The 101,769-nt window shown below is 47.4% G+C and overlaps 4 protein-coding genes and 2 long non-coding RNA genes across 17 annotated transcripts; 2 read left to right on the forward strand and 4 right to left on the reverse strand.

Moving 5' to 3' along the window:
* Positions 1 to 1,152: 1,152 nt before the first annotated feature.
* On the reverse strand, positions 1,153 to 2,278 carry LOC111855211 (uncharacterized). The gene is made up of 3 exons (XR_002840827.2): positions 1,955 to 2,278; positions 1,591 to 1,733; positions 1,153 to 1,238 (listed from the first exon to the last, which is right to left on the reverse strand). It is a non-coding gene; the product is annotated as an uncharacterized lncRNA (long non-coding RNA).
* A 3,096-nt stretch (positions 2,279 to 5,374) lies between these two features.
* LOC111854936 (zinc finger protein 385A-like) lies at positions 5,375 to 60,551 on the forward strand. Of its 8 annotated transcripts, XM_023833465.2 has the most exons (10): positions 9,281 to 9,520; positions 9,725 to 9,818; positions 14,495 to 14,627; positions 39,238 to 39,383; positions 44,121 to 44,231; positions 50,448 to 50,619; positions 54,752 to 55,069; positions 56,819 to 57,003; positions 57,092 to 57,184; positions 57,297 to 60,551. In XM_023833465.2, the coding sequence occupies exons 3-10, from the start codon at positions 14,618 to 14,620 to the stop codon at positions 57,537 to 57,539; spliced, it is 1,278 nt and encodes a 425-aa protein (XP_023689233.1). In that variant the 5' UTR covers positions 9,281 to 9,520; positions 9,725 to 9,818; positions 14,495 to 14,617; the 3' UTR covers positions 57,540 to 60,551. The 8 variants fall into 8 exon arrangements, with proteins under 8 accessions (XP_023689215.1, XP_023689243.1, XP_023689206.1 ...); XM_023833475.2 differs by lacking the exons at positions 9,281 to 9,520; positions 9,725 to 9,818 and adding an exon at positions 5,376 to 5,667; XM_023833455.2 differs by lacking the exon at positions 9,725 to 9,818.
* A 1,965-nt stretch (positions 60,552 to 62,516) lies between these two features.
* On the forward strand, positions 62,517 to 72,955 carry gpr84 (G protein-coupled receptor 84). Of its 2 annotated transcripts, XM_023832262.2 has the most exons (3): positions 62,528 to 62,635; positions 66,351 to 66,416; positions 66,639 to 72,955. In XM_023832262.2, the coding sequence occupies exon 3, from the start codon at positions 66,878 to 66,880 to the stop codon at positions 68,003 to 68,005; it is 1,128 nt and encodes a 375-aa protein (XP_023688030.1). In that variant the 5' UTR covers positions 62,528 to 62,635; positions 66,351 to 66,416; positions 66,639 to 66,877; the 3' UTR covers positions 68,006 to 72,955. The 2 variants fall into 2 exon arrangements, with proteins under 2 accessions (XP_023688022.1, XP_023688030.1); XM_023832254.2 differs by lacking the exon at positions 66,351 to 66,416 and having other exon boundaries at positions 62,517 to 62,635.
* Positions 64,301 to 65,851, reverse strand: LOC140592274 (uncharacterized). 2 transcript variants are annotated; one of them, XR_011992607.1, is made up of 2 exons: positions 65,475 to 65,851; positions 64,301 to 64,885 (listed from the first exon to the last, which is right to left on the reverse strand). It is a non-coding gene; the product is annotated as an uncharacterized lncRNA (long non-coding RNA). The 2 variants fall into 2 exon arrangements; XR_011992608.1 differs by having other exon boundaries at positions 65,471 to 65,851.
* Positions 68,545 to 82,479, reverse strand: stat2 (signal transducer and activator of transcription 2). 3 transcript variants are annotated; one of them, XM_023832234.2, is made up of 25 exons: positions 82,347 to 82,479; positions 81,785 to 81,916; positions 81,524 to 81,671; positions 81,316 to 81,414; positions 81,041 to 81,133; positions 80,298 to 80,376; positions 79,818 to 79,897; positions 79,416 to 79,567; positions 79,007 to 79,165; positions 78,627 to 78,716; positions 77,882 to 77,941; positions 77,506 to 77,526; positions 77,286 to 77,379; positions 76,931 to 76,978; positions 76,748 to 76,831; positions 74,323 to 74,421; positions 74,091 to 74,226; positions 73,946 to 73,998; positions 72,015 to 72,109; positions 71,697 to 71,836; positions 71,418 to 71,606; positions 71,151 to 71,205; positions 70,773 to 70,873; positions 69,569 to 69,700; positions 68,545 to 69,257 (listed from the first exon to the last, which is right to left on the reverse strand). In XM_023832234.2, exons 2-25 carry the CDS (start codon positions 81,913 to 81,915, stop codon positions 69,205 to 69,207), a joined length of 2,391 nt encoding a protein of 796 aa, XP_023688002.1. In that variant the 5' UTR covers position 81,916; positions 82,347 to 82,479; the 3' UTR covers positions 68,545 to 69,204. The 3 variants fall into 3 exon arrangements, with proteins under 3 accessions (XP_023688002.1, XP_023687995.1, XP_023688009.1); XM_023832227.2 differs by having other exon boundaries at positions 74,305 to 74,421; XM_023832241.2 differs by having other exon boundaries at positions 68,545 to 69,700; positions 74,305 to 74,421.
* A 4,922-nt stretch (positions 82,480 to 87,401) lies between these two features.
* On the reverse strand, positions 87,402 to 90,749 carry apof (apolipoprotein F). Its single transcript, XM_023831522.2, has 2 exons — positions 90,482 to 90,749; positions 87,402 to 89,818 (listed from the first exon to the last, which is right to left on the reverse strand). The coding sequence occupies exons 1-2, from the start codon at positions 90,562 to 90,564 to the stop codon at positions 88,513 to 88,515; spliced, it is 1,389 nt and encodes a 462-aa protein (XP_023687290.2). The 5' UTR covers positions 90,565 to 90,749; the 3' UTR covers positions 87,402 to 88,512.
* Between the last annotated feature and the right edge of the window lie 11,020 nt (positions 90,750 to 101,769).

The following is a 101,769-nucleotide window of genomic DNA, read 5'->3' on the forward strand; positions in this document are numbered from 1 at the left end:
CAGAGCCAGCTCTCTCAATTCTACATCACTTTGAATAAAAGTATCTACCAAACAAATACATTTAAATATACTTCAAAGTGTAATATATTACTGTACACTTCAGTATTTCGGTACTACATTCAATAACCCAGATCAGAACTGAAAAATATGTTTTTACAGATGTGCCTTAAAACCCAGGAAGAACTCCAAAGTTTCTTACACCTAAGCCTCTGCTCCTTAAGTCCAAAACAAATCAATATGTAGCCTCACACTGAAATTGGAGGTGCTTTGTCAAGGTTTGTTTATCGGCGGTTCGATGAGTCTGGTGATGTTGTTTACATCTGCTGGAACAGACCAGCTGTCATTAAATCACTAAGCAGCATTTGGCCCCTTTTTTCATCACCCTTTTAACTTGCTCTTCTTGACTCTGATGAAGGAGAATTGAAACGCCGATCAGAGCTCCGTCTCCAAGGCTTAGCGCTGGACATTAATCCAGGACGGGGGGGTGGGGGGGGGGGGGGGGATTGGCATGCACAGTGGGCTCATTAATCTCACACATCCTTCCTCAGACACACTCGGCACAGAACCTGGACTCACACACACCGTTACTCATCTCTGCTTCTCTAAATCTTTTCTCTGCTGCCTAAAATGAATAGCAGCACCAAACTGGGTGAAAGAACGAAAAACTTTTCTGTAATCATTCAGTCTGTTTTCTCCTAATTATTAATGTTTAATGATATTTGTGAGAAATATACTTTTCTATGGAAATGTTTTATTTTTTTCTGTATGTTCTTTGCATGTTATTCTCTAATAAACTAATTAGTACCTTACATATTTAAATGTTGCTTGAATTATGGGTCTTCACTGTATAAATCAGCTGTATAAATCAACTCGCTGTCTACAGAGCAGCAAGAGATATTGCATTTTCATAATTATGGGGACACAATTACCTAAGTAAATTATCCCCTAGAAATGCTACATCACACAACATCACTTTCTCCTCTGTCTGTAGATAACTCCCTATCATGAGGACAAATCTTGGTCCATGCAGTCTGACTTCCTACCCCCTTCCAAGGGGATTTCTTCTCTCCAGTTTACCCTGCATCATCTCTCCATAAAAGCTCTTCATTCCTCCACGCTGCCAGATTTCCCAGTTTGTCTGGCAGCACTTTGGTTCATGGCAGATGTTACTAAGGCAACTAAGGCAACAACTGGTGTTGGGAGGGGTCTTGAAGCCATCTGTCTAGGGTCAAGGGCTTCTATGGGGAAAAGGAGTAGGACAAATAAAATCTGAGCAAAGGAGGTGCGTGTGTGTGTGTGTGTGTGTGTGTGTGTGTGTGTGTGTGTGTGGACATACAAATCCATTAACAAAAACTCAGAGAAATACGGCTTCTCTGGGCCGGGACACAGCAGTGGACAGTAACAGTTGCACTGCCATCTGTTGGTCAGCATTAAGTAGTGCAATCTGATCATAAACTATTTTTTCCATATTTGGTGGTTCACAAAAATGATAAAATCCTAAGTCCAAGATGCCCAATATCAAAACCCACAGTGTATTAAAAAGGAAAAAATGCACAAGTGAAACAAAAAAAGGTTTGAACAAAATTTTACCTGACCAGGTAAAAGGAAATGACCGACAGATTTGAGAACACATGCGCTGACGTACAAATCTTCAGATGGGAAAAATTCACTTCCGGTAAGGTAGTGCATTTGACCATTTCCCGATGTTTCTTGCAAATCATCCCTTTCTGATTCTGTAAGAGTTTTTGCAAAGAATCATAGTGGATCTCAATGCTAGTATTCCCATAACACAGCTATAGGTGGACATCCGTAAACACGGTAAACCTCAAACTATAAATGTCGACCATTTGTTTCTTGTAAATGATTATCTGAAAGGTGGAAGATGGCTTGACAGATACATGCGTTTGCTGCGTTCCAGGCTACAAGGATCCCCAAGGTCATTTAAAGCGCTTACTTCAGTTATAGAGCTGTCAGCATGTCGGCGCAAAGTGGAGAAGAGCAGGCAGCTGAAGGACAGACAGCGCATTGCGCCCGTGAGCTGAGCCACTTTCATATAGAGCAGCTTCTCCACACAGATCAGCTTCCCCGGTGGCTGGCATCTCACATGAATCTGCCGCATAGCCCAGCTTTTCACGCGGACTTTTCACATAAAGCAGCTTCTCCCATGGACTTTCCACGCAGAGCGTTCAAGCTGCCTCTGATGAATTAATTAATGAAGTGCTGCATGGAATATTAATAATCTCCGGGATTTGGTGCAGGAGCGCAATTGTACTTGAAGTTAAACGTCTTTTTAATTATTTTGTGCGCGACAGTCACAGTGATATGTTTCACACTAGCGAAATATTTGTAGATAACGACTCAAAGAAGGCAAAAATGATCACAGATAATAATGAATTAACTTACTTTGTTTTTTATATACCCATTTCTCAAAAAAATGTATTTTTGCAGCTTCACGGACATTTTTTTCCTTAATTGCTTATGAATGTTTTATATATTCTGCTGTTTTGTTATTGTTCCAAAAGACCGGTAGATGGCAGTAAAATATGACTAAAGACACCTCCTTAAATATTTTATAAGTAAAAATAAAGCAATTTCTTGTCTTACTACAAGAATGAAATTACATCACATTAACACGTGCGTTTAAGTAATAACAACAAATTAATTATTTAATCGCCTAATAATATGCTATTTCCTAAGCAGGGCATGGGGTTTGAAAAATGGATGGATATCAATTTATGACATCAATTGAAATTTATCCCCTCCAAGTTGCAGTCGTTCCACTGCTTCTTCTGTAATTAAATTATTCTTTGTTCTGCTCAGAAATTTGACATGTAAAATGAACTATGATTGAATATAGAAATGTGCACTAATAAATACTAAAGCACTAGAGACACTGATATGTTTCAATCATTGCGTAAAGTGGGTGGCTCACTTTAGACACTTGATATTCAGGTTAATTACAATTCAGAGTGCTATTCATTTTCATTGGTTTTATTTTTCATAGTTAAAGGAAGCTAAACTAACAGTTCTTTGATGTTCATGTCACGCACATAAACACACTCGATAAATACATGGCTAATGTGCACTTAATACACTTTCCCGTACTGCCCAGACCAAAATAAAAGGTTGATAGTCCATTTTATAGTGTGAACTTTATACAGGGCATAGGGAGGGAGACACTCTGAGGCTTTCTGTAACTCTACCCAAAGCCTGCGGATCAGGAAATGTGCTTACTGCCCCGAAGTGTCACTCCTTCCCTCCCCTCCTGTCCCAGCTGGGGGGCCAGCTTGGCTGTGAAGCTGATGGATTGACATGGATTTGTACATGTGCACCCGCATACTTGTGTGTCATCGGTGCGTGTGTGTGTGTCTGTGTGCGTGTGTGTGTGTCTGTGTGCGTGTGTGTGTATCTGTGTGTGTCTGTGTGCGTGTGTGTGTATCTATGTGTGTCTGTGTGTGTGTATGTGTGTGTCTGTGTGCGTGTGTGTGTATCTGTGTGTGTGTGTATCTATGTGTGTCTGTGTATGTGTGTGTGTATGTGTGTGTGTGTGCGTGTATGTGTCTGTGTGTGTATGTGTGTGTGTATGTGTGTGTGTGTGCGTGTATGTGTCTGTGTGTGTATGTGTGTGTCTGTGTGCGTGTGTGTGTCTGTGTGCGTATCTGTGTGTGTGTGTGTATCTATGTGTGTCTGTGTGCGTGTGTGTCTATGTGTGTGTCTGTGTGCGTGTGTGTATCTGTGTGTGTCTGTGTGCGTGTGTGTATCTGTGTGTGTCTGCGTGCGTGTGTGTATCTGTGTGTGTCTGTGTGCGTGTGTGTGTATCTGTGTGTGTCTGTGTGCGTGTGTGTGTCTGTGTGCGTATCTGTGTGTGTGTGTATCTATGTGTGTCTGTGTGCGTGTGTGTCTATGTGTGTGTCTGTGTGCGTGTGTGTATCTGTGTGTGTCTGTGTGCGTGTGTGTATCTGTGTGTGTCTGCGTGCGTGTGTGTATCTGTGTGTGTCTGCGTGCGTGTGTGTATCTGTGTGTGTCTGTGTGCGTGTGTGTGTATCTGTGTGTGTCTGGGTTTGCGGATTTGCATAGATCACGTTTGAGGACCAAAATGTGGCCAAAGTGTGGAAAAACCTGAAACTTCCTTGTGTGTGTGTAGGTATAGGTGTCGGGGGGGGGGGGGGGGGGACGACGACACTGAATTCTTGCCTATTCTCTGTAAAGCTCTGCACTACTTAAGTGTGCTTCCAAAGTCCTATAGGAAACTTCAACTCAGGATCCAAGAGTCTAAAAAAAGTATATTTATGAAGAATTAAATACTTTAATAAATGGCCTTTATTAAATCATGAATGCAGTCCCGTCTCAGAGGGAATCAGTTTAACTGCGTTTATCTGCTCAATCAAGTCAATGCTGAATATTTCAGTGCATCAGATTTGGGATGGGAAGGCTCCCAGCAAGGCTTGCTTCCTGGTGTAGCTCAATGGGAGTTACGGGATGGACAGTAGCATGCTGTAGTGGACGGCTGACAGCCCAGACAGCAGGCCCACGGAGCAGACCGCCGGCAGAGCCTGCTGATCCTCAGCCCAGCATCCACACGCTTGCCTGTGGCTCTCCTTCAGCCTCACTCTTACTCCACGCTTAGTGCTTTCCTGTTTAAATTTTTATTATCCTGTTGCTTACAGGACACTTTAGCCGAAAACACATCACATCATATTTACTCCTTGATATGGCTGAATCATTTATGGAAGCCCATCAATAAGCCAGGGCATGATTTCGTCATGATCCTCAGCACACACAGGATCCGGATAGCTATGACCGCAAGCTGAAAGCTACTCTAGAAGTATTAATGCTGTACCGGTACAGGTTTTGATAATTCTTTTCCCCAAGTGTCTAATAACCTTTCAGTCTATAAACCAATTAATTCATTTTTTGCTTGTTTAGAGTCACCCCCCTCCCCCAAAATGGTGTACGGTTGACCGCTTGAGAGTCTGCTTCCTGCGGTTCTGTTTAGCGTCATCTGGGGGCCACCCTTGCAGGCTGTGCCATTCACAGGTCATTAGCAGAGTCTGAGGGGGGGGGGGGGGGGGCGTCTGCCAGTCAGTGAGGTTCCCCCCCCTCTTGATTTCGGATCATCTGCCCCTCATCTGAAGAGCCGGTGCTGGAACTTCAGACCATCTATCACAGTTACAGATCTCAGACACATTCAGCAGCAGCGACGGTCTTCTCCATGTCGCCCATCACCCTTTCTTATCCTTCCCACATTTCAACCCCCACCTCCCCCCATGCAGTTGTCTTCACATATTAAGTTCCTCATCTGAGGAAGCAGAATTAACTACCGCAATCTTTCACACTTACTTATTTTTCCTGGTGGGTGAGAGTTAAGGAGAGAGAGGAGGAAGACCCCAGTGTTTAAGCCCTCTCTGGACATGTGTCTGTCCCGCCCGCCCCCAGTATGTTTGTGTGGGTGTGTGCGTTGATACTCCGCATGTCTGCGTCTGTTCGGGTCTGTGTGTTGCCCTCCAAGTTAACTTCCAGGACTGGGATCACCAGGGTCTGTATAGTCTCCATCTTCATTCCAGCTGCACTCAAGGCATTGCAGTGGCATCGCCTTTCTCTCTGGGAATACTTACTGTTGGATACTGTCTGACAGAAAACAGAGAGAGTTGTCAATGTGGACCTCAGGTAGGGCGAAAGCATATCTAACTTTTTCATGTTTTATATTACTTGTGAGTTTTTCCTGTTCCGTCCGCCATTTTCTCAGTAATGGTTTTATATGCTTAGAGGTGAAGACAGCTAAGTCGTAATCAGCCTGGTTTGTGTACAGTTCTGTAAGCCAATTATGTATTTCTCTTGTCATCTGTGTTCTAACATTACTGCATTGCATTCAAGCACAGAGTTTTAAGTTGGCATTCAGGTATCATGCATTAGGGAATTCCCAGGTGTAACAGGACAGGAGTGTGTTGCAGAATCTATTGCCTTACTAATTGTTTCCTGCAAGAACATTTTAAATCACCTCAGTTTTAATTCATGTAATTTTTAACTAACAAAATGGGTCTTTTTTTACCACGTTTCCTCCTTGTCTGCTAATGTGAAATGTCACGCATACTCTTCAGGACTGACACCAAATATTCGATTTTCTCACATTCAATAATGGGGCACATGTTCAGCATTTTTGGAATGATGATCAAGGGACATTAAAAAGGGACTGTTTCCATTCCCTTTGAATCCATATCTTTGCAAATATGTTAATATAACATATTAGCATAATTATTTTTTGAATATGAATAACATATTTACACAGGGGAGGACAGAATATCAGACACAACACATAAAACTGGACTTTTGCAAAAGTCAGTCTTACTAGGTTGACTGCTGGTTACCGGGATGTCAGCTGATAAAGAGGTTTGATGATCAGCACCTTCAAAGCAACATGAAGCTATTGACAGAGATCCAAAGAGGTCAAAGAGTCACTGCCGGAGTCTCAGCCGCATTGCTCACAATTACAGCAATAACGTCCTCTGTCACTCATCCTTCACAGAACTGTAGCTCACAAGCTACACAAAGCTGGCATTTATGCCATTTCAGTCCAATGCCAATGGACCAACATGTGTAACCTGTTGTAAGAAGCACATATCCTGGGCCCCTAAGCAATGAAAAAAATCTATCCCATTTCTCCTTCATCCTTATGGGGTTAAGTTTGGAGAAATGGTGCCTTCAGCCCATAGGGTCTGTTGGTATGGGCAGCCATCTTTTGAGGTCATTAGGTCCAGTGATGGTTCTGCATGAGCATATAACAGTTATGGTACTTGGGACCTTTTTACAGAAACAGGGTCAAACTAAGTGTATACACTGATCCCTCTTCATAATGTTACCATATTCCAAGCTGACCTCACTATTAAACAAATTTAACAGTAGTTTCAAATAAGGTGCCTTCCAAGGCCTCCCCAGTCACCGGATTCAAGCGTTGCTGAATTTTTATGGGAAGTACTGGAGGAGAGTGTGATGAAGTATCCCAGTGTCCCACTTGACACTCTTCAGGACTTGTTTAAAGACACTCCAAGAAGGACTTTTATTTTGTAATCTTTAAATATGTGATTTTGTAATTATATAAATACATAATATTCATATCTAGGAAATAACTCTACTGATATTTACAATTTGCTGACTAGTTTTGTGTTTGTGTATACTTCCATGCTAAAATATGTAATGCTGCATTTTATGATCTTTTATGAGCAAATTTTGATTGGCTTGAGACATGAGTAATGATAGTTAGTTGTCAGGAAGGACATTCTGTGGTGTAGAGCAGTGTTTCTTAATCCAGTCTTCGGGGACACATAAACAGTCCACGTTTTTGGAGGGAGCTGGGAGGGTGCAAAAATATGGACTTTCTGGCAGGGAGCTCGGAGGAGCAAAAATGCGGACTGTCTGGTAGGGAGCTTGGAGGAGCAAAAATGTAGACTGTCTGGTAGGGAGCTGGGAGGCAGCAAAAAATGCGGACTGTCTGGCACAGAGCTTGGAGGAGCAAAAATGTGGAATGTCTGGTAGGGAGCTGGAAGGGAGCAAAAATGTGCAATGTCTGGTAGGGAGCTGGGAGGGAGCAAAAATGTGGACTGTCTGGTAGGGAGCTGGGAGGGAGCAAAAATGTGGACTGTCTGGTAGGGAGCTGGGAGGGAGCAAAAATGTGGACTGTCTGGTAGGGAGCTGGGAGGGAGCAAAAATGTGGAATGTCTGGTAGGGAGCTGGGAGGGAGCAAAAATGTGGACTGTCTGGTAGGGAGCTGGGAGGGAACAAAAATACGGGCCGACTGTGGGCCACCGAGGACCAGCTTGGGAAACACTGGTAGAGTCTCTGCAACATTTACGAAACATTCAACCTCTGAAGCTCTGCTGTGTGTTTTACTGACATGTGGGGGGGGCTGTGTTTATGGGTGAGGGGGTACAAGAGTACATAGCCGTAAATAAAACACAGGATGTTATGAGAGATCTTTCACTTCTTCTAATAATTCTGTCAAATAAAATTAGTGTTTACCTTTGTTCCGCAGAAGTTATCTGTACACCCATTGCAGCCTTTCACTTGAGGAAAATTTATTTAAAATATCATTCTTTCATGGATCTAATTTATTTGCAAATTAGAAATCAATTGTAGAGAGTCAATATAATTATAATTAATAACAAAATGTGTCATACAATTGATGCGGCACGTGACGTCAGATTCAGCTTCTGCAGGAGACTTTGCTAACGTTGTTATCTTTTGTTAACCATCTGATTACTCATATGGGCTTTTGATGATTTCCGTTGTGGCCTGGAAAGACAAAGGCCAGGCATGCTGGAGGACAGGAAGGACTATAGAGGTGATAAAAAAAGGAGAGATTGTGAGGAATGAGATTAAGATGCCCGTGTGTGTGATCTGATCTCCCCAGAGAGTGTAACATGGCAGCTAACAGTCTAGGGCATAAGCCAGACTATCCAGCAAGCTGTAGACTTACTACTCTGCCTGCTGAAGCCTGGGCTGCTTCAGCAAGAAAACATGTATTTTATAGAAATATGAAAGACACCAGTTTGGAGAACTAATGAAGCAGGCAATGCAAATAATGCTCAGTCTTCCAGTGTTAATAACTGTGGTCTACGTTGTACCGGTCAATAAACATGCAGAACATGTTACTGTTCATCAGAACAATCGATAGTGTAGATTTACTACTTCGGTACTGGACCACTTGGGATCTGAACCTAACGCCTGTGAACCGGGGCATGCCCAAGGGGCCTGTGGTTTGCAGGCTCCAGTAGGGTGTGTCATGACACCCCCTTGTGAAACTGGTGAAGATGTGTGAGGGAGTGACAGTCAACAGCGATATTCTACACTCTGCGATCGCTGCTTGGGCACGAGGTACACATGTACGGTGTCTCCCACATTGCTGGTTTACTACTTGTTTATGAGCCTGGACCCCGTTCAGATACGGGAAGTTTCATATAACTGGTGGTTAAGCTTTTGCTATGTTAGTCCCACTGGTGCAGGACACTGGGGATTTCAAGTGACGGACCCATCCTCCGTCTGGTGTATATATAGACAAAATTCCACTGGAAGACCAACTTTGTGTCCCCCCCACCCCTATGACCTTTGCCCTTAACCGGCAGCATCCAAATTCTCCAGCATGGTGTCAGAAGCCTTGGCCCTGAAAGTAAGACATAGAGGACACCCGCAAGACGGGCCTGATGGCGGCCGTCTCCATGGAGACCACTCCAGGGCCAAAAATAAGGCTTGGCTTCAGACAAGAGTGGCGACGTCGTCATTTTCTGAAATAAGATGGAAGGAGAAAGAGGAGGAGCAAAGAGAAGGAGAAAAGCAGTAAGCGATGTGACTGGTACCTTTCATTCTGGCCTGTGACATCTATGGTGGCGTTTGACCTCTATCCTTTTTGGCTGGCAACCCAAAGTGAAAAACCTTGATGTGGATGGCACATTCTCGAACCCGAAGCCGTGCTCATGGTGAGCCTTTCCTCAGGAAACTCTGAGCATGCCAACTGCGAAGCACCGGACAGGTGAGGTGGGGGGTAGCTCTATCGAGGAGCTTGCGGCCATTTAGGATTCTGCTGTCGAGTGAGTTTTGGGCTTATTTTTGGAATCGCGGCTGATGGATTAACCTGCGCCTGAGGACTGACTGACTGCGCAGTCAGACTGCCTGCGTGTGTATAAACTGATATTGTGTAAAAAAGAGACTCCAGGCAGCTTGTGTGTTTTTCCAGAGGTAACCTTCCGGCAGCTGGACAGCTGCTCGCCGTTGTGTTTCACTGCTATCCAGTGCCTTTCATGGGACCTTCAGACACAAGCGTGAATGTGGTGAGGAGCGTCTCTCCCCTGCTGTGGTGACCACCTCTTGCTGGATCCCGTTAGTTTAGGCCGCCTATGCCTGCGCTCCAGCCAATCATGTGCCTGCGTTCCCTGTGTCCCCTGCGCTGGCGCTGCGGCGCTCTCCCGCAGCCTCATGTCCGTCTCTGCGGCCGTGACGCACCATACACTAGTCTGCCACTAGAGGGAGGAGCCCCCATTCAGGTAGCACTCTCTCTCGCTCTCTTGCACTGGCATTGCGACCACATCGCAAAGAAACGCATGTCAGCCCTGGGGTGGAGAAGGATGGCGCCCCCCCCTCCCACCTCACTTCTGACTCAGAGGTTATGATAAACAATCATACCCAGCCTGTGCAGCCCAGCTGCTGTGGACGGGGGAATCAGATTACACAGGTTAGCCAGAAGCACCTGTCCTCCCACCCGCGTGCCAACTGGCCATGACTGGATCATTTCTCTGTTTACCTCCAGTGTGACACCAATAACTTTTGCTCTTTTTGTTCATTTAACATGCGTCATCATCCCATTTTCCATTGTGGCCCTGTGCTGCACACAATTATAGGTCATTCAGTACTTTAATTATGCCTTTATCAGCTGAAAATGTAAATATTTAATTACGAAATGGCAAAAGCTAGCCAATTAACACTGCAAGTGAATTAAATGACCTTAAACTAGTATTCCAGCATTACCTGCTGGGTTTTCAAAATGAGGACTTGCCATAAAAAGGAAATTAACTAATAAAATTGCTGATTCTTCCAAAATAGGCCAGCTTATTCATGCAAATTAGGGGTTTAATAACCATTGCCCCTTTGGTGAGTTCTGCAGCCTCAGTTAGACGTACTTTATGTAATGACTTCAGATTAAATTGTCGGTTGCTGTCCCTTTTGCTTCAGAATTTGCAAACCCCCGCTGTTGAGGTATTCCTGTGGTGCCGGAGATATTCACTGTTTACGAAGCTTCTGCTCCACACATTTATGGGCTTTGGATACTGACACAGCTGGTGATGTCAGACTTATTAACCGTGATTAAAATTGACTGATCGCCACCGGTGGCTCCTCTCGCCGGCGTCGCGTGAATTACTGTGTTTAAACTCCTTCATGTGATCTGAGAGGCAGCTTGCCTTGCATTCGGTTGTTACCTGCCGAAACTATCGGCTGTGTGATAACCAGGGGCGGAGTCTGGACTCCCTGCTTGATCAATATAACCTGAATCGGCTGGATTAATATTTCATAATGAAGGGAGTCCCTGATGGACACTCACTGTGTCGGAGCCCCTGCAGTAAATTTTAAAAAGTGGACAACTGTGTTTCTCAGAAAACAGATAACATACCGCGGCATACAGTCATTAGGACCTGAAATAGTCCACGAGGCAGATCTGTAACTTAAAAATAGCATTTCAGTGCCTTGAGCCAACAGCTCTACACAGGATAAGAGCGGATACAAATCTACAGAGACAGGAATCTGCCAAAAGCCACATAATGCCTGTAGTTTTGATAGTAAAAGTGCTATATGCTTTATGGCCTGTATCTCTCTTTGTGAGGGCACTGCCTCAGGCATCTCGGGAGCAGAATGTACAGCGTTCTAGCCTGCAGATTCAGGTTTGAGGTGCTGAGATGCTCCCAGAGTGTTGTGCGCTGGTGACCCGGTGTTTTGCACAAAACCACATGCTGCTTGTAGACCCCAAAGTTGCCTGTGGTCAGATGGATTCCGTGAATAACGCAGCGTATTAAACCCTGTGGTGCACCTGAGTGACCCACTCTCCCATGCTGAAGGGGACCATCATGCTTACTACACAGTGCACAAGGGTGCGAGTGCTGTCCCAAACGTCTTCACCGAGAGAAGCTTCAGCTCGTAGGGCTCCCAGAAAATCTGACTCAGTTTCGTGGCCCTGCTGGACAATGGGATAGGAGAGTTTGATATTGGGGAGGTACAACTTAATAATCTAAACTGAAAGGTCTGTGTATTGGAGGTAATGAATATATCCAACATAAACACCAGGGGGGGGGGGGATACCCCACCTGTTCCTATGTCTCTGCAGCTGGATAAACTGCAGTGAGAATCAATACTGAAGCCGCAACCCAAAAAAAGCAGCTGCTTCACGTCGGACTCTGTGTGGCTGTACAGACTGAGACTGCAGAGGTCTCTGTATAAGAGGCACTGGTTCCTGGTAGGGGCAGCCAGGTGGGGGCTTTCTCCTGTCCCATAGGTGACGGATTACCCTTCACCCCTTCCAGGCCACCAGGCTGCCCTATTCTTCCTGTCTTTGTTTCTGTTTTGTCTTCTCTCTGGTCGTCTTATTTCCCTATTGACCTTGTCTGCTTTCCCACCGCTTCCCCGTTCACATCGATCCCCCACCCCGCCCCCCCTAGACTCCACCCCTTTGCTGTCGCACCAAGGCAAGGGCCCCTGCTAAACTCTTCACTACAGTCCCCTGATGTGACAGAAGATCCCCCCTGGTCCGATTTCACCCTCTCATCATGACATCCATTAAAGTCCTGCTGGGCCCTGGACCTGCCGGCCAGGACAGGCCATTAGCGCCTGCTTCATTGAGCACAACACGACCTGCTCGTGAATTATTGATACCTGCACAGCTAATGAAGAAACCCAACCCCCCCCCACCCCTCGCCCCCCGTGCCTGCTGCTGGGGGCAGGGGGGGGGGGGGGGGCACGGTGCTGGACACAGATGTCTCTGATACCACTCTGCTGCACTTGGTCACCAAACCCTCGAGCAGTGTTCCCCAATCTGGTCCTCAAGGACCCACACTCGGTCCATATTTTTGCTTCCTCTGAGCTCCCTGCCAGACAGTCCACATTTTTGCTCCTGTGAACTGTCTGTTGGTCCCTGAGGACGGGACTGGGAAACATTGCCCTGCAGTGATGGAATTATGGAGATGCACCTTCCTCCACTTTGGGACAATGACAGTGTCGTTTGTCAAATATCTGCCAAACAGCTAGGACTCTGCAAAATCCTCATGTACCGTGAGGTTTGAAACATCAAGTGGATGCTGTCAGCATCTCATTCCTTTATCTATAATTGTAGATAGCCTGGGAAGTGTGTTCTGGAATGTCACAGAACCAAACAGATCAGTGCATTCATTCCAGAACATTAACGTATATCTTACTATTACAATGCATGTTCAAAATGCACAGGGAAGACGGTTTGCATGAATAACGCAGCTTCCGGAATGTACTTTAGGGTTCTGCGAGAGCGCCTGTGCTATGCATATGCCCTCATGTGCCTGCATGTGTCGTGTTCAGCCAGTGCCTGGGATTGTGCAGGTGTGAGAGGGCACAGCAGAGCCAGCTCTTTAATATTCCCTGCACTGCTCATTGACTCATGCTGCAAAAACCTGAATCGGGGGGGAGGAGGGGAGGGGGAGCAGCTGAAAGGCAGGGGGTGGGGGGGGGGGAGAGAGCGACAGGGATGAAACGAAGGAGAAATAAAAGAAAGGGATGATTCTGGTCCCCCCCAGTGTGGAATTTGCGGCAGTTTTGTGGTGGGAGGTGGGATTTAATTTTCCGACAGCTTCACGAAGCGCCCGTTTTTTCGTCTCGCTCCTCAAGGAGGGTGTCTGCTTCTTCCGTTCACAACTGTGATTTTCTGCAGCTCGTTCACTTAAGTGGGGGCTGGGGGTTGGGGGTTGTGCAGACTGCACAACCTGCTGCTTGATACTGCGCCGCGTTATCAAATGTGATATGAGTGCGGTGTCTTTGGGGGCAGAGCCGCTCATCCGTCTCTCTCGTCTCCCTGACCCCCTTCATCTCTCTGTCAGCTCGGATTTAATCTCCCCCTCTTTCGGCTTCCTCTGCTCTGTCGCCTCCCATCCCATCTCCTGTTTTCCTCCCCTCTCCCCTTGCTTTCTCCTCATTGCCTCGCTCGCTCACTCGCTCGCCCGCTGCAGCAAGGTGGCGGAGCGGGGAGGTGAGTGGGCAGCGCTGCTGGTGACTGGACCTAACGGCCACTTAATGAGCCCAAGTTCGTAAGCAGCTGGGAGGGGGGGGGGGGGTCCTGAGGTCACATGGCCAGCAAAGCTTAAAAAACCAGCACGTCGTGCTTATGAAGCTGAAAAATGGAAGGAGAGACACAGAGGGACAATGGAGAGGGGAAAGGGAGACTGGAATGGCTGGTGACATTATTGCTCCGGTCCTGTTTGGTTCATGACTTTATCTCTGCAGAAAAACATGCAGCGCTGGGCTACCTCATTGGCCGGGATCTCCACCAATCAGAGTGCAGGCATGTAAGGTGCCTTTAGGTTATACCCAACCCTAGAAAACAAGAAACAGTGGAGAGAGAGAGGGGGGAGCAAGGCAGGCAGCAGCTTGGCAATATTTCTGAGGCATTCCAGCCTTTACACTTTGCAAACGTTCTCACTGAAGAAACGTGGCCGGTGTGGTGGGAATTCTGTCCCTAAATCATGGTTTTCCTGATATGAATTTTCTTACTTCTTGCATTACCTGGAGACCACTTGCAGTTGCAGCTCCCCTAGAACTTTCCTCAGCACTCTACCTTTTCAGCAACCCCCCCCCCCCCCCGAACGCCCTGTTCCATCTCAGGAGCGCAACAAACTGTCTCCGGCCACGGACAGGGATCTCACCTGGACAGGAGGCCGAGGAGGGGGTGGGAGAAGATTGTGGCTCAGGACCTCTTTTCAACCCTCCGTGTTACGGACAGGAACATCGGGGTTCCAGAGCCATCCAGAGCCTTGAGGAGGAGAAGGAGCACCAAGAACTACTCGGCTGAAGCGTCGGACCACAAATAGGAGTGAGGACACAAAGGAGAAGCAGAACGGAGAGGATGATTTTGGGTAAGTTATTCAAACTCCAGCTATTTGATTCTGGCTCTAAGAAATGCCGCCAGCAATGTGTTACAAGTGCTAATTACCGCCTTGCGAGTAACAAATGTTTATAGTCGTTTCTGCAGTGTTTTTGTAAATTGTGGGTATCAGTGTGAAATTGGCAGTTGATCTGTGTATTCAGAGCGTTCTGCCTGCTGGATGAGAAGAACATTGGGTGTTTGTGTCACTTGGAGACTGTTTTCCTGGACAAATTCCCCCGATGGTGCCGTTACGCTGCAGGCAGAGCCCGGGCAGTCACCCGGACGGCGCGATTCTCGGTTATTTCCGAGGCGGACTCTCGTTGTCAGCACCTGGCATTCCCACTGCGCATCTGTGTGAGGAAGCAAACTGGTGGGGAAGGGGGGGTGTTTGTCCTCATCGCTCAAACAGGACATTTCTGACAGCGATAAGGAGGACTTGCTGGGTTGACTTTGGTTTTGTTTCTGTGATGCGGTGTTTATCTCACACCTCTGACCACAGAATGATTTATGGTGTTGCTAAAACATGTTGGAGAGGTGAGTGGATTCTTTTGTAAGCTCCGTGCAGCTGAGCCGGGGTGCATCCTGCAGAAAGAGACCTTGCCTTTTTGGGATGTCATCCCAGCACTCTGGCACGCTGTTCCCCAGGAACGGTGCTGTAATTGACTCCGTGTCCAGTCAGGCTTGGCAATGTTGCTGTATGAGTCCCTTCGTGTCCTTCTCCATCAGTCTCTCTTCTTGGGACATCTCTCCCGTCCTTCCCTCTGTCTCCCTCTCTCTCTTTTTCCCCCTGCACTGTGAGCTCTTGCTGGGTATCTTCAGTCTTCAGTCTCTGTGTAGTGTGTGTGTGTGTCCCCTCTGTACAAGATGCGCATGTATGTTTGTGTGTGTTCTCTCTGAACACAGTCTGTGTGTCTTCTCTGAATGCTACAAATGTGTGTTCTTTTTTAACCCTGTGTCCGTCCTCTCTGAACTTAGCATGTGTGTGTATTCTCTTTTAACACTCTGTGTCCTCTCTGAAAACACTATTTTAACATGGTGTGTGTCCTTTCTGAACACAGCGGGTGTGTGTGTCCTCATTTAACACTGTGTGTCCTCTCTGAACACAGTAGGTGTGTGTGTCCTTTTTTAACCTTGTGTATGTGTCCTCAGTGGGTGTGTGTATCGTCTTTTAAATATCAGTGTCCTCACTGAACACAGTGGCTGCTATCTGCGTGCTCAGTAACAGCTGCAGTGCTCATGTCACAAATGGGGATTAAATTCACGCAGCTTTGTCTGCTGAGTATTTATTTTCTCTATAAAGTGAGATGGTTGTATTCTCTGGGTCATTTCTGTGACCTCTGTTACTGTGTGTCTTCCTTATGTAACAGGAGATCCTACATTACATAATGTGTGTCCTCCTCATGTCCTGTGCGTGTATCTTCTCTTTGTATTTTGTAAGGGTCCTTCACATGTTCTGTTTGTGTTTCCCCGATGTTCTGTGTGTGTGCATGTTCCCTGTACTTTAGGAAAGTGACCCCTGTGTTCTGTGTGTGTATGTATCCTCCCTCTGTTCTGTATGTGTGTTCTCCCTGTGTTCTGTGTAAGTGTCCTCCATGTGTTCTCTGTGTGTTCCCCCTGTGTTTTGTATGTGTTCTCATTTTGTTCTGTGTGTACGTGTCGTCCCTGTTCCATTTGTGTCTGTCCTGTGTCTTGTGTTCTGTGTATATGTATCCTCTCTATCTTCTGTGTGTGCCTGTCTTCCCTGTGTTCTGTGTGTCTGTCTTCCCTGTGTCCTGTGTGTATGTGCCCTCCCTGTGTTCTGTGCATTTATGTTCTCTCTGTGTCCTGTGTGTTTATTTGTCCTCTTTGTGTTCTGTGTCTGTCCTGTCTGTGCACATCTGTGTGTCCTCCCCATGTTCTGTCTGTCCTTTTTGTATCCTGTGTCTATGTGTCCTCCCTGTGTCCCGTGTTTATATGTCCTCTCTATGTTCTCTGTGTGTGTCCTCCATATGTCCTTTGTTTATATGTCCTCTCTATGTTCTCTGTGTGTGTCCTCCATATGTCCGTTGTTTATATGTCCTCTCTCTGTTCTCTATGTGTGTCCTCCCTGTGTCCTGTGTTTATATGTCCTCTCTATGTTCTCTGTGTGTGCCCTCCCTGTGTCCTGCGTGTATATGTGTCCTCTTTTTGTCCTGTGTTTATATATCCTTTTTCTGTGTTCTGTGTGTGCCCTCCCCATGTTCTGTCTGTCCTTTTTGTGTCCTGTGTCTATGTGTCCTCCCTGTGTCCTGTGTTTATATGTCATCTCACTGTTCTGTGTGTGTGTCCTCCATATGTCCTTTGTTTATATGTCCTCCCTCTGTTCTCTGTGTGTGTCCTCCCTGTGTCCTGTGTTTATAGGTCCTCTCTCTGTTCTCTGTGTGTGTCCTCCCTGTGTCCTGTGTTTATAGGTCCTCTCTCTGTTCTCTGTGTGTGTCCTCTCTCTGTTCTCTGTGTGTGTCCTCTCTCTGTTCTCTGTGTGTGTCCTCCCTTTGTCCTTTGTGTGTCCTCCATATGTCTTTTGTTTATATGTCCTCTCTCGGTTTTCTGTGTGTCTTGCCTGTGTCCTGTGTGTTTATATGTCCTCCCAGTGTCCTGTGTGTTTATATGTCCTCCCTGTGTCCTGTCTGTTTATATGTCCTCCCTGTGTCTTGTGTGTGTCCTCCCTTTGTCTTGTGTTTATATGTCCTCTCTCTGTTCTCTGTGTGTGCCCTTCCTGTGGTTCAGCTCATTTATATCATGAAGCAGTCCAGAGTGAGAGCCTCTTGTCGCATGGTGAAAAACTGGCAGCCTCTTCACGTCTCCCACCTGACAGTTCTGGCTTTAAGCTTGAAGGCACTTTGTGCTGCAGGCTGGTGTTTGTGCCTTTGCAGGCTAAACGATCTAGCAACCCTTTTGGGACGTGGCTCCGAAGCTTGCAGCAAAAAAGCAGCCTTCATGCAAGGCATTCATACACAGAATCTATACAGAGAATTCACATACGCATTCATGCGTTCATTCACGCATGCATGTTCAGATATAGTGTTTACACACAGCACTCACACAGTGTTTACACAGCCTTTACACACAGCATTTAAACATAGTATTTACATGCAGTGTTTACACACACCATGCACTGTCTATACTTGACATCCCGCTATTTGCTGCTTCACCTGACAGCTGATCTCATGCCTGTTCTTCCGACGTACTTCATTTATAGAACATTTTTCTGTAATGTCAAGCCCCGCACACGCCCCCTTCAGGCAGCATGTAAATCAGTACCCGGCGTGAAACAGTTAAAAGGCAGCGATGGGGCAGCGGGAGGCTGTGGCCCGCGTCTCTTTTAATGGACTGTGAATTCATTAACCTCTCGGCGGGGGACAGCGCTGCGCCGGAGCGGGGCCGCTCGTCATTACCGCTCAGCATACAGCCCTCGTCTCGGATGCCGAAGCATTCCCGTCCCCCTTTCCAGCACGTTGTAAAATCCGTCAGAGATGCAGGAGTGCGGTGGGGGGGGGGGGGGCGCAGTATGACGCACTTCACCATGAATGTGTGACGTCTGGCTGCCATGTGCGTTCTCAGACTGCCTCGATCTCGGCTTGACCTTGAGGACTTTAGCAGCAAGGTGAAGACATCAGGCAGAGACAAAACGGACAGCGGCCCCTTATTCCAAGAGTGGCAGGATACTGGCGGTGGGGGGAGGGGTGATTGTACTAATCATGGAATGATTGTTGGTACCAGGAAGGTGGCAGCACTGGGCGATTTTCCTGCTCACCGTTATCTCGTCCTAGTCTTTCTCTAAAAGCTGCGGGTTTTCCAGTCCGGTGACACGATCGAACAGGGCTGCATCATGGCCACCAGTGAATAAATACCAGCGGCTCAGGTAGCGGCCGCTGAAGATGCCAGCTCAGGGAAATGGCGGACAGGGAGTCGAAGCAGGGTGCCGGAATGCAAGTTGGTTCTAATCCCATTTGCGATGCACTTTGCACGGGACAACGCAGGATGGAGTGACGCGAATGGGTACTGCTCACATGTGTGAGCGAGCCCCACCGAATACCCCCCCCCCCCCCCCGCATGGGCGATCTGTGCGGCTGCTGCCTCCCGTGTCACCCTCTCAATCTCCCAGCGCATTCCTGCGGGTCCCCATCTGTACGCCTCACGCCCAGACCAGCTCCCCTTCACCGCTTCCTTATCTCTCTTTCCACTTATGCTGTTTTCTTCTGACCTCCTGCATGCCAGTCAGCATCTTCAACCATCCTTGGATGTCAGATTATTAAAAGAAAGAAACTGAAAAGGAAAGAAGGAACTGATTCGCCCATAATTCCTCGCACTTTCGCTCCACTCTGTCTGTCTCAGAGTGACACAGCACTTTTAGCCCTTTAAGCTAAAGGCTATCGTCTTCAATTGGACACATTTTATGAGACACAAAAAGGCCTTTGGGGGTGGAAATGGGGTTTTCCTCATATACCCCGTCACAGCTGGATCGCACATCTCCCCCGCTCCTCCCAGCTCTATGTAGAGAGATGCCTTTCATAACCCGCGCTCAATTTTTAATGAGCCTTTTGAACTAACAGGCAAAGCCGCTTCACTTATGAAAGCTGCAGCTGCTTGGCTGAGCCGCGTGTTGCCCGGCTCGCGCACCGCACTGCGTCAGGGTCCCGCCTCGCCATGTCATGTGACCAAATTCCCATCCCTGGGAATATGTCGGGATCCCTGTTGTCCATGCTCACCGGGGGTGTCGTCGTGCTGCATCCGCTCCACCGCCATGGAATCGCGCCGCGTCCTCACCAGCTGGGACGCCACGTCGATGATTTTCCCCTGAAATGGGCTCATCATGGCTGTGTTATTTGCCATAATTGTGTCCCTTGATTTTGTGTCCAGTTTGCCTAATGGTTTGGCTCCTGCCTTTGCATGCTACTTTCCCCCACATGGCTGATGGTGTGTGTGTGTGTGTGCGTGTGCGTATGGGGGGGATCTCATTATGAATCTTTTAAATAGCCATAATGTGGACAGCGCCCCTAGGTGGCTGCTCTGCCCTTTGTGCTTGATTGAGTTTGTTCTTCATTCAAAACCACACAAGCCCCCTACCCCCCAAGTGGTTTGTGTTGAAAGTTTATTAATAGCCCTTGCAATGGTCTGATTAATTGCCTGTAACTCCTGTGCTGGAGAGTATGGTAGCCAGCCCCCCTCCAACCTGTGCCTCCCCTCAGTATGACCTATATGCTGTTGATGTATTGCCTCTTAATGACGCTGAAAGCAGCAGCCCTCGTTTACCCTCATATTATCCCTCGTTCTTCCGGGGGGGGGGGGGGGGGGGTTGATGTCACCGGGGCTTTGAGCATGCTCACACACACACACACACACACACACACACGTTCACACACAAACACACACCAGGACCCTCGAGCGAAAAGGCTTCTATTGCCGAATGACACCGCGACCTTTACCGTGCTCCACGGCAGAGGAGTGTGAAGCTGCTGATTTGGGATGCAGCTTTTTTTCTTTTTACCGCAGTAGTGGTGGCAGCAGCCTCACGCCTGACAAACAGCCCGGTGAAATCCCCTTACATCTCTACCTGGTTATTCCTGTTACTGCTGCTGGTGTAAGCACTGCTTTTCCGTGGGTTTATGGCACGTACAGGACACACGCGTGATATTCTACACCCGTGACCTTTCCCGCCGTGTGGAGACGTACTGCGTACAGACCGACAGGGAGTCCAGATCTCAGTCTTAGAGTGGAACCCGCTTCGAGGGTTCGGAGTCTGGTTTCTGTGAACTCTTCGCTAGGGAGAGGACCCGGTGGAGCGGCTGGCAGAACGAAGCGATAGCATGAGCCCCCGCCCCCACCCACCTACTCACCACATCTGAATGTCAGGTGTCCCTAAATTCACGTTTAAACCTGACTAAAGGTACCATTGTCTGCATGTGCCTCTGTTCTTAATCCCCCATGAGGCTGAGTTGCTGGGGGCCTGGTTGGGGGGGAGGGGGTAAAGTGATCAGGTTTCAGCCTGTCATTATTCGGGCAGAGCGCAGGATTATTCGCGTCGTCTGTTCCGCATTATTTTCCAGAGACCTCGTGCAGGTGCTTTTTACAGTCCGTAACCGTGGGGTGGGGGTAGGGTGCAAACAGGAGAGTGGCTGGCATTGTCCAAACAAACGGCGCTCCTGAAAAGAACCGCTCTCCAGTCGGGCCGTGCCACCGAACAGCAGCCTCATGCTGGGCCGGATATTCGCCGTTAACCGGCTGCCACATCTGTTTGAGCTTGTTTGTGCCTCGGATACCACAGGAGAGGGAGGCAATAAAGGACAGAGAGAGAGAGAGAGAGAGAGAGACGGCCCAGAGACGGCCACGGATCGTTTGGAGGGACTCTACAACCACCCATACGATTACATGTGGACGCATGGCGGAGTTTAACAACACAAGGTTAATGTTAGGTGTTTCCATGACAACCGTTGCTCGTGTCACTTCGTCACAGGAGAAAGTCATTTTGGAGACCCAGGCAGGTTGGACAGGGCTGCATCTGCCAGGGTCATTAATTCTTTGGGCTCTTATTGCCATGATGCTCTAAGCTGTGTGGCCATGAGCCACGACTGAGCTGAAGAATGACTCACTGAAGGAGGTTTCTGAGCCGCAGAGATGAGGTTAAGACGGTGAGGTTAGGACGGTTTTCCTTCCAGAAGGTTCCATGGACACAGGAAAATTAGGCTTTTTTCTAGGGAATCAGAAGCACTGCAGGAGACTGGAGATTGGACAGGCACTCCTCTACTGCTAAGCCAGGGATGAAGTGGCAAGAAAGGAAAATGATAGGTATGCTAAGAAAAAAGGGTTAGGAGCAGGACAGTGTGTGTCCCATGACAGACACCTTACCATTCGGTGACAGAATCCTGGCCAGTCCCACCCTGAGCCACACATCAGGTCACGGACTGAGCCACAGCATGAGAGCTCATTTTTGGACAGACTGAAAACCACCTGCCCAAAGCTCAGATGAAACAGCTGCTTTCTGGGGGATGAGGCTCTTCTATGAAGATGAGGTTGGTGTACGAGGAGTCAGCACAGGCTGGGCATGATCATGGCAAGAAGTAACAGCTGCTGGGAAGCTGTGTCAGACAGGGAAGAGTATTTAGAGCGGCTTTTGGGGAACATTCCGGAATATGAGTTGCTGGCGCGCACACCTGTCCTCCTTCGTGAGGGAAGCCAGGAGATTAGCCTAACTCTGCTGTGACCTGTAGATGTGTGGGTGAGAGTTGTGGATCACCTAATGTGGAAGTGAGAACTTTGCTCGTTGACTTGTTTTGCGGGAATGGGGCTTTGAGGACCTCAAAGAATCTAATATGATTAATATGAGTTGTATTCTCGGTTCCTGCCCCCTGTATCTCAGACCTCCTTCCCATGAAGGGCAGCTAATAGGTCATCTTCATGTTGGGGTTAGTGGAGTCACAGATGGTTTGCCTGTGACCTGTTGACAACACATGTTTGCAGGACACATCAGTACATGTCTTCAGCACTTGTATGGCTAGCAGTGGCCTTGAGTGTTCCTTCTGTCTTCATCGATGAAGTGACTGTTGTCTGTGTTACCTCAGTCTTTAACTTTTCCCACAAACCTGAAAGCTTGGTGGAATGAGTCAGGCAGCTCCCTCCCTAACTGAATGTCTCCCTGATACCAAATATCCAAATATCCGATTCTGCTGTTATGAGCATGCCTGGGTAATCCATAGCTACGAAGAGGAATGTGATAGAAGGCACCATTAGGCTATTCTGAAGCTCAACTCACATGATGAACATGCACTACATTATTTTATTCAATTGGACGGTCTTCCAGGAGACAGTCCTCCAGAGCTGAACATCTGGCCCAGGATGACTGATTCATCAGCTGTTACTCTCGACACAAGGGTCTGAACTGTCATGCGTTAGGATCAGCTAGGGGTTCATTTAGGGTGTCCACCATGTAGATGAATGAAGAGATTCCATTGCTCGCAAGAGTGGGACCAAGGGGAACCCACAAAGTCACATTAATTTAGATCAGAAAGGCTGGGGGATGGTGCTTCTCTGCTCTCCGAGATCAGGATCTAAGTCATTTAGCAAGGGGCAGAAGGTGGGATCAGGGGCCTGTCTGGGCATTTCCCTCTGAAAGCACACAGCATGAATGATCTCTAAACATACAGCCAACCTAGCCGTCACAACATCACAAAGTCTCCTTCATGTGCCTCTTACCCCAGCCTCCCCCCCTGTCCGCCCCACTCCATTTTCTATTCAATCTCCCACCTTCCCAATTCATTTGGTGAATTGGCTTCCTGGTCTGTTTTCCTCAGTGTGTCTCACACCCAGATAAATCAGATCCCACTGACTTCATTGGAGGAACCACAGAAGTCAAATGAAAATGGCATCAGTTCACTGACACATTTCCCATAATACACTTGCCTTTTTCCTTCTGCCGGGCTGCAGAAAGCCTGTATGTGACCTGCCCATTTCTGCACATCCAGTCTGAGTGCTAACATGAGCAGCACTGACTGGTCTCTCTGGGCGACCCTCAGGTGCTGGAGCTCCTGTTGGCTGCTTGCTCTCACCTTCTCTCCATTTTGCAGCTCTTTATTTACAAGACATGAAAACAGCGCATATAGGGGCAGTCTAATTATATTCATGAACATTTTTGCCTCCGCAGAGCAAGAGACAGGAGAGATTCTTGACCAGGTGTCTGCAATAAGTCCCGTGCAAAACACACCGTATTGTCTATATTTTTGGTTTATGTTACCTGCCCTGCCTACAAAGAACATCTTTCTTACAGGTTTTTTTGAAATATGTATTGTCAAAAAATTCACAACCAAAGTCAGGATCATGATATTAAGGTAATGTAGAAAGTACGGCAAACAGCAGGATTATTGCAGAATTTGTACCTCCATTCTGCTGTTCCTCTCTTCCTCCACTCCACTGTTCTCTTTATTTTTCACCTCTGTATAACCGCCCCCCCCCCTCTCTTTTTTTATCAGGAACAATCAATGGATTTTCCATTTGACTGCTTTGGATTGCCGCAGTCAAAGACATGGGGAGAGATACATGAGGGGGGGGGGGGGGGGTAGATACAGTGTGGATATGAATGAACAAGAAACAGAATGGCAGGCATGAGCAGGAGCGACAGCAGTGCTCTGTCACACGCCGTGTCACGTGCAGCTCTCGTCAGGAGTCCCTCATAGGCTCTGGGACATGCGCACTGCGACCCAGAGAGCCAGTGCACTCCTGCCACAATCAGGAACCACTGCATGTGCACTGGTGCAACTGACAGTATCTCCGACACACTTATTAGGGGGCAATAAATAAATGAATGAGTAAATAGTGTGGGAGGTATGTATTCAAACTTCAGTTATTTATAATATAGACAGACAGAAAGAGTGAGAGGGACAGAGAGCGAGGGAGAGAGTAAGAGAGAGAGGGAGAGAGTGAAAGACAGATAGAAGGAGACAGAGAGCCAATGAGAGAGAGGTCAAGAAGGAGAGAGAGATAGAGACAGGGAGAGTGAGGGACAGAGACATAAAGCCAGTGAGAGAGGGATGGAGAGAGCAAGAGAGGGGGACAGAAACAGGGAAGGAGATAGAGGGTGAGAGACAAAGAGTAACTGAGGAAAGAGAGAGTGACAGAGTGGGACAGAGAGAGGGAGAGAGACAAAGAGGGACAGAGAGAAGGAGAGGGAGACAGAGACGGACAGAGAGCCAAGGAGAGAGGGAGAGAGAGACAGATAAGGTCAGAGAGGGGGATAGAGCCAGGGAGAGAGGGACAGGGAGAGGAAATGAGTGTGAGAGACAGAGAGGGAGGAAGAGGGAAAGAGAAAGAGTGAGAGAAGCAGAAGGCCCTGGAATGCTCTTGAACCTCCTGAACCACACTGAACGTGAGAAATCACGCTCACACACACTGGCATCCACACTCACACAGGTGCTTGATTCCGTCCCCCCCCTCTCCTCCGCCATTCTCCTCCCCCACGTGGTTCCCTCTGATTTGGGAAGAGCAGAAGGTGCTAGCGTGTTAGCCCCCCCATTCATCAGGACGGAGACGTCCAAAGCCATTCATACTGATATCTGTATACACTGCACATTCCTAGCACTACTAAATGATTCATGGCTCACTAATCGCCCGTTACTTTCCTGTTAATTGGATGAGAATGACTTTGAGGTCACAAATACAGGAGCTGGCCGTGGGTGTAGCACACAGGTGCGTAATGAGGAGCAAGAAATTCAGGAAAGCATAACTGAGGACAAACCTGTAGTGCAGGGGTGCCCAACTCCAGTCCTGGGGGGCCAGTGCCCTGCACAATTTTGGGTTTCCCGTCATTTAACACACCTGATTCAACTTGTGCTAATTAACACACAGCTCTTGAGCTGAATCATTTATGGTGGAAAAGGGAAAGAACTAAGCTACACAGGGCTCTGGACCCCCAGGACTGGAGTTGGGCAGCCCTGCCGTAGTGTGTGGCTGTGTTTCGGCTCAGGAGGCCAAAAAGAACAAATTAGTATCCCACTAAGGGCGTGTGAGCCAAGATGTGAGAGAGTGGATGAAATAGCAGGGATTCACAGAGAAAAGAAGGAATGTGGAGTAACTTCATTGTAAACAGAGTCAGTCACACTGGGCATTTGTTTTACAGGCTAATGGGACAGTTAGCATACCAAAAGCAGCCTGGCTAGTTACGAGTCTCTCAGGAACAACCAATCAGAGCTGTGTACGAGAATCGCTCCTGTCACCACGGCGAATGGGACAATGCGACACGGAGGGATATCAGGTTGCAGGGGTTTCCTGCTTGAGATAACAGTGAATTGGGGCAGGAACGGGGTCAGCACAAACAGCGGCGGCAAGCAAAAACAAAGAGAAGACTTCTGTGTACAACTCGGGGAGTGCAAATGACAGCAGGCAGTGCAGCGGGGACAGGAGAGAAAAACAAAAGCGCTAAGAGGGCTAACAGCGCTAAAAGAGCTAACGCTACAAGGGCCACGGAGTCTGGATTAGCACAATATTCAGTCACCTGACGTAGTACTCGCAGTCACATGACGTAGTACTCGCAGTCACATGACGTAGTACTCGCAGTCACCTGACCTTCTCAAGGTGGCCACATCTTTACACTGTCAGAATGGCTGTCACATTCCAGCTTAATGTTTAATAACTTTAATGATGTTTATGGACAGGATTTTTCAAGCAGCCTGCTAATGCCATAAACCCAGTGTGACAGGTCTACATTTCATAGCTTCAGTCTCCCCCCCCCCCCCCATTCTTTTCTGGCCGAGGAGTGAGTCTCACACCCACTCTCCCACCCACCGTGGGTGAATGATTTCGGCTCCTCCCGTTCTCTATAGAACTGGCCGCAGTCAGGCAGGGAATGGCAGTAAAGTTGATTTAATGGCCAATCCATCAGCGTGGATTTCACTCGTCCAGAAAACAACACAGGAGGCAGGCATTATATCACCAACCCCCCCCCCCCCCCCCGGAAAGTGTTTGCTGGAGAGCGGGCGTCCGGGGCTCCGCTCGTCCTTCCTGCGTGAAGGATGCTGTTATTTACATCAGCTGCTTTTACTGGCCATAGATTAGCGACACGCGCCTGTGATCCATGCGGCTGCTCGTGACAAACAGTGATTCTTGGCTTAAACTTCCCTTCAATGCTTGAAAACGGGAGACGTTCAGTAGCTGAAGAGCAGCTTTCAGAGTCGGGATGCGATCACTTTTAATTCCAGCTGTAAAGTCAATGCCTGCCACTGGCAGCCGTGTTGCTCAGTCGGGGGGCCGCCGGATGCGATGCCAGTGCCGCTATTACGCCCATTCACATTCACATAACTTAACTCCGATTGGCCCCCGCAATACTTACAGAGGAAATTCTTTCATTTTGATATTCTGCTGTTATTCTACCCATGACTTCGATCCTGATCTTAGATTCTGGCCCCCATTGCTAATTCTGGGAAAAATAAGAGGGAAACCGAAGAGTGTTTTATATACTAGCCAACAATATAACATTTTATCTACTTATATTGCTGCATTTCCTGAGTGAAGCGATGCAATGAGTTTAAGCAAATTGGTCAAGGCCCTCAGGGAAGTACCTGGAACTACCCTTAACGACCCTCAACACCAGCCACTGCTCTAAATCCACCAGCGTCAGCGATTAAAAACCGTTAAAGTGAGAGGTAACACCTCAACATGCAAATACATGCTGTTCTTAATGCAGCTGGTTTGTGAAATTAACAAAAAAAAATCCCCTCTGGGCTCAATAAAGTTCAACTAATCTAATTTAATCTAATCTAAAATCTTGCCAGTAGGTTTCTCATTCTGATTTTTCCCGAAAGCGAACACAGCTTGGAATCTCTGAATGTACGAGACTACAAAGGCGTGCATGTGGCTCAGCAGTCCACTTGAGTGATAGTCCCGATTTCAGGTCCCATGGGTACACTGCAGTCAAATCTGTACCAGCTACATCTTCTGTCTCATTTACATGGAATGATGTGCGGCGTGTTTGTTTTCCATTTGTGTGTAAGGGGGCTTCTGCTTCCTTCCTGCTAATCTGAGTGGATATGGATGCCACTGAACCCTATTACATGGATGGGAAGCACTGTGGAGGAGGGTAGGGGGTGATTTGGGATGCGTGTCACGTGGGGTCAGTTTTCGCAATCATCTACTGCAGAGAGAAATGGTGACAGAGAAATAGAGCGGGGAAGAGAGAGAGGAACAGGAGAAGAGGCAGGAAGACAGAGAGAGTGAGACGAAAAGGCAGAGAGTCGCAAGTCAGAGAGTGACAAGCTGAGAGAGAGAGACAGAGAGAGAGTGAGACAAAGGAGGAGAAACAGTGAGACAGAGAAAGAGAGAGAGAGAAAAGGAGGAGAAACGGTGAGACAGAGAGAGAAAAGGAGGAGAAACGTGAGACAGAGACAAAGAAGGAGAAAAGGAGGAGAAATGGTGAGACAGAGAGAGAGAAAATGAGGAGAAACAGTGAGACAGAGAGAGAGAAAAGGAGGAGAAACTGTGAGACAGAGAGAGAGAAAAGAAGGAGAAACGGTGAGACAGAGAGACAAAGAAGGAGAAATGGTGAGACAGAGAGACAGGGAGAGAGAAAAGGAGGAGAAATGGTGAGACAGAGAGAGAGAGAAAAGGAGGAGAAATGGTGAGGCAGAGAGACAAAGAAGGAGAAATGGTGAGACAGAGAGAGAGAGAGAAATGGAGGAGAAACGGTGAAACAGAGACAAAGAAGGAGAAATGGTGAGACAGAGACACAGAGAGAGAGAAAAGGAGGAGAAATGGTAAGACAGAGAGAGAGAAAAGGAGGAGAAATGGTGAAAGAGAGAGAGAAAAGGAGGAGAAATGGTGAGACAGGGAGACAAAAAGAAGGTGAGAGAGACAGAGAGAAATACGGGAAGAGGTAGAAAGATGAAGAAGCAGAGGCAAAGAGAAATGGAAGGATGGAGAGAGACAGACAGGGACACAGGATGAAATGGAGATCAGGAGTGAATGGAAAAGAGGAATAACAAAGGCCTGTAATGAAACAGCAGAGCAGAGGAGACGGCCAGCAAATGGGCTGTTTATACACAGATACAATGATGGGAAAGGCAGACGCTGGGAACACAAAGGAGCAGACGCAGTGCTGAGCTGCCAGGTAGCTAAGCCCCCACCCCGTCACTCGCTACATCGTCACCAGGCTTTATTTATTCCCGTATTTACTTTTCCAGTGTCACGTCTGGGGATCTCAGCTGGGTGCCGTAGAGACCGGCATACTGACAAGCGCACAATGTCTGTCACCGCCAGTAATTCCTGCGAAATCATACATCAGCAGACACACTAGCCCCTGACCTTGACCGCGGCGCCTCTATCACATTCCTCCGCTGCTCACTGGCGGACCGTGTGTTCTGCCTCATTCCCCCCCATCTCCAGCGTGCGGCAATTACTCAGATTGTATCAGCCATCCATCAGCAGCTTGCAAATGAAGCAGCGGGAGCACTGCATGCTAATGGTGTGCAGGCTGCCCGGGCTTTGGGCAGGACGGCAAAAAGGGTGCAGCAAGAGGTGATGGGAATAAAAAAATATAAAAATAACAATAATAATAATAATGATAATAATAATGTCTGCACTGATTTATTGTCACCATTTCCATCCTATCACATCATAAAGAGTTCTTATGTTCTTATGTTCTTATGTTCATAGCCGGTTGGCTTAAGCTGGCGATGACTATGTCTGTGAGGTGGCCAATGAGGAGATATTACTAAGTCATTTAGCCAATGAGGAGAAATAGTTAGCCAGTTGTCCAATGAGGAGAGAGTCAGCCTTTTAGATTTGATTCCATCACCCAGAGACACAGGCGTACCTCCATACACACACACACACACACATCATACATTCCTCATTGTCCTTTGGCTCTGAATTGTTTTTGCCAGGCTCTCACTTAGTAACTGCACGTTTTGGATCATCTTGGTCCTGCTCTGACAGTGGGCACACACACACACGCTTGAAAATCTGCCGTTTTTGTCTGTGTAAGCTGCACGAAGGTTAATGAACACTAAGGTATTTTCACGAGGTTGCATTTTCTGTCAGAAACATACACAGTAAAACAAGCCACATGCTTCCTCGTGATATTTTCTTCTTTGCCCTGTGTCGGCTCAAATGCATGCCTTCATATGTATGTCTGAAATGTGAGCTTTGGGCAGGGGCTGGACGTGTGACTTTATAAATACACATGATTTTATATAAAAGCTGCCTTGGCTTCAAAGGCTTAGAGGTAATAGCGTAAATCAGAGGAAGTGGAAAAGAAATGGAAATAGGTCACACAAGGAAGGTAGGAGGGAGAGTTTGCATGAGAAAGATAACAACCTACAGAGATAAATCTAAATTCCATCCAGGTAATTAAAATGCACAAAACCAGGCAAGAATCACAGCTTTCATTATGAGATTCCCCTTGAGCTAGTGACACTGCGTGTGGTTTACTAGCATATTTTCGTAAGTAACTTACTAGTGTAAGGCGTCAATTTAAGATGCCTCTAAAATTAGAACGTGTGGCCAACCTGTTTTGAAATGACCCGCAGAAGAAGATGATCGCATGGGGTGTCGCCGGTGGAATGGGTGACACGATCTTTGGCTTAATATGGCAGCCAAAGCCAGCTGCTCGTTGGACGTCGTTCCGAGGAATCAGTGGAATCCAAAACACTGGATCGAGCGTTTACTGGAAGGAGAAATGCAAGCTGCCAGAGGGCGTGAGTGTATTCTTGTCCAAAAGGAGAAGTAGCGAAATGGAGACATTTAATTTTAGGCAGTATATTAGTAATTCATTTCTCTGAAGTCTTTATTCCTTGCAGGAATTTATGGTAATGGCTATTGTAAGACTTGGTGTGTTAGAGTTAGAGATGTTGGTCAGGCACAAATGTCAAGCAATCATTTCAAGTCTCGATAGCAGGGTGAGATAAGTATTGATGGTACCTAAGATTGATTTGTAGGATTTCTCCAGTATCTCATTCACAAATCGAGGAGACTTTGCAGAGTTGGGTTAGTTTTGCTGTGCCATCTTTAAAGACCCAGCTCTTCTGAGAAGATGAGTGAGTAAAGGTAAATGGTGTGTGGATATATCTCACAGGCTCAGGTCACAGAGGCACTATTCAGAAAATAACAAGTACCATAAATTTTCAGATGTTACTGCTTGCTCCTTTCTCCTCTGGTTTGGCTCATTTTCACAGGCTTCTGAGAAATAGTTGTGGGAAGAGTAAAACCAAACACACAGAGGTTTCTCAAAACACAGAGTTATTCCAACGCAGGGAGATAATCTGGGAATTACTGCGGTTATCAGTATGAAGGCCCTCACACTCTATACTAGAACGTTTGGCTACCTGTAACCTGAGGTGGCTGAATTTGGACAAAACCCAAGAGAGTTTGGATTGATTGAGCTGGTCGGACTGGGCATGTGGAGGATGGAGCTGGTTGGACTGCGTATGTGGATGATGGAACTGGTCGGACTAGGTTTCCATGTGCTTTAAGTGCTCAGAGCCGGGATGTCAGCATTTTTCTGTACTTGGTATGAAAGCCAGGGAGAACTTCTCACGAGCGACCATCCGTCCAGCCGGCCTCAGCTTCACCATAAAGGTGTGCCATGCATAGATTTAAAGTCCCCCCCCCTACCCTCTCTGAGGCTCAGAAGCCACGGCACTGCCGCATTGGGCTGGCAGCTGTAAATCTCTTCACCCCGAAGCCAGTGCCAGATCCTAGCTGAAGGACAAAGGAACTCGGGGCTGAGAAGACAATGGCGTAATCCAAAGACCTCGAAGAAAACTGCCAGCACACAGAAAGTTCCTCCTCACTTCAGAGGACCCAACCTGTGTGGGCTGGTTCTGTTAGGCTTGGCAGGTGTCCGAGGAATTACCTGGGGATAAAGCAGGCCAGGTGTGTGAGTCAGAGCTGCACAGGGACAATCTTAGATCTGATCCAGGACAGCTGACACGTCCCCCTGCCCGCCACCACCAGTTGAGGTATTCATGTTTTTTTTGTCCTCAGCAAATTAGACACCATGGATAGCAATTAGACAAAACTACAGCCTCACCTATGTGCTAGAACTGTAGTGTATAGACGAGGGAGTCACTCTCCGCGGGGCTGTTATCAGCTTGAAGTGTCATTACGCTCATCCACCCTGTTATTAAACGTCTGCCGTTGACGCCGACAATCTCACGTTCAGTAGTTTCTTCTGTCGTCCCGCTAGCACCTGCGGCTCAATGTGCTGATCAGACCTTAATGACGAATGCCTTTCTTAAAATTTTATAATCCATCACACGTGTATAAGATAACCGGCTAGTTGTTTAAGAACCATAGATCTTGGCAGTGTCGCAAAATAATGACTAGCTCAGAACCACATGTCTACAATGACTGTAATTACTTCTCCTGTTTTGCCTTGAGATGCGTTATCTGCGGTATCGTGTTATGGTGTGTGATTCTCGTCCCATATTTTGTTTTGACTTGGTATCGGGACTGGAAGGCTCGGCATGTGGGGAGGACAGTAATAATCAGACTCGCCCAGCCAATCTGCACACTTCATTCATTTATTGCCTGCATCATGTGAAGCATAGCAGTGTCTGCCTGTTTGATTTCCTGGCAAATGAACCGATCCAGTGATGTCGTTAGAGTATGTTTTGGAGGTCTGAGGTGAGACACGTTGTTCAATAGCAGTGGGGGGTGCCGGGGGGGGGGGACTAAATAACATGAATAAATCACAGAAGGTTCTGGATGACACGGGAGGGCAAGACGATTTTGTTTGAGTGGGGCGATTAATCCTTCCCGTTGTCAGCAAACGTCACATGGGGCTGCATGCGGACGGCCGGTAACGTCAGCAGCGAGGCTGCCGTCCATGTTACGCCAGCGCGGCTGAGACGCTGGGCGCAGGAGCAGAGCGCGGCGGAGAAGCAGAGAACTTTGATAATCTGTGATGGGCGGGGGAGGAGATACTGCTGGAAAGAGGAAGCAGATATTCAGCTACTGAATTAGTGCAATGCTGCATGATTCAAGGGGGCGTGCTCCTTTGGTCAGACCTTGGGGAATACGGTGCAGTCCGAATGGCGTGTCCAGGGGTTTGTGCCTCTGACATGCTGACGCACACACTTCCAATGCCTAAAATAGGGCCGTTCTGCTCAAGGTGGGTGGAAATGTCACGGAAAACTATCAGGTAACCTGCCTGTCAGGAGGCAAGATGCATGAGTCTCCAGTGCACCCCCTTGTGGTCATGAGAGATACATTCTCCATGTGGCCATGCTTCACCAAAGCAAAGATGTATCAAGCTTTTGCAAGGTTTTTCTTCATATTTTTAAGTAAATTCAAAAAGCACGATATATAGTAAAATCCTTAAATGTGTTTCCACCTCTTTGGTGTTATTTCTGAAACGTTGGTTTAAATGTGTAATTTATTGTGACAAGGCAGAGAAAAACAGGTGCAAATATAGATACTGTACATTTGTACTGACGTGCTATATCGTAGTGGAAAACAGTGACGATAGGATGTCCGAACACTGGTTGATTCATGGGCTCTGAAACTCCAGCAGCAGTGTGAAGTGTGAGGAAGTGTGAGGAAATGTGAGGAAGTGTGAGGAAATATGAGGAAATGTGAGGAAGTGTGAGGAAATGTGAGGAAGTGTGAGGAAGTGTGAGGAAATGTGAGGAAATATGTGGAAGTGTGAGGAAGTGTGAGGAAATGTGAGGAAGTGTGAGAAAGTGTGAGGAAATGTGAGGAAGTGTGAGGAAGTGTGAGGAAATGTGAGGAAGTGTGAGGAAATATGTGGAAGTGTGAGGAAGTGTGAGGAAGTGTGAGGAAATGTGAGGAAGTGTGAGGAAGTGTGAGGAAATATGTGGAAGTGTGAGGAAGTGTGAGGAAATGTGAGGAAGTGTGAGGAAGTGTGAGGAAGAAGTAACGAGCAGTAAGGTTTCCTGACAGAGCTCAGGCCTACTGACGGGCAGCGTAAGATGAGCAGCCTGGACATATAAACCGACTGAGAGTCAGTGGGAGAACATCAGTGACAGATAAGAGGAAAGTCTCACGTTTCATCTAAAGTTTACCGTGCACCATAAACCCATATGAAAACCATAAAAATGTCAGCGATTATAAGATCACTATCCTAAAAATGTCACCTGAGGCCACTCCTAATATCTGAAAAGCAGGGATTTGATGTTCAAAGTCACGTCATCGGGTGCCTGTATTGACTTTTGGGATAATCCGCAGGCTTTGCCTAACTTTTATCTCCTTTGCCACATCTGTTTTAAAGAAAGACTCCTCAGAAAATGGAGAATGCAGGGTGGTATTATGTAATAAGTCATCCAAAAGACAGGGGGCGCAATATGAAAAAAAAACTATGCATGGATGGTCTGAGCCATCTTGCTCTTATTTGAGGGCAGAGGAGGGAGCTTCGCTCCTGGGGTTCGACCTGGGATGCAGAAATGGGGTTGGCTTATTCAGCGAGGCTGGATCCAAGCGAATATGGCTGCCAGTCATTTCTGTTTGCCACTTCGCACAAGTCGGGCAGTAAGTTGGGCTCTGATGTTTAGCTTCGTACTATATCTATCAGAGAGATGTTTTTGTATCACAAAATGACTGGATCAGATGGGGCACCAATGTTTCCACTGCGGTAATACTCTGGTTTATCTGCCAGTGATTTGTCTACATCAGCCATGGGGATAGGCAAGGCATGCAACCTAACAGGGATCTGACTGACGGTTCCAGAACCACTGTTACTGCGGCAACCTGGCTGCCCGGTTCCACCCTGTTCTCTGGCAGCTTTGAATCACTCTCGGTTTTCCTGACCGGAGCTATGTTGGCATGCTGGTTGATGCCCGCGTGCAGAGAGAGATTCCCACTGACAGACGGGCTGACGGATGACCAAACGGGCCGAAAGACATGAGGAGAACAGTCAGCTGAAATCTAAGAGAGGCTAGATCAGTTACAGCTAACGCTGACAGCGGCACACACAGCCAGACAGCTCTGTACACCTGCAAGCAAATGTCTTCATAACGGCAAAACAGCTTTGCCATGATGCCTCTGCTGCCTCAGTGATCCTTAACAGCCTGCCTCTGTCTCTGCCTCTGTCTCGAACTCTGTGTTTTCATCCAAAACCCCTCCCCTTCCGTATCAGTGTCCTTGGTCATTTTGAAATATCATGTCCTTTAAAATGCAATGAAGCACCTGTTAGGAAGTAGCCTAAACATTTACTGGGATAATAATTAGGCCTGGAGATATTTCTGCTTGAATATTTAGCTTCAGATTGACCTTCAACATGTATTTTGGACCCTTATAATAATATGGTAATATCAGAGTCTTATTGATGCATTTACAGTTCACAAATCATGCGTTTACTTATGTAACCATGTACAAAACCTGCTGTTTGCCCAATTATATTAAACTAAGACAGACAACTTTTATAAATTCTGAAGTTAAAAGCAAATATACACTTTAGATACATGTGACATACTAGGAAATGCTCACTGGCTGGACCCATAGGTATGTGAGAATGTTCATTGGCTGGCCCTGCAGGAATGTGTGAATAATGATTGGCTGGCCCTGTAGGCCCGTGTTACCTGTGATTGCTCATTGGCTGGTCCCGTAACAGCATGTTTATCGGCCTGTAGCTGTAGTGCCTCACGGTCACAGCATTAAGATCACCCGCAGGTTCAGGTTTTGAGCCTGGCAGCGATGGAAAAAAAGAAACCGTTTCAAAGCCAACAACGAGCTCGACACACCAGCTCCATGGGGGCCACTGATTGAAACAGCTTCACACCCCTATCACGCTGTGACTCCCCCCACCCCCCAACGCAGACATCGATCCTTTTGTCGGAGGTTTCATTCCTGTGTCCTCAGACATCTGTGTTAGAGAAGCATGCTGTGAACATCCAGGATCGTTTGGGGAGGGGGGTGCTGCCACTGGGGTCTGCCGCCACTCTCCCCAGGAGGACCCCCCCCCCCACACACACACACACACACACACCAGCAAGCCCCCCCCCCAGATTTTATTGGATAATAATGAGTGTGAGCTGCAGCTTTCATGCGGGAGACACTCCCTGTCTTGTCCTGCCATGATTCATGTCCAGCATCCAATGCAATTACTCTCTAAATCTTTGCTTGCCTTGTGACAAGCAGACAGAAGCCGATGCTGGGTAGATAAGTCATATCCAGAAGAGTGGCTTATGCAAACAAGAGAGGGAGAGTGAAAGGGACTGGGGAAAATACAGGGATGTCAGGCATCTTTGACTCCGGACTGAAACTGAAGAGCAGCACCGAAGTAGCATAATCATGGTAACAGACGACTGCTTCTCTCCTACGCTAATGCTAATGTCTCCATTCAAGATTCAAGATTGATTATTTTCATTGTATACAACAGTACAATGAGACTGGGGTAGCAGCCCATCGAGCAGCGCAAACAAAACACAAGACAATACATGTAACATTTAACAATATCCTGTGCTTTATGTTAATTTCATTCACTCCACTCTCCTTCCACTGACTCCAATACAGTGTGGACTGCTGTCCTACAGAGACAGTCCAGACCTACATGTTTTGAATTATTATCTGTATTTCGTTTGTCTTGGGCTACCACCCTGCAGTTTCCTTTGAGGGGGCAGGAAACGCTTTCAGCTTTCCTCCGTATCGCCTTTTCTTTTAATCAACAGTAGTAGCTTATAAAACAATGAATATCTATCCATCCATCGTCCTTAACCCAGGTGATGGTCATTTGGAGCCTGTCCCAGGCAACATGGCAGCCAAGGCCGGGGCCACTCTGGAGGTTTAGAGACACAAATCAGCTGCATTTCTTTGGACCCATGCAACACTGGAAGAACATTTAAACTCCACACATACGGAGTGGAGGCAGGACTCTGTAGATGTGGGATGGTTGATTAGCTGAAAGCACTCGTTTTAATCAGTTAGATAAATATGACAACATTAGAAGGTCTTTTTGATCTTTAGACACTAAAGCATGAACAGGCGGTGTGGGGGGGGGGGGGTGGGGTGGGGCTGAACCCGGGGACAAGATGAGGGTGGGAGAGAGTCGATAAGCTCCAGTTTTCACTCCAGTAATCTTCCCAAAATCCAATAAGCCATTAACCCTTAATCGATCCCGTCCCACCAAATATTAGCATTAACGAAGTGAGAGGGGCCCGAAACGGAGGCAGGGGTGCAGAGCAGTGGGGGCAGTATTTCTTGGCAGTGCCCAGGGCTTCCAGCTGTAACCTTTCACCGGCCCCTGCTCAGCCAATTAATTAAGAAGATCCCTGTCAGTATTTCTGCTTCGCTCCTCTGTTTGAGCCAATTAGCAAGTCATTTGCACGGCTGTCTGATGTGAGGACGTGCGGATGGTAGGACGCCACTGGAAAAGCGTCCATCAGTGGTGCGTTGACTGGGCCGGGTCTCCTGTGGGGCCTGTACTCCGCTCACTGCTTTTACTGTCACACGGAGGAGCACGGTGAGGGGACAGCTGCATGGGGGGGACTATAGGGGGAGGGGACAGCTGCATGGGGGGGACTATAGGGGGAGGGGACAGCTGCTTGGGGGGGACTATAGGGGGAGGGGACAGCTGCATGGGGGGGACTATAGGGGGAGGGGACAGCTGCATGGGGGGGACTATAGGGGGAGGGGACAGCTGCATGGGGGGGACTATAGGGGAAGGAGACAGGTGCATGGGGGGACAATAGGGGGAGGAGACAGTTGCATGGGGGGACAATAGGGGGACGGGACAGGTGCATAGGGGGACAATAGGGGGAGGGGACAGGTGCATAGGGGGACAATAGGGGGAGGAGACAGGTGCATAGGGGAGAAGTGCAAGGGGAAACAATAAGACCAACAACAGTGCAATAAGAAACGAGTCAGTACAAGACAAAAGAGGGAAATAATAAATATGCAATTAATAGCTGGTGCATCAGGGAACGATGTGTGAATAGCAAGAGATATACAGTGCTGATAAAGTGCAGATGTGGAATAGTGAAGGGCAGTGTGCAATACTGTCATTGTGCAGCAGTAAGGACTCATCACTGGCCGTATAGTAGGAGTGATTATAGTGCGGCATGTAATTATGGATTCCCGCCATGTTGTGGGAATCTGAGCAGCATCTCCATCATCCTCGTCTGCTGCAAGGCCACCCCATCCAAGCCTGGGGTCCACCAGACCAAGGCTGCCATTACGTGTGAAAAAAAACAAATGCTTATTATACAGGCGAGATGGCGTGTGCTTCCTGCCTCGCTCGTCACGGTATAGTTATGCTGCTTGCAATGGCTTCGTATTTGTTCACTAAGGTAGGATTCCTGGAGGCTTTCCTTGGCTGTGTTGTGACTGCAGTGACTGATGGACAGCTGGCTGAAAGGGGATAGGAGGGGGGGCAGAATGCTGGGGGTGATGCAGCATGGGGTAGGAGCAGGCCGGGTGGAGAAGGGGGACAGCATGAAGTAGAAAGCAATGAGCAAAGAAAGAGCGCTTATTGGGGAGAAGCTGGTATCTGCAGCAGGCCAGCTGTGAAGCTTAAGCTGCTTAGGCTCCCAGGGGAAACGTGCAAGACGCCTGAGAGACGTAGCCACAGCAAAGCCGAAAGGGAGGAGAGAGGGGCAAGGGGGGGAGGAGGGGAGGGCAGAGGAAGGGAGAGGAGAGGAGGAGGGGAGAGGAAGGGAACTGAGTGGTGAAGTGAGGACGGGAAAGGAGAAGTGAGGGAGGAAAGGAGGGGGTGGAGAGGAGAAGATGGGAAAGAGAGGAGAAGAGTGGGAGGAGAGGATGAGGAAGGGAGAGGAGGTAGAAGAAAGGAGAGGAGAGGAGGAGGGGAAAAGGTGAGAGAAGGGGAGGAGAGGAGAGAACAGAGGAGGGCTGAAGAAGAGAAGAGAGGGAGGAGGGGATAGGATGAAGAAGGGAGAAGAGGGAGAAGAGAGGAGGGGAGGAGGAGAGAAAGGGAGAGGAAGAGGGGAGAGGAGTGGTGTTGAGAGGAGGAGAGGAGAAGGGGGAGGGGAGAGAAGAGGAAGGGAGAAGAGAAGGGGAAGAGGAGGGACAAGGGAGGAGGGGAGGAGAAGAGGGGAGAGGAGATGAGAGGAGGGGGAAGGAGGGTGTAGAGGGGAGAAGGGAGAAAGATAGGAAGAGGATAGGTGAAAGGTGAAATAGAGAAGAAGGAGGGGAGAGAGAGGACAGGAGAGCAGGGAGTCGAGAGGAGGGGAGAGGAACAAAGAAGAGGGCGAAGGTTTAGAAAGGAGGATAGAGAGAAAGAGAGAGAGAAGAAGAAGGAATGGGGCAGAGAGAGAAAGGAGAAAACAGATAGAGAAGACAGAGAGAGAGAAGGAGAGAGAAGAGGGGAGGTAGAAGTGAGAGAGGGAGAGAGTAGAGGGGAGAGGTGACGTGGGGGGCTTTTGTAATATCATTATTCAACATTTACCCAAACATGTAAAAATATGATGTTTGTTATTGAAATTCCTGTGTTGCTATCAGCCAGCTCCAGAAGGTTCTGCCAGGACTTCCTGCATTTTCAGCCCTGAGCGACTATTGTGAAACAGCTGAAAACAATTTTAATTAGGATACATGTTTGGGGAACAGGGTGAGTGCAGTGGACACAACCCCGCCCACTTCCTGGGGAGACATTAGAAATGGTTATTTCACATGAGCACAGGCAGCTCCCTGCTTTGGTTTTCAAATGGTCCCTCTTTGTTCTAAGATTCTGAACTGATGAAAAAAAAACATTCAAGTAAATGCTGGTTTTGATCAGAGGAAAAAATCATACACCGGAAAGTGATTATGGATGGGAGTGTACTTTGTTTTTCTGGTTTTAGAAGATATCGCCTCACGGGGGGGGGGGGGGCTGAGGGACAGTAAGGGCGGCTGTACAATAGGCAAAGATTTTATTTACAGAAGACCACAATTATCTCATTTGAATACGATGGCATGTTATTACGTTTTCTGTTCAACAGGACAAGATCAATATGAAAAGTCATTTGTCTTTTCTAGGTATTTGGCTTTTGTCCTGTAATAACCAAATTGAATGCACTGGACCGTCTGAATAGGAGCGTGTATTTGTGATGCTGCTGGTTCCTGGGGGTAGTTGGAGCGTGACCTGAGCAGCGCTGAGCTCCCCAGTGAGTCAGCGGGTCCTGACGTTCTCCCCCCCCCCTCCCCCCCCACAGGCAGTATCAGCCGTACCGGGGCCGTACCGGCCTTCCTGAGGACCCCCGGTGTGATCCAGCCGCACCTGGACATGAAGCCCTTCCTGCAGTTCCCCCTCGAATCGCCGCCTCCTCACAGCGTTGGGATCTTCCACAACTTCAGCGCGGTGAGGCCAAACTTTCTGGGACACATCTTTCACTGTAAAGAGTTTGTTTTTTAAGCATTTGCGTTTCTGCTGAGCGAATAAAAACTCAGCACCACCCCCCCCCCCCCCCGGCCACCACAGTATTGCCCAGCTCACCCACTTTCACAACGTGGTGCCATCAACTGATGTCCGGATGCATCCTGGATCAGAACCTCTGCCTGTTCACAGGGGTCTCGGCCATGTCCACACAGTGCCTGACCCGTGCTTTGACCCGTCCAGTCAGCTGTTATTCACCGTGATTAGCCATTGTCCCATAATTCCATGTGAGCACCAGCTCAACACATTAAAGTCACAGAACTTGCCTCTGACACGCTTCTATTCCACTGGTTCATCAAACCGACAGATCCAGAATAGGATGGAATAATCTGCATACAAGGCTCTTGTGTTCCCCACATGTTGAATTTGATGGGTGCAGTTGCTCCACTGGCCAATAGAGGGAGATGTTGGAGAAGCTTCACGTGAAGGACCTGGAAGTGAACAGAAACAGACTGGGAGGGGAGTGTGCATTCATGACAGCGCTTATCAGGCTCTGCACAGTCTCATCTCTGTTGGGGACAACTTGCTGACTTAACGGTCTTGCCTGTTTTTCATTTTATTTTTTTTAATTTGTGAAATAGCTGCAGTATGACTAGCAGACTGGTTTATACCGGTTCTGAGGAGTCAGGGGGGTGGTGAGTAAAGCCCAGGTTGGCAGCACCACCCTGACCTGTGTAAAGTCCCTGTAAAACAACACATACATGCCCATATAGCCCCCATCATCCCCACCACAGTGTCCGTGCCCCCCCTTAATAGTTACCTCCGATTGTAGTCTCTCTGGTACCTGCTAAAGCTCACAGATGCTATTGGGCTCATGGTACCTTATTGTAACGTCCCTTTGACAAAGGGGCAGATATTCACCTGCACCCCTGCCCTCACCGCTCTGATAAATACATCATCCATCCATCCATCCATCTTCTGAAATGCTTCCACAGTCTCTCTTTAGTGGAGGAAAGAGGGTTAGGAGGACAGGAGGACTAGGGGACAAAAAATGTCTGGGTGTATATTTTGCAGGCAGAAGGATCGAGGGAGGGAAAAGGAAAAAATAACCCTGTGGAGGAAAGGGGGAGAGAGAAGGGGTGGAGGAGGAGGGAAGGGATATAGAGAGTTAGAGATGGAATGGGGAGAGAATGATGGAAAGAAGGGATAAGATAAGGGATGGAATGAAGAGAGAGGGAGAGAGATGTGATGAAAGAGGGAGGGGAAGAAGCAGACAAAGAAAAGAGAGAGAGCAAGGGCAAGTTTCAAAGAGGAGGAAAAAGAGAGGAACGCAGGTCTTTGTGCCTCGGACACTTCAGTTATAAATAGACATTTTAGGGCAGGGAGAGGATGACAGCATAGGGTGAAGCAGAAAACAGAGGCAGCAGGGAGGCTCCTCGGGAAAGACAGGAGCCCCCTGAGCTGGCTGGACGCAGAGAGGAGGAGAGGAGAACAGAGGAGAGCGAAAGACAAGGAAACCTGAGTCGCCAGAGAGCTGGGGAGTGGGGCAGAGGAGAGGCACATGCAGAGGCAGGCAGCGGCACGCGCGGACGGGGGGCTGGGGCGGCCCAAAGAGCAGCTGGCTGCCACCAGCAAGGCGGTGAGTACAGGCACCTTGGGGGGTCGGTGGGGGGGGGGGGGGGGGGTCAGGGAGAGCTCATTCAACAAGATTAGGGCTTTTATTTCTGGGCTGAAATTACAGGACAGGAAGTATTACTGAGGAGCAGGAGAGGGGTCTAGGCCGTCCCGGTCCCTCTATCCCTCTATGTACAAGGGGGCTGGATGTCGCTGCTAGACAGGTCGCTGTTTCAAGCAGGTGTCTGTTAAGCATTGGGTCAGTCCCTAAATGTAGGGGGGGGGGCACCTTGGCAGCGATTCAGAGGAGCCACAGTGGCTGATGTCAGTACAAGTCACACAGGGCCACCTTGGGGTCCGAGAGGAACATTCTGTGTTGGATTGGGCTCAGGGGGAAGGAGCCGTGCGGAGAGGAGACGGGTAGGATGGGAGAACACTGGGGACTCGGGAGAGGGGTGAGGATCGGCCGCTCGGTATTCCCAGAGTTACCGGGGGCAGATTTGGAGCAGAGCACCATAAAAGCACAAGAGAGCCGCTGCATTCTTCATGTTTATAGTTTGCTGGCTGAAACAAGAACGTCTGTCCACCCCGGCACGCAGCCTGACCGAGATGTTCTTAAAGAAAGGCAGACTCGCGCGGCACACTGAAATGCAGGCAAAGCTCGCGATTCGCCGCACCACCTGGCACACGGCAAACCAGCGACAGCCGTCGTCGGTATAGCCGCAGATACTCATGAGCGCTTCTGCGACAGACCCAAACGTTTTATCCTTTTAAAAAATCAGCCACTCTCATTCTGGTCCGATTACTATTTATTTTTTTGTTCATTATTACGAAAAGCTGGAGCGACACTGACTGTCACCACGGCAGGAAGGACGGAATGAGCAGGAAGCCGTTTAAGTTAATCTGTCACATGGATTAGAGGGACAGAAAATGGTGAAACGGGAGAGCAACTTACACACGTATCTGACTCTTCTGTCCTCTAAGAGTCGGCTGCTTGGTGCAGCCGGGACTAAATGCTTATAACAAATGATGTTTGGACAGAGAGGAATGAGCGATAAGCTTTCAGTACCAGGAAAGTCAGATGTTTTTATGATTGAGTTCCCGTTCCTCGATCACTTTTTCCAAACTTAATTTAAAAAGAGCGCCACCTGCATCCAGCTCCATTTGGACGGCGCCTGCAGAGGCTGGCTGATGTTCCCGGTGCATCGCGGGGGCACTGCCGCCTCCTGCTCCCTCCTGGAGCACAGCCCTGAGGCCTTCATTGGCTTGTCGAATCCATCAATCAATCAGCCGACCAATCAGGCTGACTTCAATAAGCACATTTCTTTTTTCATCGGGGACACTTGCTGCAGATACTTTTCAGTGAATTTTCCAGAGGGGCTGAAAAAATAGAAAAGCCCAGTTTGCCAAAATATTTAATACGCCACTGGGAAAATGAGGCCTATAAATACAGATTATGGGCCATAATGGTAAAGGACATGTCAAGGTCACTGGCCACTGGATTGCAGTTTGCTGTTCCATCTGCTGGAGGCAGGGGGCAGTATCAGCAGGCTGCAGCACACTGAGACAGGGGGCTGCTGGAAAAAGGGAACTAAACAGCTGCCCAGTGGACCAAGTCTGACCCCACCTCATTCAGCTGTGCCTTCCTCTGCTCGGTCTCTCTCCCTGACCTGTCTCACTCCGTCTGTCCAATCACCTCCCTCTGACCAGTCACCTCTCTCTGTCCAATCACCTCCCTCTAACCAATCACCTACCTCTGACCAGTCACCTCTCTCTGTCTAATCACCTACCTCTGACCAGTCACCTCTCTCTGTCCAATCACCTCCCTCTGACCAGTCACCTCTCTCTGTCCAATCACCTCCCTCTGACCAGTCACCTCTCTCTGTCCAATCACCTCCCTCTAACCAATCACCTATCTCTGACCAGTCACCTCTCTCTGTCCAATCACCTCCCTCTGACCAGTCACCTCTCTCTGTCCAATCACCTCCCTCTGACCAGTCACCTCTCTCTGTCCAATCACCTCCCTCTAACTAATCACCTTTCTCAACCCAATCACCTCCTTTTGCCCAGTCACCTTCCTCTGCCCGGTCTCTCTCCCTCTGCCCGGTCTCTCTCCCTCTGACCTGTCTCACTCACTCTGACCAGTCACCTCTCTCTGACAAATCACCTGCCTCAACCCAATCACATCCTTCTGCTCAGTCACCTTCTTCTGACCTGTCTCCCTCCCACTGACCTACCTCCCTCCCACTGACCTGTCTCCCTCCCTCTGACCTGTCTCCCTCCCACTGACCTATCTCCCTCCCTCTGACCTGTCTCCCTCCCACTGACCTACCTCCCTCCCACTGACCTGTCTCCCTCCCTCTGACCTGTCTCCCTCCCACTGACCTATCTCCCTCCCTCTGACCTGTCTCCCTCCCACTGACCTGTCTCCCTCCCACTGACCTATCTCCCTCCCTCTGACCTATCTCCCTCCCACTGACCTGTATCCCTCCCTCTGACCTATCTCCCTCCTTCTGACCTGTCTCCCTCCCTCTGACCTGTCTCCCTCCCTCTGACCTATCTCCCTTCCTCTGACCTGTCTCCCTCCCACTGACCTATCTCCCTCCCACTGACCTGTATCCCTCCCTCTGACCTATCTCCCTCCCACTGACCTGTATCCCTCCCTCTGACCTATCTCCCTCCCTCTGACCTGTATCCCCCCTACTGCCTCATCAACTCACTTTGACAGATTTTCTCTTTTTTTGAATTGAGACCACAATTTCACTTTAGCAATATATTTCTCTTTTTATTGTTCTTTTGCATTACACATTGTCTTTGTAAAAATGGAACGAACTATATGTACAGTAGAGGTGTACAATACTGATATTGCTGGAGGATATTTAAACTTTTTAGATTTTCAAAGTGAGCAGCTACCATTTTTAGAATCAGCAATGTTAGCTAAAGACACAAAACTCAAATGATGGACACAATTGCATTGGCCGGTCAATCGCTTTCTGTAGTGGAGGATGATGGAGTCCATCCCAAAGAAATGATTAAATCTGACCCATAGATTGACCAGATAAAAAATGCAGTGTCATTCCTCTCTCTGACGTGTATATATCCCCACAGATGGATCCGGTGCAGAAAGCCGTGATCAACCACACCTTCGGGATTCCGCTGGTGAAGACCAAGCGCCCAGTCATCTCCTGCAATGTCTGCCAAATCCGCTTCAACTCTGAGGTATTGGTCCATCAATATGTCTGTAACAGCTTAAATCCAGAGGTATCAGTCCCTGTGTTTCTGTACATCTGCCTCATTTTTGAGTGTTACGCCATTTGTGTGTCAGTAAATCGGTTCCACCTCTTGGGTATCAGTCAGTCTGGTTGCATGTGTTGTATATATATATGCTTAGAGGTATCAGTCTATATATCAGTGCTATTCGGACGTGTCTTTCTGTCTGTCTGTCTGTCTGGTTGCCAGTAAGCTTCCATCTGCTTGAAAAAAAATATATATACAGAATGATTCCAGCTAACAGAAGATGCATCCAAACCAAAGTTACTGTTTTCCTGAATGATTTATTACTCAGGATAAATCCAGTCCGAAGTCTATGGTAGGACCTGAAAAATCGCGTGTTTGTGTTTATGCATAGTCTTAGTGTATGCCTGGTACAGCATGTGTACGTGCATGTGTGTGTCTGTGCACCTCTCATTCAGCTGACCCTACCCCCCGAAGCAGGGATGTCACCTCCTGATGGTATGTTGTCCCCTAGGTGCCCCTGTGTCCCCAAAAAACAGAGTGTTTCCTTTTGTGACTCCGGAGCCAAACACTCATCACAGACAGACATTCCCCACATCAGTGGTCATCTAGTTATCTAGTGAGTCACAGCAGATGCCTGACTTTGCAGGATTTGTATTGCTACCATACAAAGTTGATTAAGGCTTCTGCATAATTACAGGTGCACTCTGGGGTCTTGCCAATACACTGCAGTCCTGCGACTGAAAAAGCTAACAGCCACAAAGCAATAGCTACGCTTTCTCACATTTACTCTTGTTCACGTTGCTGAGACTTCGGTCCAAAGCATCTTACAGGTTACAAGAGACATCATTGCTGACAGCAGCTGATTCACAAGGGAGGTGGGGAGATGTGGAGATGTGGAGATGGGGAGATGGCTTTTAAGCAGCAGTGAAGACACAAACAACCAGCACTTTATATTGTGCAAGGGAAATAAATTAGCAACATATGTTGTTTTTCACAAAAACATGGTTCATTATCTGCCCCAGCCAGTTCATCAGCTCCATATGCAGGATACACAGAATATCATCTTTTGCTCTGATTTTATTTTTAGATTGTGCGCTGTTTACATGGTGAGTGAACCCTGTGTCCCTCCCAGCACACAGCACTCCGAGCCCCCCAGTTCAGATATCACTCCAGCTCTGGGTGTTCAGCCATGTGAGGCAGCTGGGGCGTGGGGGCTGTTTAAGGGCAGGTGCATGGAGAAATGTAACACGGTCAAGGTGGAAGAGGGAGCAGGAGAGAGGCAGAGGAAGAGAGAGGGAGAGAAGGAGAGAGGGACAAGGAGAGTGGGAGAGAGGGAGAAGGGAGAAGGGGAGAGGAAGAAAGGGAGAAGGACAGATGGAAGAGACAGTAAGAGGAGGAGAGTGGGAGAAAGAACTAGGAATGGGAAGAGAGAGGGAAAGGTGCGAGAAGGAGAAGCAGAGAGGGGGATGTGGAGAGAGAAGGAGAGAGGTAGAAGAGAAGGGAGGGAGAAAGAACTAGGAACAGAAAGCAAGAGGGAGAGAGGTAGAGGGACACAGAGAGTGGAAGAGTTGGACAGAATGAGTGAGCAAGTGAGAGAAAGAAGGAGAAGTGAAAGGGAGAAAAGGGAGAAGGAGAAAGGAAGAGGGAGAGAGATGTCATTCTGTTGTGATGGACGTCCTTGCCCAGTGTTTCTGTTCAGCACTGCTGCTGCACAAAGGGGGAGTCAGGGGGAGTCAGGAGGAGTCACGAGGAGTCGGCTGTGAATGTTCATCTCCCAGCACCGCTGCACGCAGCCCCTTTTGGGCTCTGGTGTGTGAACGGCAGGTCAGGTTTCACCCATCTGCAGACCCCCACACCAGCGCTCAGCACAGCACGCTCAGCCTCACCCGGACCTCACAGACCCCCACACCGGCGCTCAGCGCAGCACGCTCAGCCTCACCAGGACCTCACAGACCCCCACACCGGCGCTCAGCGCAGCACGCTCAGCCTCACCCGGACCTCACAGACCCCCACACCGGCGCTCAGCGCAGCACGCTCAGCCTCACCAGGACCTCACAGACCCCCACACCGGCGCTCAGCGCAGCACGCTCAGCCTCACCCGGACCTCACAGACCCCCACACCGGCGCTCAGCGCAGCACGCTCAGCCTCACCCGGACCTCACAGACCCCCACACCGGCGCTCAGCGCAGCACGCTCAGCCTCACCAGGACCTCACAGCACCCCCACACCAGCGCTCAGCGCAGCACGCTCAGCCTCACCCGGACCTCACAGCACCCCCACACCAGCGCTCAGCGCAGCACGCTCAGCCTCACCTGGACCTCACAGACCCCCACACCAGCGCTCAGCGCAGCACGCTCAGCCTCACCCGGACCTCACAGCACCCCCACACCGGCGCTCAGCGCAGCACGCTCAGCCTCACCCGGACCTCACAGCACCCCCACACCGGCGCTCAGCGCAGCACGCTCAGCCTCACCCGGACCTCACAGCACCCCCACACCGGCGCTCAGCGCAGCACGCTCAGCCTCACCCGGACCTCACAGACCCCCACTGGCTCTTATCGGGCTTTTTACTTGTGTGAGAGAGAGTGTAAATAATAATAATCGATACTTTATTAATCCCCGTAGGGAAATTGCCTTTACGTCTCCCTCAACTTGCTCTTTGTGGAGTAAGTTGTCTGCGAAGGGCAGCCACCTGTAGCAGCGCCCAGGGAGCTGGGGGTTAAGGGCCTTGCTCAAGGACCTGCAGATGTGCTGAGGCTGCGTTTGAACCAGCGACCTTCTGATTACAGGCACACAGGCACAGCCCACTGAGCCACACACTGCCCCTGTCAGTTATTAAATGTGTCAGTTATTTGCTGAATCCCGCTCATGACATAAAGAGAAAAATGATGTATATTGCGGCCACATTTTACTAATTTGTTCTCTCATTTTAGTTAAACATAGACATGTTTTGTTACTTAGTTTGCTTATTGTGTAATGCATCACTTTCATTTAGGTGACTAGCGACATCTGTATCAGTCGGTATTCCTGTACATGCTATTTGATCCTTCCCCCCCACCAAATTTTATTGTATCATAAGGCCCGTATTATATTTTATCGTAAGGGAAGTTCCATATTTCATCAGATTGGAAGTGGCAGCCCTAGGTTGGAATGACCTACAAACACATTCGTAAAAGCTTTGCATTGCAAGGAATCGTTACTAACAAAAGGAGCCAGGGTGCTTTTCCGAGCTGATTGCTTCCTCTAGTTTTAGTTCAATTGTGGCCACATTTTATTGATTCGTTCCCTCATTTTAGTTCATTCATTGGTGCGTTTTATCAATTCATTCCCTCCTTTTTGTAAAATAGTGACCATAATTTATTAATTTGTTCTGACGATATATCAAAACGTGACCACAATATGCATATGTTTCATCGGTATCTCATGAGTGAGGCTCCACGCATGTTTTGATGTTTCACTTCAGAATTTCAACTTATCGCCAGAAAGCAGCAAAAGGTGATCGTACTAGCATGTAAAGATACCGGCACCCACTGAGATACAGCATCTTCTCTTAAGACGTTCAGAGTTAATTCCTCAGCATGTATCTCCATGCTGAAAGCCACGCCTGTAGACCTCCATCCTTCACCGTTTACTTTTGTGCTGCGCAGATTCTTGCTAAGTAATAAAACTGTAAACAGAAGATGAAGCACACCCAGCCAGAGGACGGAAAAGGCTGCGTCTCAGCCAATGGGACCCATCGTATGTGCCCCCCTCCCCGCCCCAGGACAGAGCATGCCATCAATCAGCAGCCAGGGAAACAGGAGCCTGGCCTTCGCTATGCCCATCTCCAGTATCTGCGCTGCTATGCATTCTCACTCTGCAGTCATAATATGGCTGTTTTCTATGCGGTTTACATTTTTAGCACCAGTCCCCCTCCCCACCAGCAGATATACAAGCACTTGAATCATCAACTGAGTCAATTAGAGGCCGAAATCGAGTCACTTCACTTTGAGGGAAGGGGGGTAGCTGCAGAGTGATGTCATACCCGGCCTCTTGCCTTTATTACACCGTGACACCACTGCAGTGTGGCAGCGCTGGGTACGCTCTCCCTGCTGGCTCGGTGCTGGGTCCCTGCCAGCCCGGTACTGGGTATGCTCTCCCTGCCGGTCCAGTACTGGGTATGCTCTCTCTGCCGGTTCTGCACTGGCTGTGCCCTCTCTGTCAGCCTGATACTAGGTACACTCTCCCTGCCAGCCCGGTCCTGGGTACGCCCTCCCTGTCGGCCCGGTACTAGGGACACTCTCCCTGCCATTTTGGTGCTGAGTCCTTGCCAGCCTGATACTGGGAACACTCTCCCTGCTGGTCCGGTGCTAGGTACACCCTCCCTGCCGGCCCAGTACCGGGTACACCCTCCCTGCCGGCCCAGTACTGGATATGCTATCTTCTCCAACTTCAGAGCTGATACAGTCGGGTTTCTCTGTTCACCTTGGATCAGACACCGAAGCTGTGAAGCCAATGTATGAAGGGGAAGCCATCGCCTGAATGGATCTTTCCCTCCCTAAATCCCTGCCTTTCACCTCCTTTTCCTCCACTGTCTCAAGATTCACCAAAGACTCTGCTGGACAGTCTGCTGTCCTCTCCTGTTCTTATGGGATGTCCCTTCCTGTCAGCCCCCCCCCATTCCCCCCCCCCCTCCACAGTCCTATCAGCTCAGCATGGTACAGGGTTAGCGCTAACCCTCAAAAAGTCCCCATGAAAAGTCAGGAAGTGCATTATTGGTGTTTGCGGGCCAGGAGCCTCCTGTCACTACTGCTCCTCACTTCTGTCTAAATCTGTGTTCCAGTCCTTTAACAAGCCCCCTGATACTCAACAACGACAATAATAATATTCATAATAATACTAATAATATTAATAATCATTGAGGCAATCTGCGACACATCTGGAGCATCCTCTTTATTGCCAGCCTCCCTGACACCTCTGCTGCTCGTGCAGCCAATCAGCTGAAGGTCCCTCAGGCCGCCGCCCATCCTGTCACACAGTGGTCACCCGTGTGTTTACAGGATGACGCACTAGGCCCCTGGCACCCAGCGGTGACTGTACATTGGCACATTGAAACACTGCGTGGTTAGAACCTTCCCACAATGCTCCTCTCCAAATTAATTATCTGAGACCTGCTGGGCCGGGAGATACTTTTCCATTTATTCGACGCGTGAACGTGGCTGGTTTATAGGAAAAGGGGGCAAGATGTTACAAAGACGATGTCTGAAGCACAATGGAAGTGAAAGGTGACTCTTTCTGCGACGGAGCAGACGCTGGACTCTTGTCCCGTTCAGACAGCATGTCTCCCTCCACACACCAACTGTAAGGCTACACTGGAATTTTTGTTGACCAGATCAAGTTGCACCAGCCACACATTAATAATGTAGAAAGAGGGCTCTAGGGAAGGGGGGAGGGGGGAGGATGTCGCGCACACCAATTAAACTGGCAGACACGCCTTTCCCATGATGCCCCGCTGCCGACGAGACCTCTCAGAGGCCGTGGACTGTGCCCACCGCGTGAGGCCTGGCTGGGAGCTCATCACTCGGCGAAGCTTAGCTGAGAATGTAAATAGGGCCGACTGAGACGTCAAATAAACAGCTTAAAAGTGAGGTTACACAGATGGCGCAGTCAGAGAGACTCATGCCTCCACGACCACCAAAGGCCCCTTTAACTTTCTGTTTTTGAAAAGAGTAGATGCATCTGGGCAGCTGGGCAGCTGTGGTCTCCATTTATAACAGATAGTGCAGAAGAAGCATTTATGATTAAAGGACTTCCAGTGAGCAACTGAAGAGTTGGCTAAAGGACTGATTCACAAAGAGCAAACTGCATTTCAGTTCTGTGTCTGATTCGTATGAAGGGAATGGATTTTATTATCATATTAACTGTAATTTGAAAATTTGATGATATCATTTTGAAACGGAGGGGGGGGGGGGCTTTAGCTAGGAGCTCAGCTGGGTCACAGTTGGGACAGCAGGTCACATGACCCGCACCACTCACATTACTTCATCATGAGGCTCCAAAAGGGGGGTTCTGGTCTAGAAAGATGTGGTGGGGGGGGGGGGGGCTGAGAGTGATCCCAGAATATCCCAGAAACATGGTTTCCCGGTACATGCCCCCCAGCAAATGATACGCCTCTGGTTGACCAATCCGATCCCATTCTGCCCCCCCCACCCCCATACAGAGTCAGGCAGAGGCTCACTACAAAGGCAACCGACATGCAAGGAGGGTAAAGGGCATGGAGACCTCCAAGAGTCGCCCTCAGGAAAGCGACAAGCCCCCGCCTCCCCCCACAGCCTCTCCCACCCCCCCGGGACCATCACCAGCCACCTCGGATGCTGAGCCCAGCAAACAAGGTGAGCGAGCATGACTCACACCAGACCCCCCATCCTCACCCTCCTCCATTACGCCAGACTAACCGCACCTCTCTGCGTGGGCCCCCCCCCCCCACCAAACTGTTGCATTGTCTGGGCATCATTCCCCCACATTCCCGGGCATGGCATCATGGGAAAACTGAATCAAATGACAAAACAGTGTGCAAAATATGGTGTTTTGTTCTATGCGAGGAGTTTGGTGGATAAAAGAAATATATGCAAGGATGCAGTAAATACAAAGTCCATGGCCTTCGGAACACAAAGTCTTCTGTGCTCATTTTTGAATATCGTTTCTGCTTATGCTTTGTGTTTTTGTAAATGAAGTCAGTCCTCGTTGAAGTTACTTCATTTCAAAATACGAGCCCCTTTTGTTGAATGTCACTGTGATTGGCCATGGGAAGAATGATGTCTGCTGGCGGCCATGCGAGCAGAGCAGAAGACATTGGCAAGATGTCTGCCAGCACACCGCAATGCAGCACGGGACCGGCAGCAGATTTTGGGGTGCTTGAAGCATGCAGCCGTAAATACGATGGGTGCAGGGTGGTCATGGCTACTGTCCGTGTCTTTACCGATCTAGACAAGAACTCCTGCTCAATGATGTCCCATCAGTCTGCACAGGAACACACACCAGGAGAAGACAGGGAACGAGAGGGATTAGGAGATGAAGGGAGGGGGGAAAGGACAGGATAGGAAGATAGGAAGTGGGACAGCGGAAGGAGCACCTTGGCTGGTATAGGACTGGCTGATGAGGACTAAAGGGATTATTGATGTTGGACAGTAGACAGGGAGGTCCAGCTCAGAAGAGGAGGAAGCTCAGGTGCACAGGATGAGGAGAAACAACTAAAATACATGAAAAGTATAGAGAAACACAATTCAGAAATAGCCCTCCTCCATATCTAAGCTCTGGTGTTAAGCCACACAAGGTAAGTTCTAAAAACAGCAGCGGTCCATCAGAAGCATTTGTGATTCCATTTAGGGGCTTTACGTCCTGGGAGATGCAGTCTGAAGTGACGCTTCTCCATAGCAACAACTCGTTCAATGTGACAGCTTCACTCAGACCAGCATGAAGCCAGGTGGACACCCAGCGCTGAAATATTGTTCACCCTGGATCTCCTGTCGCTGATGTCTGTTTTCATTCTATGGATCCTGTCTGTATCCATAGCTCTGCCGACCAGTGATGTAGTCCTGAAGGAATTCTGAATTCTGGGATAGCCGATTTCATTCCAGAACCAGCATATGTCCTCCTGAACGTGTAACCTGATACTTGTGCAGGAATGTTCTCCTTGCTACAGGTCTCTCTCCCTCACTGCCACCTCAGTGCATACGTTCAAAATTCCTGCTTTATGTCTCCCATTTTTTGGCTGTAACGTTGGCTCCAAAGAGTGCACTGTGGCAGATGTAGGGAGCCTTCGGGAGCCAAAAGGGCTCGGTCACATCTGGAACGAGTCCACGGCTATTGGTGGGCGGGTTCGGCAACGTGACACAGAGCCGTTAGCATGAACCCGCCCCCCCCCCAATCCCCCTCACTGCGCCAGAACTGCGGTCAAGGGCTCGGCGGTGGAAAATCTTCCCACACTTCATGTGGAGTTTACTGCTTTGTCTGGATCATTTGATGACCCCTCCCTCGATGGGTTCAGCACGGACACAGCTGTGAGTACACAGCAAAGCTGTAGCACACGGTATCGCCCGTTTGTTAATGAGGGGTGGATTTAAAGCCATCCAGGTCTCACCATCACTGAGCCTGCAGGAAGCTGACCGGGAGAAGAGGCCAAACATTTTAGTATGGATCATCTGTAAAAAAAAAAGTGAGATCTCGAGTGAATTCTGTAGGTGACCACAATCAACCCTCCATCACTTAAAAAAATTACTAATTCAGGTATGATTATGCTGACGACTTAAACTGAAAATGAATTTTTAGCTTGTGCCAGAACATTGTGCACTATAAATACCAGGGTACAGCAGTACTGGCTACATTTACAGTGGAACAACATTATGTAACTACTAAATAATATTATGCATAATTACCTCAAGTTATTACCCTAAAGTAGTGTTTCCCAGTCCGGTCCTAGGGGACCCGCAGAGTGTTCACATTTTTGCTTGGGAGCTGAGAGGGAGCAAAAATGTGGACTGTCTGGCAGGTAGCTGGGAGGGAGCAAAAATGTGGACTGTCTGGTAGGGAGCTGGGAGGGAGCAAAAATGTGGACTGTCTGGTAGGGAGCTGGGAGGGAGCAAAAATGTGGACTGTCTGGTAGGGAGCTGGGAGGGAGCAAAAATGTGGAATGTCTGGCAGGGAGCTGGGAGGGAGCAAAAATGTGGACTGTCTGGCAGGTAGCTGGGAGGGAGTAAAAACTTGGACCGACTGTGGGTCCTCGAGGACTGGATTGGGAAACACTGCCCTAAAGTTTTAACCTCACGGTCTGTCGTCGACGGGTTGTAGCGCAGCTGCTTGCTGTGAACACCATCCCTTTCTTGTTTGGCCTTTAAGCACAGACCTAAATGCCCATCTGGAGCCCAGTGTCACCCACTGGGGTCACGCTGAGCGCTCGTCTTGTGTAGGGAAATGCTCCATCGGCTGAAGTGAGCACAGAAGCCAACTGGAGAGAGCAGCCTCTTCAATAATGAATCAGCCGCTCGTCACGGGCGTCAGGAGCTGGTGTCCCGTTTCCAGCTTCTTTAATCATTAATGCTTCTTTTGGGCGACAGTATACGGAGCTTCAGGGATCAGTCCTGACCCCTTGTCCGGCAATCCCAGAGGAAATAGCTTCACGTGCACGTCCCAAATCCATCACGACTCCACAAGCAGCTCCAGTCTTGCTCAGTCACCTCATACATCCCAAGAGATGGAACGGGAGGCCTTGGTGATGTTCAGACAAGGACGGCACCCCCTGATGGTGATGGAGAAGCGGTGCGCCGCGGTCTCAGGTGGATGGTGGGGCGTCGTGTTTCAGCAATGCCGCCGTTACGCTCCGCCCGGCACGGTGTGTTATTTCAGCCCTGGCGCAGAACATGCCAGAGGATGAACAAACCTGCGAGCGATCCGACAGGGGCAGAACAGATGAGCGGGTCAGGTGGGAGGCCCATGAAGCTGCTTTTAAGCCACGAGGGGAGCAGACAGGTGTGAGTGGGGTCCCGACCCGGCCGCTGCCTGCTTTCGATGAGACGCAGAATGTTGACATTCCGGCGTCCAAGCCTGAGTTAGAGCGGAATAATATGTCACGGCGTGCATGTCTGTGGGCTGAGAACGGCTGGTGTGCCCCCTCTCCCCCCCCCCTCGCCCTGCCCCAGTGTCCTGTTGCTCAAGCAAAATCTAGGGAATAAGGCAATGTGGGATGTTCATTCATGGGGAGGGGGAAGGGGCAGCCACGCTATATGAGCCCAGAAATCTCTTTGACGTGCAGTGGGTGATCTGATCGTCATGTACCCACATGCCCCGGTGGCAGCTGGCGGTCACATGTCGCCGAAAGCCGGGCGCCGCTGATGGGGAACACATCCGAATTGGGGACAGAAAGGGACAGAAAAACCTGCCCTCCTGTCTGGCCGCCTTCTGAGACATGGAACAGAAGTGCTGTGTGGAAGAATGCCGGCGAGGTCAGCCGTTCACGGCCCCCGGTAATTCCTGTCATTTCTGTTGAACAGACTGCAGTAAAAGCAACAGACTGTAAACAGTCACCGGGCCGGCGGCGTTAATGTGAGAGCCGTAACGTCCTGGCCGACTCCTCAGCGGGCAGGCATGGGCTCACTGTTTACCTTCCCTCCAGAAAGACTAGGATTCAAGCTGGGGCAGGAGCTTATTGCCCACGTTTTACTAACAGCCACCCATTTTGCTTCTCGTTTCCATGCTAAAAAAAAAGACACCAACTGAAGTCTCTTGGATACGGGGGGGGGGGAGGGAAGTGATACGCAGCTGTTCAAACGGATGATGTCACTTCCTGTATCCTCAGCGGAGTGAGGAGAAGTGCACTTTGATGGTGTCCACTTGAACCACTCGCTTCTGTTCGCTGCATTTCACAGTGTTTTCAGGATCGGAAAGGGGGTTCAAACGGAAGCTGTAATGGGGGATAATGAGGACCGTATTTCGGTGTATTTACCATCATCTTCTCCTTCTTTCTTGCAGATGAGGCTCTGCCCCTCCCCCCATTAACTCCAGCAACCCCCCAACTCACTTCGCCTCTGACACCAGATGCTCCCTCCCTGTCCTCCTGCCACCTGCAGGCCCCTCCCACCGCCCCTCTTCTCCCCGCCTCCTCTTCATCTTCCACCCCAGGCTGCGGCATCGCCCGCGCAGATCAGCCCCAGCCGGGGCTCCTAGGAGCCCCTTCCCCGGCTCCCAGCCCGCCCGAGTCAGAAGAGGACAAGGCCAAGAAGCTGCTGTATTGTTCACTGTGCAAAGTGGCCGTCAATTCACTGTCCCAGTTGGAGGCGCACAATAAAGGTATAGACTACATTTCCCAGCAGCCCTTGCGACAAGCGGGTCAGATGTGGCTGGTGTTTGGCTTACCTTGCTAGCCCATGTCACTGAGCTGATGTTCAGGGAATGTTGTGGCTGGGCAAGGCTGGAGTCGCGACAGCGCGCGGTGCTCATGACGGAAAAAGATGCACTCATTAATTTTTTACAGCGCACGGGATGAAATCAGTGAAATGCACTCACGTGAAAACACAACATCCCCCCTCCCCAATGACAATGAATGGTGACAGTGGCAAACAGGAAACCTTCTGTGACCCTCAATAGGGATGTCAATTATTTACACCTATGATGCCTTTGACTCAGATATCATTTGATCCATTGGCACAGGAAACGCAGCCCTTTCTGTAAACGGGCTTTCTTTTTTAAGACAGTGCCGGGTCAGGGGTTCAAATCCCACCTTTTTGCTCTGTGTGTGTGGAGTTTGCATCATCTGTCCCGGAGCTGCGTGGGTTTCTTCCTGCAGTCCCAAAACATAGTTAGTTCTATTGCCCATAGCATGTTGCTCAGTGTGAGCACATGCGTGTCCTGTGATGTAACCCCGCTCAAGGAAAGCGGCTATTAAGCGGAGGAATGTCAGGAGCGGCAGGGGCCAGGGCGCCACCTGGAGGCTTGACGTGAATGTCCCTCTCCGTGGGCGTGTTGCCAGGCTACCAGCAATGCTCAGTGTAACAAAAACAATCCAAAAACATTTCTACAGCTTTGATACTTTAAACCATTAAGGGGAGGGGCTGTTTGTATGAAAATGCCAATAGGCGCTGTGATGCTGTATAACAAGCTGCCTAGACCATTACATGCACACAAATGAATGCATAACTCCTGCTCTCTAATGCTCACACGCATGTGTAGATGTCAGATTTGCCTGTGCTTTCCTTCACACTAGGCTCGTGCACACACGTGCGCGCATCGCACACACATTCACAGAGGTCATTTGTAAGAGCTGGCTGCCAGTCATTGTTAATTGGCACTCTTCCCTGGAAGGTTCCAGGCAACTCTGGGCTCCAACTGATTTCAGGGCTTTTTTCCCCCTCCCCTACAAAGCAAAACAAACGAGCCCTTCAAAAACAAGAGCATGAAATTATGTATTTTGCAAAAGCCAGAGGCAGCAGGGAAGAAATGAGAATGGGAGGGGATTGGGGGTGTCAAGCAGGAGAGGGGAGGGCTGCGTGGTGTGGTGGGGTGTCGGGGGGGGTCACAGGCACCTTACCGAGCTTCAGAGGTTGTGCCCCCAAAACCCTACTGCCCATATCGGCAAAAGAAACAGGAATGGAATTTAAATTGAGAACAGATCACGGCACTTCTATTTTTTAAGCATCTTCACGCCATGAAGCTGTTTGCTTAACGCCGTACGCTGTCATGCACAGAGCAAGCCGCTAAATTGATGCCATTAACCTCGGCGGACTGAACTTGACATAAAGCAGCCAAGTATGGGAAGGGAAGGGATGATGTAATAGATGTCTTCTAATTTCATGCTAAAATTACTAAAGGGTTGCTTGTGCAACCCATGCGAAATTAAATAACATATCAGCTTAACCAGAGTGTGGTTATGTGCCATGTGCTTACTACTTTATGCTTTGCTACCTCCTAGTGGTCATTACTGAGCATTGCACCCACCAAAACTAGCATGTTTGTATTTCCCTGTATTCTAATATGAGAATAAAAATTAATGGCAAACTGTGATATCAGGGATACTAAATCCCATCCTGCTTTGCGTTACAGGTACCAAACACAAAACCATATTGGAGGCTCGCAGTGGACTAGGCCCTATCAAGGCATACCCCCGCCTGGGCCCCAGACCCAGCACAGAGCAGGGAGGGGGACCCCTGGACCCCAACACTCAGGAACGCACCTTCCACTGTGAGATCTGCAACGTGCGGGTCAACTCGGAGCTGCAGCTGAAACAGGTGAGCGGCCCAGAGGCCGACCCTCTGAACTCGAGGCCCCGGTTCCGTGTCCCTCACCGCGGATGGTGACGCGTCTGCCTCTCCGCAGCACATATCGAGCCGACGGCACCGGGACGGCGTCGCCGGCAAACCCAACCCCCTGCTCAGCCGTTACAAGAAGCACCGGGCCACAGACCTCACGGTGAGAACAGTGCCCCCTGCTGACCGACAGTGCTGTGAAAGTGTGCAGGGACAGCAGTCTTTGGCCAGACCTTCGCTCCATGTCTTCATTCTACTCTTCCCATGTCTCCCAGCCCGCCCTGTCCTTCACCAAGGACCTCCCCAAAGCTCTGGGCGCCAGCCTCCTGCCCTCGCCCCTGGCCGTCGCTGCGGCAATGGCTGCGGCAGCCTCCTCCAATCAGCTGGCTCTCCGCGCCGCCGGCCCCCCAGCGCATCATCACCTGCTGCAGGCCCCGCCCCTCGCACACGCCCTTCTGAGACCCGCTCCAGGGCCCATCCGCACCTCCCATGGACCCGTCCTCTTTTCTCCTTACTGACTCCACAACTCAGCTTCGGTCAGTCAGGAACGGCACTTCTGAAAGCACACTGTGAGGAAATACACCATATTAAAGAATAATAATAGTAATAATAATAACAATGATAATAATAATAATCAGCAAAGAAATCAAAATCATCCAGAAAAGTGCAGGGATAGAAAAGGAAGGAACTGTCCCAGAGGAGAGACCCTCCCCGCCCCCCTGCTCCCCTGTCCCCAGACCTCCAGGCACTCTCACGGACTCTGGATGGTAAAAGTGTCTCAGATACCCCCTAGATACCCCATCCTTGTACAATCTCCCTGCTGTGGCTCCCCTGTCACACAGCGGCGCGGCACGAGCCCCCACTTATGGTCTCTCGAGCCCCCACTTACGGTCTCTCTGCTCTTGCGTGTTGTCACCCCGTTCGTCCAAATGATCCTTAGGTATGAGGTAGCTGCTTTCAGTGATCTTGGCTGTAACCCATTCATGCCCAGTAGACAGTGAGTAGCCCCCGGCCTTTGACACGTGACAGGGTCACGGCACTCCACTGCTGAATCGGTGTGACCGTGGACCCATCCCAAGGGGGGAGCAGCGGAGCTGGGGGGGTGTGGGAGGCAGAACAAAGTGGAAACAAAGGAGAACCTGAGGTCAGCAAATGAAACCATTAACCAACATATATCTATGGCAACTATCGGCTTGTCGGAACAACAAATAGGTGTTTAAGCGTTAGTGGTGAAACCAAAGTCTGGGTGAAAACGCGGCTGATTGTCAGCTGCACCACATAGGATGGTTGGTGGGACTGGGGTCTGGCCACTGGGGTCTGGCCACTCGTTTTTTGGGATGATTCCCCACGAGTGGCTGGCCGCTGAGGACTCCGACACCCCCCAGCCCACGTCATGGCGTGCAGTCAGGCATCCCGCGTATCAGGCCCCCCGTACAGGAGATTTTCCTCTGGGGGGGGCTTGGTGACACTGTGGCTCTAGGGCACTGCTTTCGCTTCGTCGTGAGAAGGTCTCCCCCTGCGGAGGACCCGACCTCCCATCCTGTCCTCTGGGGACCCCTGCTGGTGATGAGGAGAAACAGGCAGAGACAGACAGAATGGGACCCAAGGATAAGGCCGCAGAGAGGGCTCCCAATTCTTCCACAATGTCACTTTGACTTCCTATGTTGAATCAAAAGCCATGCATCTATTTTTATCCTATTAATGACAGGGTCTGTGTTGTTATGGTCATTTTTATTCATTTGGCCTTGTTATCACACAATACTGTTGTAATGAAAGCGGGAAAAAAGCTTATTTTTCTAGGGGGGTTGGTATGGCTTGTGCCGGAAAACTGCTGAAAAGACGGGACAAAAAAACAGAGTAGACGGATGACCTTGTCAACCCATCACTGTTGACATAGAAATGTTGCTCTTGGTTGTCTTAGTTACATGTAGGGTCGGTCACATGGTGTTCCTTTGGGTGTGGCTGGAAACAGGCCTGCCTTGTGGGGTCTTCTCAATGGCAGTGGGCATAGCAGTCTTTGGGGTGGGGAGGGGGGGTGCTGAGAAGCACTAAGCTGTGGCCTCTCTTGCCACGTATGACGTAATAATGAGCCGACTCGTACAACCTGTAGGGTTTGCCGTTTGCCGTTTCTTGTTTTTGAAGAGAGAAAACTGTCTGCACTTACTTGCATCATTTATTTTTCTTTCTTGTTCTTTTTCGGCTCCAAAAAAATAGTTCCAGTGGCCCACTTTTGGGGGGCCATGTAAGCCTAGGGCCCCCAGAGAAGGTAATCCACTGCATCATGGGCACGTGGATCTGCTCTGTTCTGTGAGTTCAGGTTGTAGTGTGAAGTGTCACATATTAGACACCATAGATGAAGAAAGAAAAATAAACAGAAGTGATGCCGGTACCAAGAATACGAAGGTCGTACTTGTAGTCTTGGCAAGGTCATGCTAACTTTCCTTCCAAGAACAAACTTGGGACACAGTGAATCATGGGATTGGTTTCCCTAGGCGAGGATGCAACCAATGTATCCTTGATATTCGGGGCGGAGCAAGAACAACATCCGGGGATTTTTACCATCCTCTGAACACAAGTATAGTCAAGTATGCATATTGAGATTCACCCAGAGAAACATGTTCCAACTTAGACATGTTGATTATGCACTAATTTCATGGCTAAATACTGATACCAACACATCCGCTCAAAAGCAGACAGGACTGATCCACAGGCATATGACGAGACGCCCGCCAGTGAGGACCTCAGGTTACCATCGGCAACCAGAAGGAACGAATCCTGGTACAGGAGCCCCAAACCAGACCTGTGTGGGTTAAGCAATCCAGCAGTTAAACAAGCTTTTGCGTAGTCACATTCTTGCTGACATCCTGTACTGTAAGTCATTTCTGTGGCAGTGGAGTCCCTTCCAGATTTGTCATGGAGGTATTGATGCAGGATTTGGAAATCAGAGACCCATTGTTTTGAAACCTGCATGTTACCTCAGACCATCCTGTTATTAGACTGAAGGGCCAGGGACAGTGTCAGACTCACTAGGTACGGAAAGCAGCGTGCCGAATTGTAGAAATAAACAAATCGCATCGTTTTGAAGCACTTTTTGCTTTAACTAATGTGTAGCTAATGTGTAAGCCTTACTTAGTCTTTCAGGATCCCCCTCCCCCCAGGTAGAATGCAGAAAGCCTATCAGGATAGTACCCCCCCCCCCCCCATCCCCAAAATCCAGAGAGGTACTTGTCCTCAGGCAAGGCTGAGGTCACCGGACACAGCAAAGCAGCGGTTTTGAAATGCAGAGGAAATGGGCTTTTGCCCAGCTGTAGCAATACTGACACTTCTGGGGAGTTCTCCTTTCTTGCAATAAATGAACCATTTCCTTAAAAAAAAACACTGTAAATGTATTTTAAAAGGAATGAATATTGGTATCAAAGACAACGTTGTTGGTAATAAGTAAATCTAGATTGTGCATAGTATAAAGACGAATACATCTAAGGATTCAGTCTTGATGATTTAAAAACAAAGAAATAAACATTGCAAAAGTCCTTCTATGTTTTTTTTATTATTCACCTGAATGGGATCTTCTTTGCAGCTTCTGCAGCACGTGTGGTTGGTTGTTCACATCAACACTGGTATAACGTTGAGATCAATTAGCAGGTCAACATATCTGAACACTGCATCAACATTCTGTGTATGGAAAAGAGGCGTTATTTTTAAAAACACTATTAGTTCTGTGCCTCTGCGGTTTGCTCGCACACCTGACTGAATGCCAGCGATATTTAGACCGGGTATTTTAAACCTCTCCGGAAATGCACACATTATAACCAAAGTTTTATCTTAAGGTTCAATCTCCTGTAAATTCACCGAAACCTGATTCATGGGAATGAACGACTAGCCGTAAAAATATTGTTTTAAAACGATATATCAGGCCTAATATATTTTATGAATATGAAGACTGCAGGCCAGATTAGCAGATAGGAGCCTGACCCACACGCTCACAGACGCATTAAACTGAAAGCCATGGCAGAAGAACATAAGGGAACCAGCCAACATTCCGCTGAGTAAACTGTGTTTCCGGCAAACGGTTTTAGAGATACAGTATGATGCGGATTGAAGTCCATTAGGAAGCTAATACTGCCGCTATTTCAATAGTAAATAAGTGATTAAATGTAATCAGTGACTTTTACCAGCTGTTTCTCACCTCCGGAGTTGGGGCTTTGAGTGCTTCCCTCACTCTGTGTGTGTGGAGTCTGCATGTTCTCCCATTGGTGTTCGGGTTTGCTATTGTAATCCAAAGACATGCAGTCATGTGTGTCATTAAATTCCCTACAGATCATGAATAATGATACTTCATTCCCGATTCATACAAGTATATAGGGATCCTTTGATGTTCCACGTTCCGTTTCACTGGCCTATGAGACACATTCGGGTCAGAGCCTGGGCTCAGAGGACAGGGACTGGGCCACTTTGTGGAGTTAAGGCCTTTGTGCTTGAGCCCATAATGATTATGGGATTTGAACCAGCCACGTACCAGAAACATACGCAGACTGCTAACACACAGAGCTGCACACCACCATGCGACTGCATGATTGTGTGTGTGTATGGGTCATGTATATTACACTCTGCAGACCAAATGTCCTCACAATGTGATAAAAACCTGTAACATTTTACCTTGTGGGGACATTTTTCCTGTCCCCACAAGGATAGCTTCAATTTTATAAAAATCTGTGACTGCAATCAAAAACTAAACATGCCAAAAGTCTTGTATTGTGTTTAGTCACTAATGGTTAAGGTTAGGGCTGGGTCGGGGTTAAGGGTGTCACAGTTAGGATTAGGGTTTGTCCCATAGAAATGAATGGATTTCCATGAAGATATGACTATAAACGTGTTTGAGTGTAGGTGCATGTGTGTGTTTGTGTGTGTGTGTGTGCCCCTACTTTGTGCTCTATGCGACATGGAATCTCTCCATATTGCAGTGACATATGCAGGGTACAGGCTCATGTGGTGGATTGGAAGAGTTCCCTGCTCAAATGCAATGATGCTTTATTTACAGAAGTACAGGTAGGTAGGGAATGCTCCATGTCACATATCTCATATATGATCATACCAGGTTGTCCTGGCACCACAGGTGAGATGCTGTTGAGATGGGGCCCAGTGGAGATGTGACTATTCTGCCGAGGACGGAACACAAAAGAGCGAGCTTACAATCAAAGGCACAGAGGCTTAACGCACTGAACCACACACCATCCCCACAGTCTGTATACATAGTATATGTTTTAAGGCCAGTATAACTTCATGAGAAAGCATACAGGGAATGGAACTAACCTCAGTAGAACTTACCAAGCATAACAATGGTATTTTTTAAAACAGGCGAACCTGTTTTAAATGTCAACTCAGTTTAACCATGTGAGACATAAAGATCAAAATGGCTCCTCCCCTTTCGTCGCCGTGCCGGGCCCGACTGAGGACAAAAACGTCTGAAACATCCAAAATTGAGCAACAGGAAGCTCATGTCGCAGGACGTTTGACCCAGGGTTTGCAAAAGCAGAGGCTGGAGCAGCACTCGCTCATTCACTGAGAGGTAGGGACGGCGTCAGGGAGACCACTGGCCACTGGACTGGGGAAGGAGGTAATGTTCTCGCTCCGAGGGCCACCTTACCGACTGGGTCGAGGCGTCAGGAAGTCACTTTCGGACAGCACACTATTCATTATCTAATTTCCAAAGCATTCTCTCAGCGTTGACATATCATTTAAAGTTTAAAACACTACTAAAGTATTCTTATAAGTATCTTGAGTGCATGTACAAAAGCAATGTAATTCAAAAGTAAGTTAATTAATTTAATATTATATTTTGTGTCATTTTTGATCTGATGTGTTTTCATAAAGGCAAAACAGTGAATCAGTTGCAACATTAATAGTCCTGATTTTCACGTCATATATATCTGCGCATTTTTCTGTAGTTTTACTCAGGGGTGAAAGTAGTTTTCATTTCTTGCCGGTACTACAATCTTTTAATCACTTTATCGTTTTATATCTCTCTTCAGTCGCTCCTGAAAAAAAACTTTAATATTTAAGTGGGCTTACGTGAAATGACAAAAATGTTTTACTTGCAATCACTAAAAATATATATTTTTTAATAATATTCGGGTCGCGGTCGGTCAGGTCGTTTGAAATAAAGATGCCAATTAAACAATTATATAATTTACACATTTTTTATAAAAGACAAAGACTTTATTGCCTGAATAACTGCGGAAGATGCAGCGCAAGCTCGAGACTTTAGAGAGGTGACGACTGGGGAGTTCCAAAAACGCACCGACAGAAAGAGCAAAGTAGACATTTGCAGAAATTATTAAAAGCTATTGATCATAGTGCTGGCTTTGTCAACCTTTTAAAAAACAATTGGTACCTTTTAGCCTTCTTTTTAAGCCCAGGCCCTACTGTAATAAAATTTGTAGTGTGAAATCCTCGTATAATGAATTCGAGCGTCCCTGCAGCGCACCCCTTCAAAGTAGCCTAATATGCGCACATAGGAAACATTTAAGTCATGACAATAGTTTGTCTGACAGAAAACACCTGTGCAGCGCTCTGTGATGTCGGAATAAACACAAATCACCACAAAAGAGGAACACATTTTTATCGAGGGGATTCTTCACACCAAACGCCCTGCCAAAATCCGACAGAGGGCAAATAAAAGACCTGTCTGCAGCAGACGCGTGCAAGTGCACCACAGACTTAATAGCTATTTCGAGTAGCCTAAACGTTATTCTCTTCATCGAATGCATGTCTCAAATTACACTTTGTGGGTAGATGTGTTTTCAACTTAAACAGCGGACGTTACTCATTGTAAATGTGTTTTTTTAAACCGCATAGACCCTCTACTCTTACCAGTACTACGTACCGGCTGTAAATCTTATAACGGTACGTCGTACCGGAGCGTACCCAGCAAACAATATGACGTTGAAATGACGTCTTTTAGACGTCTTGGCCTACCGTAGAAAAGACGTCTTCAGAGGGTGCAGAATGAAAGTTTTTATGACGTCTTTTTTAGACGTCCTCTGGATGTTCAGTTATGACAACTATAAGACGTCTGTATAAGGTGAAAAAACAGTCCGGAAATGGTCAGTGTAGACGTCGTTTTAACGTCACACATAGACTTACTTTAGACGTAATTTATGTATTTACAGCTTTATTCATTACAAAATAATCCCCACTATATATTCTAATACCATAGTATGTTTCACCCCAATAACCTAGTATCATTAAGCAAATTCAGTACAAAAAGTCTCACACAGCATTCTTAATACATTTTTATTGGGAGTATCAGATCAGATGATAACACACCTCCCCCTCTCCTTGTGTCTTACAACATCACAGCAAAAATAAATACATTTAAACCAAAAACTAAGTGAATTTAAACATCAATAATTCACTCAATACACAATACACATAGTTACTGTGATGTTGCGCTGCTTTATTTGGTTTAATCGTCCAGTCTGAGAAGGCATTCAAGTAAGAATTGTATTGTACTGAGTACATGACAATAGTAACTTTGAATCCTTGAAATACATGTATTTGATAATTTTCCTGGCAGCTATCTTTTTACACAGAGCCACAATACACAATAATTTTATTATTAATTTCACTGCTAACAGTTTGTATCAGGAGTTGGTTATTGTAAAAGAAGTAATGTGCGTGCAGGTGATTTTTGTATAGATTTATCTACACCCTTCTGGTAGTGCTGCCATTGCAGTCAGGTGTCACAGACTACGAGGAGTATAAGTAGTCCGACTTGGCTGCAGTCAGTTTATACTCCACCCTTGCAGCCGCCGGCAGATCGCGTTCCACGTCGCGTCCCACGTCGCGTCAGCTGCAGACAGACCTAAGCCCAAGTAGAACGCACCCATTGATTATTTTTTGGCTGTTTTGCTAGCGTTCAGTAAACCTCTGCTCGATAGGCCATCAAGTTGTCTGTCTCAGCGCATTCTATAAAACGGAGCCAACTTGGTTGATCGAGTTTTATAGTCTGTGTGTATCATCGTGATCACAAAATCGAGATCGTTTTATCGCCTAGCACTACTTCTTATTGTAAAATATGTATATATATTTTTTGAAAATCAGTATTTATTTCATAATGCCGTTTTTCATCATTTCATGACGCTGAATGATGAAATACTTTTAACTTTACTTTTCCCGCTTTACTGCAAAATGGAAGTCGTTCTGTGCTCACAAGAGCGCTAAAAATATATGAAATCATATTTCACAATAAGTGAATTTATATAACAGAATGCAATATATTTCACAATAATGAGCTGTATTTCATAATACTTTTGAACACTTTGGAGTTCCATATGTACAGATGTGTCTTACCTTCAGATTAATTATGTGGACATATTGGTTTGCAAAAAAGTCAGCAATGCGATTATTAAACAATGTACACAACTAAACAATGCTAAATACTACTTACGTACTTAGACTTTAAACTTGTCCACAACGACGTGCAGTTTCTCACAACCGTTTTACTGCAAAAGACGGTGTCGGCTTTTTTTTAAAAAAATTTTAGCGCTACGGCAACAGAACTTGGCCAAACCACACACCGGACGTGCATCGGCAAATTGTGATTATGGGATTTGCTTACGTGTAGCAGTTTATTTTTGGACATTTTAAAACATTAAAATTACAACAGCATGAGCTACAATAGGCACCAGAATTGACGCTGACAATGTTTACATGGAATTGACGATCTGTCTACAAATTTCCAAAAGTCGCCTACCTAGACGTTCAGCTTGAACTACATATCTACGCCCAAGAGGGGTCAGAGTTAGACGTGCAGATACTGCACCTGATTTGCACGCTGTGTAGACATCCAGATATGGTTCTGGACCGACCGACTCCATCTAGACATGATCTGCACGTCTGATGGACGTCTCATGTTTGGTGGGTACCGGCTTACTTTCACCCCTGGTTTTACTTTTTACGTTATTTTCAGTAGGTGAGGTTTTGGAGTCGAATCAAAGCACAGCTCTTTTTCTAAATCCACAGAACAAAAAACAAACAACATTTCTGAGGAAGCCACTGGTGGCATGTTCAGTTTTCACAGCCACATCACTACTTTTTATTAATCAGTGTTGGACTTTAACTATAATGGCAGTTACTGACGTGATGGTTTTGGCTCCCAAATTTAAAAAAAAAGAAAACTATTTAACAGAAAGATTACAAGAGTGAATGTAGAATCTAGGACCAGTTTGGTCCTCAGTGTGTTAAATTCCAGGGTAAATAGTCACTGCAATGACATTTCTTAACTGTTGTTATCATGTGCTGAAACAAGATTATTTTGCTTTCAAAAGAATTCCAGTATCGCCTTGCACTGTAACAGCTGCACTGTGAAATCCATGCCTGCACTGCCCAGTGAGGTAAAAGCCACTGCTAGTGATGCCAGATACTGTATTTATGCTTCTTAATAGAATAACCACGGATAAAACAAATAGGAGTGTTAAACAACAAGCTAGTTACTAAACTAAGATGAGGATGTTCGACTGTTCCAGGTGTAATTCTTCCAGCAATCAGGCCATTTTTGAAACTTGTGGTTTCGTTTTGGTCGAGCAAATGTGACTCATCTTCCATCCTGCGTTTAGGACCCAACCCTGAGAATCTGAGACCCGCGCAGAGAGCGCCAACCTGATCCTCACTGTACATCTTCAGGCTTTTGGTCCAGCCTCGATTTTAAACCCCATCGAAGACCAGCCAAACACCAGCACAGTCCGGAGGTCGGGTCCTAGTCCTCGAGAGGAAATGTGTCTTCAGGCCTAACTGTCACATGTTAGGAGCCCAGAGAACCTGAACTGAACTCGCACCCACTCAGCCCACTGACAGGATGTTCATAAACGCAACAGACTCCCACAATGACAACGACACCTTCTCCTGCTATGACCCCTCTGTGGTGGGGTACCGTTATTTCGGGGTACTCTGGGGCTCCCTGGTGACGGTGGTGGGGACTGTGGGGAACATCCTGACCATACTAGCCTTTGCCACGGACCGCCGCCTGCGCACCAACTTCAACGTGCTCATCGTGAACCTGGCTGTGGCGGACCTGCTCTACTGCGCCGCCCTGCAGCCCGTCAGTGTTGACTCCTACTTGCACCTGTATTGGCGCGGCAGCGCCGCCTGGTGCCGCCTCTTCGGCCTGCTGCTCTTCCTGTCCAACTCTGTCTCCATCCTCACCCTCTGCCTCATTGCCGTGGGCCGCTATATCCTCATCGCCCGCAGACCGCTGTTCCAGCGCCTCTTCTCGGGCAGAAGCCTGGCCCTCCTCCTGCTCTCTACCTGGGCCCTGGGGCTGGCCAGCTTTGGGCCACTCTGGCCCTACTACGTGTTCACGCAGCAAGTGTGCACCTGCAGCTTCCACCGCACGCGCGGCCGGCCCTACACCACAGTGCTCCTCTTCCTCTACTTCTTCCTCGGCCTGGGCTGTGTAGGCCTCTTCTATCTGCTCATCTACTGCCAGGTGCGACAGGCATCTGGGGCGCTCAAGAAATATCGGCTGAGCCGGCGTTCTTCACGCAGAAAGCCCACCCCTGCAGAAGGAGACAGCGGTATAACCAGCGGCACGGTCACCCAAAGCAGTGAGCTCAGCAACAGCTCAGCAGTGGCTCCGAAGCTTCCAAAGGAGCCTTCCGCAGACCCCGCCCCCAGGCCCACCCAAGAAGGAGAGAAGCAGCGGCCCAAGCAGGACGATGACGGGGAGTTCGCCCGGGTCACCAGAATGTGCTTCACTGTCTTTATCTGCTTCACCTGCTGTTTCGTGCCGTTCATTCTGCTGAACGTCGCAGACCGCGCCAACCGTGCCCCCCAGGCCGTGCACATGTTCTGCGCCAACCTCACCTGGCTCAACAGCTGCATTAACCCGGTGCTGTACGCCGCCATGAACCGCCAGTTCAGTCAGGCCTACCGGGCTCTGCTGACACGCGCCACCTGGCCACTGACTGCCCTCTGCGGCCGCTAAGCTCCACCCTCCAGAAGTTTCCTGCTACAGACTGGCCAGTTCATTGTCAAGCTGAACCATTCCGTTACAAGCTTCCATCTCATCTTTCTGTATACTTGTATATGGAAAGAAGACAATAGAGTTCACTCTGACTTTGTGTCGGTGTGGGCCATGTCCATTAATAAAAAGCCATTTTCTGCTTCCGAAAGCACCCGATCTGTTGGAGAAGCTGCGTCCCTCAAAGGTGTAGGGTGGAGGGGAGAGGTCTCTCCACCGCAAAGGGGAAACTCCATCTCACCCAACACCTGCCTTCTTTCGTCACGCTTCTGCTTTTCAACTGACCCAAACGACTCTATTTATTCAGCTTTGCTAATACAGGAATTCCTATTACATGAGTTTATTAGTAAATGTCTCTCTTTTTTGACAAAGACCACAATTTTATTCACAGATGCACGAGGCACTGAAAAATACAAGCCTGGAAGATGCTCAGTGGCCCCCAGGTGGACAGTGTCTGAATCACACCTCTTAGGAATAAACAGCAAACAGATCACACGCCAAAGTTCAGAAAAGAATTTACTGCAATTTTTAAGACATTATTTATAACAACATGGTGGATGTTCTCAAAAACTCCATGTTAGACAGGAGTACAAAGTAACTTTGAATATCCCCTCTGAGATGACAGAATATCACAGTAACGTTAAAGTGCATTAGTGGAAGGAGTGCAACGGGGGATAACGAAGTGCACAAACAAGAGATCACTCCTTCAATCCGTGAAAAAAAAGTGGCTATATTAACATGGCATTTCCATTAAGCGCAGAATCGTGGCTGAAACTGGATGGATGAAAAAAAACAGGCAACTCCAGCAAGGAAGCAGATAAAGGAATCATACAGTTTATCTGCATTAAGGAGCCAAACATTGGTCAAACATTAGACATTGATAATTCAGCAGTGCTTCTTTGACTGAAATTATTGTCAGTTTCACAAACTCAAACACAGAAACTAGAAAATAATATAAATATATAATAGCCACTTACGTAAGCTTTTTTTGTTCAAGTGAAAGAGCCCCTTGTCTCATCATAAATAAGTAAACAGATACTATCGATGATTGATCTGTGAGTTTTTTTTTTAATCCTTATTATTATATTCAATTTTATTGGCCAACCGATATTCTGATCAATTACTAATATATAGACATTAACCTAATGGGACAGAAGTGCAGGTCAGAAGTGTCTCAGGGGTGCAGCTGAACATCTGGCTGCAAGCAATCTGGAAACTGGAGAAAAGTGAGCAAGGAAGCAGAACTGTCATCTACAGGAAGAGGCGAATTACATATTATTTAAGTATATTTAGCTGAGACAGAATTCAAATAAGTGCATTTGAGTATCTACACAAGAAAACATCTATAGGGTTCTAACAGTACCACCGGAGAGAATAAACAAATATAAGGTGCAATGAGCCTTGCGGCCCAGTAGGGGGCGATGGCACGTGTATGTGGGGAATACGGTTGTGCTTGGATGAAATGCACATAGCAGTCAGGCACAACTGCTGATGACCCCTACAGCAGCTGCAAGTGCTCTTCAATACCATTTAGGAAGTGATTGTCCGGGGGTATGTCTTCCTCGGCAAGACCAAGACTGTTATCCATGTCATCTCGGTCAACCAAGAAGAGATCGTTCTTGAGGATGTCACAGGTCAGCTCTTTATCTGACAATGAATCTGGAGGAAGCAAAAGAGAGCGAGAGGCTGTATCAGAGATAAAGGGCAGGCTGATTTAAGCACAATACTTCGACCCTCCCCAAAACCATTCACAAAACATACAAGTGAGGCTGCTGTTAGGCCAGACCTGAGGATCATTATGATAGAGGAATGTGCAGTTCACACATTCACAGGTACAGTGGGTGCATAAAGGTGACATGATACCTTAACCCTGATACGTGACACTGCAAACTAGAACATACTACACTGCGTTTTGGCTGACAAGAACATTAACATGTTCATCATTCTGCCACAGCCAGTGAAGAATCCCCCAATATGACATGGCTTACAGTAGTCATGTAACGGTTCTGAAACAGAGACCGAAACCTCAATACAAATGTTCGCAATTTGGTATTATAGTTCTGTCTCCCGCTATAACACTATAACACATGTAAACCACAAAATTCTTATTCTACTTAAAGTTGGGGCAAGTTGTATATTTCATAAAAATGTTACACACTGTACTATCCAACTGCATGTCATGTGACTATTTTGGTCCAATCATGAGTGATGGCACCTGCGGTAAGAGCTAGGCTAGTTTCACTAGTTCAAGATGAACAATAACCAAGACTGCAGAGCATCTGTGCACATTTAAGTCAGTGGTGTGGGAACATTTTGGTTATCCAGTAGGGTAGAGTGTTTTTTATTTTTGTATTTGATTTAAGTTAAATAAAACAAGGTCTGAACTGAACCATGGATTTGGAGAGTTGTTACACCCCCCTGGCATACAGGTACCATTTCTGACTCTCCAAAAGATGGAGTGGTGAGGGGGACGGTGGGAATGAAGACACACACCCAGCCACACAGAGAGCACAGCACAACAAAGCATGAGTCACAGCAACAAGGAGCGAGTCACAGCAACACTGCATGAGTCATTGCTGTACCATTAACAGATCCAGTCCAGAGACAGGCAATAAAAACAGTGAGACAACATTTATTTATACAAAATAAAGTATGTAGATGGACAGGAAATAAGTAGAAAGTAGGCCCCAGACTGACATCCATTTGAATCTGAAGTCGATCTGAAACTCACCAAACCTCTCCTCTATCTGTACGTCACAAAAGTCGTCGTCAGGAAATCCACTCTGAGGGTCGTGCAGTGAATCCAAATCAAGATTACCATTCAGGATGTTCCTAAAAAAAATCCAGATAGAGAGATGGGTCATGACCACGAGGGGGGAGGCAGAGCGTCATACACACCAATCACATCCTTCCATGCAACAGGCCCTCAGGCAACATCCAATCCAAAAAAGGATACTCAGTCCCATTTGGTGAACTGTATATCCCACAAAATCCAAACTCTACTTAATTACTCGCATCTCAAGGCCCAACGGTCTTTCGCTAATGCTCAGGAAATATTACTCTTACTTGTATATAACACTAATCTACCTCCTGGGAGGGGGGCACTTACTCTTGAGAGATAAACACCAATTTTGTCTTCCTGTATTTTCGGTAGAGGTTTTCATCTGTAAGAGATAGGAAGCCCAATCACGGAAAAAAATTACATGATCTGACATGTGGGCGTCCGTCATATTTTGTTAATGCAGATGCAGGATAAAAGCAAATTCATGCACACTGTACAGCAGCAGGAACGCAAACCTATTTCGTGGTGGGTGTGCAGGATGCCCAAGGGTGTGTCAAGGCTACAGGGCCAGACCATGTGTCCAACGCGCCTCACCTCCTTTCTTCTCCTTGCAGTATTTCCCGAATGCCTCATCTCTCGGGATGTTGGGATACAGGAACTTCAGAGGGTTTTCAGGAATGTTTAACACCTCCAGGAACTGGAAGTTGCAAATGATTTCGGAGAAGGGGATCTGGGAAAGGTCTGTCTTAGTGAATGGCTGCACCGTCCGGACATTGGGGGTCTCTGAAACAGAGAAAGACCCCGCTCCAGGTCAAAACGCTCGTCCTCACGCACTCCGTATCACACGCAGACGGTGCTGCATCACAGCCTCACCGTCTTGGAAAAACTCCACCCAGGAGAAGGTGATGCCTCCGTCCCTGGCACTCTCGCTGAACCTCAGCAGGAAGGTCCCTGGCTGCTTCGTGCTGAGGAGCAACTTCTCCTTGTCTTTGTTCACAAAACCCATAATGCAACTGGCAGCAGATGGCAGAAGGTCAGGTCACGTTAAAGTAAACTCCCTCTGCAGCACATCGTAGCCAATCATTTTTTTGTTATTTACGATGATAATATGGCTTGATTAGGACATTTCTTTGTATTTGAGGAAACTTCTAATCTAAGCAGTAAAATCAAGACAGCAGATGGTGAGAATACCCTTCTTTCCAGAGTTCCTCCAGATAGTTCTTCACAAGGACAAGGATCCCATCAAACCATATGAAGAACGAGAAGTTGGAGCCAGGCATGTTTTCCTGCAAACACCGGGGGAGGGGGGGGCAGTGATTTTAATGATGATGAAATGTTTTTGGAAGAAAACAGAAAGCTATGTTAATTTACACCTGCTGGAACACAAAGACTCCGTTTTCCAAAAATTGTTTTTATTAGTGCTGCCTATTTCTCCCATACTCTCGATCCTTCCCAGCCTTGGCCAATGAGATAAGGAGGAGTTTTACTTTCCTTCCCAGCCTTGAGAGTGAGACAGCGAACACCATTTCATCTTCACTTAAGACCAGGTGCAAAAACTAGAGACAGAATAGTTCTGCACAGTTATGAACAATAATATCTCTGAATTACGCAGCTATCGGTCTCCTTCAGAAGTCCTATAACTGCCCTGGGATGCTGTTCATCCGTGCGCAGCGCCTCAGCAATTGATTATGTGAATATGCTCTGTCTGAAAGTTGGGGAACGTATATGCTTATACTTTAGTTTGATTATTAGTCCAATTAAGTAATAAAGTATTCCCTTCCTATACAAAGAAGTCTCCAATGGAAATTTCTACAACAGGATCCTTTTGTTTACCATTTGTGCAAGTATGAGTGCAGGTACATTACAATGCTGCTTTTTTTTGCCCATCTTGCACTCCTTTGAAACACACGCACGTGCACACACACGTGCACACACACGTGCACACAAGGTGGCGCATCTAAATGGGGACCTTCCATTCATTTCTATGGGACAAACCCTGACCCTAATCCCAATCACGACACATTTAACCCCTAGCTAGCCCTAACCGTAACCACCAGTATCCAAACAAGATTTCTGGCATTTTTAATTTTTTGATTGCATTCACAGATTTTTATAAAATTGATGATATCCAATTGGGGACCTGAAAAATGTCCCAAAACATAAGGAAGTTTCAGGTTTTACCACACTTTGGGCACATTTTGATTCCCATATGTGATCTATGCAAACCCACATACACACGCACACACACAGTCCATGTGATGATATCTTTAAGGAAACATTCTCCATTGATTTCTAGGGGAATAATCCTAATCCCAACTATGGCAACCTAACCTTAACCATAAGTAGCCAAACAATTTTTGCCAATTTTCATTTTTTGATTGCATTCACAGATTTATTTATTTTTTTTAAACTGAGGTTATACTTGTGGGGACTAAAAAAAATGTGTCCACAAGGTAAGTTAAAGGTTTTTATCAGATTGTGTGGAAATCTGGTCCCGACTATGAAATAATTACAAAAACACTCACTCACCCCATTTATCTGGCAACCCTAGGAGCATTTTGGGGGGTTCAGGGCCCAATGGAGATGAAGATTGTCTGCTGAGGCAAGGACTTGAACCTATGACCTTCTGATTACAGGTACAGAGGCTTAACCTTACTGCTACAGAAAGGTTTCAGCTATAGCTTATTCAACAGGAGAAGGATAATTCTTCTGAGAAAATGTATGATTCCCTTAACCTGACATGGTTCAAGAACATCACATCAAGCAACAGTAGTCAGGGCTCAAATCAAGTGGCATGACAGCATTCATTCCTAAGAAAGAATGACTCCAAAGCATTCTAATCCCAGAAGGGAAACGGCAAGAAATACAGAGAGGACCAACATCTCAGAGGTTCAGTTTGCTGAGGAAAGCAGATCAAGGCGTCAATGATCACAGGGTGATGGTGGTGGTAAATGGTGGAAACGGAATTGCCTTGAGATACACACACAAGAGTGAGTGTATGTTGCACGCTGAGACCCTCTGAGCCATAACTGTAGGCTTAATTACAGGTTAGGTGAGGTTGGAGAAGTACCCATAATGCCACACTGGACCTAATCATCGAGAGCTGACCTCATTGCCCTTACCTTCGAAAACCTGGTCCAGGAAATTGGACAGTTGCTATATGTCAGCTGCTGGCCTGTTTCAGAGAGAAATGTGAAATGAGTAACAGATCAGTCCATCCCAAGGTGATGAGGTGCAGGCACCACGGCGGCTGTCCCTTCTACTCACCAAGTAATTTCTGCGCGATCATCTCCAGCTGGTCGGGGTCGAGTCCGCGATCCGTGGCGGCCAGAAACTGCCAGCTCAGCATGTCTGCCAGCTGGGACCACGTGGCAGGAGAGGGGTTGTTGAAGAAGCTGATATTCTGGGGGAGGGAACGACAGCATCTGTCATAGCCATTGTAAACGGGGTGAGAGGAGGAGAACGCCACCCCCGCCCTCACCTCCATGTGGCCTCTCACCGAGGGGTCTGTGGACACCATGTTGAACCACAACACAGAGGCCCAGGCAGCCTGCTGCTGGCTGGAGTTGGAGATAATCACCACGGGAAGCGAGGACGTCTGAAGGGGAGACAGCAAAGCCAAGGGAAGACCATGAGGATTCAGGTGACAAACTCTCATGGAATTTTAACAGGAACCAGTTACGATCGGAGGGATTTATTAGCCCTCATGTTACCAACTGGAGGTATATTTTTTGTCATCTCACAGGTGCTTATCATCATTCCAATTTTTTTCCAATCAATTTGTTCCTAATGATGTCACATCAATGTTTTCTATTTCTGACCCCAGTTAAATCGCACCCAATTACAACTATTTCGTTTTAATAAATGGAGTTAATATTTGCCATGGGTCCTAATTTACAGTATCATGCAGAATCAAGGGGGGGGACTCTGTCAGTCATTGTGAAGAAGACAGACACGAATTACTACATGTGCTTTCTTGACAACTTGAGATACTGCTGTTCCTAACATAAGATGATGTTCAAAGACAATCCATCCATTTCCTGCAACCGCTTGTCCTATTCAGGGTTGGGGGGGGGGGGGGGGTCCAGAGCCTGTACCAGCAGCTACGGGAACGACGCAGGAAGGTGGGCCACCTCATCACAGGGCACACTCTCGCACGCACACTTATGGGCAGTTCCGTAACTCCAATTAGCCTCAGCATGTTTTTGGACTTTGGAGAGGAAGCCAGAGTATCAGGAGGAACCCCACAACAAATCAGGGAGAACAAGCAAACTCCACACGCTTGGAGACTTGAACCCTGGTCACAGAGGTATTAGGTGGCAGCACTAACCACTGCACCAACCCACGTTCAGAAATGCAATGCACAACTTCATAATGAAATGTTAAATAACTATCAAAGTTAATGTTTAAGTTCTATTATACATCATAATATGAAATAGTTTGCCATGCATATGGATGCCATGCAGTAAGAGCATGATCAAGACGCGCTGTGAGTGTGGGGGAAAAGCACAATTGTACCAATTTTTGAGGCCTCGGAGGGGGAGGGGGGAGGGATATGTAAGGAGAAGGCGCTTTCTCAGAGCTACAAGAAGCGTTTGGCTGTAATAAATCTAGAATATAACTATAAAAGAGCTTTTTATAACACCAGCATTTGAAAAAATGGCAAACAGATCAAAACTGACCAGATTTGATGTTGCTGCTTTGTATTGAAAGACAAAAGAAAACTCAAAAGAAGTTGAGAGCAGCGTGTGGCTCAGTGGGCTAAGCCTCTGTGTCTGTGATCAAAAGGTCACAGGTTTGAACCCAACCTCAGCACATTTGTGGGTGCCTCAGCAAAGCCCTTAGCTCCCTGGGTGCTGCTATGGCCCTTCATATATCAGAATCAAAGGATGGCAAATAAGCTTTTAAGTAATAAAGTGGATCACACTAGGGATAAAAGCTGCAGGTTGTACAAAAGAGAAGTATAGATTTTTGTTTTACAGCATATGCAAATTCATTGTCATAATAATACTATTTTTTTTAGATGACAACTACATATCAATGCTTTGACAAGAAATGTTTTGCTCTCATTCTTATTTTCATATTATGATTGCTTCTGGTCGGTTGCCCATATATGCAAAATATGTTGGTAGGATGAGGATTAATGGTCTGACTACCAACCATCAATCATGATTAGCCTGTAGGTTTGAGCGTGCTTCATGGGCCCAGATCACAGATGCGTGCAAAGGCTCAATTATGGCCCTTATCTTTATAGTCCTACAACCTTGACTTTGGCTAAAACTGACCAAACGAGACTATGTCTGAGAAAGGGACATGAGATCCAGTTCACTTGTATCTGTAAACACATTATCTTGCACATGCGGGCCCTGACCAGGTGGCCCCCATCCAAGTGTTCTCTTCGTCTGAGTGGTTAAAGCGTCATGTAAGTTAATGTGATTGGCTGAGGGCTGTGTATCACGTGATGGACATAACGTATGGAAACCTTCAGGATGGTCAATGGCATTTAGCTGGTAGGACTGTCTATTCTCTCCGACCCTCTTCCTTTACTTTGTTACTCTGCCTTCTGAGCCTCTCTATTCTGGTCTACAAAGGTAAAACACAGCAGCCATGCATAAACTGAAGCTGCTTTGCCTTGGTGAAGATTTTGTAGCTGCAATTTGGTGTTTTCTTCAAAACCGAGCACAAGATTAAACAGAGCCTAAGGGATCTTATTTCAGTCATAACTCATAATTTTGATAAAATGCACAGTTACTGTGGTTTGGCTGCAGTATTAGCTACTTCCGAGTGAATTCTTCAAAGACTCGTATAAAAACTGAACTTTCGAAGCAGATCATGAATAGATGCTTAGAGCAAAGTTCAACGATCTCTTTGCGTTTCCAACAGTCAGGCTGAGCGCCCAGCAAAGTGAGGGTGTGGAAGCTCACCTGCAAGGTGACTGACAGCCCGTGCAGCTCAAACTCCGTCTGGAAGGAGATGGTGTGCAGCTCCTCGGTGACGCTCAGTGAAATCTGCAGGATGCAGCCATCAGCGTCATTCAGCACCTGCGGCGACGGCAACTCGCTGCTTCGGGATCGGCGTCACGCTCGCCACCGTACTTAGTTACCTACCTCATGCACTCCTTTGCCCCCAACTCCATTTTTCTTCTCCTTCAATATCTGTGGAGAGAACGTTCCGGAAAAGCAGAACCATCAAAAACGGAGCATCAGGCAAGCCCACCACAAATTTAAGTCTTTCAGTCAGAGGTGGATAGTTCAAGTACAGAAAATAAAAATCTAGACCAAGATCTTGTGTCAAACAACTAGTTGAGTACTCTGTGACTGTGACCCTTAATACTTAACTAGTTGGTGAAACAAAATCTGGATTTTGACTTTCTAAACCTAAACTACCCACCATGCCCCCCCCCCCCCCCTCAAACTCACCAGATGCCTGAAGTCAGCCACCATGCCCCCCCCTCAAACTCACCAGATGCCTGAAGTCAGCCACCATGCCCCCACTGCTACTCTCAATCATGTTCAGCGCCTTGGTGCTGTTTCCCAGCACGTTGAACCTTCGATACCTGCATTGTAAGACGTGACAGTCATGGAGACGCCATTCTAGCAAACCACTCTGCCCCCCGAGACAGGGGGTGCCATGTTTTTCTCTGTTCACAGAACAGCAGCAAGCAAAGTGTGAACAGACTCACCCTTTCACCTGGGGGGCATCCCTGAAAAAAACAGACACACCATTCAGAAGAGATTCACAGCACATCACTACATACAACTATCCTGCACCTGTCATTTGAGAAATCTGACAGTGCGGGGAGATGGTAGCGGTATCTGACAGTGCGGGGAGATGGTAGCGGTATCTGACAGTGCGGGGAGATGGTAGCGGTATCTGACAGTGCGGGGAGATGGTAGCGGTATCTGACAGTGCGGGGAGATGGTAGCGGTATCTGACAGTGCGGGGAGATGGTAGCGGTATCTGACAGCGTTTGGAAGCACAGTGGGTGCAGCATTTGCATGGCAGTGAGAACTGGTAAGCAGTAGAAAAACAGACATGAAAAAAAATGTCATCAGCACCTGTCCATAGTTACTGTCACTTTCATTACGTGGTTCAGCTCAGGGACTTTGACCAGGAGCCTATAAAAAGCAAACAAACAATGAAGCATTAAGCCACAGTGCAGGGCAACAAATCCGAGCTTCCACAGGTCAGTAGGGGCCATTTTTAAATGATTTCTCTCATGTACCATGAAAGCTACAATAAACTATGTTCATTCTTTTGGAGAGGCTCATATTTGTGTGCCAGTGTGGCCACAGCAGACATGTGTGAGATTATTTATGGAACTTGAACATAAAACATTACTCAGTTTTTTTTTTTATGATCATGAGGCAGTAAGGGGAGGTGGTGCCCCATTCCATCCCGGAAATATGAGTCAGGAGCCTGTCCCAGTTCTGTTACATTCCTAACATTCTGTCCGCTCTGGATTTCTCTACACTTGGGCCAGTAGTATGTTTTTCATTCTGAAGGTCCCCTGGAGGCATTCCACTGTTTGCTCATTTTCCCCTATTTTTCATTTAGTACAAATAATATATGACGACAAATGTGATGCAGACCTATTGTGATGGCAAACAGGACAGCACAGTGCCATGGTAACAATGCCCTGCTGAGCACAAAGCCTCTGTGCTGCACCGTTTACCACCATCGAGGAGGCAGTTAGTGGAAAGCTCAAGCGGCTCCGTGCGCGTATTTACCGTGTGGATCTGGCAGCCGCGCCTTCAAGCCAGAAGCCCAGGACTTGCGTTAAGGCAGGACAGTGTGACTCACCGAGTTTTCACAGAGAACTGCACGTTGGTGCGAAGGATCAGCGGACCCTTCCCCTGTGGCATGGAGGGCTGTGTCTCCACCACGAAGGCGCTGGAGGAAAGAGAGATGCAGGAGTCAGGCAAGAGGAGGCCTGGGATGGAGGACCCAAGGAAAGAGAACTGCTGCACCCCCCCCTCCCACGATACCTATCCCACCCCCAGGCCACTGTCCCTATGAGTCCTACCCCACCCCTTTGACGCTCCCCCCCCCCGCTCAGGGCATTCCCCCCCCCCCACTGCTCCCCTCGGGCCACTCTCCCCCCCCCCCCCCCCCCCACTGCTCCCCTCGGGCCACTCTCCCCCCCCCCCCACTGCTCCCCTCGGGCCACCCCCCCCTGGCACCTCTTCAGCAGCACTACGAGCAGCTCGTCCGTCGTCCTCTGCAGCGTGGGCTTCTTTAGCTTGAAGGGATCGTTATCATACGTCACCTTTCCAGAAAGCTCTTCCATCTTTTTCAAGAACTTCCTCACCTGGAAGAGGCACTCTGCCTCCATGGTGAACCTGTGCCAGGGCACACGATGCTGAGGACACGAGGATGCACAAACACACCGAGATGCACAGTCGATAGAGTAAACTAGAACAGTGTTTTCTCAATCCAGTTCTCAGGAACCCACAGCTGGTCCACGTTTTTGCTCCCTCCAAGCTCCTGGGACACAAAAACGTGGACTACCTGTGGGTTCTTGAGGACTGGATTGGGAAAACACTGGACTAGAAAATGCACAAACACACCGGATGGAGGCTTAAAGCATACCAGTTCTCCAGGTAGCTCAGATCCACGTCCTCCTTGGACCCGATGCAGGACTTCTGCTGCCTCTTGTGCCACTCTACCAGCTCTCCATTGACAATGACTGTGAGCAGCTCCTCCGCCAACTTCAGAATCTCAATCATGGCTGTGATCAGGGCCTACACCATAAAGACGGGCGCCATGACGACGGGCATGATTCATGCATAACTAATCAAGATGCTTAACACCAGTTCGACAAAGAGCATTCAAAGCTCAAAGTTGAGAGAATGGGAAACTGACAAGGAGCGACGGTTGGTGTAGTAACAGGTCATGGAGGCCTGACCACACCTGCACAAAAGGGCACTTTATGTCGTTGCTGGATGCACCCTGTGGTCAATGCACAGCTGTGCACAGTCACAGGGGCCTCACCTTCCTGGCAGTATTCAGCCTATTCAGCAGGACCTGCAAGATGTTCTTCTGCTGCCTCTGCTCCTCATCACTGGTGCTGCCTGGAGAAAACCCAGATACACAGTCATCCCTCCAGCAGACCAATAAAAGCCCACATATAAAGCTATGGGGTACCAGCTATGAGCCGGGACTCGATGGGTACAGAGACCATCAACACATTCAACCAAACTCAGTATTAAACCCATTTATTTTTAGCAATCATTAAAAATTATACCTAAACCAGAACAACTGATAGCATTTTAATTAACATTAACAGGAAATAATTTAGAAACAAAAAGAGAGTAAAACTGATTCTTAATTATGTTAGACAAAGAACCACACCTTCCAAAAATGCTTGCAAAGAATGAAGTTCAGAGATGTGAAGGTTCTGATGCACTCAAGTTTAAAGAGCACCAAATTTCAGAATAATGCTTAAAACCAAAATCAGGAATCATAACCCACCTTCCATCATCCGCGTCTGATACTTGAAGTCAAATTCATCCTGTTGCTCCTCCAGCAACTTGACATTGTGCTCCATTTCCTGTGGGGTGAGATGCAGGAGAGTCGACATTACAGACCATGAGGACCATTCTGCGTGTCAAAAAAAGAGAAACAACGATCGCAGCCCCCGCATGGCCGTGGTGTCTCATGAAACATTCCCTCTTGATCATCAAAACTGAGCATCACCAGCAAGGCCACAGCACACCAATACTGAGACGTGCATGTATAAACCTGGACCCATGTCACATAATGTACTGTACAAAAGTCTTTGTAAAAAGTTTTAAGATATTTATCACAGTAGTAAGTGAAGCTCTGCTCAGAACAAAAAACACAATGTATCAGAACATATGCAAATGAATAGCAACTAACTAACAAGGATTTCTACTGCTCAACAAAAAGTTGCTGGATGGCTAGATGCTGGATGGAGGCTCCCAAACTTCTCCTCAGGAGCACCCCAGTATGCATTCATTAAATTTCACCACCAGCTCAATAAATTAATTGACTTAATTTGTTAAATAACTCAATGTGGTATTGATTAGTCAAAGAAGCTGGTAATGAAAAAAATGCATGAGTGCATGAAATGCATGTTTGCTGCAGATATGCCCATGATGCTGCCAACATGAAGATCATTTAAGCATCACTGCCTTTGACTACCTAAGACTATTGCACAGTACTGTACATGGGGGGGGGGCAGCATGACACACCTGGACTCGGTTTTTCAGCTTGGTCATCTGCTGGGCAATGTCATGCTGGCTGTCCATCTCCACTGGGCTCTGGTGGACCTGGAGAACCTGCACCTGCAGGAAAAGTGGTGGAACCTGCATGAGGAGACATCCGGCCAGACTCTCCCAGACAGCGAGTCAACAGAGAAACCAGCTTCCTTGCAGGATTGCACATCGACACAAAACGCATGAATGCGAAGGCACATCCATCCCCCAATGACCTGCACCTCCTATCCGGTTCCCCTCAACAGTTTTACCTGCTGCGCAAGCTGAGCACTGTCCAGGATCTCCCGCTCTTTGATCAGTAACCACGACATGACCATGGCCAGATCGTGGGGTTTCTCTTGATACCGATACTGTGGAAAGTCAGTCAGACATATATGAGTGAAAAAAAGATCTGAGCTCCATGTTTTCTGAGGAAATCTAATGAGGCTTGCAGGAATATAACAGGGGGGGGAAGTAGACCTGGAAGTTCTGTTTAAAGCGGCGGAAGTTTCGCTGCAGGACGAAGCAGTCCCGCTCTTGCACAAATCGGCTGTGCTGGTTGTCCAGCTTCTCCAGGAGCACTTGGAAAAGAATGCTGGCCAAGGACACATCAGTGGCTGCCCCCACCCTGTCAGACAGACAAGCACACTCTAGGGACCGTGCACTACTGAGGAAGGAAGGAAGAACAGAGAGCAGGAATGCAGAAGAATACAGAGAGCCTGTGGCCTGAATCAACCGTACCAGTTCTGACTCTCTATCCAGGAGGACAGGTAATGGCGTACGTCCATGGGGAACCTGTCATGGCTGTAAAGTTCGTCCAGTTTGTTCATGTAGACCGAGTCGAGCTGCTGCAGTGAGTCCCACTGACTCATCCTGATAACACGGAGAACCAAGCTGACACACACAAACACAAGCGCCACATGTCTGCCTGTATACATGCGGTTTTCTACACTCATTCAGCCAAAATTAGCAAACCATATCAACGTGTTACGCGAGCAGAATAAAATGCAGTCTGGTGTCGCGGGGGACTGGGGGGAATGGTTTCGAGAAAAACAAAATCAAGTCACGCAAATACCTCATTACATTTTTTGACAGCGGTGATGGAACGGGTTAACGTGTATGCAAAGTTACAGCATTTTCACCAATTGCGTAACATCAAGACCTTTTTATAAAAACTCGTCAGACCTAATAGGCGATACAGGAATTCAACCAAACCTGTGCGACGTAAACACCGAAACTTTCAAGTACAAAATGTAGCATGTAATATAGTTACAGGCATACGTATAAGAGTACTAAATCTTACCTGAAAGTAAAGGTCGTAGCAGAGTAAACAACAACACGAAGCGAACCTAAACAACTGAACAGGAACTCAAACCGGAACTCAGATTGGAGACGAAATCCCGCCTCCCGCTCTTCCCTTCACTCCCTTTACTTCAACTATTCTACGATTGGTTCTCAATCAACAGTCTAATTGGCTCATCGTCTTTGAGAAGTCCCGCCCATTACCCCGCCCACCATTGGAAACTCTCATTTATGAGGGCGGACTTTCAAGCGGCCCTTGAGTTCATTTCCAGCAAGATGTAGTAATCGCAGCCTGTGCGAAGGTTACTGTATTTCATTGGTCCAGGGTGGGACCGTGTTTTAAACAGGATTGGCTGAATTTGTTGTCAATCATGGCGCGATGCAGGAAGTTGGGGTGGAGCGTCACTTGGCGGCGGGAGTGCGTGTTGTTAAAATAACAGCCACTTCTGAAACTTTTGCCTGCTGGACGGCGATTTCCTAGGAATGACGTATCGAAACCAATAGAGATTAGCCGGAGTAGGCGGTCCTTTTTGAACCCGTGGACTCGATGTCTGTGTCTTTTGAGGCATATTTATTGCTACATGTGCTTTAATAAGTAACATATATTTGAAAAGCTATAAAGCTATAGTTTCACTTATGTGTCTGCCGTTAGCCTCTGGCTTTACTGGGTATGCATGCACTCAGATGGAAGTATTGCTTTAAGTTTATTAAGACAAGGTGAACTTTATTGATCCATCGGACGTTTTTACATTTCCACAATATTCCAGAATTATGTTTTTCAGCGTGTGATGTGCCCTTAACCAACCTCATTTGCAGAAACATTTTACAGAGTATAGTTACGTTTATTTCGTTATTTTAATTCCAGTTCGATTCCATTGAAGCGCTGCAAACATTTTCTACTTTAGATCCTTTTGGTATTCGTCGCGTCAATTCAGCTAGATACCTCGGCTTCGTGTAAGTGAAATAAAATGGTAAAGTGAAGAAATTAACGTGTAATATTGTAAATGATTTTTTTCAGTTAAAAGTCTTTCCTAATACTACGTTTTCGATCAGGGAGTTCCTAAATATGGAAACATTCCGATAGTTTTCCAGAAATATCAGGAAGAGACCCTCGGCAACAGTGTCAAGTATGGAAAGTACAGAAATGTAAAAATATCCTTCTATAACCAATTTTCAACGAAAACATAAACTATAAATGAATGTTAGGCTAAACAAAAGCGAAAACTTATGTTTGATGTAAACGGTTTTGTACGAAGCATCAGGTACGAGGCTGAAGTTTGCTTATTCGCAGGTCCTTTATTAGGATTTTCGGGTCCACCTTAAATGCGACGCAGCCGAATGCAATGACGCTGTAGGACTCATTTATCGAGGCTTACCTTCAGAACTTAATTTGGTTTTCGATTCGCATTCAACTTAACACACTTTTTTGTTACAACTGTTTGAGGAATACTTTGGTCAGTTTCAGTAATATTATGTGTGTATTTTATTGGAAAATGAGACATTTATCCACAGTTTTCAGAATCAGAATGCCTTTATTGTCACTGTACTTGGTAGTACATTGAAATTAAGATGCAACTCCAAAGTAGTGCATAACAAGATATACATAAATAAATACATACATACATCCTTAAAAAGCACACATACAACACATGCTGACAATGCAGGATAAATGATGATGATGAAAACCCTTTATTGCTGTTGCAATACACCATGTCACTAGTCACAAGTACCAGCGAAAGAACTGGACATCAACCCGACCATACATATACGCAATATCACATTAAAGTGCTGAAATAAAGTGCTATTTATAAAGAAATGTTCTTGACACTTAATGTTTGTTAAGGTAGGTAACTGCATATGGAAAAAAATATTTGTGAATCTGTTATTTCTGGATTTGATGGCACAGTAACGTCTGCCAGAATGTAACAGGTAACTGGGGTGGGCGCAGTCCATGATGATGTTGTTGGCTCTGTAGACAATACAACTTTGCAATATCGGTGATGGAGGGGAGTGGACAGCCAGTAATTTCTCCTGCAGTCTTTTTGATCCTCTAAAGGGCCTTTTGGTCTATTGCTGAGCACCCAGTATAGCACACTGCAATGCCATCAGTTAGGACGCTCTCCATGGTGGTTCTGTAAATGGACACCAGCAGGCGTTCACTCAGATTACGCTTCTTGAGTATCCTCAAGAAATGCATGCGTTGCTGGGCCTTTTTGATAAAGTTGGCTGTCATTATGTGATGAATTACAGACATGACTTAAAAATGCCCATACAAAGCCAAATGAAGTTCTGGAGGTAAGTTTCAGTAAATGAGTCCCCCCTACAGGCACAATCACATCATTGCATTTGACTGCGCAGCATTTACAGTGGACCGGAGAATCCTAATAAGGAGATGTGAATAAGGGGCCAACTTCAGCCTCGTCAAACAAGTGGGGATCAGAGAACAGGGTCAGCCTGTCCTTGGAACAATGATAGGGTTATTTCTTCATGACTCAACCGTAACATCATTCACAGACACACATTTGCACACACACAGGTCTGTAATTATATCTTTGTGGGGACTCTCCATTCACTTTTATGGGGAAAACCCTAATCCCAGCATGACGACCTTAACCCCTACCCAGCCCTAACATTAACCATAAGTATCCAAACAAAATATGAGACTTCTGGCATTTTTCGTTTTTTGACTGTATTCACAGATCCTTGTGGGGACCTGAAAAATGGTCCCCACAACATAAAAATAACAGTTTTCTTATTACATTGTGGGGAATATTTGGATCCCACAATATAATATAAGCATACTCCACACACACAGCCCTTTAAAGAGTCCTATGGTTTGATTTGAATTCTTGAACATTGAGACACAGGCAGACTATGCTGCTGTATATCATGTTAATTTCATTGGAATATTGCAGGAATCTCTCTAATATATGTGCAGCCACAATGGACTGCCGAGGCTGGACTCGAATTAGAAATCAGCCCTGGACTTTGGGGTCCCCCCCCCAAAAAAAATTTGCTGGTCTAGTATCCCAGATTGGAGTCCAGCCCTGCCACAACCGCTCCATTGTCTTAATCTTGATTTTAACAATTTTATTGGCGGTTCAACCAAAATAATTCCAAAATTGTAGTTTGTGGTCTGGTGTGCCACAAAATGTTAATGTCATGATTTTGAGATAACCCTGCTCTGTCAAATGGTTTGACCCACTGGGTGAAAAGTATTGCGGAATTCTCCATGGAGCGGTTCTGTTGCAAGAGCTCGACCGTTTAGCTCAGGACCAGACAACGTGTTAGGAGGGCTATTTCTGTTTTGGCCAAAATGTACTGTAAATAGTTATATTTGTGTTAATGAATCAATCTTTTGGACTCCATGAAGACGCCTTCTGGTGTTTGCTTGGTCATTCATTCACCTTGTTTAGATTCCTTAATTTCCATCACATGCAACTGCTTAAATGCTTAAACGCTTGGTACAGTGAGTGCTGTAGAATGTATGAAATTGGAAACACCGGGTGTATTGCAGTTCATGACCCCAGCAGGTTTCCATTAGCAACTGACATTAACGGGAACATGTGTGGTGACCCTGATGAGCCATAGTTGCTTGATGTCATTAGACTCAGTCATGTAACTGATCTGTTTCACTTTGGAAAGCTACTTGAGTTCTTTTAATCTAACATTTTGGGAAATGAACAGCATGGCTGTGTATTTCTGTTGCTATAATGGCAATGGTATCTTCACTTTTAATTGCATATGCCGCAACACATGCGCATGCGCATGCAAATGTAAGCATCTTCATGTGATGTTAAAAAAAAATGCAGCTTCCTCCAGGAGCACGATGTCGGTAATGAAGCTGACAAATAAAACTCCTTAACAATTTCACCACCAGCACAGTACAGCTGAGAAATTCCATCCATCGTCTAACTGTGCGTCATGGTGAAATGCATGAAGGACAGATTCAAGAATATTCTGCAAGTTAAGCCAAGTCATTTTATTCTGGTGTGCAATATATCATATATAGGAAGATGAAGACCTTATGAGTGTCATGTGTGAGGAGCAGGTGAGCCGGGTAAACAGGGTTTTAATTGACACGAGAAGGCAGACATTCACTAACACGCAGAACAATACAATGACGGATCTGGGTAGACTGACTGAGACAAGGACTAAATACAAAGGACAGGTTGGAATTAACTAGACATAGGTGGGAACAATCAGGAAATCACACGAGGTAACAAGGTGGGCGTGGCACACATCGGGATCGAACGGAGCGGATCGTGACAATGAGGCACGTAATGAGTATAGCAGACACCAGAGATGGCTGGATGTGTGACTCAGAGGATGAACGTTTTTAGGGAACCGAGGCCCTCGAGCAGCTTGATGTTCTGACTGCATGGGTTTTGCTAATTGCCTTTGAACATGCTCTCAATCTTAGTGACCCCAAGCAGCTGAAGCAATACATCTGAGATCTTTCAAAAAGCTATTCTTAGAGCTAGATCACCGAAATCCCAGTTCAGAAGTCAGCTCACAGTCAGTTCACAACTCTTAAAGGCTGATCTAAGTTGGTTATTCATTTATTATTAATCCATCATTGCTTTCTTTCTTAGAAGATTGTGAAGCATAAATCAGATGTAAGTTCTATTTCACAGACACTTCTTCCTTTGAGTTTTATGTGGATTCCCTACACAGTCCTGCAGTGCAGTTTACTGGGAAGGATACCTTGACTGTTTTGAAACCTTGACTGTTTTTCTTGAATGCCTTCAACACACTTTAGGTGTATTGCTTTTTCATTTTTTTCCCAAGCAGAAATATAAGTGAGGTGTCAGAGCAGAGACAGAGAAGCTGCTTTTGTTCCCATATGGCAGAACCTTGAAACACTGTCAATGCCCCAGTTATTACTGTCAAATCAGCGTGTGATGCACAGTAATGCCGCATTTTGTGTTTTGACATGAAAATTCAACTGCTTGTGCTATTAAACTTAAAAGTATAAAAGCGTTTCAATCCATATGTTTTGTGCAAATTTTCAGGGGTTTATACTGTGTTGAAATAAAGACCCAGGAGGCTGTGGTTCATTTTGACTTCTTTACTGTACATTCCTGGCACAAATTGCATCATGGAGCGTAAATCACACACAGCATGGCGAAGTTCCATCTGGTTTACATAATGGGGATTGCAATAATTATAGCTGAAATTTTAAAAGTCATTTCAGGAAACTGCGGTATACTCAGGGCCAGTCATAGCCCATGTGGTGCCCCCTGCATTGTGCCCCCTGCGTTGTGCCCCCCGTTCAAAACAAAGTGTAATCAGCTAAGCTGGCGGAAATGCCGCCCTGTGTGGCCTATGTTGCCTAATGAGTTGAACTGAACTGGATACAAAAGCAATAAAAATAGAAACACAATAAGCTCGCTGCCTGAAAGTCAGGTTGTGTAAATTTAAAGGATCTACATTTCAAATGTACATATCACATTCAATGACAAATATTTCTGTTACACTTCAGTTACAATATTGCAGTCTAAGTTAATTGAGGTTCTTCCTTTTTTACAAGACCTGCTATTGTCCTGTGTAGGTACATCTGGATACTCTGAAAGATCTACAAGAAATAACTAAGATCTACAATGATTCTTAAAACTATTTGTGAAAATCTGATTAATGGGTGTGACTGCCTGCTGTATATACAAAAACCTGCACTGATTTACCTACTGGTTGTCTGTTTGAAAACCTAAAAAAGGCTGACTCATTCTTAATCTTTAACGGAATTTCCCTGTTATGCTTTTACCAGAAAATAATCGTGTCGCTGTGGACATTTCTCTCAGTCTAGAGAAACGCTGAGGTCCGTCTCTGTCTCCACTGAAAATTATTTCAATAAACAGTATAAGCCTGGTTCTGTGAATCTCTTGCTAGCACATTATGTGAGGAACTAGTCTATGGTAAAAATTAATGAGTAACAACAAAATTTCAAGCTTAGAATTTCCTTTCCCAATTTATGCTTAAACTGAAGCAGAACTTCAGTTTAAATAGAACTTCACCAAATAAATGATCCGGTATTCATCAATATTCCACTGTGCTTGGGGCCACTCTGGGACCAGGACTGGGGATGGGTACTACCTTTATAGTCTGTATTTGGAGCGAGGGTGAATATTCAACCTGTATTAAGCAGAGGAAATGTCCTCTATGAAACATTACTCAATAGTAAAAGTGGTGGACCAGATATTCTGGTTCATGATTATGTCCTCTTTGCTGTTCATGTTCTTGAGGAGGTACTTGATCCCTGCTTTCACGCCCGTCTTCACGCCAGCCCCCAGCGCATAGCCTGCCACCCCCACTGTGCCCCCCGTCACAGCCATCAGGGCGTCGGTGCCCAGGTCCACAGCGCTGAGGAGGGCCCTCTCCTTTGCCGTGGTAGAGCAATTGACAGACGCGTAGTAAACAGCAGTGCCCAGGCCGTAGAGCGTGCTCACTGCAGGGATCCACTCCACTACGCTGTAGACACGCTCCTCTCTCTTGTCGACGCAGTCTTGTTCGGTGCTGCGCGTGACACGTCCAGCGCGGGGCAGCCCACACTCTCGGATCCAGCTCTCCGAGCCAGTAGAGGGCACCACGCGGCTTTGTCTTCTCAACACTGCCCTGTAAAGGCCCAAAGTGACACCAGGGGACACACCGGCACACTTGTGGCCCAGAAGCTCACAGGCACGCACTGCCGCTGCCATTTCCCCTTCCTCCTCAGCCGTCTGGCCCAGGAGCTGAGTTCCATTCACCCTTATCCAGCCCTGACACTCATCGTCCCCCCCAGTCACTCTATCTCCCAAGTTCTGACCCCACTCCTCCTCAGTCCTGGCCAGCTGCTGGATGTTGAACATAACAGCTCGTAGGTGTGACTCCCTCCATGCCCCGCTGGGGGAGCTGGTGGCTTGCAGCCTGCGGTTCCTCTCCAACAGCTCATCCAAGTCAAGCAGTAGCTCCTCTGTATCCTCCTGGCCCAGTATTTCAAACAGCTGCAGAACCAGGACCTGGGCCTCCCTAGAGCAGCCAGCAGCCACCAGAACTGGCACTAGGGACAGCCCCAGCAGCTCGCGGGGGAAGAGAGCAGATGCAGAGCTGTCCAGTGTCGCTGTTGCCAGGAGCTCCTCACAGCTAATGCTGCCCTCCAGGCTGATGGGTCGCATCTTCTCCCGGAGCATCATCATGATGCTCCTCACCAGACGGAGGGTCCCTTCAGGTGTCTCTTCCTCAATACCTGAGTCTCCATCTGGTCCTGGGGATCCTGGGGACCCAGCCTGCAGGGTAGGTCCAGAGGCGGTCAGCAGCAGCTCTGGCTTTCGGTCTCCCTCCAGGGTCATATTCTGGTACCGCAGGACCTTCCGGCCCGGCGGAGTGGCAGGCTGGGAGTGGATGCATTCAAGCAGCAAGAGCTGAATCACGATCAGCCACTTGAGTTTTGGATTTGCCATTCCGTCACAATCTCCCGGGTGATGCAGCTCCAGCATACTGGGCAGGCAGAGACATCAGGGGAAAGTTTACAGATGTGCGTCAGTGTTTTCCAGGTGTGGAAGCACTTAAGCTGTAGCTGAAACTGTCCTTCAGAAAACAGAGGTAACAGCACATCTCCCTATGCGCAAGTGAAACAGTCCCCCCCACCCTGAAAGGGCCCTCCCCCTGGCATGCAGCCTGCTCTCCTGCTCTCATCGGTTACGCTCATTCTGCAAACGCCTGGCCATCTGTCACAGTCAGACATGCCAGCAGCTCATCTTATGCAAGATTATTTTATGAAACTGTCATGAAGAAAATGATCAGGATGTGATGCTTCGTAATATCTCCTTCAGTGGTTTAATTCTCTTCCTTATTTAATTATTGGTTTAAGGAAATCAGTTTATAAAAACATCGTCTTTACTGGTTGAATTCTGGACAGATGCAAACATTGTTAAACATGTGAGCTTTCATTTCATTCTCTCCTCTCTCTTAACTATCCTGGCCATTAGAAAAATTAAAAGAAAAGAAAAGAAGACGAACTGGTGAACACCAACGAAATAAGTGTCAGTTATTAACAAACCTGTTCAGGGTGGAAATCACAGTTATATGTAACATATCTCCCATAATTCCCAATAACTAAGTCATTGCCTGAGCAAACAGTTGCTACTTTGTAAGACTCACCGCAAACAGATGTCCCGAGTCTGGTGTCTGTGAGCGCCAGGCTGTTTCACTGTGTCTCTATGTGCTCCTTCCCACTCAGACATATAGAGATCATTTCTGTCCCAGTCACCAATGGGATTCTAACTCTGTGATAACCAACACCCCCTGGCCCCAGCTCACTCCCCCCTCCTCTAGTTGGCCTCATTGCTGAATAGCAAGGACAGGGCTGGAATATTGATTCATGCAGAGAAGGCCCATGCTTTCTAAAGCGGTTTTGTTTGTTTGCCCTTCTCTCTTGCATTCTCCTCCTCCTCCTTCTCCTATGCCTCCTCCTTCTCCTGTTTCTCCTCCTCCTTCTCCTCCCCCCACCTTTGGAGTAGTAGAGGTTTTGCCGGCAGCCTAGATACTTAGCAACAGGCTGCTCTCGAGTCAGGAGCAGCGGTTGTTGATGAGGGTCAGTGAGGCTGAGACTTCATCGGCTCTGCTGAGCCGTCTTGCTCGAAAACACGGTGGAGTCGTGCTGAGAGAGGGACCACACGTCACTGAGCCTCCAAGACAAACAGGGATGAAGAGGCCCCTGCTGTAGGGAGAGGCTGCAACACTGCAGCACGGCGGCTGCATCTGCTGCTATTCCTAGCAACGTTCAGATCTCAGAAATCTGCGTTCATCAGCTGACTTCATGAAGTTCACAGAGGGAAGCTTCCTTCCCCCATGCTCAAGCTTTATCACACTCTTCAAGTCGCACTGGCTGTGACATGCTCAGAAATTTGTCAGGGCAATTTTTTTTAAAGAATTTGCTCTATTATGACCAGAATTAACTGTTATACAGCGAATATGTGCTTGTGTAAGAGTTTTGTATGAATATCTGTATATTTACCCTGTCCCCCCCCAAAAAAAAATTGCCATAGGTCAGGAGGGTGGTGCAGACCTGTCTCACTGTGTAACTGAAGCTACATTCTTCCATGGTGGAAGCTTCCTGAGAGACTCGTTGAATGGGCTCCAAGACCTCGGGGTCCTCTGGGACCCCGGCTGCTTTCTGTGCTGAGTACTCTACTCCATTCCCATTCAGGGTCAACGATCCGGCACTTGTTCACTTTTTAGCAGGGGGGCAAAGGGAAATGGAGTCGAACAAAAAGCTGAGCTTTGGCAATAAACAAACACGGGCTCACAGAAGGCGGGGGGAGGGGGGCCAGGAGCTTTTAACTGCAGTGTCCAAGGCACCTCCTTTTAGCCTGACTGAATGGATCGTCTCTCGTATGCCAGACAAGGCAGAGAGTGCCACTGTAATGGCGCGTTGGAGCTACGGCAGCAGGGGGCAGTGTGAGCTTCGTGTTTATTTGGCAGTAAGTGCACTCAGAGCACACAGGCTCAGGAGGCATGAGTTTGACAGGCGGGTGAGGGGAGCTTAAGACGTCTGCTAACGCAAATCGTGGGGAATTGTGGGTAGTGAGAAAGCTCAACGGGCTTTATGCAGGAGTGAGGCTGAGAGGCATGCATGGGGGGGGGGGCACAGTACGACGAGGACAGTGTGTTCCGTCCTGCCCTACTGGACAGGTCAGGACAGGCAGGTCCGGCCGAGGGGGTCACAGGCTTGACTGCAGTTATTTTTATTGCAAAACATTTGACCTGAGTTGTACTGGGGGGTGATTACACACTAAATTGCCTAATTGCTCGAATTGGTACCTGAAGCAGAGCTTACACCGCATCACGGGACGACTGGACGGGGCCCGCGACACCCCCATATGACAGTCATCATTCTACTCAGATTCAACTGATAAAAGGCAGAACATCGACATTTATCCAGCTGTAATCTCATTACAGAGGGTGTTGGCAATTAGAATGAGCACTGGTTTCCAGCAACCGCATTCCTGATGAGGATGCGCCAGTAGTGGTGATGGTAGCCCTAGTGGCTGATGGCGAGTTTTAATATTTTGCTTGACATCAGGCTAGAGGGTGTTCTGCTGGCATACGAACAGAGTAAGACGATTGGTCAAACACGAGCGTTATTTTTCAGCAGGCAAAATTTGCTCTGAACAAATGAATACTTGGTATTTACATGGTGCCTGCCTCTCTGACTCGTAGGACCGATGCATCATCTTAATAACCTGTCCAAAAAGCTTGTTGCAGGGAACAAAACAAATTATTCTGTAATGAAAAACTCATTTGAAAAACTAATAAAGCAGACTAGGTTAGCTGGGTCTCTTGGAGCCCGGCTGTGGAATGATATACCTGTGGGTGCTAGCCAGCCAGAGAGGGAACGAAGCCTTTCCCCAACTTCCTCTTTGGCTTAGTGTAATCCAGTCGCCCACTGAGGGCCGTGATAATTATGCGAGCGATATTACTGAAAGAACACAAACGCCTACATGTTTATCCACTGATTCTTCAAAACAAAACACAGGCTACTTACACATAAGAAGAGCTAGTTTGATATTCTTCCGTTGATTTTTATGAAGATGTTATTTATCAGAAGAGTTTTTCCGAAGTTTGGTTCTAAGGGTGCCTCGCATAGTTGTCATTCCTGTACTGTCTTGTTACTGGACACTAAAGGTTAACCTAGCAGCACTTTGTGACTTTGCTGGCTCCTTAACAGCTGTGTGTTTTATATGTTATCTGCTTACATCAATGCAAACGTGAAATGTAAAACGGAATCGGCATTTGAAAAGCAAGCAGAGCTCGACATGAGAAATGAATGTCTAGATATAATGTAGTGTTTGTGTTTAATGATCTCTGATGATGAAGGGATTGCAATGTATTGTAATTATCCTTTCAAATTACATAAGGAACTGCATTCTGACTCATTAAATCATGGCCTCAGCGTAGCACTGAACAGTTTATACACCCTGATCTGTCATCCTCTAACTGACCTCCTCTCCCCCAGTCCAGTCTCAAGTCACTGTGCTCCCATGAATATTCACACATTTCAGTGTGTGTGTGTGTGTGTGCATGTGTGTGTGTACCCCTAATACACCACTTGGGGGCGCCTTCAGATGAGCTCAGCCCAGCCCAAAGCAGTAGTTTGCCCACTACAGCTTTATTGCCATAAATTACTTGAGTATAAATTTGCCCCAAGCGGTGGATGTAAAAATAGAAGACCACAGCTCAGTTAATGTGGGATAAATGTGTAGGAAAACAATTTCAATACATTCCGGTAAAAACCAGCCTCTGGTTATGAGAGATTATTATTTTGAAATCCAGCCCTGAAGGGTGAGCGGAGACAGAAAGTTCCATGGAGTGTTTGCCTCCCCCCTGCAGGGAACACAGGATGGACACGCACACGTGTGTGAGCTGGTGAGACACATGCCTGCATATGAGTCTGGCCCAGAGCAGCCAAGTCACTGCACTCCTCTAGGCCAGACTTATGTAACAATCCTAACATGTTTATGATCTCTGCAAGCCCCACCCCAGATGGGATAGCCAACCCGGGGGGGGGGGGGGTGTAGCAGGAAAATAGGACAGGCCCACAGCTGGGCGTCAGAGTCCAAGGATCAAAAGATAAAACATAACATCTCTTTTGTCTTTTCCAAAATTAGGCTCAGGAATTTGTAGACGGCAAGCTTTTGTACACACCTGCATATCTTAAAGTCTCCTTCATGATCCCATTTTCTTCCTTGTTCTGGTCAATGCTCTATAATTCCTGCTATATAACCCTAGAACATACAAAACAATAATTAACTATTAACTATAGCCAGCTGAGTGCACGTTCAGATGTGCCACTTTCCTTTTCAGTTAATGAGTTACGATGGTGGTCGTGTACGTTTTGCCTTTATTTTCAGCCTAGGCATACTCCCACATGCAGAAAAATACTCAGCCTTCGGGGAGACGTGAGAAATTGTTATGATCTTGCATTTCTTGCAGCGATACATTGATATTTTTTCTTTCTGTGTGGAGCAAAACAAAAAATTCAGTAGGTCAGATGGATTAAGAGCCGTTTAAAAAGTTTTATAAATCAGACATACAATACAAATCCATTCATATCTGATTTGCCTTCAGAGACTTTCAAAGCATATTCCTTTTAATATTAATAAAGACTTGGGTGTAGTTTGGCCATTGCAAATTATTTCAGATGAACAGGCTTTACTGGAGAAAAACTTATATGTTTCCTTAATAGCCATTTAAATGAGAGTTGTGTGTCTGAACCCCATTTTAATCAGCAGGCTTTAGTGAAGCCCATAAGAAAGTAAATAATAGACCATTAGTAAATGAACGAGGACCATTTACAGAAGCAGCCTGACTGTGGTCTACAGCTAGTTAGAGGATATTTGGTTTGGTTGCTGTTCAGACTAAATGACAGGGTGGCTTCTTGTCAGGGTTCGAGTCTCTCCGTCATGACTCCATGTGCGTGCATGTTCTCCCCATGTCATCATTCCTCCCCACAGTCCAAAAACATGCTAAGGTGAATTGGAGGTGCCGAATTGGCCATAGATATAAGTGCTGTGTGACATAAATGTGCCCTGCAATGGGGAGACACCCCGTCCAGGGATATTCCCTGCCTCGCACCTGCAGCTTCTGGAATAGGCTCAGGATGCTAGCAACCCTGAATAGGACAAAATGGTTGGATATTCTGAGACTGAGCTTATGTAGATCACACTGTAGCACCCAAACAACAGCTGGAAATGGTGCATTGGAGCAGCAGTCGTGGGACTGACCTTCCACAGTAAGACACGACATGTTGCTGTGCTAAGGTCACCGGTGGTCCTCTTGCAACCCCTTCCTGGGGAAAAAGGCATAGATGATGTGTGGATTAGTGATTGTTGTGTCTTTCTCTTCTGAAATCATCTGTTGTTAAACCTCTTTAAAATGTGGAGACACAGAGGACCGGAGGTTAGCAGCGTAGTCTCACTCCTCCAAGGCAGGCGTCTTTGTTTTTGTCCCAAACCCCAGCCGCCGTGTGGAGTTTGCGTGTTCACCCCGTGCTGTGTGAGTATCCTACAGCTACTCCAATGTCCTCCCACAGCTCCTACAGTTATGGTTCGTGGGACCAGCCCAATGTGTTCTTGGAAAGGCTGCAGGGTGATTATGATTCTGTGTGGGATAGACTGCTATGAAAGATGGGCGGATGAATATGGAAGGGGTCCCCAAGTGCACCCTTGTGTAGGGTCCCCAACTGCACCCTTATGTAGGGTCCCGAAGTTCACCCTTATGTAGGGTCCCTAAGTGTACCCTTATGTAGGGTCCCCAACTGCACCCTTATGTAGGGTCCCGAAGTTCACCCTTATGTAGGGTCCCTAAGTGTACCCTTATGTAGGGTCCCCAAGTGCACCCTTGTGTAGGGTCCCCAACTGCACCCTTATGTAGGGTCCCGAAGTTCACCCTTATGTAGGGTCCCTAAGTGTACCCTTATGTAGGGTCCCCAACTGCACCCTTATGTAGGGTCCCGAAGTTCACCCTGATGTAGGGTCCCTAAGTGCACCCTTATGTAGGGTCCCGAAGTTCACCCTTATGTAGGGTCCCCAAGTGCACCCTTATGTAGGGTCTCCAACTGCACCCTTATGGTGCATACCCAAGTGCACCCTTATGTAGGGTCCCCAACTGCACCCTTATGTAGGGTCCCCAAGTGCACCCTGATGTAGGGTCCCTAAGTGCACCCTGATGTAGGGTCTCCAGGTGCACCCTGGGGGAAAAGCAATGTGTGGGAAGCAGGAGCAGAAGACTATAGCTGGGGGGATGGTGCAGGCTGTTTCTCTGGCATCAGAAAAAAAATGAATATGAAGCCAGCTGTCGTAGAGACAGTGAAAAGATGAACAGCGATGTGAGACAGCCTGGGACTTCAGAAGGGATGGGGCGGGGGGTGCATTCTGGCATGGCTGTAGGGACAAGAGAAGCAGCACTCAGACACAGCCACTTCAGTGTTTTCAATTTTACCGGCTGGTCACTATGATTTAGTTATTACCACAGATCATGTGCTTGAGTCACATGTTAACAGATTCTTCTTCTTGCGCCTGTACCCCCGACCCCTCACACGTGCTGTGGACAAGCTGGTACCTTCTGGAACACGCAGAGACCACACAGAAGGCTGATACACACGCAGTCGCCTTCCACACCACCAGACGTGGCTGGCATGGAGAACTCGCTATTGGTCCTGGGTTCATGATCTACCAGCGAGGTACCCTGACCCCCCCCCCCCCCCCTTGCTCAAAGAGAGGAGTAATGGTTCCTTTTTTGGCAAGAAGGACACGCGCAATGACCAAAATCAACAGATGCCCATTTACTCCCCCCAGAGTCAAACTTTTTCTGCAGGGGGTGGAACTTTTGGGTGGATTTTTTTGCTATTAGCCAAGTGAGGTAGTTCATTAAAAATGCACCAGCCCAGATATATTTTCACTAATGTACAACGTAATTTTCAAGCATAAACACCAAAAAATGAATAGATACATTTAGAAAAAAGCAGTGGCTTCACTAATTATTTGCTCTGGAAAATGGATAATCTCACGCCGAATACTGATTAATTACTGATCACGTGATGCCCAAACCAAACTTCTAGGCTCAGGGGTTCCCCGTACGCCAGGTAGAGAACTTCGATGCGCTCAGATCCAGTGTCCTTTGATGCACCGTTGTTAAAAAAGAGGACAGTGTATACTACATATTGCGGTAATGAGCAGCATCCAACATGACTGGACTCCCATCAGCGCTGTCACTCTTACTGTCACTGTCACCGCTTCCTGCAGCCCTTACATCTGTATTTTTCTCGCACAGTTTCCCAATGTGTTGGTTCCATACCTGACACAGGACTGAACATGAGGGTCTCTGCTTAGGAGAGCAGGTCAGCCCAGACCAGTGGGAGGAGCAAGCAGGACCATCTGACCCAGTGATGGGGGGGCACAATCAGGTGGCTTTCTTAGGTGTATGAGACACAACAGGAGACTGAAAGGTCCCCCCATCTCCCACCCTGTGGTGTTCAATTGAGCCCCCCCCCCCTCCCATCTTACTCCTGTCCCCAGAGTCCTAAATGTTACCCTGACTTTGGGGTACATTTTGGCCTGGGGGAGGGTGACAATGACATGAAAGTGGCAAAAGTTGAGCACATACAAGACAGCTCGCCCTAGTAAGTGATGGGGGGGGGGGGGCGTTGGAGAGCGAAACAGACAGATGTCACGGCTTGGTCACCGTCCTGACATCTGAATCGGCCGTGCGACGCTCACGCGACGAGCTCACGTGCGAATCCCAGTCAGCACTGACACGTAGCATCACTCCCCCCAACCTAAATACAAGGAATAAGGACATGAACGACGAATACTTTTCCATGATATATGGTAACATGACTCATGTGCTTTCACTGACAAATGTCGCATTTACAGCCAGCAACAGAAATACTGAACAGTCAGAATCAGGCAAAAGACACTGAACTGGGAACAGAAGCAGCCTGAGGAATGAATGTGAAGTTTGAACCAAAGGAAACTTATCAGAATCGGGATTCACTTTATTGGCCAGATACGCCTGCATTTTCTAGGGATCTGTATGGGCGGTATCAGCGTTCAAAGATGGCGGAATAAATCAAAGCACTTTTGTCACATCATTTGACACTTGGTGCATACAGGCGAGTCAAAAACTGTCCACAATAAAAGTGATGTTAAAAAAATGTAAAGAATAAAATTGATTTTAAAATGATAACAATAATTGCAAATAGGTGTAAATAACAACCAGTAAATTTGCATGTATACATAATATGTTTTTTTTATTATTGATTTTACATCCTGTACTTGGAGAAACTGTTATATACGTTGGAGGAACATGCTGGAATTTACGTACGAACGGTACATGAACTGCGGAATGATAAATCCTTCACATGTTGCGACGCTGCCGCCTCTCTGAAAGGCAAACGGTCACAGTCGGCTTTGTGGCTGAAAAGACTGGAGGTGCAAACTGCGGGGCAGCTCTGCCTTTGTATGGCGGAAGAAGAACCTTTAAGAAGAACCAGGAGACCTGAAAGGGAAGGGGCTGCTGGCGTGTCACGTGACGGGGCAAGTGAGTCATGCTGTGACAAACAAAACCAAGTAAATGAGCCAAAACTGGCAGTAATTTGAGCTGAAATTCTCAGACAACGTGACAGAGGCTGATTCATGGTGGGCGCCACGGACCTTGAACTCCACCTTAAATCTGTCCATTCTTGAGGAAATTAATAAATGCTTTACGTGCACAAAAGCACTGCAGGCAGGGCTAGTGTGAAAGGCGAGATAAAGGAGACTTATTACTCCAGGAAGTCTATTGCCAAAGTTATGTCCTGACCTGCTTCATTGGCAAAAGGGAGAGAAGAAAACTGTGGAACACGAAGCACAGCACTGAGTCACAGTACATCAATGTATACTGCATACAGGGCTGAGGCATCACTGAATGTATACTGCATACAGGGCTGAGGCATCTCTGAAAGTATACTGCATACAGGGCTGAGGCACCTCTGAATGTATACTGCATACAGGGCTGAGGCATCACTGAATGTATACTGCATACAGGGCTCAGGCATCACTGAATGTATACTGCATACAGGGCTGAGGCATCACTGAATGTATACTGCATACAGGGCTGAGGCATCACTGAATGTATACTGCATACAGGGCTGAGGCATCACTGAATGTATACTGCATACAGGGCTGAGGCATCACTGAATGTATACTGCATACAGGGCTGAGGCATCTCTGAAAGTATACTGCATACAGGGCTGAGGCACCTCTGAATGTATACTGCATACAGGGCTGAGGCACCTCTGAATGTATACTGCATACAGGGCTGAGGCATCACTGAATGTATACTGCATACAGGGCTGAGGCATCACTGAATGTATACTGCATACAGGGCTGAGGCACCTCTGAATGTATACTGCATACAGGGCTGAGGCATCACTGAATGTATACTGCATACAGGGCTGAGGCATCACTGAATGTATACTGCATACAGGGCTGAGGCATCTCTGAATGTATACTGCATACAGGGCTGAGGCATCACTGAATGTATACTGCATACAGGGCTGAGGCACCTCTGAATGTATACTGCATACAGGGCTGAGGCATCACTGAATGTATACTGCATACAGGGCTGAGGCATCACTGAATGTATACTGCATACAGGGCTGAGGCATCACTGAATGTATACTGCATAAAGGGCTGAGGCATCACTGAATGTATACTGCATACAGGGCTGAGGCATCACTGAATGTATACTGCATACAGGGCTGAGGCACCTCTGAATGTATACTGCATACAGGGCTGAGGCATCTCTGAATGTATACTGCATACAGGGCTCAGGCATCACTGAATGTATACTGCATACAGGGCTGAGGCATCACTGAATGTATACTGCATACAGGGCTGAGGCATCACTGAATGTATACTGCATACAGGGCTGAGGCATCACTGAATGTATACTGCATACAGGGCTGAGGCATCAATGAATGTATACTGCATACAGGGCTGAGGCACCTTTGAATGTATACTGCATACAGGGCTGAGGCATCACCGAATGTATACTGCATACAGGGCTGAGGCATCTCTGAATGTATACTGCATACAGGGCTGAGGCATCACCGAATGTATACTGCATACAGGGCTGAGGCATCTCTGAATGTATACTGCATACAGGGCTGAGGCATCACCGAATGTATACTGCATACAGGGCTGAGGCATCACTGAATGTATACTGCATACAGGGCTGAGGCATCACTGAATGTATACTGCATACAGGGCTGAGGCATCAATGAATGTATACTGCATACAGGGCTGAGGCATCACTGAATGTATACTGCATACAGGGCTGAGGCATCACTGAATGTATACTGCATACAGGGCTGAGGCATCACTGAATATATACTGCATACAGGGCTGAGGCATCACTGAATATATACTGCATACAGGGCTGAGGCATCTCTGAATCTACACCTGATTTCATCAATGTGCAGATCTATGCAATGCAACATGATTGAAGTCCATAGCAGCATGGATATAAGAGGGGAATATCCAGTGCGCAGATATAAAAGGCATCACTGAATGATGGATGGAGGATGGAGAGTGAGGATGGAGAGTCCCACTCCTCACACCACTGCCACCCAGCTTCATACACCCAAACAGGTCAAACAAGGTCACTTCCTCCCTCTAATGGATGCTGGGATAGGGAGTATATATTATTCAAGCCAAAGCTAATACTTTCATTGCTGTGTGAAAGGGCCATCTTTGATTGTCCCCACTCAGAGCACAACACATAGTCTTTAGGCTTTAATTGGGGGTCAGATCTGTGAGAATATTCTGGAGAAAGCCAGTTTGCTTTGAAGCACCACACTCAGCGTTCATGTTTGGCCCAGTTGAGAGGCTCTTTCTCATTATCATCCATTCACCTGCGTGTCGTCAAACTCTTCCCCGGTCCACCCCTGTCAGCATTCTGATTCTGATTCTGATTCTGATTCAATTGCTATCGTTTCACCACATCATTTTCTCAAAATGGAACAAATAATCCTTGGACATTGTCATGATTACCCTTGCGGATCTCTATCAGAGGAAAAGAAAAAACACAGAAATGAGAGAAGATGACAGTGTTTCTCACATACAATATGTCACAATTACAGACTGATATTCACAATTAAGAGGATAGCGTCCTGAGGATAGTGCAAAACTCCACACACATATAGACAGCAAAGTTGGGATTATACCCCCAATCCTGGAGACTTGAAGCAAACCGCATTATCCACATTGATTATTATTAATAATAATCAATTTTCTTGTGATTTTCTAGAACCATAAGAACACACATGATAAAATGGGAACACAGACTCCAAGTTGGTGCAAATCCTGTTAAAAATGGAAGGTTGCTGATGCAGCTGCCCCCAAAATCAAGGAGCGAAGGTTCCCTTGAGAGAAAGTTTCCCCTGCAGGCAGCATGAGAGGTTTTTAACATGTGGGAGGCTGAGAATCAGAGACATTTATCACCATCACTAAATGACGGGTTGAGCGTAAATGTGGAAGGAAAATAAACTAATTACCCACATTCACTTCCCAAATCCTATATTATAGATAAGACCACATAAATTGGCGATCAATTTTCCCATTTCCTGACTGTTTCGTGGTTTGTATCGACACGTGGGGCAGTTTCTGCACACCAGCTGCTCGCTCCGGTTTTATCTGGTACTGATTCTGATAATACGGGCCTGTGGCTGAGCTGGGGAACAGCAGGACCAGCACATACAGGCAGAGGGGTCCATTCACTTTGCGGTGTAGGGGGCAGTGAAAGGAATAGATCCAAGGTGGTGTTAGGGCCCATTCAGCATTAATGAGTAGACATAAAACCCATTTAAGTGTTAAGGAACAGACAGAAGCCAGTGTTAATGGGTA

Source organism: Paramormyrops kingsleyae, chromosome 8 (assembly GCF_048594095.1).
Source record: "Paramormyrops kingsleyae isolate MSU_618 chromosome 8, PKINGS_0.4, whole genome shotgun sequence".
NCBI lineage: Eukaryota > Metazoa > Chordata > Actinopteri > Osteoglossiformes > Mormyridae > Paramormyrops > Paramormyrops kingsleyae.

Excerpts from the sequence above, each read along its gene's own strand:
- gpr84 (XM_023832254.2), top strand. The coding sequence starts at position 66,878 with ATGTTCATAAACGCAACAGACTCCCACAATGACAACGACACCTTCTCC.
- apof (XM_023831522.2), bottom strand. The coding sequence starts at position 90,564 with ATGTCTGAGTGGGAAGGAGCACATAGAGACACAGTGAAACAGCCTGGC. Across the intron at positions 89,819-90,481 it reads ACTCGGGACATCTGTTTGCG|TATGCTGGAGCTGCATCACC; the intron begins GTGAGTCTTACA and ends CTGCCTGCCCAG.
- stat2 (XM_023832227.2), bottom strand. The coding sequence starts at position 81,915 with ATGAGTCAGTGGGACTCACTGCAGCAGCTCGACTCGGTCTACATGAAC. Across the intron at positions 81,672-81,784 it reads TGGATAGAGAGTCAGAACTG|GGTGGGGGCAGCCACTGATG; the intron begins GTACGGTTGATT and ends TCTGTCTGACAG. Across the intron at positions 69,701-70,772 it reads ACAGATAGAGGAGAGGTTTG|ATTCATTGTCAGATAAAGAG; the intron begins GTGAGTTTCAGA and ends TGCTTCCTCCAG.
- LOC111854936 (XM_023833438.2), top strand. The coding sequence starts at position 9,496 with ATGCCAACTGCGAAGCACCGGACAG. Across the intron at positions 39,384-44,120 it reads TCTTCCACAACTTCAGCGCG|ATGGATCCGGTGCAGAAAGC; the intron begins GTGAGGCCAAAC and ends ATATCCCCACAG. Across the intron at positions 44,232-50,447 it reads AAATCCGCTTCAACTCTGAG|AGTCAGGCAGAGGCTCACTA; the intron begins GTATTGGTCCAT and ends ACCCCCATACAG.